The 106075-nt window shown below is 43.8% G+C and overlaps 1 protein-coding gene across 3 annotated transcripts; it reads right to left on the bottom strand.

Annotated features, from left to right (window-relative positions):
• Positions 1-19763: 19763 nt before the first annotated feature.
• Positions 19764-92720, bottom strand: gucy2f (guanylate cyclase 2F, retinal). Of its 3 annotated transcripts, XM_048532100.2 has the most exons (19): positions 91863-92719; positions 88847-89679; positions 80068-80369; positions 74745-75099; positions 67416-67500; positions 64832-64928; positions 60819-60953; positions 56331-56411; positions 54875-55051; positions 53085-53241; positions 50858-51007; positions 47390-47538; positions 42627-42790; positions 41504-41696; positions 37982-38156; positions 33978-34076; positions 31575-31669; positions 28692-28777; positions 19766-21866 (listed from the first exon to the last, which is right to left on the bottom strand). In XM_048532100.2, exons 2-19 carry the CDS (start codon positions 89589-89591, stop codon positions 21782-21784), a joined length of 3330 nt encoding a protein of 1109 aa, XP_048388057.2. In that variant the 5' UTR covers positions 89592-89679; positions 91863-92719; the 3' UTR covers positions 19766-21781. The 3 variants fall into 3 exon arrangements, with proteins under 3 accessions (XP_059502817.1, XP_048388057.2, XP_048388059.2); XM_059646834.1 differs by lacking the exon at positions 60819-60953 and having other exon boundaries at positions 19764-21866; positions 91863-92720; XM_048532102.2 differs by lacking the exons at positions 80068-80369; positions 88847-89679 and having other exon boundaries at positions 19769-21866; positions 91863-92716.
• Positions 92721-106075: the final 13355 nt, after the last annotated feature.

Below are 106075 nucleotides of genomic sequence, written 5' to 3'. Positions count from 1 at the left end.
TCGTTCCTCTGACCAGATACCCTCAATTAATGTAGTCCCATTTGCCAGAATTTGGCCTGTATCACTCTAAACCCTTCCTATTCATTCACCCATCCAGGTGCCTTTTAAATGTAGTAACTCCACCAGCCTCCACCACCTCCTCTGGCAGCTCGTTCCATACACACACCACTCTCTGTGTGAAAAAGTTGCCCTCAGGTCCCTTTTAAATCTTTCCCCTCTCACCTTAAACCCATGCCCTCTAGTTTTGGACTCCCCTCCCCTGGGGAAAAGACCTTGGCAATTCACCCTATCCATGCCTCTCATGATTTTATAAACCTCTATAAGGTCACCCCTCAGCCTCTGACACTCCAGGGGAAATAGCCCCAGCCTATTCACCTGCTCCCCATAGCTCAAATGCTCCAACCCTGGCAACATCCTTGTAAATCTGTTCTGAACCCTTTCAAGTTTCACGACATTCTTCGTACAGCGGGAATGCTAGAATTGAATGCAGTATTCCAAAAGTCCTCATAGCCATAACATAATGTCCCAACACCTGTACTCAATGCACTGACCAATGAAGACAAGCTGCCAAGTGCCTTCTTCACTGCCCTGTCTCCCTGTGAGTGATATGGAGACCATGCCATTGATATAGAAGAGGAGCGATGATCTAGAAAGGTGTCACTGGCTTGCAGGACTGAATGGTGTGCTCCTGCTCCTATATTCCTAACCTTGAAATGACAATAAGACCCTTTGATGTGATATCAGGAAACAGTCCTTTACAGAACATGTGACAACGCAGTGTGAAGCTGGATGAACACAGCAGGCCAAGCAGCATCAGAGGAACAGGAAAGCTGACATTTCGGCTTGAGACCCTTCATCAGAATATGTCATTGGCAGCAGGAACTCTCTTGCCTGCAACACTGTTGAGGTAGGAGGTCAATTGACAACTTACAAACTAAGGCTGGGAGATGTTAGTTAGCTGGAGGAGGTGGGAGGTGGAACCAAGGTGGGTTAAAGGGGGTAAGGCATAGATCAGCCATTGAAGGACAAAACAGATTTGAGGGGCTGAATGGCCTTCTCCTGTGAAAATGAAGACAGAACTGAGGAATGGAGGTTCAACTACCAAGGAATCAGATAAGACTTATTTCCTACAGGTCCCACTTGTTTGTCTTCCCAGCAAATGCAGAGGGTAGAGAGTTTCTGGTTGAGCGGAGCTGAGTTATAGACAATAGACAGTAGGTGCAGGAGTCGGCCATTCGGCCCTTCGAGCCAGCACCACCATTCATAATGGTCATGGCTGATCATCCACAATCAGTATCCTGTTCCTGCCTTATCCCCATAACCCTTGATTCCACTATCTTTAAGAGCTCTATCTATCTCTTTCTTGAAACTATCCAGAAACTTGGCCTCCACTGCCTGCCGGGGCAGAGCATTCCATATATCCACCATTATAAACCTTCGCTGGTTTTCTACACTTGGTAACAAAATTCGTTCCTGTGCCGAGTGATGTTTGATGAAACTCAGTGCTGAGCTATTTGCTTTTAAATGTCTGAGCCCTTGTTAGACATCAAGCCACACTGCTCTCTAACTGTTCAGCTCCCCACCACCACCACCAGCCTGGATTCCTGAGCATATATCCAAGTCTACAACAAAAGGTCACCACTCTCAGAGCAGAAAGAGACCATTCCATGGATAAATGATAAATCAGATATTGCTAAGGTCACCACGAGGTCTTCCCCCTTGCGGACGGCTGAAGCAGCCTTGTCTGCACATTACAGGAAGCTACAGAAACACAGGTCAGTCGGTGAACTGCAGTCAAGCTGTCTCAAACCAAGTTAAAAGGGAACATTTTGATTGTTTAATTGAAGCCAGATTTATATCCATCTTGTAAGGATAAACAGAAACATACTTCCACAATTCTCTCTTCAATGTCCAGAATTTGAGTATTGCTGAAAAGAGAGATGAAGCTGTGGAAACTTCCATTGGCACCCAACAGGACCAGTGCAAAAATGCCAAATTTCAAATAATTTATACCATGGGAGAAAAACACAGATTGGTTTGCAAGTCAACTCTGAGTTGTTGCCATAGCAAAATTAAAGAGGAACTGTAGACTCTCCAAACACCTGGGCAATTCAAAAAAAAGACCAAGGTGTGAACATATTCCTTTTATTTGCAGGAGAACATGTCTCTGTGTATGTTTCTTCCAGCAAGGGTAAAGAAACCATCTTACAAGATTCAGAGATAGCAGGAGCTGCCGATGCTGAAGAATCTGAGATAACAAGGTGTAGAGCTGGATGAACACAGCAGGCCAAGCAGCATCAGGCTGATGTTTCGGGTCTAGACCCTTCTTCAGAAATGGACTCATTTCTCATCTCACAAGATTGGCTGGTTATCTTAACTTGCCTGTTAGTATACCTATTGATATAGTGAAGAGCTTGGAGAGTCATTTTCCATCTCTCGAATCAGACAGGGAATCTCCATTTACCCTCTCAGGTGGCTGCTAAAGATTCTTTGCTCATAGTTTTGAAGAAAAGTAGAGTTATCCCTGATATTCTGACTAATATTCATCCTCCAACAAATGTTACTAAAACAGATTATCTGGTCGTTATTGCATTGCTATCTAGGGGGTAAGTTGGTCATTGTGTTTCCTACATTGTGACAGTAATAGCACTGCAGAGGACACCTCATTACCTGTGAATTGCTTTGAGATACTGTGAAATCATGATCAATAAATTCACATCCTTTGTCCTGTCAAATGCAGCAGACTGAAGGGGCTCATTGTCTATTGAAAAAAAACTTTACCACTGACCAAGTTGACACACTCAGTGCTTGCTGGAATGTCAATGAGCCTATGTGTTTACATTTGGAGTTGTGCTTAAATTTACAAACGTTTAAAGAATCCCAGCTCTGAAGGAGGGAACTTGTCCCATTGTGTCTACATCAGCTCTGTGCGAGAATAATTCACCGAGTGGCTGGATCATGCAGAATTTGAGTATTGCTGAAAAGCGAGGCTTACATTTTTGATACTTTTCATCTTGCACCTGTCAGGATTGAATGCAAGAATGCCAAATTTCAAACGATTGCAACAATGTGTACGGCATGAAAATGGGTTGCTTTTCAGAATGCTTTTCCAATTAGTTGGCAAGTTGACTTGGTAAGCTGGCGCATTGCCATAGCATAAGCTACAGGAAGTCATAGGCACCTCAAGAAATAAAAAAAATGTGCAAGCACCGTTTACTCCTGCGGTAACAACTGCCAACGTGTTTGAAATTTGGCATTCTTGCATAGGTCCTGATGAGGGCAAGATGAGAAGCTTCAGCAATGTCTCTTTTTTCCCATCAAAATCCACCTAGGCCCATATCCTCACCTTTCCTCCACAAATATCTTCTCTTACGGAATGATCAAATTCCCTTTCAGAAGCTTCAGTTGAACCTGCCTCTCCCACACTCACAGGAAATGCATTCCAGATCCTAACCACTCACTAACCGAAAACAGCTATCGGCGATTACCTCATAAAAGGTGAGAGCATTACCAACTGGATCAAGACACCACAATCAAACCATAATCCAATATATCCTTTGTCTTTATTAGAATGATGCCCTTGTGAAGCACACGTGGTATGCACAGCCCATTCCAAAAGTTGTGTTTGGTGTGGTGCTGTCTGAGTCTAGAATTGGAAACAAAGTAGACTGTGTGGTTGCATTAGACATTTGATCACAGAGGGAGTGTTGGGTGCGGATATGAACGCAAATGATATCGTGGAGACTTCCAGCCTGGGAGAGGTAGTGTGTCTGAAGGAGTGAAATTATCACCAGCAGACACAGTGATTAGTCAAGGTGTAATGAGGAGATGTCTTACTTGCATTCTTCCTCACTCTGTCACCCTGACCGCCTAGTATCTCTATGATCACCTGTCACCATCACCTTGGAAGGGAAATGCATAAAATTGATCGTGGAAATGTCAATTTTTCTGAGGAACACCAGACAGTCAGTGGGAGTGTTCCTTAAAATGATACTATGATGAGTATTCTCTGTTTAAAGTATACTGACTGCAATATGTTCTCTTTAAAAGGTGCAGGATTTGAGCATTCCATTTTGGTTGGCAGCCAGTGATGTTCTTGTGTAAGGTGAAGCTGAGGGTAAGACTTCTCTTTTATGGCAGTGTGATTCCTCTTTGAGGGGAGTAGGGTGAGATTTCATAGAAAACAGTAACAGGAGCAGGCCTTTCAGCCCCTTGAACCTGCTCATTTCAACACCATCATGGTCGATCATCCAACTCAACCGCCTATTCCCACTTTACACCCAACATCCCTTTAGTCCCGAGGGCTATATGCAATTTCTTCGTGGAATCAGAATCCCTGCAGTGTGGAAGCAGGAAGTGTACAATGTTTTGGCCCTACCTGTTCTCAGTGGTGGTGAATTCCACGAGCTCACTATTCTCTGACTGTAAAAAAATCTCCTCATCTCAGACCTAAATGTTTTACCATGTATCCTCAGACTGTGGGCCCTGCTTTTATCATTGGAAATCTTATTCCTGCATCTACCCTGTCTAGGTGTGTTAAAATTTTATAGAGATCCCCAACTTCATTCTTCTGAAGTCAAAACAGATGGTTGTCCAAGATGGCGATGGAGCTGCAGAGCTGAGACCGGGGTTTTCCCACTCCTATCTGTTCCCTTTCTTTTTTTCTCTTTCTGTCTCTCTTTTCTGCTTTTCACTTTTGATGTTTTCCTTCTGTTATCTTCTTTCTTTTCTTTAAATCCTCGGGAGCGGTGGCCAAGACCTAGTGAAGTAGGAGGTCTCTGGCAGCAGCGACAACCCCAGGTGTCACGGCCCTGCCCCAGCCTGGGGTCTCCCGGTGAGGGAAGCGCAGGTCCCCGGGTCTGATCACCCCTCTCCCCGGACCTGCGGGCTGAGCCGAGGCTCCAGATCCACAGCTAGGCCTGGGCGCCTGAAGGAGCGGAAACCCCAGCCAACGTGATGGAGGAGGACCATGACGCCTCATAGCCGGTAGCAATGCCCGGAGGGAGTGCCAGATGCTGACTGGGAGGGCCGGAGCCCACGCATTTCTCGGGCACCAGCTGGGATTTGGCGGTTACAGGAGTGACAGCGGAGAGACCGCTCTCTGCAGTTTGTCACCTGGGGCCTGTATGGAAGCAAGTAGTGCCTTTTGGGATGTTTCTGCAGTTATAACCTTCTCCATGCTGAAGCGTAATGTTGTCAAATGGCAGGTGCCCATTACAGAGACCCCAGCCAATGTCGCTTAGCAACTGGAGGAGCAGTGTGGGGCCAGGAAGAAGACAGAAAGATGAACCCTATTGCCATAAAACCTTGCAGCATATTCAGCGTTTTAAGATGGCGCTGGAGTTTGGCAACACTCTTGTGGAAAAAACCTTTCACTGTATTTTTATTTATATATGTGACAATAAGTCTACGTCTAATCCAGTCTAATCCTCACTGACTCAATTTTTCCTCATATGTCAGTGCTGCTACTTCAGGAATCAGCCTGGGAAACCCTCACTGCACTCCCTCTGTAACGAGAGCATCCTTCCTCTGAAAAGGAGCCCAAAGCTGCACACACCATTTCAGGTGTGGTCTCACCATGGCCATGTATAATTGCAGCAAGACATCGCTGCTCCTGTACTCAAATCCTCTTGTAATGTTTTATTATGGGGAGCTGGGGGTACAGTTGTTCCTTTAAAGAGAGCTGGTAGACATTCCTCTGTAAGGAGAGCTGGATGAGATTCGTCTTTAAGAGGCAGTGAGATTCCTTATTAAGGGAAGCTCAATTTCTCCATCTCTCCCAAATGTCCTGACATACTGGGGGTGGGAAACAGTTCCACTGTGTAACTCTGAGCTTCACAAGATGAACCATCAGATGTAAGTCGAGGCAGAGATTATTGATGGATTGTTTGACCGTATGTCCCACATATTCCAGCAGGAGGCAATGTTTCACTGGTTAATGATGGGAACAATGGCTGATTGGTATGCCTTCACTGAGGGCTCTGAGATCAAACTAAATGCCCTAGTTCCACAGGAACAATGTTTCATTCACTTCCCTCACCCAGCCCCATGTACTCGTAGCTGTCAGAATAATATACAGAGTACATCACTGATGCCCATCAAAGTGCCCCACCTGCCAGTTCCTGTGGCTGTCTTAGATCTCAAGGGAGAAGTTATGGACATTGGAGAAATTGTGAGTTTTCCTTGTGGTATGGGCAACACTCCTCCTTGTACTAACTTAAAATCAAAAAAAAAATCGACCGTTGAGCTTTGTGGGGTCTTGCTATGCTCAAAACACGTTTTATATTCATTTGCGGGATGTGGGCATCGCTGGCTGCCCATCCCTAGTTGCCACTTGAGAAGGTGGGGATGAGCTGCCTTCTTGAACCACTGTAGCTCTCTTGCTGTGGGTTGACCCACAATGCTGTTAGGGAGGGAATTCCCGGATTTTGACCCAGCGATGGTGAGGGAACGGCAATATATTTCCAAGTCAGGATGGTGGGTGACTTGGAGGGGAACTTGGAAGTGATGGTGTTCCCATGTATCTGCTGCCCTTGTCCTTCTAAATGAAGTGGTCGTGGGTTTGGAAGGTGCTGTCTGAGGATCTTTGGTGAATTTCTGCAGTGCATCTTGTAGATAGTACACACTGCTGCTACTGAGTGCTGGTGGTGGAGGGAGTGAATGTTTGTGGATTTAGTGCCAATCAAGCGGCTGCTTTGCCCTGGATGGTGTCAAACTTCCTGAGTGTTGTTGGAGCTGCACTCATCCAGGCAAATGGGGAGTCTTCCATCACACTCCCAACTTGTGCCTTGTAGATGGTGGGACAGGCGGGAGTCAGGAGGTGAGTTACTCGCTGCAGTATTCCCAGCTTCAGGCCTACTCGTGTAGCCACTGTGTTTGTGTCGTGAGTCCAGTTGAGTTTCTGGTCAGTGGTAACCCCCAGGATGTTGATAGTGGGGGATTCAGTGATGGTAACACCATTGAATGTCAAGGGATGGTGGTTAGATTGTCTCTTATAGGTGATGGTCATAGCCTGGCATTTGTGTGGTGCGAATGTTACTTGCCATTTGTCAGCCCAGTTTGCTGCAGTTGCCTTTGTAGTGACATTACTGAACACTCAGCTGGCTGTCGGCTGGTGTTTAAGATGCTGTTGATGGAGCTGCAGTGTGAGTACATTCAAAAGATAACTCTAAGTGTGCGTTGGATGTATCATTGAGAAGAATACATATACAGCACTAATGAGGGAGAGAAGAGGGAGGATGGGATCTGAAAGGGAGTACTCTGAAAAGACATGACGCTGCTTCTAAATGCAAGACTTTGCCAACTTTAGGTACATTTAAGTTGTCATTGGATAAGCATATGGACGTACTTTCATCCTCGCCAAAGCCTGTCCACCATCTACAAGGCACAAGTGAGGAGTGTGATGGAATACTCCCCACTTGCCTGGATGGGTGCAGCCCCAACAACACTCAAGAAGCCCGACACACTCCAGGACAAAGCTGCCCACTTGATTGGCACCACACCCGCCCACCCAATCCACCACTTGCGTTCGGGAGCAGCAGTTGTGTACTATCTATAAGATGCTGTAACTCACCAAGGCTCCTGAAGAGCACCTTTGAAACTTGTAATATCCACCGTCTAGAAGGATAAGGGCAGCAGATACATGGGAACACCACACCCTGCAAGTTCCCCTCCAAGCCACTCACTGTCCTGACTTGGAAATAAATCACTGTTCCTTCGGCGTCGCTGGGTCAAAATTCTGGAATTCCCTCTCTAAGGGCATAGTGGGTCTACCTACAGCACATGGACTGTAGCCTTCTCCAGGGACAACTTGGGATGGGCAATAAATGCTGGCGCAATCGGTGAGGTCCATGTTCTTGAACAGTAAAACACTTACAGGAACGCTTACAGAAGGCATGATTTGACACAGACACCCAGACAGCTGCTTGGCTAATCTTCATCCAGTGTATTGTTTATAGATCAGCTTCTATTTAAAGTCTGAATGCATTACCGGTCCAGGTCAGAGTCGACTGAGTTATTTAAAAAAACTTCTGCCTGTGTTTATATTGGGTTTATACAGCAGTCGTGCAGATCTTCAAGATGCATTTGGGCTGCCATCTAGTGGAGGGACAAATACCTGCAGGAGATGAAAAAAAATCCTCATTCAAAACCCGCAGACAAGGGGGGGGCGCAGTGGTAGTATGGCGCACTGACCTCTACATCGCCGAGGCCAGACGCCAACTCTCCGACACCACCTCCTACCGCCCCCTTGATCATGACCCCACCCCCGAGCACCAAACCATCATCTCCAACACCATTCATGACCTCATCACCTCAGGGGACCTCCCACCCACAGCCTCCAACCTCATTATTCCCCAACCCCGCACGGCCCGTTTCTATCTCCTCCCCAAAATCCACAAACCTGCCTACCCTGGTCGACCCATTGTCTCAGCCTGTTCCTGCCCCACCAAACTCATCTCCACCTATCTGGACTCCATCTTCTCCGCTTTGGTCCAGGAACTTCCTACCTACGTCTGTGACACCACCCACGCCCCCCACCTCCTCCAGAACTTCCAATTCCCTGGCCCCCAACACCTCATTTTCACCATGGACGTCCAGTCCTTATACACCTGTATTCCGCATGCAGATGGCCTCAAGGCCCTCTGCTTCTTCCTGTCCCGCAGACGCGACCAGTCCCCCTCCATCGACACCCTCATCCACCTAGCCGAACTCGTCCTCACCCTCAACAACTTCTCTTTCGATTTCTCCCACTTCCTACATACAAAGGGGGTGGCCATGGGCACCCGCACGGGCCCCAGCTATGCCTGCCTCTTTGTAGGTTACGTGGAACAGTCCCTCTTCCACACCTACACAGGCCCCAAACCCCACCTCTTCTTCCGGTACATTGATGACTGTATCAGCACCGCCTCTTGCTCCCCAGAGGAGATCGAACAGTTTATCCACTTCACCAACACCTTCCACCCCAACCTTCAGTTCACCTGGGCCATCTCCAGTACATCCCTCACCTTCCTGGACCTCTCAGTCTCCATCTCAGGCAACCAGCTTGTAACTGATGTCCATTTCAAGCCCACTGACTCCCACAGCTACCTAGAATACACCTCCTCCCACCCACCCTCCTGCAAAAATTCCATCCCCTATTCCCAATTCCTATGCCTCCACCGCATCTGCTCCCAGGATGAGGCATTCCACTCCCGCACATCCCAGATGCCCAAGTTCTTCAGGGACCGCAACATTCCCCCCACAGTGATCGAGAATGCCCTTGACCGCGTCTCCCGCATTTCCCGCAACACATCCCTCACACCCCGCCCCCGCCACAACCGCCCTAAGAGGATCCCCCTCATTCTCACATAGCACCCCACCAACCTCCGGATACAACGCATCATCCTCCGACACTTCCGCCATCTATAATCCGACCCCACCACCCAAGACATTTTTCCATCCCCACCCTTGTCTGCTTTCTGGAGAGACCACTCTCTCCGTGACTCCCTTGTTCGCTCCACACTGCCCTCCAACCCCACCACACCCGGCACCTACCCCTGCAACCGCAGGAAATGCTACACTTGCCCCCACACCTCCTCTCTCACCCCCATCCCAGGCCCCAAGATGACATTCCACATTGAGCAGAGGTTCACCTGCACATCTGCCAATGTGGTATACTGTATCCATTGTACCCGGTGTGGCTCTCTCTACATTGGAGAAACCAAGCAGAGGCTTGGGGACCGCTTTGCAGAACACCTCCGCTCGGTTTGCAATAAACAACTGCACCTCCCAGTCGCGAACCATTTCCACTCCCCCTCCCATTCTCTAGATGACATGTCCATCATGGGCCTCCTGCAGTGCCACAATGATGCCACCCGAAGGTTGCAGGAACAGCAGCTCATATTCCGCCTGGGAACCCTGCAGCCCAATGGAATCAATGTGGACTTCACCAGTTTCAAAATCTCCCCTTCCCCCACCACACCCCAAAACCAGCCCAGTTCGTCCCCTCCCCCCACTGCATCCCAAAACCAGCCCAGCTCTTCCCCTCCACCCACTGCATCCCAAAGCCAGTCCAACCTGTCTCTGCCTCCCTAACCTGTTCTTCCTCTCACCCATCCCTTCCTCCTACCCCAAGCCGCACCTCCATTTCCTACCTACTAACCTCATCCCACCTCCCTGACCTGTCCGTCTTCCCTGGACTGACCTATCCCCTCCCTACCTCCCCACCTATACTCTCCTCTCCACCTAACTTCTTTTCTCTTCATCTTCGGTCCGCCTCCCCCTCTCTCCCTATTTATTCCAGAACCGTCACCCCATCCCCCTCTCTGATGAAGGGTCTAGGCCCGAAATGTCAGCTTTTGTGCTCCCGAGATGCTGCTGGGCCTGCTGTGTTCATCCAGCTTCACACTTTATTATCTTGGATTCTCCAGCATCTGCAGTTCCCATTATCACTCAGTCAAAATTCTTCATAATTGATAAAAGGAGTTTTTTTTACATAATGCCTTTCACAGCATCAGAGCAACTCATTGTGCGCCACAGCTTGAAGTGAAGCTTCTCTTATAAATGTAGGAAACATGGCAATCAATTGTGCAAAGGCAATGGGAACTGCAGATGCTGGAGAATCCAAGATAACAAAGTGTGGGGCTGGACGAGCACAGCTGGCCCAGCAGCATCTCAGGAGCACAAAAGCTGATATTTCAGGTTTAGACCCTTTTCTGATGATGGGTCCAGGCCCGAAACGTCAGTTTTTGTGCTCCTAAGATGCTGCTTGTCCTGCTGTGTTCGTCCAGCTCCACACTTAGTCAATTGTGCAGAGCAAGTGCAGCAATGAGTCAATGAGCAGATGATCTGAATATTTTTGAGATGCTGGTTGTGGATGATCATTAATCGACACCGGGAGACCTTTTCCCTTTAACTTTCCAATCAACGCACCTTGTGAGCCTAAATAGCTGCATCTCTGACTGTGCAGTGGTCCCTTACTACTGCCCTGGTAGCATCGACCTGAATTATGCGTCAACACTCAACCTCAGTACAGTGGAATGGTGACAGTGCAGAAGGAGGTCATTGTGTCCATGCTGGCTCTCTGCAAGAGCATCTCAACCAGCGCCACTCCTCAACACTTTCCCCGGCACGCTGCACATATATTTGCAGAAATGTTAATGACTTGGAGAAATGAATCAAATGTACTGAAGCCAAATTTGCAGATGACACAAAAACTGGTGGAAAGGCAAGATGTGAGAGGAATGCAAACAGTTTATACAGAGATTTTGACAGGTTAAGTAAGCAAGCAAAAAGTTAGCAATTAGGGTATGATGCAGGAAAATGTGAAGTTGTTCATTTTGGAAGGGAGAACAAAAAAAAGAGTATTACTTGAATGCCGAAAAATTGCAGAAAGCTGCAGCAGAAAGGGGCTTGTGCACAAAACACAGAAAGCTAGCACACAGGGGCAGCAGGTAATCAGGAACGGTAATGTAATGTTAGCCCTTATTTCAAGAAGGTTCAAGTATAAGAGTAGGGAACTGTAACTGTACAACGTTCTGGTGAGAGCACAGTGAACAGTTTTGGTCCCCTTATCGAAGGAAAATTTCACTTCACAGGAGGCAATTCAGAGAAAGTTCACTGGGATGATCCCCGGTACAAAGGGACTGTCTTATGAGCAGAGATAAAACAGGTTGGGACTCTACTCACTTAGAGATAGTAAGAACTGCAGATGCTGGAGTCAGAGATAACACAGCATGGAGCTGGAGGAACACAGCAGGCCAGGCAGCATCAGAGGAGCAGGAAGACTGATGTTTAGGGTTTGGACCCTTCTTCAGAAATGAAGAGGGGAAGGGGTCTCTGAAATAAATAGAGAGGCAGTGGCAGCGATAGAAGGTGGATAAAGGAGCGGATAGGTGGGAGAGAAGACAGACAGGTCCAGGAGGCGGAATGAAGCCAGAAAAGGTGAGTGCAGGTAGGAAGTAGTGGGTATTGGTCAGTGAGGAGGGAGAGGCGGATAGGTAGGAGAGAAAATGAACAAGTTAATGAGGCACGGATGAGGGGGTTGCTCGTCTTGGGATGAGGCTGGGGGGTGAGGAGATTTTGAAACTAGTAAAGTTCACATTGAGATCTTTGGATTGTAGGGTTCCCGGGCGGAATATGAGGGGCTGTTCCTTCAGTTTCTGGGTGGTGCTGTTGCGACACTGGAGGAGGCCCGGGATGGACTTGTCACCCAGGGAGTGGGAGGGGGAGTTGAAGTGGTTTGTGACTGGAATATGTTGTTGTTGGTCGTGAACCAAGCAGCAGTGTTCGACAAACCGGCCTCCGAGCCTCTGCTTGGTCTCTTCGATGTAGAGGAAGCCACATCGGGAACAGCAGGTACAATAGACCACATTAGTGGATGTGCAGGTGAACATCTGTTTAATGCGGAAGGTTTTTTTGGGGCCTGGGATGGAGGGTAAGGGGAGGAGGTGTAGGGGCAGGTGTAGCAGTTCCTGTGGTGGCAGGGATAAGGGCTAGGGGTGGTGGGGCTGGAGGGGAGTGTGGAGCAAACAAGGGAGTCGCAGAGAGAGCGGTCCCTCCAGAAAGCGGGTAATGGTGGGGAGGGAAATATATCTTTGGTAGTGGGGTCAGATTGCAGATGGCGGATGTGGTGGAGAATGATGCGTTGAATCTGGAGGCTAATGCGGTGATACACGAGGACAAGGGGAATTCTGTCTTTGTCTTTATTGCAGGGAGGGGGTGTGAGGGCTGAGGCGTGGGAAATGCAAGAGATGTGGCCGAGGGCATCTTCGACCACTGATGGGGGAGATGTTGCTGTCCTTGTAAACCAAGGACATCTGGGATGTTCGGGAGTGGAACATCCCACATTGGGAGCAGATGCGATAGAGGCAGAGGAATTGGGAGTGGGGGACCACTTTCTTGCAGGAAGGCGGGTGGGAGGCAGGAATGAAGCTAGTAAACCAAAACAAAGTCGCTGGAGAAGCTCAGCTTGTCTGGCAGCATCTGTGAAGGAAAAATCAGAGTTAATGCTTCAGCTCCGGTGACCCTTCATCAGAGGGTCAGTGTTCTAAGGAAGGGTCACCAGATCTGAAAAGTTAACTCTGATTTTTCCTTCACAGGTGCTGCCAGACCTGCTGAGCTTCTCCAGCAACTTTGTTTTTGTTCCTGATTTACAGAATCCGCAGTTCTTTCAGTTTTTATGAAGCTAGTAAAAGTGAGTGTTTGTATGTAGTCGTGGGGATTGGTCAATGATGGCAGGGTTGAAGCTAGTAAAGGTTGACCTGCCTGTCTTCTCTCCCACCATCCTCTGTCTACCTGCTATCATCGTGCCCCCCACCCCTCTATTTATTTGAGCCCCCTTCCCCTCCCCATTTCTGAAGAAAGGTCCCGACACGAAACGTCAAGCTTTTCTGCTCCTCTGATGCTGCCTGGCCTGCTGTGTTCCTGCAGCTCCACACTGTTTTATACAGTTTACATTCTTTCCTGCCTGCTGCACCCACTTGCTCACTTTCAGCGAGTGGTGTATGAGGACACATAGGTCTCATTGAACATTCTCACTCTCTCAATTTACAGCATTCAAATAGCAACCTGCATTCCTATTTAAGCGACCAAAGTAGATAAACTTACATTTATCCACATTATACTGCATCTGCGATACATTTTCCCATTCACTCAGCCTGTCCAAATCACTTTGTCGCATCTCTGCATTCTCCTCACGGCTCACCCTCCCATCCAGCTTTGTGCGATCTGCAAATTTTGAGATATTACATTTAATTTCCTTACCTAAATCATGATCAGATATTGTGCATGTCCTGGGCGCTGGTACCGGTTCCTGCATTACCCCATTAGTCACAGCCTTCCATTCAGGAAAAGTTCCAGGATCATGACCCAGTGGCAGCGAAGGAACAAGTGTTTCAAGGGTGAGAAATTCATAAATATGTATGGGCTGCGAAAAGCTGGAATATGGAACTTTTCAAACATTTTTTGGCTGAAATTATTTTGTCGGTGATTTCTTAGGAATGAAATGTTTAAGGGACTAAACAAAAAAAGTAGGTTGAAAACCTGATGAAGTTTCAAATATCAGGACTCCTAACTATTTTCCATCTGAATTTGAAACTGATCTGAAGATCTTTCGCAATTCTGTGACTATCATAAACCTAACCTTCTCAACAGGGACTTGCGTGGTTTGTGAGAAGTCAACATATTTCGTTTTCAGAAACTGTGACCTTTATGTATGGTGGTGTTGTTTCTTTAGCTATTTTGTTCCAATGTCACAACTACTCTGCAGAGCAATGTTGTCCTGTCCTATCAGTCTATGGATATGTGTATTTGGGATTAAGAGAGATATAGCTCAATTCACGATAACAGCATAGTTGATAACCGGCTTTTCTTGTTTAAAAGCATAAGTTTGTTTATAATAAAGGCATTATTTTTAGGGTTATTGCAGAATTTGGATGAAAGTCTTTTTTGTTACAGTTAATAGTAATAATGAAAAAGAAATTTGATCATTTTTGGTAAGGCTTGTGGAGCTTGATTACCAGTGAATCCTGTTGTTGATGCTGATGCTGAGTGGCTTGGAGAGGAGTTTGTAGACGGTGATGGTTGCTGTATGTGTGGACATTCTCCTTTAGATGGTAGAGGTCACAGGCTTGATGGGTGCCATCAACATAATGCTGAATGGCCAGGCCACCAGGGATATAGAGACAGGAAGGACTGCAGGTGCTGGAAGCTAGAGTCAATAAATGTGGAGCTAGAAAATCACAGCTGGTCAGACAGCATCTGAGGAGCAGGAAAGTCAATGTTTTGGACCGAAACCCTTCCATAACACTGGGGCAGGGAGAGGGGAGCCCAGAAATAAATAGAGTGAGGGTTGTGGGGCTGGGGGAGGGTAGGTAAGATGGAGATAGATGGATGCAGATGGAGGTTATTGTGTTTGGTCAGTGGGAGGGGTGGAATGGATAAGTGAGTAGGAGGATAGACAATTTGAGGTAGGAGACATTTTGAAGCTGGTGAAGTTAATATTCAGGCCATTGGGCTGAAGGTTCCCAAGGCAAAATATGAGGTGTTATTCCTCCAGTTTACATCTGGCCTCACTCTGACAGTGGAGGAGGCCAAGGATGGACAGATCACCAGGAGAGTGAGAGAGGTAATTAAAGTGTATGTCAAAGATATCTTTGTTGCTCTTCTTCAAAATAGTGACCTGTGACCTCTTCCATTGACTAAAGCAGGAAAATTGGGCTTCCGACAATCACACAATGCTTCTGGTTGCCTTAACAACTTCCATCCTGAGGTGAAAGAAAAGATGGAGAAACTTTGCAGGTTTGGCAGCACTTGTAGACAGAGAAAAACAGAGTTAATATTTCAAGTTTCACGACTCTTCATTGAAACAAATGCGTTCTGATAAAGACCCATATCAGACTGAAAGCAATTACTGTTTCTCTTTCCACAATCCTGCCAGACCTACCATGCTCCTCCAGCACTTTCTGTTTTTATTTCAGATCTCCAGCATCTGCAAATTTTTGTTTTTAGCCTATTCTGAGTTGCATGGCTTTTGAAACTCAGCCAAGCATGCATAATGAACATAGCTACCAAACCAAACAAAGGAGTATATTTAAACTGGAAAACCAGATAGTTTTTGTTCCATTTCAAAGTAGATGTCCTATCCATCAGAAGAGAGACAGGATGGCTGAAAAAATAAGATGTCCACAACCTCCCTAGAGGCTAATGCTTGTTAGCAACATAAACATTTCTTGTTCGCAATACCTGAAGCATTTGCTATAGCTAATATCTGTGAGCATTTAAAAATTCAGAATGATTGCACTCTGACATGTAATGGCTGAGAAAATTATTCATCTGGAAAGTGTTCGAATTTGGAGCTTGATACCACAAGATTCAAATCCTACCATGCTGACTGATGGAATTAGAAATTTAATTAATAAAAATAAAAATCAAACTGGAATGTAAAGCTAACTTCAGAAATGGTGCCCATCAAATTGTTGCTAATTGTCGTAAAAAATCGCTTTGTTTCCCAAATGTCCTTCAGTGAAGGAATTCTGCCTCCTTCCTAGTCAGGCCTTCATGTGACTTCAGACCCTCAGCGAAGTAGTTCACTGTTGACTAGCCTTTGAAATATCTAAGCAAGACACTCACTTCTGAGACAATTAGATAGAAAGCAAATGCCAATATTTCACTAATGGCTACATCGCGAGAAAGAGTGTTTTTTAAAAGAACATCTCATCCCCTGATAGTGTTCCAATTTGTCGCTGAGTCATGGTTACTACTATACTTTTACTATTAGGGAGGAGAGATTGTGGACCCTGTGTTTGCTTTGCCAAAGTAGGGATCTCACTGGCACCATCGATGTTAATCTGAACCATGGCTTAACAGTTTAGCCAACTGGGGTGGCACTTTGGCCCAGAGGCTAGCACTACTGCCTCATAGCAACTGTCTGTGAGGAGTTTGCACATTCTCCCCATGTCTGCGTGAGTTTCCAACAGTTGCTCCGGTTTCCTCACACAGTCCAAAGATGTGTAGGTTAGGGTGGGTTGACCATGCTAAATTGCCCATTGTGTCCAGGAATGTGTAGGCTAGGTAGAGTAGACATGGAAAATGCAGGGGTATGGGGGTGGATCTCGATGGGATGCTCTTTAGAGATTGGTATGAACCAAATGGCCTGCTTCTAAGTAAACTAACATCTTTTCAGATTTAAAACCTGAGCACCTTCTTCTATGCTAAGATAACAAAGTGTGAGGCTGGATGAACACAGCAGGCCAAGCAGCATCTCAGGAGCACAAAAGCCAACATTTCGGGCCTAGGCCCTTCATCAGAAAAGGGGGATGGGGAGAGGGTTCTGAAATAAATAGGGAGAGGGGGGACTGAAGATGGATAGTGGAGAGGATAAGTGGAGAGGACAGTGTGGGTGGGGAGGTAAGGAGGAGATAGGCCAGTCCAGGGAGGACGGACAGGTCAAGGGGGTGGGATGAGGTTAGTAGGGAGGAAATGGAGGTGCGGCTTGAGGTGGGAGGAGAGGATAGGTGAGAGAAAGAACAGGCAAGGCAGGCAGGGACGAGCTGGGCTGGTTTTGGGATGCAGTGGGGGGAGGGAGATTTTCAAGCTGATGAAATCCACATTAATACCATTGGGCTGCAGGGTTCCCAAGCGGAATATGAGTTGCTGTTCCTGCAACCTACGGGTGGCATCATTATGGCACTGCAGGAAGCCCAGGATGGGCATCATTATGGCACTGCAGGAGGCCCAGGATGGGCATCATTACGGCACTGCAGGAGGCCCAGGATGGGCATCATTATGGCACTGCAGGAGGCCCAGCATCTGCAGTTCGCATTATCTCTGATCACCTTCTTCTATGCATTCCTCCACTCCCCACACTCTATTTCCTTTCATGGCATGGGTTGCTTTCAGCACAGCCCCTACTTATGGTCCCAATTATTAGCTTTACTTTCTCCCCAGCTTTCTGTCTATTATTTACTGTCTGTGTGGCCCATCTCGCTCTTGCCCACCCCCACCTCATCCACACCCTGCCTTCAGGATATAGACCACCTTCTTCTAGTTACAATCATTTCTGTAGAGGGCTCACTGGACTCAAAACATTGACTCTGCTTTCTCTCCACAGATGCTGCCAGAGCTGCTGAGATTTCCCAGTGACTTCTGATTTTGTTTCAGATTTCCAGCCTCTTCAGGTATTTGTTTTACAGCAGTGAACTAACATCATTACCTTCCTCACCTCACCATGAGGAACAATTAAGATCAATAGCACAGATGCATAAAAGAGGCAGAAATATGGACGAATACATGAAGGAAAAAGGAATGATATGCTTATAGGTTCAATTGGAAAGGGATATTGGGCATGAATATTAGCACAGGCCACTTCTACTGAAGGTTGTGTGTTGCAGGTTCAATGGAATTCTATTCAAATCATTTTGCCAATTGAGAGAAAGATTTGCATTTCTAGACCAGTCTGCATGTCAACGAGACATTTAACAGCTGGTTAAGCACTTTGAAGTGGAGTCACTGTTGTAATCGAAGTAAACACAGAAGCCAAGTTGCACACAGTGAGCTCCCAAGACCAGGAGGGTGGCAATAATTAATTTCTGTGATTTAATTACGGGATAAATATTGACCAGGACGTGAAGGGTACCTCCAAAATATTGGCCTGTGGTCTCTTTCATCCACTAGATCAGGAAAATACGTGCTCTGTTAATCAAACAATGCTCTCAACCCCCTGAACAACTGTGTTAAAGGAAAGAAAAATATTGCTGAAGGAGATTTTTAACAAGTTTTGAAACTCAACCTAACATTCATCACAGATTTAGACATAACAAAGTGTGGAGCTGGATGAACACAGCAGGCCAAGCAGCATCTCAGGAGCACAAAAGCTGACGTTTCGGGCCTAGACCCTTCATGCCTCTCTGATGAAGGGTCTAGGCCCGAAACGTCAGCTTTTGTGCCTCTCTGATGAAGGGTCTATGCCCGAAATGTCAGCTTTTGTGCTCCTGAGATGCTGCTTGGCCTGCTGTGTTCATCCAGCCTCACACTTTGATATCTCGGATTCTCTAGCATCTGCAGTTCCCATTATCTCCATTCATCACAGGCTTGACTAACAAGATAAACCATTAAAACTCCATGCAATGGACCACCTAGAAACTGAAAGACTATAAAGGAGTTGTTATAATTTTAAACCTCTGGCCTGTCAATGAAAGGAGTGGTTGTTTTCATTTTCTAACTTTCAGCAACAGGTCAATGATTTTGAAATTTAACATTTCTGAAATTTAGATCATTTAACCACTTAAATAATTTTTCATTCTTCAGGAGAGCTATGCATCATGATATTTTTCTAATGGAAAATATACTCTAATGCATCTCAATGCTTACATTTTGCCCACCAACACAGTAATAAGGTAATCTTTGCAGGATAGAGGTCAATGATAAATCACTTCAGTGAAAGTACATCTAACTTATAAGACAGCATCTAATAAAGGCATTTGAAGTTGTCAAAATATTTAACACATACCTTTCAGGATTTTTCAAACATTTCAGCAGACATCCCTTAGGATTCCTGAACTCTCTGACTAGACAGTTTTTCCAAAGGATTCCATAGTTCAGGCAACGCAAATAAAATACCATGTGGCATGAAATACAAACTTTCAATCCTAGACCTGCAACAAGCTCTGAGCGCAGGGTCACAAACTAAACTTCAGCCATCTCTGGGAGGTTTCTGTACAGCTCCATCTGAGGGAGAGATACAAATTTCTAATCTTGCCATGTTCATTTTGTATAGTCCTGCACGGTTTCTGACGTGGACATCTGTGCTTTTGATTTTAAGTTCCTGGAGTGCAACTTGAACCCACATCCCGCTGACTCTTGCCTTCATTGCCCAGAATTTTAAGTATAGGAGTTGGGATGTCATACTGAGGTTGTACAGGGCTTTGGTGAGGCCTCCTCCTGGAGTACTTTTTTAAGATTTAGCCATGGGAGGAGAGCTTTACTGGCCAGGCAGCATTTATTGCCCATCCCTAATTGCTCAAAGGCCAGTTCAGAGTCAACTGCATTGCTGTGGGCCCGGAGTCACATGGAGGCCAAACCAGGTAAGGATGGCAGTTTCCTTCCCTAAAGGGCATTAGTGAAACAAATGGGTTTTTCCAACAATCAACAATAGGTTCATGGTCATCAACTCTTAATTCCAGAGATATTTATTGAATTCAAATTGCACCATCTGCCACGACAGGATTTGAACCCAGCTCCCCTGAACATTATCTGGGTCTCTAGATTAATAGCCCAGCAATAATACCACCAGGCCATTGCCACCCCAGGAGTGTGTCAGGTTCTGGTTGCCCTCTTAGAGGAAGAATATTATTCAGCTGGAGGGTGATCAGAAAAGATTTGCCAGGAATGGAGGGCTTGAGTTATAAGGATAGATTGGATAGGCTGGGACTTCTTTCACTGGAGCGCAGGAGGTTGAGGGGGTGACCTCAGAGTGGTTTATAAAATCCTGAGCGGCCATAGATAAGGTGAATGACAGGTATCTTTTCTCTAGATTGGGGCACTTCAAGACTAGGGAGCATGGTGAGAGGAGAAAGATTTGAAAAAGACATGAGGGGCAACTTCTTTATATACAGAGTGTGGCTGAATGAACTGTCAGAGGAAGTGGTGGATACAGGTACGATTACAACATTTAAAAGATATTTAAATAAGTATGTTAATAAGGAATGGTTGGAGGGATATGTGCCAAGCACAGGCAGGTGGGACTAGTGTAGTTTGGGATTATGATCAACATAGACTAGTTGGACTGAAGGTTTGCTTCCTGCTGTACGACTGTATGACATGGTAGTGAGAGTGCTAAAGCATAACGCGTGGCTGGCACCCAAGTATTGAGTGTTTTCTGTGTAGCTAAGTACTAACATTAACACCTCCTTCAGTTAGAGTAGAGCTATATGTTTTAGATTTCCAAATAGACAGTAGACTATGTAGATGTTCAAGAGAAGAGTCCATACCAGTGTAAACTACAAAAAGGACCAACCAGTTTATGTGCTCCCTTTCTCTAACTCATTAAGCTCAGACATAAAGAAGCCAGCTTCCAGATATACATGCTTTATGAAGAAATAAAATAATCTCATAGATTGTATTCTAAACTCACCAATCTTGAATGATGCTTTATTGCCTAAAAATATGTACATTTAATTTTTTTTGGTAACCCCTTCCCCAATTTCTCTCCATCCTTCAGCAGGTAATCTTATAATCAACATCATTCTTGAATTAGGAAGGAGCATACACCATCATTTCTCTCCACTACCATTCTCCCCGGACTCCTCCCAGTCTTCAGCCCCTTCACTCTCACACTGAGCCTGGTTTAAAAGACAGCAATAAATCTGTCCTAAATTAACCCCTCTCTTACGTGACCTCCCACTAAATGGGGAAGAACCATCTCACCTCATTCCACCTCAACATTTTACTGCACATCAAAGCACCTCATTGGGTAAATCCCAAATTTGGAAGGAGAGGGGTGTGAGGGGGAATCATGGACTTGATGTGCCCATGGTCCACTGCTCCCCTGAATCAGCAGGGCAGCCTGCCTCATGCTGCAGTGCATTGTGGCGTACCCACATTGCCAGCAAATCTGGCATAGCTAAAGCTTGGGTGTTGCCATAAGATTGGTTACTTACTTAGCGACCAGCTCAGAATGCTGAGCAGTGAAAGCTGCTGTAGGTTATTCTTTAGGGTGCTAATGGGTGAATGAGGTGTGGGGAGCAAGGACGGAAGGTTTTGCCATTGTTCAGACCACATTCTACAAGTTACTTTCATTGTTTCGACCATAAGCGGTCGAAGAATACAATAGTGGACCTTTGATACACCTGACCAGTTCATCATTTCACATTCTTCTTCTCATCACTGTAGCAGATAAAACAAGGGTACACCATCCTCGGATACATAACAATTAGAAAGTCTCTCAGGATAAGGAACTTAAAAGCTGGAAAGTATAATGTTTGGAAACAGAAACACAGTGGAGTATATTTGCTAACCACAGTTGAAATCTGCATTGCAGCATAGCTTCATCAAACCTGCCATCGTCCAATAGCGTGGAGCTATTTAAGAGATACATGACCTCAGTCCCTCCCCCTGCCCTTTAAATAGAAGAGTTTCATTCTGCTGTGCTGGGTGGAACAGAATTAAAAAGATCTGCTTCAATCTCATTATAGCGATGAGCTTCCAAGAGATTTAGCTGAGCTTCTTCAAAAAGCCCTTGGCTTTGACAACAAAGGTGATTCCAGCGGGGCACTGCTCTCCTTTGAAAATTCGCCCTGCTTGTTCAAGCCCTGTGTTTGTCAGCCTTCCTGTTTGCGTTCCTGAACATCATTGTAATTTCTTCTGTCACCATCTTCTGCCAGTCTTCCCTGTGGAAAGAACCAAAAGGGGAGAAGAAAATGAAACCAGAATAAACTACTGCATTCAGAAACCAGGGCATAATACGTCACAGGGGCTGTAAACTGGAATTAAAATGGAACATGCTGGAAATATTCAGCAAGATTGTGTAGAGAGAAACATGACTGGCACTCCTGCATAAGGAATGGCTAGCATCTTTGGACTGATCAAATTGTCACACTAGTACTTTTGGTTTTTCTCCCTTCCATAGGGATTTTCAACGGGGTACCCATCCCATTCCTGCATTTCTACCTTGGCCCCTTCTCTACCCGCTCAGTGTTCCCAGCTTCCATAATTTACTGGACCATTATTCCAACTATTTCCCATTATGATCTTGTCACCAGGCATTCCAATTCTTTCCCTTTCAGCACATTGCTGGGACCGTGCCAGTGGCCTAGTTCACTTCTCAATCACCCTTACCTTTCCCCTGCAGCCACCCGTGCAAGCAGAGCAGATACAATACCATCCCTTCCTCCCTCCCTATCATGCAAGTCCTTCCTGGTAATATAGGCAATTGTACTGTCCCTACTGCACATAGGGCGATCTCCTGGACAGCGAGCACCCCGAGCACAAGTTTCATGATTAGATCACCAAACTATCTCCGAAATTCCCATTACTCACCACTTAAATTCTCCATCCCAACCTCCCACTAACCTCACAGCCAAACACTGAGGTGGAAAGGTTATGAGAACTGAAAGTTGAGAAATCACCAGGTCCATGGCCCAGGCCAGGTGAGGAGTGGATGGAGGTGTTTGGGAGAAATATTGTATATCTGGTCCTGTGATTTCAGACCTCCCCTTTACCGGGATAGGTTGAGTTGGATCCAAGGATAGTGAAGGAAATACGGCTGGAATTTATGAGTCAGTGGCCATAGCCCTTCAGGCACACAGGGGTGGAGAAAAGAAAATATTGGCCCTTTGTTAAAAAAAAGTGTAAAGTTAAACCCTGTTTCACTCGGGCACAAGGGAAGCTATGAGAAATGGAAGTCTGCTGATTATTACTTGGATTCATTGACAAAAGCAAACATGGAGATTTTAAAGACAAAAATGTGCTTCACTCACTCTTATATGAGGTATTAGAGGAGGTTGGCGAGGGGTTGATGTGGTGGACTTAGCCCACAAAGCACGCTTGCCAGCAATGGCGAGCTCGCTGAGCCAGATTGAGCACCTCCTGCTGGTGGGTTTGAAAATTGGAGGTGGGGAATCAGTCCAGCAGTTGACCTAACCACCACCTATCTCTGAGCTGTCAGAAATTCTACAGCGGATAATTTTTAGGGAGGGATATGGACTCCCTGTTGTAGGAAAATGTTGAAAAAAGGTAATAAAACTCTTTGAAAGTGGTGCCACTCTTGGATGTTACATATCAATACAAATCCCCCACTATCAACATCCTAAGGTTATCATTGACCTGAAACTCAACTGGACTAACCACATAAACATAGTGGCTACAACAGCAGGGCAAAGGCTAGGAACACTGTGGCAAGTAACTCACCTCCTGACTCCCCAGTGCCTGTCCCACCATCTACAAGGCACAAGTCAGGAGTGTGATGGAATACTCCCCACTTGCCTGGATGAGTGCAGCTCCAACAACACTCAAGAAGCTTGACACCATCCAGGACAAAGCAGTCTGTTTGATTGGGACTTGATCCACAAGCATCCACTCCCTCTATCACTGACACTCAGTAGCAGCAGTGTGTGCTATCTACAGAATGCACTGCAGAAATCCACTAAAGATCCTCACACAGCACCTTCCAAACCCACAACCACTTCTATATTGAAGGACAAGGGCAGCAAATGCATGGAAATACCAACACCCCCAAGTTCCTCTCCAAGTCACTCAATATCTTAACTTGGAAATGTATCACCGTTCCTTCATTGTCGTTGGGTCAATATCCTAGAATTCCCTCCCTAAGGGTATTGTGAGTCAACCACAGCAGGTCAACTGCATTGGTTCAAGAAAGCAGCTCACCACCACCTTCTCAAGGGGGCAACTAGGAATGGCAAGAAATGCTGGCCCAGCCAATGACACCCACATCCCACAAAATGAATAAAAGAAAACAATACATTTCACATGGCACAAGACAGAAAGAGGAATTAACCCAGAAGTAACCAGAAACTCTCCCATTGCTACCACAGCACAAAGCATCACAGTTTACAGAGAAAGGAAAGGAAATGCAATGAAAACCAAAAAAAAAAAATTCCATTATACACATTGCAAATATTCACATGCACCAGTATCACACTACCTCAGTTACTCCTTCACTGCAAAGAGCTGCTGTGCTTTTACCCTTCTGTCCTCTGCAATGTCATCCAGTTGTAAACCGTGACCATTAATTCTGTGGAAAATATTTAGGCAGCTGCAATAACTATTGTACAGTTGCATCCAATCATGGGACTCCCATCAGATATATGGGTCGACCAGCGTGGTGAATAAGGCAACAAAGTGTGGAGCTGGATGAACACGGCAGGTCAAGCAGCATCTCAGGAGCACAAAAGCTGATGTTTCGGGCCTAGACCCTTCATCAGAGAGGCGGATGGGGTGAGGGTTCTGGAATAAATAGGGAGAGAGAGGGAGGCGGACCGAAGATGGAGAGAAAACAGGATAGGTGGAGAGGAGAGTATAGGTGGGGAGGTAGGGCGGGGATAGGTCAGTCCAGGGAAGACAGACAGGTCGAGGAGGCGGGATGAGGTGGTAGGTAGGAAATGGAGGTGCGGCTTGAGGTGGGAGGAAGGGATGGTTGAGAGGAAGAACAGGTTAGGGAAGCAGAGGCAGGCTGGACTGGTTTTGTGATGCAGTGGGGGGAGGGGAAGAACTGGGCTGGTTTTGGGATGCAGTAGGGGAAGGGGAGATTTTGAAGCTTGTGAAGTCTACATTGATACCATTGGGCTGCAGGGTTCCCAAGCGGAATATGAGTTGCTGTTCCTGCAACCTTTGGGTCCTTTCAGCTATCATGCCCACACCTCTGCTTTGCTAATGTCTCAAACTTCAGTCAGTCAAATACCCTCTCAACCTGCAAAGCTGAGATTCATAGGTTTGAAATCTCATTGCAATGCTCAAGCACCTTACTGAGGTTGGCATTCCAGTGTCATACTGAGGCAGTGCTGCATTGTCTGAAGTACTGTCAGTGGGATGGAATGTTACTAGTATCCATCATTGTTAGTATATCTTTTGGATGAGTTTTGCTACTACTTAGAAAGAAAACAGCAAGACAGCTCTAACCTCTGTCTTGGGCAATAGTTATCCCTCAACCAGATAAGCCAATAAACCCAAAATCTGGTCTTTTATCATTTGCTTTTATTTTGGGAGCTGGCTGTGTGCGTATTAGATTAGATTAGATCAGATTCTCTACAGTGTGGAAGCAGGCCCTTTGGCCCAACAAGTCCAAACCGCCCCTTGCAGCATCCCACCCAGGCCCATCCCCCTATAACCCACACACCTCTGAACACTACGGCCGATTTAGCATGGCTGATCCACCTAGCCTGCACATCTTTGGACTGTTGTTGTATTTCCTACATGACAGAGATCGCACTAAGATTTACAGTTATGTTCCTGCTGCATCTCCATGTCAAAAATAGCTCAACCTATCATGTCTTGTCATGCTGTGTAAATTGTGTGTTCCTGACCCGAGTTTGGTTTCTTGACCTGAACATTGCAGGATAAAACAGCTTTGACTTAACAATGCTTAACCCACAGAGCTACAATACTGTCCGTGGAAGTAATCACCCAGTGGTATCACCACTAGGCTGTTGAGCCCTGTTACTATCCTGGGGACCAGGGTTCAAAGCTAGCCTTGGCATCAAGGGAATTTGAATTCAATTTTTTAAAATATCTGGAATTAAGAGTCTAATGATGACATTGGAACCATTGCCAGACCTGAAGCAATGTGGTTGACTCTCAACTTGCCTCTGGGCAGCCAGGGATCAGCAACAAATGCTGGCCCTAGCCAGCGACACCCAAGCCCTATGAATGGGAAATTGAACTAACAATTTAAATCTATAAAATCTAGAGAACATAGCATGAGGACGTTATTTGACCCTGTTAACCCACTCTATCCTTTGACTAGAACACAGCTGATCTCCTACATCACTGCCATTTTCTCACATTATCCTGTAATGCTTTTAATATCTAAAAATCTGCACTACCTGTGTCTGTCTTGAATATAGTCAGTGATTGACCCTCCACAACCTTCTGGTGGAGGAGATCTCAGACGTATATTCCACCCACCGAGTGAAAAGAAAATTCCTCCTCATTTCAGCCTTTATTGGTCAACCACTTAGTCTGAAACAGAGTTCCCTGGTCTTACTGTCCAGCTGGGGGAAACACCGTTTGCTCATTGACAATAGTATGCAATGTCAACTTTGAACAAACCACACACCAAATGAAGAAGCAACTTGTGGTGTGTACACTGTCTAGGGTGTCCGAAAGAACTTGTGGTGTGTACACTGTCTAGGGTGTCCGAAAGAACTTGTGGTGTGTACACTGTCTAGGGTGTCCGAAAGAACTTTATAGGCAATAAAATATTTTAGAACGTAGTCACAGTTACATTATGGAGAGAACATCCTGCAATTTGGAGAGAGCAAACTCTGACAAACATCAATGAGATAAAAGAATACATGATCTTTTATTTAAAATTTATCTTGATAGAGGCATAAATATTGGCCAGGACAGAGGAAGGATTTAAAATGGGAACTGTGTGATCTGGTACTTCAACTGAAAGAGTGGACAGTGACTGGGGTTAACATCTCATCCAAAAGACAGCACCCCTGGTCGTGCAGCATTCCCTCAATATTGCCCTGAGGGAGTCAGCCTGAGTTACGTGCTCAGATCTTTGGAGTGAGATTTGAATCCATACTCCTTGGAGGTTAGTGTGTAACCACTGGCCAGCTGACTGGTGCTGGTCAATTGCCCATCTATCATGGTGTCTAGTTTACTTTCCCACAAGGCAGATGCTGCCCCAAGCAGAGGATACATTTGGCACTGGGTATGAAATGTATCATCTTTAATTGTGTGTTCAACCAACCCTTCCAGCAGTTAACCACATCGACAAGATTTCAAGTCAGAGACTTGGGGCTACAGCACATAAGTGTGGCATCCTTGGCAGTAGTTTGGGATCATTGGGTCTTCCACTACTCCAGTGTACTAGAAAATAAAAGGCTGAATTGGTAATACATCTACCTTCATTTAAAGTCTAATGAAAACTGTCTTAGATTTGTGCAGCGGTTTTGACTACTTTCCTGCCACACTCTCTTTCCACCATAAGGTGAGTATGGAGTTTGCATTAATGGGCATCAGAAACTTTGATTCGAAAGCCATCGGATGACTACCTGGATAAAAATAGTGTACAAAGGGTGTGGCACTAGGCAACAATGTTTGTTTGAAGAGCAGCACACAATGGCTTGAATGGCCAACTGTGATTCATGGTTGGAAACCAAATGGGCACCACACCAACTACAATTTCAAGATGCTTTCACTCCCAGTGAAAGCTGCTGTTCATTCACAGTGTTCTCTAAAATGTACCCATGGTCACCAAAGGCAACTTCATTTCAGCCTCAATCATTAAGAGACATAAGAGCAGTTGGCCATTCAGCCCATTGAGCTTAATCTTTCCATCTTTTGCTCTGTTCTTTAGAACTTCTCATCTCCATCAGTGACTTGCTTTGATTTACTATTCCTCGGGTTAACCTGAATTTAAACACAAAGCCCATGTAGTCTTTCCAAACCACCAGGTGCATTCAGCTTTCTCTCACCTCAAAGATCTTGCTGTTTTATGACAAGATAATGACATTCTTTGTAACTGCTCTTCATGTTGCCTTGCCTGCTCTGTCATTGCCTGGCACGTGATGACCATGTGAGAGCATCTTGGGCTACTGCTAAAGGCAATGGGCCCAACTAAGTAGAAACCATTCCAGAGATGAACCACCTCCATGTGATTTCACACTCTATCCTTTCAGGAATGGGTCTAAATGTCTCCTGAATTCTTTTCAATTGCAGATCAAAACAATAGCAAACAGAACAGTATTATTCTTCTCTTAATCCTTGGGTGTTAACAGAATGAGAGATTTTCTCCCACTCTGCTCTGCTCCGCACCCACAGCAGCATGGGGGCTCAGTGATTGGCACTGCTGCCTCACAACACCACGGACCCAGGTTCGATTCCTTCCCCTGTCTCTGTAGAGTTTTCACATTCTCCCTGTGTCTGTGTGGGTTTCCTCTGGGTGCTCTGGTTTTCTCCTACAACCCAAAGAAGGGCAGTTTAGGTGGATTGCCATGTTAAATTGCATGTGGTGTCCAGGCATGTGTGCACTAAGTGGATTAGCCATAGGAAATGCAAGATTTCAAGGATAGGTTAGGGAGCTGGGGCTGGGTCTGGGTCTGGGTCAGATGTTCTTTGGGGGGTCAGCGTGGAGTTGATGGGCCAAATAGCCAGTTTCCACACTGTAGGCATTCTATAATTCCTTCACCTGCCAAAGGACAAGAGCAAGCTGACATTGTAGGTGCGCAATTGATGTGGATACAAATGTCCTCTATGGCACTCAATCAATTCCAATGCATCCAGGCTTTTATAAACATCAACAAAAGCATACACTGAATACAATGCTGAGATGGGAATCCATACTGGCAGCCTCTAGGTGGAAGAGGGGTCCCCAAGTCTGAAAGATTCCGTTGGAATCCCTTCATCAGAAATCTCAGTAACCAAAAATCTGCCCAGTTCATACTGCAACATTGTGCCATTCGACATTTCGTGATAGCTTTCAACTCAGAAGAGTGTCTCCTATCCTATTTTTGAGATCTCCTTACCCTGGTTTGATTGCTGGAGGCTCAGGTAAAGGAGCAGTAAAGTCATCTTTTCCGATAAGCCAATAGGTTTCTTCTACGCCTTTTCCCTGAAATAAGAACAAAGTCCGGATTTCCCACTGACTTAGCACAAGAACAGACCTTAGGAAATTGACTTGCATTAAGAGTTAAGCAGAGATCTGTCATGAACCTTTTCATTAGCTGAAACTGCTCCAACAACAAAACTTGCACTGAAATAGTTAGTTTTAAGAAGCATATGCAAAGATATTTCACAGGAGCGCATTGAGTTAGTCAAAGAATGAGACTTTTAAAAAAAAATTCGTTCACGGTATGTGGGAGTTGCTAAATGGACCAGCATTTATTGCCCATCCCTAATTACCCAAAGGGCAATTTACAGGCAGGCATATTGCTCTGGGTCTGGAGTCACATGTAGGCCAAACCAGGTAAGAACAGCAGTGTCCTTCCTTAAATGTGAACCATTTAAGGAAGGACACTGCTGTTCTTACCTGGCAAGTTTTTAACTACAACCAACAATTCTTTCACAGCCATCATTAGGCACTGGAGTCCTGGCTTTTATTCCAGAACATTGCCTCGGTCATCGTAACAACATTAGGCCATCATCTCCCCCGTTAAAAAAGGTGATTAACCACTTGGTCATAGAGGCCGATTTTAACTAGCCCTTTGAAAGAGAGTAATGGCGGGATGACCTGGTGGCTCAGTAGTTAGAATAGTTACCTCACAGCACTGGGGACGTAGGTTCAATCCCAACCTTGGGTGACTGCCTGTGTGTGGTTTGTACCTTTTCCCCATGTCTGTGAGGGTTTCCTCTCACAGTCCAAAGATGTGCAAACTTGGTGAATTAGCCATCAGGACTGCAGGAATAGGGTAGGGGTCTGGGTCTGGTTGGGATGACTGGGTCTAGTTGACCACTTTGGAGGGTTGGCGTGGACTTGATGGGCCAAGTGGCCTGTTTCCACACTGTAAGGAAGTGATTCTATGAAATGTTTCGCAAGAGAACAAAGGGACAAAAAGGTTGAAGACACAACCATTAACTTTAGTGTAAAGGGTTAAGTCAGACCATGTGATATGCTAATAAGAGCAAACATCATCACAGGTAGTGAAGTAACATAACATGCTCTTTCTCTCCCATCAACGTTGAAATGCTAACTTTGCTTTCCTCCATGGGTTTCCAATCTCCACAGTTTGTTGTTGCTGCAGATTGTGTGAAGTGTATCATAGTTTGCATCTTTTAGGAGTAAATGAATGAAATTTGAAGAAGAGATAAATGCAGGGAGAAGTTTCAGGCTGCTCCAGTAAACAGCGGGTATGAACAAAATAGGCTGTAACATTCTGAGACATATAAACAAAAGATGCCAGAAATACTGAGAAGTTCAGAAAGCGTCTGTGCAGAGAAACAGAGTGATTCAAGCTTTCAACATTCTATGTTCTTCTCCTGATCCCATCTGGGCCAAGCATTGGTATAATCTGTAGATGTGTTTATTCAGTGAAAACGCTGTAAAATTGGGTCAGAGTGGGTTTGTTGGGCCGAAGGGCTCATTTCCACACTGTAGGGATTCTATGAAGTCTATGAAGTAATCAGCACTGTATAATTGAGTGTAAACTATGAACGTGTTTTGCTAACTATGTATAATCTGTAAGTATTCTTAGAACCACGGAGGCCCCACAATAGAATAAAAGGCATTGAAGAATATGGTTACTCCACACTGTTCCAGTTAAGGATCCAGAACCTTACAACAGGCTAAAAAGCCTCCTTTCATGCTATGATTTCATTATTGGACAATTGTGCTGGTTAAATGATAATATAAGTGTTGAACAATTTATTAGGTGCTATATTTTCTTGCTTTTCTGCCATTTCCACTTATGAGTTTGTGTTTCAAAGGAAAATCGGACGTAACCAATATTGATGCAAAAATACTTGAGTCAAAATTTTCCATCCTTTGCTCATCAGGACAAATGCAAGAATGCCAAATTTCAAATAATCACAATTTATACTAAAGGAGCAATGCATGCAGATTATTTGAGGCATTGCCTTGAAGAAATCAACAGGACATTTGGCCCCTCAAGCCCAAGGTAATTTTTTTTAAGAAGTTCAAGGCTTGAATATATCCCAGAGATAGTAAGAACTGCTGATGCCAGAGTCAGAGATAACACAGTGTGGAGCTGGAGGAACACAGCAGGCCAGGCAGCATCAGAGGAACAGGAAAGCTGACGTTGCAGGTCAGGACCCTCCTTCATTTTCTGAAGAAGGGTCCCAACCCGAAACATCAGATTTCCTCGAATGTATCCTGTTTGTTTACAGAGAACAATTTCTACTTTTTTGAATGGCTGTCAGTTTTAGCAGATGTAAATGAGTCAGATTGCACACCCAACTGATTAGCTCTCATTGATTGTTAACGGAGGTAATAGTGCACTCGGGATTATTCAGCAAGTATTGTCTAATCACAGAATAAGATCAAGCAGTAGATGTCATGTTCTGGGTTTTGTAAATGCAGGAAGGTTGACTACAGTCTGTACTCTACCCATTACAAACAACTGAAAGAATATTGTTATCAATAAGCACTGCTACAACAGCAGTCACTGAAAGAGATAAATGTCTATTTGGAAATCCAAGCTCCCCGGATGGATCTAAGACACCTGCTGCTCATTGATGGTGCTGGTCTCTTTTACATGAAAATTGAGGGGTTTTCTTTTATGAATAACAAGGTCTGTAGCTGGTACCTTAGTACTGCAGACAGCTGCAGGTAGCAGAAAATTGCTCAATCCTCAACATGCACATTACCCACTTTGAGAAGTGAAATACATTGTAATTCCTGGGGCTCACTAAGATGCAATGTTTGCAACTTGTGGAGAAATGATTTCCCTCACCTTCAGCTCGGTTTTCCCTCGAACCTGTATTCGATAACCTTCATTTAAACTCTGGAGTATCCTCACAGTGGACTGATTGACATGAATTCGATAAGCTGCAATGTAGAAACATGGGTGTTTGATCACAATTAAATAGCGAGCAACAAATACTCTTCTTCTTACAAGACTCTCGAAAGAAAGAAACTGCATTTATATAGCATCTTTTTGTGGGAACTCAAGTCATCCCAAAGAACTCCACAGCCACAGTGAGGTACTGTGTGCAGCGTGGTCACCATTGTACGTGGCAACCAGTTTTGTAGAAAACATGGAGAGAAATGAGCTTAAAGAGCAAACAGTTCATTTTAATGCTGCCGGATGAGGGATAATTATTGACTTGTAGACCACCTTCTAGAACCCTTCCCCACCAACTTTGCTCTGAAATAATGCCATGGGATCTTGTACATGCTCTCGAAAGGGCAGGCAGGGTGTTTGTTTAATGTGTCTGCTGTGAAATAAACCAGACTTTGCAATGACTGCATTTGCTAAAGATATCAATGTATCAGTTGGGCTTTTGTGACAGTCTGCCCAATCCATGGCTGGGTTTTACTGATTACAACTTTTTTTACAGCTAGAATTTTTCTGGAAAGTAGGATTGGAGCTCACATTCTCTGAATTGTTTGTTTAGTAATGTGACCACAACACTACCTTAGCTCGATCGTGATGGACCAGAGCTCTCCCATTAATCTTCTTTATCATAGTATTTCCGAATGAATGATGATGAATGAATGGTGATGAAATTTTTAGGTCGCGGTCTTATGTTTTGATTGGCAAGTTATTTCCCCGATATGAACCATTGATCTCAACATGGTCCCAATGGCCCACACTCACTCATAGTAGACTCCACTCATTTACGATGACTCCCACATATTTCTAACAGAGCCCACTCATTCCCAATAGCCCCCACTCATTCTTCATGGCCCACACCCATTCCCAAGAGACCCACTTATTTCCAATGACTCCCACACATTTCCGATGGATTCCATTCATTCCCAATACTCCCAGTTATTTTGAATAGCCTGTACCCATTTCCAATATATTTTCAATACCTACCCAGCCATTCACATTGGCCCCTGCTCACTCCCAAAGGTTCCCACTCATTCCCAATGGCTCCCACTCATTTGCAATGTTCCCCTTGCGTTCTCAGTAGCCTCTACTCACACCCCAGCCACCAGTCGGGAACAGAAGTGCTCCCTTGTCTTTAAGGGACAGATGTTTGTAGAAATCTGGGAAAACTTTATTAAAACTTCATTAAAAATGGCATGCGGATGCTGATGCAGAAATCCTGTCCCATTTCTGACTGATCCAATTTTTTTCTCAGAGGGATTTGAATTGTGGCACAATTCACACAGAACAGAACTGCTAATTCCGCAGGGCCAAATGAACTTGGCACTAAGTTCAAACACAGCCACTTTAGTTCGTCCAAGGGAATTAAACTGCAGTGTAGGAGTTGTGAACCAATGGGGTTGACATAAATATTTGAATGGGCAGATACGCTCAGTTTAATTGCCATGATCAAAAATGTGTTTTAAATCCTCTGCTCTTTAAACATGAAACAACAACAAACTAGATTCATCAGTAGACTTAAATAACATTACAGTCCATTTGGTATAGGTTGATCCTCGTTGAGGGAATTCCAAGATTGTGGCCCAGCTATATTTCCAAGTCAAGATGGGGAATAGTTTAGGGAGAAACTTGCAGGTAATGTTGTTTGTATCTATCTATTGTTCTTGTTCCTGTAAATGGTAGTGGACATTGATTTGGAAGGGGTCACCTACTTGAACATCTGATCTGTGAGCTAGAAGTGGAGGAATGGGAATAATTAGATAGCTGTTTCACTGAATGGCCTCCTTGTACATATATGAACCTACTGATACAAACGAGAAAACAAGATGTCTGATGGAAGGGGTGAAAACATGTTTAAAGTGAGAATAATAATCAGAATAAAACTCTCCCCATCTCACTCTTTCTTTGGCAGCATCAGACATTATTCTTACTCATAGAATGAAATCCCTACAGTTTGGAAGCAGGAGTTTTGGCCCATCAAGCCCATACCACCCTTCCGAAGTGTATCCCACCCATACCCCTACCTCCTACCCCTCAAACCACCTACTCTATTCCTATAATCCTACGTTTCCCATGGCTAATCCACCTGGTCTGCACACCCCTGGACATGACGGGACAATTTAGCGTGGCCAATCACCCAACATGTACATCTTTGGATGTGGATCTTTAGTGGGAGGAAACCCGGACCAGTTGGAGGAATTGCAGACACGGGGAGAATGTGCAAACTCCACACAGCCGCATGAGGGCCTTGGTGCCTTCGCCCCACCCCCCCCCATCCCCGATAGACTCAATAGTACTTACGCAGGCCTGTAGATTCCATGCGTGAAGCTGTATTGATTGTATCTCCAAAAAGACAATATCTGGGCATGGTGAGTCCCACAACTCCTGCCACACATGGCCCTGTAAGGGAGGCAAGATGGGAAAGGATGGAAGTCTTTGTTACCTTTGTGAAGGCCGCACTCTGAGCAAGCAAGGCTAGGACCACAATGTCTAGATCTGGTGGCCTTGAAGAACTTGTTTCCCACTCAATCCTTGTGTTAAAAGAGGTAACTGTGGAATTTTGTACAAGGCAGCTCACGTGAAAATGAATTAAGGCCTTCCAATTCTTTTGTAACACCTTTAAACTCTCAGGACGTTGCAAAGCTTTTTACCGCAAGTGGAATATCATTGAATTGTAATCACTTCTGTAGTATGGAAAACCCAGCAGCTAATTTATACACAGCAAGCAGCCACAAACAGCCGCGAGGTAGGAATTTTAAATCTACTCTTTTAGGATGCTCTTTAGAGCATAAAGATTGACCAGAACATCTGCTCTCCAAGATTGTATCATGGGGTCTTTCATATCCATTTGAGAGGGCATATGGGGTTTCAACTTAATGAGGAATTGATACTGATCAAGATGCAACACTCAAATAAGAGCAAAACACTAAGTGCTGGGTATCTGAAATTGGAAGTGCAGGTGCTAGAGCAATTCAACTGGTCTGGCAGTGGAGACAGAAATAGAATTAATGTTTTGAGTATTGAGAAGTATCATAGAATTCATAGAATCCCTACAGTGTGGAAACAGGCCATTTGGCCCTAGAGGTCCACAATGCCTCTCTGAAGAGCATCCCAACCAGACCCATTACCCTAACCCTGCATTTCCCATGCCCAACGCACCTAACCTATCCCTGGGCACTATGGGCAATTTAGCATGGCCAATCCACCTACTCTGCACATCTTTGGATTGTGGGAGGAAACTGGAGCACCTGGAGGAAAACCATGCAGACATGGGGAGAAACTTCACACAGACAGTTGCCTGAGGCTGGAATTGAACCTGGGTCCCTGGTGCTGTGAGGCAGCAGTGCTATTACTGAGACACCATACTGCCCCACCTGCCCCCCCTGCCCACACACACACACACATGCACGCACGCACGCATGCACGCACACGCACGCACACACACATGCACGCACGCACACACACACACATACACACACACGCCTCCGTGCCCTCATTAAGTCTGTTTCTCACTCCACAGATACTGCCGGTCCTGCTGAGTTTCTCCAGCACTTTGTGTTTTTATGATATTCCAGTCCTCCATCAGTGCTAGCACTAGCAGCCCAGAATTTATATTCATGTTTCCAAAGTAGCATTTGAATGCGTGAACTTTAAATTGAGAGATCTGAGTCCTATGCAACAGTTCCCTGAGTAAATGAAAGATTTAGCGGGATATAGGACAAATGCAGGCAAGTGGGATTAGTTTAATTTGGGAACATGGTCAGCATGGACGATTCGTACCGAAGGGTCTGTATCCATGCTGTCTGACTCATGGACTCTGTAAATGACAATAAATTTTGACTCTTATTGAAACTAGATTTTCACTTGATTTTTATCCCAACCAAGACATAAACTGAGATTTTTGCTTTCATTTTAACTCGAGTTGGGATTATTCCATTTGTGGTGTACGAGAATGGTGTGGTGAGGCCAAGGAGAGATTTTAACTTGCAACCCTCAATTCCATATCCAGCCCTGCACTTCCACGTAAACTCACCATTGGACAGTGACTGCCCGGAGGATGGGAATGAAAATTCAGACATTATCATGACTTTTTTCTTTAGTTGTTCACAGGATGAGGGCATCGTTGGCTAGGCCAGCTTTTACCTCCCATCCCTAATTGCCCAGAGGGCAGTTAAGAGTTAACCATGTTGCTGTGAGTCTAGAGTCACATGTAGGCCAGACCAGGTAAGGTTGGCAGTTTCCTTCCCTAAAGGACGTTAGTGAGCCAGATGGGTTTTTCCTGAAAATCAACAATGGATTTGTGGTCATCATTAGATTTTTAATTCCAGATATTTATTGAATTCAAATTCCACCATCTTCTGTGATGGGATTTGAACCCTGCTCCCCAAAACATTATCTGAGTCTCTGGATTAACAATCCAGTCCAGCAATTATACCACTAGACCATTCTCTCCCCGATTCCAAGGGACATGGGAGTCCTGAGGCCCATAAATTGCGAGCGGGGAAGGACGGCTAGCCCAGAGAGTACACTTGCCCCCACGCCTCCTCCCTCACCCCCATCCCAGGCCCAAAAATGACTTTCCACATTAAGCAGAGGTTCACTTGCACATCTGCCAATGTGGTATACTGTATCCATTGTACCCGGTGTGGCTTCCTCTACATTGGGGAAACCAAGCAGAGGCTTGGGGACCGCTTTGCAGAACACCTCCACTCGGTTCGCAATAAACAACTGCACCTCCCAGTCATGAACCATTTTAACTCCCCCTCCCATTCTTCAGATGACATGTCCATCATGGGCCTCCTACAGTGCCACAAGGATGCCACCCGAAGGTTGCAGGAACAGCAACTCATATTCTGCTTGGGAACCCTGCAGCCCAATGGTATCAATGTGGACTTCACCAGCTTCAAAATCTCCCCTTCCCCCACTGCATCCCAAAACCAGCCCAGCCTGTCTCTGCTTCCCTAACCTGTTCTTCCTCTCACCCATCCCTTCCTCCCACCCCAAGCCGCACCTCCATTTCCTACCTACTAACCTCATCCCACCTCCTTGACCTGCCCATCTTCCCTGGACTGACCTATCCCCTCCCTACCTCCCCACCTATACTCTCCTCTCCACCTATCTTCTTTTCTCTCCATCTTCAGTCCGCCTCCCCCTCTCTCCAGTTATTATCTCTTATACCAGTTCTATCTCTCCATCCCCCTCTCTGATAAAGGGTCTAGACCCGAAACTTCAGCTTTTTTGCTCCTGAGATGCTGCTTGGCCTGCTGTGTTCATCCAGCCTCACACTTTATTACTTTAGCCCAGAGACTGTTGGGATTGGAGTGTAGGCATAGAAGGTGCAAGGTTGCCCTGTGAGGTTTAGGGAAGTAAGTCTGCACCCCCGGGTCATAAGGACATTACCACACATTGCTGTTGATATGAAACGCTCATCAAAACTCAGGATGTCACAAAACCGTTTACAGTCAATGGAATACTTTTAATGTACAAGATACCCAGTGACCAACTTGTACACAGCAAGCTCCCATAAACAGAGACAAGAATTTCCTGACTGACGCTGTGAAGTTGTCCCTGCTATCTCTTAATTCTGACCACTCCTACCTCAAAGGATCATGAATCCTCAGTCTTTGAGTATATACAACGCAAACTGATACTTCTGTTTTGTAAATCGACGATTAGTGGATATTGGGATAACGCAGGAAGATGGAGCTCAGGTGAATTCTAGACCAAACTCAAGGGGCTGAAATGTGCACTCCTGCTGCCAGATGTCAGGTCAAAATAAAAGATAGGGACTTAATTCCATAATTAACTATTGAACGGGAGTCCAATAGTTAGGGGATGCACTTTATGCAGTAAAACTGTGTGAAAAAGGAGTGGGAAAGGCGCCCCCCCCCGGCCATTTTCATTTCCCCTCTGGTGGAATATAGATGGCGGTTAGTTGTGGAGATATTGGGGGGTAGCAGAGATAAAATCAATACTTGCAGAATCACAGACTTATTGTGGTGTTGAATGGGGCCATTCAGCCCATTCGTGTCTGCACCAGCTCTTTGAATGACAATTATGATTTAACACTGTTCTCTGACCATTCTCTGAAACCTTGAACATCGTTCCTATTCAAGTAATCATTGATTGCCCTCTTGTATTTCATTTTGTTATATTATTCACTATCAATATTATTTATTTTTACTTAACATTGATGTCCTGTTCTACTCAGTAGGATTCCGAAATTTATTCCTGAGAAAGTTTCTCCCAGGATAGTAATAACTCAGGCATCACCTTGTCAAACAGCTCTGAGTAGATGCACTCACCTGAATGCATCCCTATCCTTATCCTGATGGGCACATCAGGCATGTGTCTCATTTTGAAGGTACCCACTGAGCTGAGGATGGCCAAGGACATATTGGCTATCTCAGCAGCATGCTTATTGCCATTTCTTTTTGGGAGACCTGATGCCACCATGTAAGCGTCACCAATGGTTTCGACCTGAAAGCAATCAAAGGAAATATCAGCATTTATATAATGATCCAGCAGACCACAAATGACTCGTTTATTCCCAAGTGTTACCATGTCATCATTAGCAGCCAAGTCTTCAGCTACATCGTGCACCTAAGCTCTGGAATTTCATGCCACCCCCACCCCTGACCTCTCTCAACCACCCGATCTCCCTCTGTCTGTCTCTGACTCTCCCTCTCTCACTCACTCTCTCTTTCACTCTCTTGTCTCTCTCCTCTTTTAAGTAGTTATGGTGGTGAGCTATCTTCTCGGACCATTGCAGTCCACAGACCTGGTATGGCTAAGGACACTGCCACCAATGGGAGAAAGATGGTAAGTGGAGAATGGAGTTGGAGGAATGGGGGCTGGAGGAAGTTATGGGGATAGACTGATGGGGAGCGTCTGAAAACAAGAACCTGTGCATTCAGAGACCATTATAGGTCACCAGGCACGGGGGTAAATGGGCTATGATTTGCACTGGACCTTTGGATGAGCTCAAATTTAGGGTGTGAGGTGAGGCAGGAAAACATGAGAAAAGCTCAGTGTAGAGAAGTACGGTGGCCATTTTGTGGTTTTATGATGATATAACAATAACTAAAGCAATGAAGACTAAGAAGAAGAAGTAAATGGTCTGTGCAGGAGATAGATGTACTTACCCAGAGATGAAGAACATACTGCAATGTCATTGAAGGAATTTTCAAGAATTATAAAGAGAGACTCAAGCAGTCAGAACTTTGCGTGCTTCATTGAAAAGCAGGAAATTTAAGAGTGATCTTTAAATTGAGGCATTATTGGTTAATTATGTGGATGAAAATCGTGTGCAAGGGTGTTCAGAAAAGACAGGAGATTGGCATAAGGCCATGATGTACATTGAGTGAACTGGCACAGGCACAATGGGCCAAATGGTTTCCTGCTGTGCCATTACAACTGTGATTGATAAATTGCTCCCACTGGTTTTCCACATCCTAAACAGAATTTAAGATAATCATTAAAAAGAAATACAGGAAAAATTCCTTTACAGGGTGATTAAAATGGGTAAGTGCAAGTTTGGAGAGGGAATTTGAGAGTTGCTTGAAAGAAACAAGATTAAACAAAGTGAGGAGGAGAGTAAAATGGTGAGATTAAAGCATCAGAAATATCAAAACAAACTTAATCTGTTCACAGCCTGCTTGAGCACCAGAATGTTCTATACAGATAAATTTCTCAGCTCAGAATCCTGAACCTTCTTAGCACCTAATGCTAACCTTCACCCTCACCCTTGCCCTCACCCTTGCCCTATGCCTATCCCTAACCCAAACCCTATCCCTATCCCTAACCCTACCGTGTACAATCTCTCTTGGCAGCAAACACCACTTCACCAGAGGCTCTTCTGCTGAAGACAGATAAGGAGACCACCAGAGAGATTGACCAAACCTGTGGTGTTGGAAACTGCACCAAAATCTCACAGGTAAAATGCTGGGGAGGGGTGTGGAGTTGGGAGAAGGAGCTGGGATGGGGGAACAGAATAGGGCTAATTGCTTGAATCATTTAAGGAAAAAAAATTACATTCATACGGTACCTTTAACAGTCTCAAGATGTTTCAAGCAGAGTGTGGTGCGTGTATGGAATGAGCTGCCTGGGGAAGTGGTGGAGGCTGGTACAATTACAACATTTAAAAGGCATCTGGATGGGTATATGAATAGGAAGGGTTTAGAGGGATATGGGCCAAATGCTGGCAAATGGGACGAGGTTAATTTAGGATATCTGGTCAGCATAGACAAATTGGACCAAAAGGTCAGTTTCTGTGCTGTATCTCTATGACTATATGTCCCAAAGTGTAATTTTTAAAAAAATTAACCTGTTTTTCCATTCAGTGATGTTCTTACATGTTTCTGGAGCAGTGGGACTTGAACCTGGACCCCCCGGTCCAAGGAAAGGGTACTACCTCTGTGCCACAACAGTGCTCAAAGTGCTTAATAGCCAATAAAATACTTTTGAATTGGCACCACTGATGTACGGCAAGAAACACAGCAGTCAATCTGTGCAGCACTCAGGGCTTTTTTTACATTTATTTATTCATTTTGTGGGATGTGGGCATTGCTGACTGGTCAGCATTCATTGCCCATCCCTAGTTGCCCTCGAGAAGGTGGCGATGAGCTGCCTTCTCGAACCACTGCACTGTTGATTCGGGGTTGATCCGCAATGCTGATGGGGACGGAACTCCAGGATTTTGACCCAGCGACAGTGTACAAACGATGATATATTTCCAAGTCAGAGCGATGAGTGGCTTGGAGGGGAACTTGTAGGTGGTGATGTTGCAATATATTTTGTGATCATCGAGTGGATCATTTGATTTCAGTAGTCCTAAGGAATAAATATCAGATCGGTGAACCAGAGGACTCCAGTGCTGTTCCAAAATAGTAGTTGGGGATTTTTTTCTAACGTATGTCAGTGCGTGTGGATGGGCCTTAACTGAATGTCTCATCCAGAAGATGACATCTCTGATAGCGCCACACTGCCTCAGTACATTATTTAAAGGTTTCATTCATGAATCCAATCTATCACTGGCTAAGCCCAGCATTTATTGCCTAAAATTAGTTAGAAGTCTACTTCTTGTGTTTGGAGTTGTCCTTCCCTAAAGGCTGTTGCTGAACCAGACGGATTTTCCTCCCAACATATTGGCATGGTAATCATATGTCCATTAATTCCAGAATTTCTAATTCCAATTCCACCATCTGCCATGGCAGAGATTTGAACGCAGAACCCAAAGCATTACCTGGATCCCTGGTCTAGTAATAAGAACCACCAGGACGCCACCACCCCCCTCTGCTGAGAATCTCAAAGTCAGAAATCACATAACACCAGGTTTGAGTCCAACTGGTTTGTTTGAAATCATGAGCTTTGGGTGCGCTCCGAAAGCTTGTGATTCCAAATAAACCCATTAGACTATAACCTGGTGTCGCGTAACTTCTGACTATGTCCACGCCAGCCCAACAGCAGCATCTGCACATCAAGACAACCTCAATGCGCATCACATTCCCTCTCCAAACTTGCATTTCTCCATTTCATTCACTTTTTCCCTATCTTTCTTTTTAAAGATATTCTCAAATTCAGTCCTCGCGCGAACAGTTGGGAACAAATAACAATTGTAATGGCATAGGAGGCCATTCGGCCCATTGTGCTTGCAGCAGCCCATTCAATGTACACCATTACCTAGTGCTTGCACCTTATTACTCAAAAGCAGGCATGCTAGCCACTGAGCAAGACAGTCTGAGAGGCAGCACTAACAGGGTTGGCTTTTCTTTCATTCTTAACCACGTTGACATTCCTGACTCATCTGCAGCCGGAGGAATTCTTACCTTGTAAACATCGTGATTGCCTAAAACAGCATCGAACAAAGTGTAGAGGTCATTCAAGAGGTCAATGACCTGTATGGGCTCACTCAATGCTGATATGGTGGTGAAGCCAACAATGTCACTAAAGTAGATGGTCACCTGGTCAAAATATTCAGGCTCCACATTCCCACCCACTTTCAAAGCTTCAGCAACAGACCTAGATGAAAAAGAAAGGGGGAGCATTGAAAAGTAACGTGGTGATATACAATTACTACCCTGTGCTTTTGCAAGGGGAAATCTAATTGTTAGTTTTGTTTCTGATGATGTGTCATTGGATTCAAGGCAACTCTGTTCCTTTCTCTACAAATGCTATCAGGCTTGCCAAGTTTCTCCAGCAGCTTCTGCTTTTGTTTCAGATCTCCATTTCCTTGTTTTATGCTAGTTTTCCAATACTTATACATTTGTTCATTCAGGGCATGAGGGCGTCGCTGGCTAGACAGCATTTATTGCCCCCTCCCTAGTTGCCCAGAGGGCAGTTCAGAGTCAACCACATTGCTGTGGGTCTGGAGTCACATGTAGGCCAGAGCAGGTAAGGATGGCAGTTTCCTTCCCTAAAAGACATTAGCGAACCAGATGGGTTTTTCCTGACTGTTGGCAATGGGTTCATGGTCATTATTAGATTCTTAGTTCCAGGTATTTTATTGAATGCAAATTCCACCATCTGCCGTGGTGGAGTTCAAACGTGGGTCCCCAGAACGTTATCTGGGTGTCTGGATTAACAATCCAGCGATAATACCACTAAGCCATTGCCCTCCCAGTGGGATTATGAAACTAATGTATCATTAAAATAAACCCATTCTTGTGTCAGTTTCCCCACCTATTCTAAAATGAGCTGGGAAGCTGGATTAAAAAATATCAAGTGGGGGAGAAAGGAACAGACGTATCAGACTGGAAATGTTAACTCAATTTCTCTACTTTTCACAGAAGTTGCTCAGTTTCTCCAGCACATCCTTTTATTGTCAATAGCATTTCTGGAATCTTCAAAGAAGCATTGAGAGTAACAGTACACTCAAGTACACCTCCATCAGCACTGGCAACGTCCATGGGAAACCTCAGCTCGAGCTGTTAGACGGTGTAATTTACTCACGGAGGCAACATCTGCGACAGAAGTTTCTCTGTTTTCTGTTTCTCAACCTCTAGTTCTTCAGTACGCTCACGGATCAAATCCTCGAGATTACTGGAGTACTGTTCAAGCATCCGAAGCATTGAGTCAATGATGTTTGTCTTCTTCCCCTTGTTTATGGTTTTGAACTGCAGGGGAGACAGCAAGGAGCCCGTCAGATACCCATTCCCCAGTACAGTGATTAGAAAGGCAAGGTTTGCATTTATCTGGCTCTTTTCACAGCCTCAGGATAAGCTTGAACTCATTACACCCAACGGGGTGTGTCTTGAAGTCTAGACCCTGTTGCGTTGTTGGAAAACGTGGCAATTGATTGGCACACAGGAAGCTTCTCCAAACAATAATTGGGTATTGATCTGCCAACAGGAACATGCAAATAGAAGCATTCCTAACAAAAAGTTTATTTGATACATTTGTTGTGTGGTTCCTGAGGCTAAGTCTGCAACCATTGCTTACTGTTGGTGGAAAGCAAGAATACACATTTACTCAAGAAGCCCAGTGGAACTTTGGGGGTTCTCTCAAGGGCTGTTGGGTATAAAGGACTTGAAATTATGCTTTAGTTATTTAATGTTCTTTTTTCATTATTCATAGGATGTGGGCATCATTAGCAAGACCTGCAATTATTATGAATCACAAATTTCCCTTGAGAAGGAGATGGTGGGATGTCTTCTTGAAACAAAAGCTGAGCAGTTTGCTAGATGATTTCAGAGGGCATTTGAGAGTCAGCCGCATTGCTGTCAGTCTGGAGTCACCTGTCATGTCACACCATGTGTATAATTGACTCTCTACAGTATGGAAGCAGGCCATTTTTTGTTTAAGAGAGATCACAAGGCAGAGGTGTTGAGCAGTCTGGGGTAAACAGCTTAGGAGACCTTGGGTTTTAGTTTAACAGCCTGAATGCGTGTGACCAGCTCTCGCAGATTGGGAATTCTGGTTAGCATCAGAAGCTTTTGGGGATCTGTATGTAGTTGGAAGCTTCAGTGAATATCTCCTGGCTGCTACTCATTCTGAATTTTCTCTTGATGATTTTTCCTCATGAATTGAAGAGCTGTATGTCAGAATCTGTGTCTGAATTATCCATTTTTGCCAAGGGATGTACAAATGAGATGTTACTATTTTAGAACAGTTAATTAGTAATAGTTACAGTATCAATTATTCTGTTAAGTTTCCAATCGAGTTAAGTTATTCTAAATTCCTCTTTGTTTAGTAGTATTTTAACTACAGTGTGTGAATAAATTGCGTTTTACTGAACATCGATTAGTTTAACCAGTTGCATTGCATCTGGAACAGAAAAAGTTAGGGCCTAGCCTATCTTCTCAAAATATTTTGATGGGGTATGGTCTGGTCCACAACAAGTCCTATGTTCTGGCTCTGTCACCCCAGGGAATATAAATTCCCTTGAATGATGTTGGGGCTGAAAGGTTTGAATTATGAGAATAGTTTGCGCAGACTAAATTTGTATTCTCTAACTTGAGGTGTTTAAAATGATTTAAGAATTCTATAAAAGATCTGATGCAGAAGTTCCAGAGCAGCAGGCATAATCTAAAAATGGAGCCAAGCTGTTAACATCAAGCGCACAAAAAGAAGTGGAAATTGAAAACTCATTCTGCCTTTAAAAAGCTGTTGAGGTTGCAATACTAAAATTTATAGATTTTTGTTCACTAAAGAGATTGAGGGCATGGAGACGAGGAGTTTAGATAGAGGTCAAGTAGCAGAATTGCGTAGCCAAACAGGCTCAAGGGGCTGAATAGCCAGTTTCTGTCCCTACATAATAGTGCTGAGCCCAGTTTTAGCAGTATTCTGCAGTCAGCCAAGCACTGAAAGGAGAGCTAGTCTGCTGAAACACAAAGGTAACAGAGGAGTGTGGACAAGAGCTTCCTCAGTAACACTAAGACAATGAGACCAAGAGATTAGCAGAATCATTCTAAATAATGACCATTTTTGTCTATTAGACTTAATGACTAACATCAAAGGACAGCTGGCACATTTCTTGAGAGGGTCAGCTGATGTGATTTATGGAACATAGAACATAGAACAATACAGCGCAGAACAGGCCCTTCGGCCCTCGATGTTGCGCCAACCTGTGAACTAATCTAAGCCCCTCCCCTACACTATCCCATCATCATCCATATGCTTATCCAAGGACTGTTTAAATGCCCCTAATGTGGCTGAGTTAACTACATTGGCAGGCAGGGCTTTCCACGCCCTTACCACTCTCTGAGTTAAGAACGTGCCTCTGACATCTGTCTTAAATCTATCACCCCTCGACTTGTAGCTATGCCCCCTCGTACAAGCTGACGTCATCATCCTCAGAAAAAGACTCTCACTGTCCACCCCACCTAATCCTCTGATCATTTTGGTTTAAATCTTTTAAAAACTAGTAATTTTTCTCCCTGGTGTCCTGGGGCATGCTGTCCATCCATTAGGCCAACAGAGCATCTTATATGGTTTTCTACATTAAAGGACGGGCTAGATAATTCCTTTATTAGGCCTTTCAGCCTATCAAGTTGGTCTCCCATTCAATAAGAGCATGAACGATCCTCACCTTCAGCTTCAGTTTTCCATTCAAAATGTTTGATTTCTTTAATAACCAAGTAAATCTCAGCCCTGAAAATAGTTAACAACTGGACATCCACAACCTTCTAGACAGAACATTCTCTCAATTTACAGTCCCCTGAATGAAAAAGTTTCTGCTTGTCTCTCCTAAATGGTCTTACACCGAGACTATGGTGCTTAATGCCAGATTCTCCGGCCTTGGGGAACAGCTTAAGCCTATCAAGCACCCTCAGGATCTTACACATTTCAGCGGGATCAATTCTTGTAAACTCCAAATTCTATCCATTCTTTAACTTGTCCAGAAATATTATCACACAGCTCAGAGCAGGTAGGACTTGCACCCAGGCTTGTTCGCTCAGAGGGAGGGGCACAACCACTATGCTATAAGTTCCTCATATAGGCCCACTGTACTCGACCTCTCATCAATTGCATCCCAGGAATCAATCTAATGGTCTAGGGTATTTCCACTCCCTGGAAAAGTGGGGAGATGGTGAAATTGTATCAGAGATAATGGGAACTGCAGATGCTGGAGATTCCAAGATAATAAAATGTGAGGCTGGATGAACACAGCAGGCCAAGCAGCATCTCAGGAGCACAAAAGCTGACGTTTTGGGCCTAGACCCTTCATCAGAGAGGGGGATGGGGGGAGGGAACTGGAATAAATAGGGAGAGAGGGGGAGGCGGACCGAAGATGGAGAGTAAAGAAGATAGGTGGAGAGAGTGTAGGTGGGGAGGTAGGGAGGGGATAGGTCAGTCCAGGGAAGACGGACAGGTCAAGGAGGTGGGATGAGGTTAGTAGGTAGCTGGGGGTGCGGCTTGGGGTGGGAGGAAGGGATGGGTGAGAGGAAGAACCGGTTAGGGAGGCAGAGACAGGTTGGACTGGTTTTGGGATGCAGTGGGTGGGAGGGAAGAGCTGGGCTGGTTGTGTGGTGCAGTGGGGGGAGGGGATGAACTGGGCTGGTTTAGGGATGCAGTAGGGGAAGGGGAGATTTTGAAACTGGTGAAGTCCACATTGATACCATATGGCTGCAGGGTTCCCAGGCGGAATATGAGTTGCTGTTCCTGCAACCTTCGGGTGGCATCATTGTGGCAGTGCAGGAGGCCCATGATGGACATGTCATCTAGAGAATGGGAGGGGGAGTGGAAATGGTTTGCGACTGGGAGGTGCAGTTGTTTGTTGCGAACTGAGCGGAGGTGTTCTGCAAAGCGGTCCCCAAGCCTCCGCTTGGTTTTCCCAATGTAGAGGAAGCCACACCGGGTACAGTGGATGCAGTATACCACATTGGCTGATGTGCAGGTGAACCTCTGCTTAATGTGGAATGTCATCTTGGGGCCTGGGATGGGCGTGAGGGGGGAGGTGTGGGGGCAAGTGTAGCATTTCCTGCGGTTGCAGGGGAAGGTGCCGGGTGTGGTGGGGTTGGAGGGCAGTGTGGAGCCTCTGCATCTGCAGTTCCCATTATCACTGGTGAAATAATTGGGTCAGCTGACCTTAGAGAGATGTTCAACCACTTCCCATTACCTCACCAATGAAGTGTTGTTCAACAGGTGCACGAGGGACGTTACCAATTCACCCTTAAATTGCCAATTAACAGCCACTGAATGCCCATTTACCTGCCCTCCCAGAAGCCAGGAAAATGAAAACCAAAAGAAAGTGGTTAGTGGTTGGTTTAACCCGTTGTGTAACTAGGACAACCTGCCAATGAGGTTGAAAGGGCCATGCCTTCATTTGCCACAATCTGGGGCCAATCAGAACGACAGAAGGGAGGCCTCTGAAATCCACACCCTGCTCATGTCCCCAGTCTCCAACCCCAATGCATCACCTTTCCTCCTTTCTATGACTCCGTCCCTGTGAGCAGCAAAACAAAAAGATTGACCTTCCCACCAGTGGATTCAAGGCTTTTAAGACCCAGAAGCTGGCTGTCTCCGATTGGCCAGCTGCTTCCAGTGAGCCAGGGCTATTTCTGAGTCAAGTGATTCGCCGAGATGTCCAGATCTCAGCAAGTTGATTGGTTGGTTTGTAGGCAATGTGGGCACTGAGCCAGTTGACACCTAACACAGCCCACAGTTAACCTGAAAAAGAGAAGGTCGTGGCCCACATCTCATTCCACAAACAAACCCCCAGAAATCTTATACTCAATCCCTCCTTGATCTGGCCCCAGGTGTGATCTACTCACTCGGTCAAAGATCTCATTGAAGGTAGGCCTCCTCTCAGGTAGTTCACTCCAGCACTGTTTCATCAATTGAATGCACTCCAATGGGGCTTGGTCTGCAGAGACAGTGGGTCGACACATAGGGGGTGGCTTCTTCACCTTCCTGATAATCTCTATAAAGAAACCGATAAATTAATCATTACCATCCGGAAAGAATCAAGTGACTCAGTTATAGAATCATACAGTACAGAAGAGGCCCTTTGGCCCATTAAGCCCATACTACCAAAACTACTTTAAATCTACACGAGTCCACTTTCCCGCACTTGGCCCGTAGCCTTGAGTGCTGTGACTTTTTTCTTTAATTTATTCACGGGACGAGGGCATCGCTGGCTAGGCACTGATTATTGCCCACCCTTAATTGCCCAGAGGGTAGCTAAGAGTCAACCACATTGCTGTTGATCTGGAGGCACATGTAGGGCCAGACAAGGTAAGGATGGCAGATTTCTTTCCCTAAAGGGCATTATTGAGCCAGATGAGTATTTTCCCCAACAACCGATTCATAGTCATCATTAAACTCTTAATACTAGATATTTACTGGATTCAAATTCCACCATCTGCCATGGCAGGGCGCGAACCCACATCCCCACGTCCCCAGAACATTATCTGGGTCTCTGGATTAACACTACAGTGATAATACCACTAGGCCATCACCTCCCATCAAGTGCTGCTTTAAATACGTTTTAAAGGTTGCGATGTTTAAAGATTCAACTACACTCCCAAACAGTGTATTCCAGACCCCCATAACCCTTTGGGTCAAAATCCTTTTCCTCAAAACCTCTCTAAGCATCCTGCCCTTCAAAGTGTGCCCCTTATTACTGATCCTTCAACTCAGGGGAATGGCTGCTCTCTATCCAGAAATTGCTAGAGGAACTTGGCAGGTCTGGCAGCTTTTGTAGAGAGAAAGCTCCATAAATGCTTCAAGTCAATAGATAATAGACAATAGGTGCTGGAGTAGGCCATTCAACCCTTCGAGCCAGCACCACCATTCATCATGATCATGGCTGATCATCCACAATCAGTATCCTGTTCCTGCCTTATCCCCATAATCCTTGATTCCACTATCTTTAAGAGCTCTATCTACCTCTTTCTTGAAAGTATCCAGAGAGTTGGCCTCCACTGCCTTCTGGGGCAGAGCATTCCATATCTCCACCACTCTCTGGGTGAAGAAGTTTTTCCTCAACTCTGTTCTAAATGGCCTACCCCTTATTTTTAAACTGTGTCCAGTCACCCTTCTAAAGAAGGACTCAGAAATGTTAATTCTGCTTTCTCTCAACAAATGCTACCAGACCTGCAGAGTTTCAGCAGCAATTTCTGCTTTTGTTTCAAATTTCCAGCATCTGGAGTTATTTGTTTTATTCAAATGTTTTCTATTCACGCTGTCCAATGCCCTCATTGCCTTATATATCTCAATCAGGTGCTCCTTCGAACTTCTCTGCTCTAAAGGAAACAACCTGAGCTTCAGAGGATGCGATGGCCTAGTGGTATTATCACTGGACTGTTAATCCAGAAATCAAGAAGACATTCTGGGGACGCAGGTTCAAATCCCACCACGGCAGATGGTGGAATCTGAATCCAATAACATATCTGGAATTAAGGATTTAAATATGACCATGAATCCATTGTCAATTGTCAGGAAAAACCCATCTGGTTCACTAATGTCCTTTAGGGAAGGAAACTGCCATCCTTACCTGATCTGGCCTACATGTGATTTCAGACCCACAGCAAAGAGGTTGACTCTTAACCGCCCTCTGGACAATTAGGGGTGGGCTATAAATACTGCGTGGCCAGTGATGCCCTCATGCAGTGAATGAGTAAAGGAAAGAAAATTCCAGCCTCTCTTCACAGCTGACATACCCTGGGAATCTCCTCTGCATGACCTCCAGTGCAATCATATCTTTCCTATAGTGTGGTGACCAGAACTGCACCAAACTCCTGTACAGCTCCAACAGACCCTCCCTACTCATATAATCTATGCCACAACTGATAAAAGCAAGTGTCCAAAATGCTTTAATTACCTGATTAAACTGTCCTGCCACCTTCAAGGATCTGAGGACAAGTACCTCAAGATCCCTCTGTTCCTCTGAGCTTCCTAGTGTTTTGCCACTCATCGAGTATTCCCCTGACTCATGTTACATTTGCTGGAGAAAAACCAGCTGAGAAGCCATGTAGAATTGCACTACACAGCTAAGCCATTGTGAAAGGGATACAGACACATCAGGAAGTTGGGGCTAATGGAAAGATGGAGATATGTCTGAGTCTCTGAATGAGGGAGGGAGAGGAAAGGATGGAGGGAGGTCACAGGCATCTGGGAAGTTGGGGGTTACCATCATAAAGACCAGAGAGAGTACTGGAAGGGTCATTGGGAGGGGTGTGTTGAGGTCACAGATCACCAAGGTCAGTTTATTAGAGAATGAGGCTGTAGGGGATGTTTGATCATGACTGGAAGGGAATCAGCGATGAGAGGGGAAAGATCCTGCACAAAATCCTTACACAATAGATCCAGCAATTGTCACTTCCCTTGCACTGGCAGGTTTCCTATATTCCAGAGAAACCTGGCTATCTCAGTGGAACATATAATGTAGACCAATGGCCAGATTCTCCCCAAGTCAGGTTGACTCAGGAGCACCTTAAAAGAGGAGGACGGGATCTGATTCCCAACCACATTCCTGACATTTCCAATTCTCCAATAGAATTCCATGACCATTCCCAACGATTCTGCACCATATATTGTTGATTTCATTCCCAACCCAGCAATTCTCTGCCACAGAAAGCAGCTGAAATCAAAACATTAGAGATAACAACCTCATGAATGATCAACCCAACTCCAGAGCCTAAAATTCCCTTGAAATCTTTATCTAATGTGCAATTCTCATTTCCATATTCACTGTTTTTAATTCAAAGAGTCATAAAACACGACACAGAACCTTCAGTCCAACTTGTCCATGTCAACCAAGTTTCCCAAGTTCAACTAGTCCTATTTGCCTGCATTTGACCCATATCCCTCTAAATTTTTCCCACTCATGAACCTGCCCAAATGTCCTTAGATGTTCTTCCACTACCTGCATCTACCACTTCCTCTGGCAGTTCATTCCACGTACAAACCACCCTCAGTGTGAAAAAGCTCCCCCTCAGGTCCCTTTTAAATCTTGCTCCTGTCACCTTAAAAGTATGCCCCCCGAGATTTGAAATCTCCTACCGCAGGAATACAACCTTGACTATACACCCCATGCATGCCCCACATTATTTTATAAACCTCTATAAGGTCATCACTCCTCCTCTGATGCCCCAGGGAAAATAGTCCCAGCCTATTTAGTCTCTCCCTATAGCTCAAACCCTCCAACCCTGGCAACATCCTTGTAAATGGAAACAGTAAAGCCATCAATGTTTGGACAGATTAATCATCACTGCAAAGGAATGTAACACTGAACTCACCTTCAGGGCTGAGATCTAACATGCAATAAGGGGAGCCTCGAACCACGACTTCCTGCAAAATAATGGCGAAGCTGTAAGTGTCTCCTTTCAGCGTTGGCTTCTTGGACAATTCAGGGTCTCTCAGGAACTCAGGAGCTGTCCAGAATAATTCTGAGAATGGAAAAAGGGGACAGCGTTTTTTTTAATTTCGGTGGATCTACCAAAAAGTGTGCCAGGCATTCAGTCTTTCAGTGCACACAACAACAAATTGCATTCACGTAGTACCTTTAACACAGCAAAAACAAAGGCAGAGATCAATTGGTTCTTGATCTTGAAGGAGTCAAGGGTTATGGGGAGAAGGCAGGAGATTGGGACTGAGAAACTTAACAGCCGAGATCACATGGTGGCTCAGACTCAATGGGCTGAAAAGCTCTAGTTAGGCCCCATTTAGAATACTGTGTCCAATTTTGAGCCCCACACCTCATACTGGCGCTGGAGCGTGTCCAATGGAGATTCACACGGATGATCCCTGGAATGGTAGGCCTAATGTACGATGAACGGCTAAGGATCCTGGGATTGCATTCATTAGAGTTTAGAAGGTTGACGGGAGATCTAATAAAAACTTACAAGATAATGCATGGCTTAGAAAGGGTGGACGCTGGGAAGTTGTTTCCGTTAGGCGGGGAGACTAGGACCCGTGGGCACAGCCTTAGAATTAGAGGGGGTAAATTTAAAATGGAAATGAGGAGACATTTCTTCAGCCAGAGAGTGGTGGGCCTGTGGAATTCATTGCCAGCGAGCGCTGTGGATGCCGGGACTTTAAATGTCTTCAAGGCAGAGATTGATAAATTCTTGATTTCGCAAGGAATTAAGGGCTGTGGGGAGAGTGCAGGGAAGTGGAGTTGAAATGTCCATCAGCCATGATTAAATGGCAGAGTGGACTCAATGGGCTGAATGGCCTTACTTCCACTCCTGTGTCTTATGGTCTTATGGAATGGCCTAATTCTGCTCCAATATCTTATGTTATGGGACTGGAAAAGGTTACGGAGATAGGGAGGGTGAGATATTTGAAAGAAGAATGAGAATTATTAAATGTTCCATACAAGGAGCCAAAGTACATCAGAAAGCAAAGAACTGGGAGGTGAATGGGACTGAGACACAGTTAAGGCACAGGCAGTAAATCTCATTATAAAACTGAAGGACCTCAACATTTCATTCTGAAAATTGCTGCCTGGATAAAAAGAACAACAAAGTTCATTTTGTCAATCCTTACGGTGAAACAACATGCAGTGCCAGTCCAAAGCATTTGAGAAGTAAACCATGTGGCATAGAATTCTGGTCATCACATTACAGGAAGGATGTGGAGGCTTTGGAGAGGGTGCAGAAGAGGTTTATCAGGATGCTGCCTGGATTAGAGGGCATGGGCAATAGGGATAGCCTAGAAAAACTCAGGTTGTTTTCTCTTGAGTGGCTCAGGCTAATAGAAGCCTATAAAATTACAGGATTCATAGATAGGGTTGATGGTCAGATTTTTTTTTTCCCAGAGTTAAGATGTTTAAAACTAGGGGGCGTGCATTTAAGGTTGGAGGGGGAATGTTCAAAGGAGATACGATGGGCAAGTTTTTGTCTACATAGAGTGGTAGGAGTATGGAGCACACTGCCAGGGGTGGTAGTGGAGGCAGATACAATAGGAGAATTTAAGAGACTTTCAGATAAGCACATGAATATGCAAGGAATGGAGGATATGGACCAATGGCAGGCAGAAGAGATTAATTTAATTTGTCATCATGTTTGGCCCCGTTCCTGCACTGGACAGTTCTATGTTCTATGTCCTAATAGGTGTCACATGTTGCACAGCCCAGACAGAGGCATCCCATAGACCTCAATGGACCAGTTAGGTTTCTAAAACGAGGCTTGACGAATCAATCATTTGTCAGTGCGACGCACTGACATTGTTTTCTATCTAGGGATGATATTACACACCTCTGACCACTTGTTTCCCAACCACCAAATCATTCTTGTTTCTAATTAAAAGAATAATTTGTTAGATAATTGTCACATGAGGATCCACTTGGGGAGGGGGGGAGCTGATAGTGGGGTTGGTGTTGCATACCAATTAGATGTGGAGATAGTGCCACTTCCTCACCCGTTCTATCTCACCCCTACAACAGCCTATCTAGCCTTTTCTCTGAGTGACTGGTATTGAAAACGCACCCACCCACCCTGCCCCACCTTGCACCCAGCTCACCTTCTGGTGGTGGCTTCTCTCGTGGAACCTTCTGTGTCTCCAACAACTCCAAGTAGCCGTAGTCAGCAATCTTCAGCACAAACCGCCCATCCACCAGGCAGTTTCCTGATTTCAGGCGTCCATGGGGAAACTCTCGGTGGTGCAGATATTTCATTCCCTGGCCGGGAATAAACATGGGCATTGTGAGATCAGACAGTCCAACAGCAACCAGTCTGTCTTGTGCATTTCCCCCTTCTGTTCCCCACCATTGGTGCTTGGCCTTCCCCTCTGGAATTTCATCCTGAACATCTCTCTGCCTCTTCCTTCTACCTTAAGATATTCCTTAAAGACTGCCACTTTGTCCCAATGTTTGATCACCTGCACTAAAATGGGTTTTCATCGTAGTGGCTGTTATCCTACTTTCTTGCAGTAGGCTAAGGTGTTTAGTCATTAACTACGTTCAAGAAAGAGATTGAGAAATTCTGGTTACTAATGAGAACAAAGGTTATGCGGATTGTACAAGGCATGATCTAGAATGGTGTAGCCTGGTCAAGGGTCTGAATGGCCATCTCTTGCTGTATGTTCCTACAGGGAAGAAGCACCTGGTTCAAGTCCTATCTGAAGACTCAAAGACCAAACAATGTGTACTGATAACACAACCAAACAGTGTTGTTGGAGTTGCTCTCATCCATGGGAGACCTGACTTGTGCCTTGTAGATGAAGGGCAAGTTTTTGGAGAGTTACAGAATTCCTAGCCTCTGACGTGCTCCTGTAGTCAAGATGGCAGCATAGTAAGTAGTGTTCTGGCCGAGCCCATCCACTCTAGGACTGCCACCTTTTTCTCTCTCTTCTTTTTGTCTTTCTCTTTTTTACTTTTTTTCTTTTCTGCATCTTCCTGACGTTGAGGGGAGGTTAGAGCAGTGTCAGCGGTGACTGCTGGTTTGGAGGCCGGATGTGTCGAATCCTTGAATGGCAGCATGATATTGTCTGCGGCGATAGCACCGCAGGGACTCCTGGCTGTAGTATGCCCATTATTTCTTTTGATTCATTTTGTAATCCCAAATGGTGCCAGATTGTGGCAACAGAACACTTTGTACATGGGACAATCAAATCACTCATTCATTAAAATCTTAAATCTTTGTGCTGTCAACTCAGAGAAACAGTTTGTTTTGTGAATCTTATTCAAAAATCTACAGTAACATTGTGCACTTAAAGTTTCCCTCAGTCACCTTTTCTCCAACAGGCAACACAGGTTCTCAGACCTAGCCCTGTCACTAAAATCCCTCGCTTTGGAAACCTTCTGGTCAATGCTTTCTGCACTCTCTGAGATATCATCTTCTAGAAGAGGCATTTAGCTGAAACTACATGTACCATCTCAAGGTGTAAATATTGTACAGTTTGAAAGAAGAACAGGGGAGATATCCAAAATATCCTTTCCATTATTTATCTATTTTTTTCAAACAAATGTTCACATTAATGTTTCTAACTGCTTGCAAATTAGTTGCCACATTTCCTCCATTATGTAACAGTGGCTAAATTACCATCACTTGACTGTTTGTGAAGTGCACTGCATGAGGTCTTTCACTGTTTTTCTGTTATTTCCCTCTCCTATTTTCTGCTCTCTCCTATTTTATTCTCTTTTCTGATCTAGTACCAGTATAAATGATCAGGCTTGAAATTTCCCAAGAACGTTGCAACAAAAGACTTTGAACCAAGACCAAGCCAACTCCCCTCAATGTTGTTCCATGAGTGATCATTCACTGATGATTTCCCTGGCTACTTCCCCTCAATGCGCACCCCTGAGATATTACCTTGATTAAATCCATTAGGAGAGAGGACTTGAACATCCAGTCAAGCTTCACGTCATCGTTTCTGAGGAGATCGTGAAGACTTCCTCGGGAGCAGTACTCACTCGTGATGGCCAGCACTCCACTGTCACAGAGGAAGCCCAGAAAAGGGTTCACATTCTCGTTACGCAAGTCTCTCATCTTCAAAAGCAAGACGACCAATGTGCATTAGAATTGAATATGGATGGTCTGGAATTGCAAACACCCTACACCTTCAAAACACTTACACTGGAACACATTTGTCTCTGGGTGTGCAGAGGGATGCATGAATGTACACAGCACATTTGTAAGCTCGTGTGTACGATTGGGTTGAAAGCATCTGTAGCAGACATTGGTATGTGCTCATGTTTCATGTATCTGCATTGTATGAATGAAGTATTGCATGTATCTATTTCCCATACCTGTGAACATTTGCGGAGTGATAGTCTATCCACATTATATATTTATGAATCTACACAGGTTTGCACACACCTGTATTTTTGCTTGGTGTGTGTGCATAGTGTCGCACATGTTTATTGCATGACAGCGTATGCAATGTTATATATATCTCTATCAAACATTTCCAACAGGCAAATGTGATACCAAGCGACAGTAGGAAATATGCAATGTTGTTGGATCAAAATCCTAGAATTACCTTTCTGTATGACACTATAAGTATTTAGCTGTGCACTTGCAGCACCAAGACATACAAGGCCACGGGCAAAGTGCTGGAAAATGGGATTAAAATAGTTAGGTGGGTGCTTTTGACAGGCACAGTGGGCTGAAGGGTATTTTTCTGTGCTGTAGACCTTTATGATTCAAGGAGGTACATTGGCTCAGTGGTTAGCACTGCAGCCTCACAGCATCAGGGACTTGTGTTCGATTCCAACCTCGGGTGACTGTCTGTGTAGAGTTTGCACGTTCTTCCTGTGAATATGTGGGTTTCCTACCACAGTCCAAATTGCCCGTAGTGTGCAAGTTAGGTGAAGCCGTGGAAAATACAGGATTGCCGCGATAGGGTAGAGGGTTAGGTCTAGGTGGGATGCTGTTTGGAGGGTTGGTGTAGGCTTAATGGGCTGAATGGCCTGCTTCCATACTGTAGGGAGTCTATGACTCTATGGATGAAGGGAGTTCCCACTCCTAACAGCACAGTATGTAAGATTAAGGGGACGAGCTCAGACAGCAGCTTTTAAGAAGCATCTTAAAGGAGGTGGAGTAAATTGAGGGAATTCCATAGCTTCCAGTTCAGGCATAAATAGAGGGGAGTGAGAGATAGACTAAGGACCATTATGGAGAAACGCTGATGATTGTAGGCCTGGAAAAGGGTTACAGAGGCAGGGAGTGATGATGCCAAGGAGAGAACAGAGTAAAGGGATGAAAATTTTATACGATCTGTGTGGGCTCACATAAGGGATACATGCCCCTTAGTCCATAGATTTACCTTTCTCAGTATGTTTGTTGTAGATTTCTGTACCTCACAGAGACTTCCAGGGTCAAATTTCTTTAGCCAGACCCAATCCCCCTGTTCAAACAAGAAACAAGCATTTCACACAGTGCAAACCGTCTTTCGAGGAGAAATTTGAACTGAGAATAACAAAAGTCCATAAGACATGGGAGCAGAATTCAGCCCATTCGGCCCATTAAGTCCACTTTGCCATTCAATGAGGTTATAGCTAATGTGGTCAACCTCAGCTACACTTTCCTGCCTTTGCCCCACAATTCTTGATTTGCATCTGAAAACAGAAATTAAATACTTTGAGAAAAAGCTGAAGAAGAAACCTTATAGGTAAATGTAAATAATCCAACCAAGAAACACAACTAGGATAAATAAGTTTATAGATAGTATTCTAAGCACGTACAATCAATTACAAGCACAGGATGCTAGATTCAGGGGATATTTATTAGATTGGTATCTGCAATGGATTGGTTTTCTTATGAGCTTATTGGACAGACTGGGCTTGTTTCTGTTTAGAAAAGTGAGAAGTGACTTGATTGGAGTCTATAAGACCTTGAATGGTCTTGGCAAGGTGGGCATGGAAAGGATGTTTCCTTTTGTGGGTTAGTCCAGAACTAAGTAGCTGTTTTTAAATCAAGTTTCATCTCTTTAGGGCAGAGATGATGAGAAATTCTTTCTGCCAGAGGATTGTGCAAATTTAGAACTCCATTCCTCAGAAGGAAGGGACACAGGATCGTCAAATATTTGTACGGCAATGGTAGATGAGAGCCTTGTCATGCAAGGGATCAAGCCAAGATCACCCATGATTAAATTGAATGGCAGGCTTAGGGCCAAAAGATCTATTCTGCTCATAGTTCATATATTTGTATGTTCAAATGCTGGGCTAAATAGAATAGAATCCCCACTGTGAGGAAACAGGCCATTCAGCCCAACAAGTCCACACTGACCCTCTCAAGAGCATCCCACCCAGATCTACCTGCCCACACTATCCCTTTAATGCTGCATGGCCAATCCACCTAACCTAATCTTTTGACTCTGGGGGGAAATCAAAGCACCCAAAGGAAACCCATGCAGAGACAGGGAGAATGTACAAACTCCACACAGTCAATCTCCTGAGGGTAGAATTGACCCCAGATCCCTGGCACTGTGAGGCAGCAGTGCTAACCACTGAGCCACCATCCTGACCTGAATAGTCAACAGTGTAAAATAAATGACAATGTGATGGCCTCCAGTAAGGCTTCACCTTGAGTACAGTATCTAGTTCTGGTTACCGAGAAGCAAGGGAGATATTTGAGTGCTAAAGGCTTTGTAGAAAAGTGTCAGGAGATTAATCCTCATAGTTGTGAGGAAAAATGGCTCTTTCTCACCTATTTTCCATTAGTGGGCAAAGTCAAAATCTGGATGTGATCCTGAGGAACAGCATTTACATGTTTTTGCCAAGGCAAGAACTGATTAGGGTTAGTAAACGTGGCTTTGTGCATGGGAAATCCTGTCTCATTAACTTGATTGGGTTTCTTGAAGAAGTGACAAACAAGACTGATGAAGGCAAAGTCGTGGGTTGATCTATGTGGATTTGAATAAGACATTTGTTAAGGTTCTGCATGGTAAACTCATCAGCAAGGTTAGATCACATGGGCTACAGGGAAAAATAGCCAGAGGATACATAATTGATTCAAAGGTAGGAGACAAAAGGTGGTGGTGGAGGTTTGCTTTTCAGACTGGAGGCCTGTGACCAGTGGTGTGCCGCAAGGAAGGGTGCTGGGTCCACAGCTTTCTGGCATTTATATAAATGATTTGGATGTGAACATAGGAGGTAAGTTTGCAGATGACACCAAAATTGGTGTCTTCCTGGTCAGCAAAGAAGGTTACCTCAGGGTACTACGAGACCTTTTTAGATGTGCAATGGGCTGATGAGTGGCAGATGGAGTTTAAGTTAGATAAATATGAGGTGCTGCATTTTGCATCAGGGCAGGACTTATACATTTAATTGGTAAGGTCGTTGGGAGTTTTGCTGAACAAAGTGGCCTTGGAGAGCAGGTTTATAGTTACTTGAAAATGGAGTGGCAGGTCAGCCAGGTAGTGGAGAAGGTGTTTGGTATGCTTGTCTTTATTGGTCAGTGCATTGAGTTATAGAAGTTGGGACATTATGTTGCAGCAGTCCAGGACATTCAATTGCATTTAATTCTGGCCTTCCTGCTATAAGAAGCATGTTGCAAAACTTGAAAGGGTTCAGAAAAGATTAAGACAGTTGTTGCCAAGGTTTGGAGAATTTGAGCTACAGGGAGAGGCTGAACAGTCTGGGGCTATTTTCCCCCTGGAGAGCCAGAGGCTGAGGGGTGACCTTATTGAAGTTTATAAAATCATGAGGGGCAAGGAAAGGGCGAATAACCAAGGTCTTTTCCCCAGGGTGGGAGAGTCCAAACCTAGAGGGGCATAGATTTAAGGTGAGAGGGAAAAGATTTAAAAGGGATCTAAGGGGCAATGTTTTCACACAGAGGGTGGTGCGGGTATAGAATGAGCTGCCAGAGGAAGTGGTGGAGGCTGGTACGTTTACAATACTTAAAAGCCATCTGGATGGCTATGTGAAAAGGAAGAGTTTGGACGGATATGGACCAAATGCTGGCAAATGAGACTAGAATAATTTAGGATATCTGGTTGGCATGGATGAGCTGGACCGAAGGGTCTGTTTCTGTACATCTCTATGACTCTAGCTTGAGGTGGCCATGAAGCCATCTTCACCACATACGTTCGGTCAGTGTTTCTCAAAGATATTCGGTTGAAGTGGCCTATTTAAAAATGAATTTGTAATCACTCCACCATCCCATCGATTCAATCTAAATTCTAATATTATATAGTACTCATGATATGAATGTGCTACACAGAACAAATGTTTTAACTATGCTTTCAAGAAAATAAGTGTATCAATGAGATGTATATATCTGCTTCCCTCAGCAGAGTCTGAGAGATTAGATTAGGTTGTTTCCCTCAAAACTGGGAAGGGTGAGGGAGAATCTGACTGAGGTGTACAAAGATCTGAGGGGCATAGACGTATCGATAGGGAGAAGCGTTTTCCTCTAGTAGCTGTGAGTGGAGCACAGTCTGAAAGTAAGGAGCAGGAGGCTTAAAGGAGATTTGAGGAAAGATTTTTTCAGGTCGTGGCTATCTGGAACTCACTACCTCAAAGGGCAGAAGCACTCAAGATATTTTAAAACAATATTTAGATGAGCACTTGAAATGCCATAGCATACAACGCAATGGATCAAGTGCTGGAAAATGGGATTGGATTGGATGGATCAGAGATAATGGGAACTACAGATGGTGGAGAATCTGGGTTGTGCTCCTGAGATGCTGCTTTGCCTGCTGTGTTCATCCAGCTTCATACTTTGTTATCTTGGATTGGATGGCTGTTGGATGACTGGCAAAGACACAATGGGCTGAAGGGGCTCTAACCACGCTGTAAAATCTCTATGATCATCTGAGCCCACTCCACATTACACATGCAACAGTTACACACTGCAACTGCATCCTGGCTCGCACTCTGCTTGTTTGTCTGCAATTCATTTGTTACACTTGATCATAGTTTTTGTTCAGTCACCAGATATCTGTAAGGTCAGCCCTGCTCAACAAGCACTTTTTTTTTATTTCATGCATTCCTCTGAAAATTATCGACATATACCCAAGGATTCATGAAGCAAAGTTTGAGAGTGATAATGCGAGATTGCTAAGGGCTCAGAATAAGGTGGAGCAAAATATCTTTTGAAATTAAGGTGGGAATGAAGTACAGGGTCTGCTATACATTACAAGTGCACTTGCCAAGTTCGTAGGCTCAATCACATGGAGTTGGAGTCATTTGAGAATATTTTCAGAGCAGCACATGATTGGGAATCTGAGATCTAGGTAGAGGAATGAGACTCCACACTAGTAAAAGTTAGTTTTCAGTGACATAGAGGTGGTTTTTAAGTAATTAAGACTTATTGCACAGTTGAAAATGAACTTACTGTAAAACTGACATGTCTTCCTTTTTCTGTGATGTCTAATGTGTACACCTTGATCAGATCCTCCTTCACCCTTCTCTACGCTAAGGAAAATAAGTCCAGCCTATCTGTTCTCTTAGGCACTGCTAAGAGAAGCAGGTACATTCATCTCACTGAGATACAGATATGATAACTCAAGGGCTATCAATGTATTTGAATGCTGAACTTCTTGGGGAGATGTGGCTATGGCAAAGCTTATGGAAGAGGACAGAAACTGAAATTTTGATTTTTACATTTCAACTAGATGTTTGTGCATGATAGAAGTTGCCAACTGAGTTAATAATGGTCAGCACCGAAAACCTCATCCCGGTTTCTGTTGTAAAATTTAGGTTGATATGGAAACGTTATCACCAATAGGACATTCCAAAGTGAAATACATGCTCATAAACATAATTGTAATGTTCTGATAACCAACAACCTGGAAGCAAAAGGTATTTACCTCGTACAGAGCTACATTTGAATTCTCGTGGGTTACTGTAGTAAGGCTTTTGCCGGACAGTGAGCAAATTCCAGATTTGAGACTTTTCCGTTCAGATACACTTCTTCCATCACTCAGCTCATCCAGATTTATTTTCTAGATTGAGATGGAAAGACATTCTTTTTTAAAAAATAATTCTTCAGATGTGCATATTACTGGCAAGGTTGACATTTGTTGCACATCCCTAACTTCCCCCTGAAAAGTGGTGATGAGCTGCCTTCTTGTACTGCAGCAGTTTGATAGTGAAGGTACCCGCCAACAGTGCTGTTAGAAACGGGGCACAGTGGCTCAGTGGTTAGCGGTGCTGCCTCACAGTGCCAGGGTTGTGGGCTCGCTTCCAGCCTCAGGCAGCTGTCTGTGTGCAGTTTGCACATTCTCCCCATGTCTGTGTGGGTTTCCTCCCACGTCCAAAGATGTGCAGGCTGGGTGGATTGGCCATGCTAAATTGCACATAGTGTCCAGGGTTGTGTGGGCTACAGGGGGATGGGTCTGGGTGGGATGATCTGAGGATCAGTGTGAACTTGTTGAAATGAAGAGCCTGTTTCCACAGTGTAATGATTTTCACAGTCAGACTAATGTGTCCACTTTACAAAGTGGACATTAAGACCCAAAATAAAAGAAAAAGCAGATTAGGAGTCCATATGCTTCACCATGCTCTTTAAAAGAGTTTTCCAATAAATCTAGAAATAAAGAAAAATTGCAGATGTTGGAAATCAGAAACATGTACAGAAATTGTAAGAAATACTCAGCAGGTCTGGCAGCATCTGTGGAGAGAAAGCAGAATGAATGTTTTGACTCCAGTTCTGAAGAAGGATCCCTGGACCTGAAATGTTAACTTTGCTTTCTCTCCACAGATGTTACCAGAAGTGCTAAGCTTTTCCAGCAATTTCTGTTTTTGTTTTCAATTAATCCACTAGCTCCATAGCCCTGTGATGTTTCTATTTCCTCTTTTGAGCTACAATCCAATTCCTTTCTAATAGGGATGGAGTTTAAAAACTGGGAGGCCATGCTGCAGCTGTATAGGGTCCTGGTGAGGCCACACCTGGAGTGCTGTGTGCAGTTTTGGTCTCCTTACTTGAGAAGAGATATACTAGCACTGGAGGAGGTGCAGAGGAGAATCACTCGGTTGATTCCGGAGTTGAGAGGGTTGGATTATGAGGACAGACTGAATAGATTGGGATTATATTCATTGGAATTCAGAAGAATGAGGGGAGATCTTATAGAAACATATAAGACTATGAAGGGAATAGATAAAGTGAAGGCAGGGACGTTGCTTCTGCCAGCAGGTGAAACTAGGACTAGAGGGCATAGCCTCAAAATAAAAGGAATCAGATGTAGGACTGAGGTCAGGAGGAAGTTCTTCACCCAAAGGGTTGTGAATCTGTGGAATTCCCTGCCCAGTGAAGCGATTGAAGCTACCTCGCCGAATGTGTTTAAGGCGAGGCTGGATAAATTTTTGAATAGTAAAGGAAATAAGGGTTATGATGAACGGGTGGGTAAGTGGAGCTGAATCTCAAAAAGATCAGCCATGATCTTATTAAATGGCAGGGAAGGCTCAAGGGGCCCGAGGGCCTACTCCTGCTCCTAGTTCTTATGTCCTTATCCGTTTCAACCAGACTCTCAGGCAGTACTTTGCAAATCCTCATAACTTGCTGTATGAAGAAAATCCCTTCTTTGCCTTTTTCATTTTTTTGCTGCTGAACTTCCAGCTGAGTTCTCTGGTTACTGGCCACTAGAAACCATTTCTTCATACTCACTGAGCTCCAGTATTGGGTATCAACAACTCCAGAACACCTCAGGGTCTGAGATTTAAATGTAGTTCATTCAATACATCCGAAATAAAGATAGTGTTCAGAAGCTGGCAGCTTGCAGTGAAACCCGATTGGCAGACGCTAACATCCTTTTTAGGAAAGTATAGACAAAATTGGACCAAACGTTGGCAGATGATTCATTTCTCATAGCATTAAGGCATGAGAACTAACTCAGATTTGTATTCCAACATTAATATGTTGCAGAAAGACCCACCAGGAAAGGATAATGGCACAAATAAGGAAAAGCTATTCCACCTTTCCTAAACCTTGCCTAAACACCTGTGTCACTACCTCTTACTCTAACTCATTCTTACTCAGGACTCCAAAGAGCTGGAAATCCTAAATCTCCCTTAGCGTTCGCTTCCTCTTTCAATCCGAACATTTCACAACCTTGTGTAGAACCAAGCCTGCCTGGAGCTGAGTTTACACCAGGTGCATGGCAACGATGCTCATGCATGATTAATAATTGTCTACTCCAGGGTCTCAGCTTGATCAGGGTATAGGAAGGGCATGCATCTTCCACCCTCCCACTGATTAAATCCCCTTCCACCCTTCAATCTCACTATCAGAAAGAACAGAAGATTAATGACCATTACATAGAAGTTGGGCCATTTAGCCCAATGGCCCTTTGCCTCCTCCCAACACCCTTCATCTCACCCCATCAGCATGTCCTGCCATCCTTATCACTGTCATCACATTCTTACCTACCTTTCTTTCAAATTCCCCTCAAACCTAAGCTTTGAATCACTTAAGCACTGAATTGACTCAACATCTTAGTTCTTTCTTCAGCCATGTGGGTCTTGCTCCTATATTGTAATCAGAAACTAATAAAATGGTTTCTGGAGGAATTGTTCAAGAGAAATTTTGAGTGTAGGCTGATAGCTGGGTAAGGCCCTGAATTGGCACCTGACCCACCACTTTATACATTCATTCTTTCCACTACCAATGCACAGTGGGTACCCATCAAAGAATACAGTGCAGGAACTCACCAAGGATCTTTTGATTTCACCTAGTAGCCTCCAACCTCCATCATTTGGAAGGACAGTGACATCTGATACAAAGGTACACCACCGCCTCCAAACCACTATCCTGATTTGGGTGTATATTGCCATTCCTTCAGTGTTGTTGGGTCACAATCCTGGAACTCCTTTTCTAACAGCATTATGAGTGTACACGACCCACATGGACTTGCAATGGTGAAAGAAGGCAGCTCACCACTATCTTCTCGAAGATAGTCATGGGTGAACATTAAATGTGGCTATGGCCAGTGATGCTCACATTGCAAGAGCTTGCAAGAAAGATAAATAAATATTGCTGAAACACAAGACAAGCTGTTTGTTGATGCTTTTCATCTTGCACTCATCAGGACAAATGCAAGAATGCCAAATTTCAAAGGGAACAACAATGTACACCACACAACCAGCCCAGCTCTTCCCCTCCACCCACTGCATCCCAAAACCAGTCCAGCCTGTCTCTGCTTCCCCTAACCTGTTCTTCCTCTCACCCATCCCTTCCTCCCACCCCAAGCCACACCTCCATTTCCTACCTACTACCTCATCCCTCCTCCTTGACCTGTCCGTCTTCCCTGGGCTGACCTATCCCCTCCCTACCTCCCCACCTATACTCTCCTCTCCACCTATTTTCTTTTCTCTCCATCTTCGGTCTGCCTCCCCCTCTCTCCCTATTTATTCCAGAACCCTCACCCCATCCCCCTCTCTGATGAAGGGTCTAGGCCCGAAACGTCAGCTTTTGTGCTCCTGAGATGCTGCTTGGCCTGCTGTGTTCATCCAGCCTCACACTTTATTATCTTGAATTCTCCAGCATCTGCAGTTCCCATTATCAATGTACACTACGTGAGAGATGGGTGTGAGTTGGTTGGCAAGTTGAATCTGATTGGTCAAGGCATTACCGTGGAGAATGTACCAGAAAATGATTGTCTGTGATTTTTATCCATTCAAAAAAGTAAACAAGAGTTGAATTTGTTCATCCCAATGGTTGTATTCACCCTCTAACATACCAAACGTGTGGAGTACAAGCACAGGCATTGACCACACGTGGGCCGAACGGCCTGTTTCCATTTAATGGACAGCTATGATCATAATCTTTCTCACACAGTAATGCAAAGCAGTGCCAGCAGTTACAGACATAAACAGGTGCACTAACCTTCTTACTGAGTTGTGGATTGATGAAAGTGAGATCTTCGAGGGTCATTATGATCTTGTTCGGCCCTTTCACCATCTGTATCATCTGGATTCGGTGCCTGAAGTGAGAATAGTATCAGTCTTTATTACTAGACGGCAAGCCTTGGCTTTGTGAAAGGAATATCATGTTGAACCAATTTTTTGTAGCTCTTTGAGGAAGTATCTTATGTCATGAATAAGAGGGAAACCTGTGGATGTACAATACTTATAAATATATTTCCAGAAGGCATCAATAAGGTGCTACACCAAAGATTATCGCAGAAAATTAAAGCTCATTGCGTATTGATATGGGTGGAAGATGGGCTGGCTAGCAGGGTATGGAGAGTAATTGGGTCATTTTCAAGATGTTAAAAATGTAACAAGTGGTGATCCACAGTGATCAGTGCCATTAATTCAATTTTTTTATGATTTGTGTAAACGACTTAATTGAAGGGACAGCAGGTATTAGTGAGAAATTCACTGAAGACACAAAGAGGTGGAGGAAAGTAAGTTGTGATGAGGCCTTAAGAAGGCGACAAAATGATACATAGATAGATTAAGTAAATGGATAAATATCTGGCAAATAGACCATATCATACAGACACATCGGGGTGGCACAGTGGCCCAGTGTTAAGCACTGCTGTCTCACAGCACCAGGAACCCAGGTTCAATCCCACCCTCAGGCAACTGTCTGTGTGGAGTTTGCATGTTCTCCCCATGTCAGTGTGAGTTTCCTCCGGGTGCTCCAGTTTCCTCCCACAGTCCAAAGATGTGCAGGCTAGGTGGATTGGCCATGCTACATTGCCTATAGTGTCCAGGGATATGCAGGATAGGTGGATTGGCCACGGGAAATGCAGGACTACAGCAATAGGGTGGGTCAGGGTGGGATGCTCTTCAGAGGGTCAGTGTGGACTTGGATAGGCTGAATGGCCTGCTTCTACGCTATAGGTATTCTATGATTACTGTGGATTCTGTGATAGTTCCTCATATCCCTTCTGTCCTGAGGAACGAGAAATCAGAAAGCCATAATTCGAGGTGCTGAACCTCATCTTGAGTAATGTGTACAGTACTGGACTCCTTGTTGAAGGAAGGATGTATAAGCATTGGATGCAATTCAAAGTAAGTTTCCTACACTAATCCCTGGAATGGGTGGGGTACCTTAGGAGGAAAGATTGTTTAAGTTTAGAGTGAGAGGTGACAGTTGAATCACCTAAACTCCTGAGGGGACCTGGCAGGGTACATGTAGAAAGGATGTTTCCTCTCAGCCATGATCCTATTGGATGGCAGAGCAGGCACGAGGGGCCCAATGACCTGTTCCTGCTCCAATTTCTTATGGTCTTGTGGGAAAATCCAAAACTAGAGGTCGCTGTTTCAAAATAGGGAGTTGTACACTTGAGAAAGAGATGAGGACATTCTTTTCTCTCGCAAAGTCATAAAGTTATAGTGGTCTACATCCCAGGAAAAAGCTCTTCAGCCCACCATGTCCACACCTGCCAAAAACAGGCACCTATCAATTCTAATTCCATTTTCCAGCACTTGGCCCATAGCCTTGTAAGCCTTAGCATCGCAAGTGCACATCTGCATACATCTTTAACTGTGATAAAGGTTTCTGCCTTTCCTAACCTGACAGGTGTGAGTTCCAGGTTCCCACCAGCCTCTGGGTGAAAAGAATTTTCCTCACATCTCCTTTAAACCTCCTGCCCCCCTCACCTTAAATCTATGACCCCCTGGTCATTGATCCCTGCACCACAGGGTAACATTTCTTCCCCTCTACCCTACCTCTGCCCCCTCAAAATTTTATACATCTCGATAATTGCTCTCCCTCAGTCTCCTCGGAGGACAGGAGAGGGTTATGAGTCTTTAGAACTCTCTTTCTCAAAAGGTAGAGGAAGCAGAGTCTTTGAATATTTTCAGGGCCATGGGAGATAGATTACTGATAAACCAGAGGATGAAAGGCAGTCATGGGTAGGTGGGAATGTGGAGTAATCAGACCTGTCATAACCTTATGAATGACTGAACAGTCTAGAAGGGCTGAGTGGTCTACTCCTCTCCTAATTGAACTTTTTGGATGTTTTGGAATCTCTAGAACAAGGGTAAAATTAAAAAGCTACTGCCCCTGACTCTGCCGTGAGTAAGCTCATGAAGACCATAAGAAATAGGAGCAGGAGCAGGGATCTGGCCTGTCCAGCCGACTCTGCCATTCAATAAGATCATGGTTGATCTTCTCGTGGACTCAGTTCCACTTACCTAACAACTCACTGTAACCCTTAAGTCCTTTTACTGTTCAAAAATCTACATATCTTTGCCTAAAAACATTCAACGACTAAGCCTCACCTGCTTCACTGGACAGGGAATTCCACAGATTCACAGCCCTTTGGGTGAAGACGTTTCTCCTCAACTCAGTCCTAAACCTGCTCCCAGTTATTTTGAGGCTATGCTCCTTGGGTCTAGTTTCAATGAAAACAACGCCCCCCCCCCCCCCCCACCCCAAATCCCCACTTCTATCTTAGCTAGTCCCTTCATAATTTTATATCAAGCCAATGCTAAAAATGTTGAAAATATCATACCTGATGATGTAGGTGAGACCAAGCCCACATAATGCAAGAGCACAGATTAACCCAAAAGCTAGTATGACGGCTGTTAACTCAATACCTGGAGAGAGAGGAGAGATAGGTTATGGTGATCATTAATGCACATAAAATTATTATTCCAGGGCAGGGCCACTAATTCACCATGTAGGCTTCATCACTGGCACATCTAACACTGATTCCTCTACACTCAGAGTGACTTTCAAGTCAATGCGTAAACAAAACTTGTGGGCAGCATGGTCTCTCGGTATTAGCACTGCCACATCATAGCACCAGGGACCTGGGTTCAATTCCAGCCTCAGGCGACTGTCTGTGTGGAGTTTACAGCCTCTCTGCTGGGGTTTCCTCTGGGTGCTCTAGTTTCCTCCCGCAGTCCAACAAAGTGCAGGTTGGATGGATTGGCTGCGCTTATTTGCCACAGTTGAACAGGTTAGTGAGTAAGCCATTATACAGGCGTACAGAGAGTGGGTGGTGGGTGGTGCAAGGTGGGATGCTGTTCAGAGGGTTGGTGTGGACTTGATGGGCCAAATGGCCTGCTTCCATGCCCTAGGGATTCTATGGAAATGGGCTCTTCTCTTTGGGGGTTAATTAAGGTGAAAGGGCTCAGTCTATTATGTGTGGCCACCATGACAAGGTGAAACGAGAACTATCAGGTAGATAGAAGATAGATAGAACATTACAGCACAGTACAGGCCCTTCGGCCCTCGATGTTGTGCCGACCTGTCATACCAATCTGAAGCCCATCTAATCTACACTATTCCATGTACGTCCATATGCTTGTCCAATGATGACTTAAATGTACCTAAAGTTGGCGAATCTACTACCGTTGCAGGCAAAGCGTTCCATTCCCTTACTACTCTCTGAGTAAAGAAACTACCTCTGACATCTGTCCTATATCTTTCTCCCCTCAATTTAAAGCTATGGCCCCTTGTTCTCGCCGTCACCATCCTAGGAAAAAGGCTCTCCTATCCACCCTATTTAACCCTCTGATTATTTTATATGTCTCAATTAAGTCACCTCTCAACCTTCTTCTCTCTAATGAAAACAGCCTCAAGTCCCTCAGCCTTTCCTCGTAAGACCTTCCCTCCATACCAGGCAACATCCTAGTAAATCTCCTCTGCACCCTTTCCAAAGCTTCCACATCCTTCTTATAATGCGGTGACCAGAACTGTACGCAATACTCCAAGTGCGGCCGCACCAGAGTTTTGCACAGCTTCACCATAATCACTTGGTTCCGGAACTCGATCCCTCTATTAATAAAAGCTAAAACACTGTATGCCTTCTTAACAGCCCTGTCAACCTGGGTGGCAACTTTCAAGGATCTGTGTACATGAACACCGAGATCTTTCTGCTCGTCTACACTGTCAAGAATCTTACCATTAGCCCAGTACTTTGCCTTCCAGTTACTCCTACCAATTAAGAAGAACTTGTGAAGCCTTTCACCAGCTCAGAACACCTTAAAGTGCTTCAGTGCTAGAGTTTTTTGAATTGTAATCTCTGATGCACTGTGGCATCAGCATGCTTGGACATCTCGAACTGTGATAAATGACCAATAATCCATCCTAGTGATATCGGTTGATGGATAAATATTGGAGAATGGAGAGAACCACCCGCTCTTTATCAAGCAACTGCTATTGGATCCTATGCAACTTCTGATTAATCCCTCATCCAAACAGCAGCCCCTCTGACAGTGGGGCATTCCCTCAGTACCCCACCGGATGCTCCAGCCGGGATTTCGTGGCTCAGGTCTAAGGGCTGGGACTTGAACCCATGGCCTTTTAACTCAGAGGCGACAATCAGTCAGGAGGCACGCAAAGGCTTGACCCAGCACACTGAACGCTCAGCATAGAGAAAGACAAGACATCGGACATTGCTGGAAAAGGCAGCATTAATCGCCCATCCCGAACTGACCTTGAGCTGAGTGGCTAGCCTGGGCCATTTGGACAGGCAGCAATGAGTCAACCACACTGCTGTTGGACTAGAATTCACAAGGCCAGGACTTTATTCACTGAAGCACAAGACGTTGAGGGGTGACCTTTATAAATCATCAGGGGCATGGATAGGGTGAATGATTAGGGTCTTTTCCCTGGTTGGGGGATTTCAAAACTAGGGGTCATATTTTTAAGGTGACAGGAGAAAGGTTTAAAAAAGACAAAGGGCAATTTTTTTTATGCAGTGAATGGTTTGTGTGTGGAATGAGCTGCCAGAGAAAGTGGTGGATGTGGGTACAGTTCCAACATTTAAAAGACCTTTGGTTAAGTTCATGAATAGGAAGAGTTTGCAGGTCAAGCACAGACAGGTCAGGCTAGTTTAGTTTGGGAATGTAGTTAGTGTGGATTAGTTGGGTGGAAGAGTCTATTTCTGTGCTGTATGACTCTATGACTCTTAAGAAGGCCAGATGGGATAAGGGTGGCACATTACCCAAAGGACATGAGATGAAACTGAGAAGAAATGACTGTCTTCATGAGCCCAGAGTCTAATGCACTGGGATGCCCAATAAATGATGAATCAGGGTTATGGACAAGAGTCTGCTTTCTGCCTCTGTCTGCTCCTGCACAAGTTCAGAACACCTCCACTTGTTCTCAGCTTTACTGTTATGTATCCAAGGAATCTCAACAATACATCCATCCAAGGATTTTGAATTTCTGCTTCTCTCTTCCATTGCTTTCCTCTCAGAGTTCCCCAACTCCTCTGTTTGAAGCCAAGCCAGCACATTGTAAAATCATATAGCACTGAAGCAGAAGATGACCTTTCAGCCAATCTTGGAAACGCTACCAATTAATCCGACTCACCTCGGTCTCTGCTTATGGTGCTGCAAGTTATTCTAATTTAAGTAAATATCCATTTTTTAATTGCATGGGGTTTGAATACTGTTAACTAAATTTGGTGGTCCCAAGGTGAGAGTATATTGTGGCCATCGTACCTCTCATGTATTTCTTGCATTGTTCTTTAACAGGAATGTTCTAAAAGGTTTGGGAAACAATTACAAACAGCCAAGCATAACTTAAGAACGGGAATATTCTAATTGGTCCCTCAAGCTTATTCCTCCAGTGAGCAAAACCATGCCTGATCTGATAATTCCACTTGCTCATCTACTTCCCTTGCTTAACAAGAACCTATCTTCCACTGCCTGAAAAGTATTCAAACATTGCTTCCGCTGCCTTTTGAGGAAGAGAGTTTCAAAGACTCGGGATCCTCTGTCAAAATAAATCTCTCTTCACATCTCTTTTAAATGGGCAGTGACCCTCAATTCTCCCAGAAGAGGAAGCATCTACCAGGTCAAGCCCTTGCTTCCTCTTATATCTTTTAATTACGTTGTCTATTACTCTACTAACCTCCAACACGTACAATACTAGCCTGTCTAACCTCTCCTCATAAGTCAAACCACCTATTACAGGAAAGATGTGGAAGCGTTAGAAAAGATGCAGAGGAGATTTACCAGGATGTTTCATGGAATGGAGGGATAGGCTTACGAGGAAAGGCTGAGAGAGCTAGGGCTTTTCTCTTGAGAACAATGAAGGATGAGAGGTGACTTGACAGAGGTGTACAATATGATCAGAGGTATAGATAGAGTAGACAGCCAGAGACTTTTTCTTAGGGTGAAGGTAGCTATTAAGAGGGGGCATAGTTTTAAAGTGAGTGGACATAGATATAGGGGAGACATCAGAGGTAGGTTCTTTACTCAGAGAATGGTGGGGGTGTGAAATGCATTGCTGGAGAGGGTAGTGGCATCAGCTTCATTCGGGGCATTTAAGTGGCTATTAGATAGGCGTATGGATGATAGTGTAAGGTAGGAGTGGAGGTTAGATAGACCTTCGGATGAGGGTAAATGGTTGACACAATATCATGGGCCAAAGGGCCTGTACTGTGCTGTACTGTTCTATGTTCTATTCCAAGAATTAGACAATTAAGCCCTTTCTGAAACAAAAACAGAAATTGCTGGAGAAACTCGGCGGGCCTGGCAGCATCTATGGATTAAAACAGAGTCAATGTGGCCCTTCTTCTGAACTGATAGTAGCCTGGAAAAGGTGGTATATATGTTGAAGACAGGTGGGTGTGGGGTTAAAGGAATGAATGAACAGGCACAGGTGAAGCCCAGACAGAGAGAGAAAAAGAAAGACAGTTGGGCAGACAAAGGGATGGATGATAGGATGCCAAGGTCGAAAGAAAAGCTGTCAATGGTGACCATAAGTGGGTGAAAATGGGTCAGCTGTGTTGAAAGCAGCCCATATCATTACAGGGCCAAGGGAGAGAGCAGGTGAGTGAAGGACATGGGAGGAGGTGTTAAGGTTTTAAAATTATTGAGCTTGATGGAGGATTGGGGTCATCATAAATAGGCTGCTTTAGCCTGAATAGAACATAGAACATAGAACAGTACAGCACAGAACAGGCCCTTCAGCCCACAATGTTGTGCTGACCATTGATCCTCGTGTATGCACCCTCAAATTTCTGTGACCATATGCATGTCCAGCAGTCTCTTAAATGACCCCAATGACCTTGCTTTCACAACTGCTGCTGGCAATGCATTCCATGCTCTCACAACTCTCTGTGTAAAGAACCTGCCTCTGACATCCCCTCTATACTTTCCTCCAACCAGCTTAAAACTATGACCCCTCCTGCTAGCCATTTCTGCCCTGGGAAATAGTCTCTGGCTATCAACTCTATCTATGCCTCTCATTATCTTGTATACCTCAATTAGGTCCCCTCTCCTCCTCCTTTTCTCCAATGAAAAGAGACCGAGCTCAGTCAACCTCTCTTCATAAGATAAGCCCTCCAGTCCAGGCAGCATCCTGGTAAACCTCCTCTGAACCCTCTCCAAAGCATCCACATCTTTCCTATAATAGGGCGACCAGAACTGGACGCAGTATTCCAAGTGCGGTCTAACCAAAGTTTTATAGAGCTGCAACAAGATCTCACGACTCTTAAACTCAATCCCCCTGTTAATGAAAGCCAAAACACCATATGCTTTCTTGACAACCCTGTCCACTTGGGTGGCCATTTTAAGGGATCTATGTATCTGTACACCAAGATCCCTCTGTTCGTCCACACTGCCAAGAATCCTATCCTTAATCCTGTACTCAGCTTTCAAATTCGACCTTCCAAAATGCATCACCTCGCATTTATCCAGGTTGAACTCCATCTGCCACCTCTCAGCCCATCTCTGCATCCTGTCACTGTCCCGCTGCAGCCTACAACAGCCCTCTATACTGTCAACGACACCTCCAACCTTTGTGTCGTCTGCAAACTTGCTGACCCATCCTTCAATCCCCTCATCCAAGTCATTAATAAAAATTACAAACAGTAGAGGCCCAAGGACAGAGCCCTGTGGAACCCCACTCACCACTGACTTCCAGGCAGAATATTTTCCTTCTACTACCACTCGCTGTCTTTTGTTGGCCAGCCAATTCTGTATCCAGGCAGCTACGTTCCCCTGTATCCCATTCCTCCTGACCTTCTGAATGAGCCTACCATGGGGAACCTTATCAAATGCCTTATTGAAGTCCATGATGTTTCTTCCCCTATTCTTTAAAAAGGGTGCACTTTCCTATTGTCTAGTTATCACCACATCTCGCTGTCGATTCTAGATTTATCCGTTGAATTTTTATTCATACTAGCTGCTTTAAGTGGGATTTGAACCCATGACCCCAGAGAATTAGCTTGGGTTTCTAGAGTACCAGTCCAATGAAATTGCCACAACATCACTGCGTTGAGTTTCTTGAGTGCTATTAGGAGCATCTCTCATCAGGCAAATGGAGAAAGCTATGCTGTGTTATAGTTAGGAAGTGAGTCACTCACCACAGAATTCCCAATCTCTCAGCCTTCCCAGTAGACACAATACTGAAATGATTGGTGCACTTGACTTTACATAACTAACCAGGCTGAGTGAAGACATGTCTCCTGAATTCCTTGTTGACTCTATTTGCGCCAGTTATTTCCATAGTTGCAACCACCCCACAATAGATGTGTCTCCTCCTTAGACTGGACTTCCTGCTACTTGCTGGTTATATAAGGGCCTGATCTCATGGATGCAGTGGGAACAGATCTACACCATGCAGAAGGCTGGTATAGGGTAAGTCAGAGGCCTCCTTTCTTGGTTTGCTGGTCCTTTGGAGGGATCATAGGATTCGCTCATTCATGGAGAGTGGGCTTCATTGGCTGGTGGATGGAGCTGGCTAGACCAGCATTTATTTCCCTTTACTAGTTACCCAGTGGGTGAGGGATGCTCAGCCACATCGCTGTGGAGTCACATGCAGGTCAGACCAGGTAAGATGTCTTTTTCTCATTGGTATTAATGAACCAGATGGGATTTACAAAATTGACAGCAGTCATTCTTAGGATACGCAGTGTGGAGTTGGAGGTACACAACAGGCCAGGCAGCATCAGAGGAGCAGGAAAGTTGACGTTTCGGGTTGGGACCCTTCCTCAGAAGGTCAACTTTCCTGCTCCTCTTATGCTGCCTGGCCCGCTGTGTTCCTCCAGCTCCACAGTGTGTTATGCCTGACCCCAGCATCTTACTATCTCTGAGCAGTCATTCTTAGAATAGCTTTTTATTCCAGACTTTTTATTGGATTCAAATTTCACTATCTACCACGCTGGGATTCAAACCTGGGTCCAGGATTCAATAATCTAGATTGATAGTCCAGTGACCTTGCCAGAATTTTACTGCCTCCCCATAAATGACACGTTAGCTTGAAGGGATTGTTCAAGGACAGTGGCCAGTACATTTACCTTACCAAGCCTCTTGGTTGATCTATTATGTTTATCTTCAATGGCAAGTGTGACTTTGCAGTTACATCAAAATAAAATCATAGGCTTAAAGGAAATCCCAAGGCTTCAGTGTCAGTGCTGATTTTCCATAGAATCCCTCAGTGTGGAAACAGGCCCTTTGGCCCAACAAGTCCACACTGACTCTCAGAGCATCCCATCCAGACCCATCCCCCTGTAACCCACCTAATTTCCACATCCCTGAACATGACGCGCAATTTAGCATGGCCAAGCCATGGAACCTGCACATCTTTGGACTGTGGGAGGAAACTGGAGCACACGGAAGAAACCCATGCAGATGCCGGGACAATGTGCAAACTCCACACAGACAGTTGCCAGAGGGTGGAATCAAATGCACGTCCCCAGCGCTGTGAGGCAACGGTGCTAACCATTGAGCCATTGTGCTGTCCCAATGTTTAATGAAGGACCATAGCAGAGTGAACCATCCTAAATACATGGAATCAGCCATTGTCATCACCTTCCAGACCAAATTGTGTGACTGTTTTCTTTTTTTGGAAAGGCAAACTGAATTTGAAAGATTACCTCCTGTGCAAGTGACATCTAGATCAAACCAGCAGCTGGAATCAGCGCCAGGAGGTGAGCCCCCAGGGAAGTGAATGGCACTGCTGCTGTCTTGTATCATTTCCATTGCCATGTTGATGGTGTAGGTGGGCACCAGTTGGTGACTTCTCCCATCAGTGTCCAAGATGACATAGTTCACTATCCCTTCCCCTCGGTCGTTGGTCCCAATCTGCTGATTAAATCCGGCAAATGTTAAATTCCTGGTGGATTTGGCAAGAGCCATTCTTGAAATGTGGGCCCCAGCTTGCTGAACATTCTCCATGGTTTTGGCGATAAAGTAAATGCCATTGTAAATTGTTCCAAAGAGAGGTGAAACCTGCAGAATGAAACCCAAACAATTTAGGCACAAAGGTGAGCCCACAATATGGCTTCCATAAGACGGGAGAATTGAAATAAACCACTGAGTTTGCTGCATTAAATTTCATCAGTTACCATGTTGCGGGGGGTTGAACCCATTTCCCCAGAGCGTTAGCCTTCAGCCACTGGATTATGGACCTGGCAGCATTACCCCTATACCACCATCTCCCCACCTCTTCTCCCTAACAGTGTTACCAACTGGCTCTAATCTTCTGCTTCAGCTTTACTTGGATCAAGTTTGGTGCTCTAATGGTTAGTGTATTGAACAAACAGGCAGGGCTACAAGCTTCCAAATATACTGTGGAAGGTTGGTAAGAAGGATAATGAGGCCAAAAGGGTTGGGTCACGTGGAAAGTTGAGAGGTGAATTATTTAAAAGGAGCCTAAGGGGAAACTTTTTCACGCAGAGAGTGGTGAGTGCATGGAATGAACTGCCAGAGGAAGTGGCACATGAATAGGAAAGGCTTAGAGGGATATGGGCCAAAAGTTGGCAAATGGGATGGGATCAGTTCAGGATATCTAGTTGGCATGGATGAGTTGGACCAAAGGGTCTGTTTCTGTGCTGTACATCTCTATGACTTTATTCTAGTCCATTAAATATAGAAAATTAAAGGATAATCCAATTAAGATGTATAACTAATTTTTGATAGGACAAAGAGTCTTGAAGTCATAGAATCATAGAAATAAACAGCATGGAAACAGACCCCTTGGTCCAAATCTTACATGCCTTTCAAAAATCCTACATAAATCTAATCCCATTTGCCAGCATTTACCCATAAACCTCTCAACCCTTTCTATCATATACCAGCCCAGATCCCCTTTAAGTGCTGTAATTGTACCAGCTTCCACCACTTCCTCTGGCAGCTCATTCCACACACGCACCACCCTCTGCATGAAAAAGTTGCCTCTCAGGTCCCTTTTAAATCTTTCCCCTCTCACCTTAAATCTATGCCCCTCTAGTTTTGGACTGCCCCACCCCAGGGACAAGACCTTGGCTAATCATCCTATCCATGCCCCTCATGATTTTATAAACTTTTATAAAGTTCCAGCATCAACATTTCTTTGTTTTATATTTTTGTGAAAATCTGTGCTCTAAAAGTTTACAAAGACTGAGAACATTTGTTGATATCAAGACTGAGACCAATGGGCTTTTCATTAGGCTAGCTCACTAATGATGTGGTAGGAAATGACACAAGTTGAGTGGACATATCAACCAGACAGGATCTAATTGAATGGCAGAACAGGCTCAAAAGGCCGGTTTCTTTCATATTGGTCGCAAAATCGAATCCTAGGGATTGCTGCTAGAAAATGTCCATGAAAGTTGTTGGATTGTAATAACCTAACAAGATAAATGAAGTACAACAGGGGAGGGACTTCCAGCCTACTCAAACAGTTTAACTTTTAATATTGATACAAAAAGAGCAATTGCTAGAAAATCTCAGCAGCTCTGGCAGCATCTGTGGAGTGAAATCAGAGTTAATGTTTCAGCTCAAGTGACCTTTCCTCAGGACTGGATGCATTACAGCATGGTTTGGCAACTGCTTGTCCCCAGATCACAAGAAACTGCACAGAGTCATGAGCACAGCCCAGCCAAATCATGCAAACCAGCCTTCCAACCATTGACCCTGTCTATATTTCCCTCTACCTTGGGAAAGCAACCAGTATGGTCAAAGACTATATATACTCTCCTCCACCCTCTTTCATTGGATAGGAGATATAACAGTTTGTATACACGACGTAGGAATAGATTCAAGAAAAGCTTCTTCCCCAATGTTACTAGACTTCTGAATGGGCCTCTCAAATTTTAAATTTAATGTTGATCTCAATGTTTGTGCACCTTCTCTGCAACCGTAACATTGTACTCCTCGCTTTATTCTGTTACCCCAATACACTCTGTTTGGCATGATCTGCCTGTACTGCACACAGAACAAAACTTTTCACTGTACCTAGGTACACGTGGCAATAACAAATCAAATCAAATCAAATGTATAGTCTTGTCATTTCCAGCCGCAGCTGTAAATACACTCAGCTGAAACAAGGTTGGCAGGTTGTTCAGCTGTGGAGGCCTTCACAGATCCTACTGATTTACATCCACTCAGGTCAATTTCACTTCAGTTGATCACTAGCCAATGCAAGCTCTGGCTGATTTGCTTCCTAAAGTTTCCAGAGATAATTCCCAAGAATTTATTGCCACATCATTTGATTAGCTTTCTGCTCCAAATCACTGGAATTGGAACTCTGTCTAAGAATGCAGTGGAAGTGTGCTATTGAATATTTTCAAGACAGAGGTGGTTAGGTTCTTGTTAGGCAGGGGGTTTGAGGATTATTGGGATTGTATATAAATCAGCCATGATTTCATAAAACGGCGGAACAACCTCAATGGTCTGAATGGGCTACTTCTGCTCCTAATCTGTACATTTTCACCAGAAAAGACAACCATTTAGCACATCTTACATGTGGAAGTTCTTTTAGTATAGTTACTATTTAGTCTCATTCCTCCTTTACCCTTAGCACTGTATTTTATTTTCCTTTTCAAGTATTTATCCAATAACCTTTTAAAAGTTATGTTGTAATCTTCTTCCATTCCCCTTTCATGTGGAGCTTCTGGTGTTGGACTGGGATGGACAAAGTCAGAAGTCACACAACATCAAATTATAGTCCAACAGGTTTATTTGAAATCACAAGCTTTCACAGCTGTGCTGCTTCATCAGGTGAAGTGAAGGAACGCACACAGGCACAGAATTTATAGGCAGAGAGATCAAAATATCATACAAATGGTGCCGATAGGCTGAATAATAAATCTCTGCAAGTGATCAGAAGTGTCAGATAGTGAGTAAAGCATCAGCAGCTGAACTGCAAACTCCACATTGACAGTCACCAAGGACAGCAAATGAATGGAGATCCCTGGCGCTGTGATGCAGCAGTGCTAACCACTGAGCCACTGTACTGCCCCCTATCCATTTGCCTTGCTGTAACTCATTTAATGATTGCCTCCAATAGTTTCCTGATGACAGATGTCAACTTAACTGATCTGTAATTTCCTGCTTTCTCTCACTTTTTGTGTAAAGTTTTTTTTATTTGTTCATGGAACATTGGTGTTGTTGAGTAGGCCAGTACATGTTGCCCATTCCTAACTTCCCAGAGGGAAATTCCTTACTGTAACTACACACTGACTTTTTGTAATTCATGAGGACACCAAGATCCCTCTGCATCTCAGAGCTCTGCAATCCCCAACTTTGTTTTCTAATATAATCGGACAATTGCTGAAACAAGGACATTTGGAAAATTAAAATCAATGCACCATCTATCTCAGGGGCCACCTTTTTTAAGACTCAGAAATAAAGTCCAACAGGACGTGGGCACTGATCAACCTCAGCTTTAACAATTTACTCAGCATCATTTCTCTGCTGATCTTCCTATGTTCCCACCTCCCTTCCATTTCCTGATTTATCACTGTGTCTGGGATGTTACTTGTCTCCATTAGATGAATGATGCAAAATACCTTTCCAATTCATCCGTAAACTCCTTGCTTTCCATGATTACTTCTCCAATTTGAATTTCTACACAATTAATACTCATTCTGTTAACTATTTTCTTCTTCAAATGATAGAAACCCTTACTACAGCATTATTATTATATTTCTGATTAGCTGTCTCTCATGCTTTGTAATCTCCCTCATTAATTTGTTGATCATTTGTTGCATTTTATATTCTATCTAATTTTCAGATGTGACACCTATCTTTGCAGAATTAAATGATTTTCTTTAATTTTGATACAATCTCTTTAACACATCTAGTCAACTCTGGAAAGTGGGTTCAACCACTGAAATTTTACTTACTCTTTGGAAAGTATCTGTTCTGTAATTTTGTAAGTATCCTCCTATGTCTGCCACTATATCTCTACAGACCTCTCCTTTGAATTAATTTGCCAATTCATTTGAGTCTGCTCTGCTTTTGCACTCTCAATAATTGCCCTTGGTCATACTTATTTAAAAAATCTCAGTTCTGCTCTGCACTTCCCTAAGCTGAATGTAAAATTCAATTATATTATGTTTGCTGCCACCTAAATCCAATATGATTGCACAATGCCAACTCTTGTAAAGCCCGCTCTCTGCCAGCTTCAAAATGTGGTGCTCTAAGAAACTATCCTATGAATTCCAAACCTTGACTACCTTAGGCTGTCTGACTTTTCCAGTCAATATGTCAACTAAAATCTCCGCTGATTATTGACATACCCTTCAGAAAAGCTGTCGTTATTTCTTCCTTCTCACTCCACTTTATCACAAGGTTAATTTTAGGGAGGTTGTACATCATTCTTGCTTTTCTTACTTCTCATTTCTCCAAATGTTTGCATACCCTCAATTCCTGAATTTAGGTTATCACTAACCATTATCATATTACAAATTAAACAGTAATAACAATGGACTGCCGTGTGCTAATAGCCCAGTAAACTACATGCGAGTGCAAATCACATGCAGCATGCTATTTCTGTTTCAAGATATACATTGTACCTGTAGCTTAGAAATTTTTTTGCATTAATTTAGGCACATTTGTCTTTTCTTCAAGCTTGCTTCTATTTTAGACCACAAGATGTGGGAGCAGAGGCAGGCCATTCAGCCCATTGAGGTTGCATCATCATTCAATAAGATTGTGGCTACTCTAATAATCTTTTCTGAAAATCACAGGGAAGTGGACATTGGACTCATAATGGGTGTTTCACTCAGATGAGTGAAGACATGGATGGGAACAGCAGGATTTTATTCCAGGAGAACCTGCCACTCCAGTTTGCCCAGAAGTGCCACCATAAGCTCCCGCAGCATGTTATCAGAATTGTGGCCAATAGACAGATTGTGCCCCACCTGCAAACCTTGAGCAATGCTATCAAACATTGACTAATTTGCTTAGAGAAGGTTGGCTTATTGGGTGTACCTGCTCTGGTTGCTGAGATGTCACTATTTCACCGTTCTCTTGTGCCTTTAAAAATGCCTCACGGAAACTCATCTCTTCAGATGCCATCGTTATCGTCAAAACAGCATCATAAGCCTCTCGCAGCTTGCTGTTGTCCCTCAGCACAGAGTAAGATGTATTTTTGTGAGGAAGACTGTAGAGTAAGGTGTCATATGGTACAAAAGCGAACCTCCCATTGGTCAGCCCCATGTCGTGGGCTTTCTGCAGTAAGACAGCCTGCTCCTCACCTCCAATGAGGACCGAGTGCATGCACATGATAACAACTAGAATACAGAAGGCCACATTAGTATTTCCCTATAAAGTGAACAGAACAGACAGCAATAGAAATACCCCCACTTTTATCCGTGGCTATACACCACTTTAGACACACACTCCTGCCACCACGAGTGTATTTACAGAATGCATTGGTCAAGAATTCTTCAATTCTTCAAAACTCACAACCTCTACCACCTAGAATAACAAAGACAACATGTGCCTGTTAAAGCAATGACCTTCCAAAAAGCTCCAGTGAATCTCACAATGTTGCTGCTTCAACAAACATCAGTTTCTCCTTCATTGTCACTGTCATAACTGGAACTCCACACCACCAGCGCTGGGCAAAGGGGAGGCTATCTTTACCACATGGACTGCACTGGTTCCAGAAGGTGGCACACAACCTCCCTCTTAAGGGCTCACAACAAATGTTGACATTGCTATTGATAATATCAAAGGGAGCTTTTGCTATGGGATATAGAAGTAGAGAGGTTTTGCTAAATCTATACAAGGCACTAGTTAGATCACAGCTGGCATTTTTTTTCCCTTTGTTCATTCATGGAATGAGGGCGTTGCTGACCAGGCAGCATTTATTGCCCATCCCTAATTGCCCAGAAGGCAGTTAAGAGTCAGCCATATTGCAGTGGGTCTGGAGTTTCATGTAGACCAGACCAGGTAAGGATGGCAGTTTCCTTCCCTAAAGGGTATTAGTGAACCAGATGGGCTTTTCCTGACAATTGGTAATGGATTCAGAGTCATCATTAGACTCTAAATTCCAAATATTTATTGAATTCAAATTCCACCATCTACTGTAGTGGGATTCGAACCCAGGTCCCCAGGACATTATCTGGGTCTCTGGATTAACAGTCTAGCGATAACACCACCGGACCATCACCTTCCCATATTGTGAACAGTTTTGGGCCAGTCTAAGGAAATTAATACTGGCACAGGAGTCCAGCAAATGTTCATTAGGCTGGTATCTCGTTGTGGAGGGATTGTCTCCTGATGAAATGTTGAGTAGGTTGGATGTGTACTCATGAAATATGGAAGAATAACCTTATAGAAATATATATTCTTAGGAGACTCGACAGGATAGGAGAGGTAATTACCTCTTGTGGGAGACTCTAGAACCAAAGGGCATCATTTCAGAACAACGGTTACAAATTTAAGACTGGGATGAGGAAGAATGTCTTCTCTCAGGGGGTAGTGTACCTCTGGAATAAAAACAAAGTTGCTGGAAAAGCCCAGCAGGTCTGGCAGCATCTGTGAAGGAAAAAACAGAGTTCACCTTTCAGGCCCGATGACCCTTCCTCAGAAATGTGAATCTCTGGAATTCTTTACAACAGAGGGCTGCTGAGGCTGATTCGATCATTATAGAGAGGTTGAGATAGACAGATCAGAAAGGGAATTAAGGGCTACGTGGAAAAAGCAAGGAAATGAATTTCAGGATCGTTGGATCAGCTATGATCTTATTGAATGGTAGAACAGAGCCAGCAGACTGAAAGTCCTGCTTTGGCCCTTATGCCTTAGCCTTTTTCTCCCAGGAATCAATTAAAAATGAAGCCTTAAGACCCCACTCAGGAATATTGTGTGCTGTTTTGGTTTCCTTATCTAAGTGAGGATATACTTGCCATAGCCCACTGGAGGTTTATCAGATTAATCCCGTATGAGGATAGATTGAGAAACAGGGTCTATATTCTCTCAGGTTTTGAAGAATGGGGGTGGCCTCATTGAAACTTACAAAATTCTTACACAAAGTGAGATGTAGTTGGATGTTCCCCTTGGCTTCAGAGCACTGAGCCATAAACAGAACAAGTACAAGAGGGCATTGATTTAAAGTGATCTGCAAAGAAGCAAGGGTGCTTCAAAAATTATCCACAGGAGAAAGAGTTGGTTATGTTGCCCCTTAAGTCTGTTCCATTGTTCATGATTAAAATCTTGACTACCCATCTCCAGAGCCTTCATATCCTTCCTATAGTGTGGTGCGCAGAATTGCACACAATACTCCAAATGTGGTGTAACTGGAGTTTTATACAGCTGCAACATGATTAGCCAACCTTAATACTCAATGCCCCAACAATGAAGGCAAGCATGCCATACACATTATTTCCCACCTTATCCACTTGTTTTGCCACTTCCAGGAAGCTATGGACTTGCACTATAAGATCCTTCTGTTTATCAATGCTCCTAAATGTCCCACTATTTATTGCATGTCTTCCTCCAGCATTTGACCTCCTAAAATGGATCACCTCACATTTGTCCAGATTAAGCTCCACCTGCCATTTCTCCTCCTAACTTTCCATTGATCTATATCCTATTGTATTCTTTGACTTTCCTAATACACAACTCCACCAATTTTCATGTCATCTGCAAACTTACTAATCAGACTACTTACACTTTTATCCAAATCATTTATGTATATGTATATCACAAACAGATGTCCTAGCACTGATTAACATAGAAACATACATAGAAACATAGAACTGTAGAAGATGGGAGCAGGAGGAGGTCTTTCAGCACTTTGAGGCTGCTCCGCCATTCTTCACGATCATCCAAACTCAATAGCCTAATCCTGCTTTCTCCCCATAACCTTTGATTCCATTCGTCCCAAGTGCTATATCTAGTCACTTCTTTCAAAGTTTTGGCATCAACTACTCCAAGTGGTAATGAATTCCAGGGGCTCACCACTTTTTGGGTGAAGAAATGTCTCCTCATCGCTGACCTAAATATTCTACCCCAAATCCTCATATTGCGACACCTGGTTCTGGACACACTCACAGTTGGGAACACCCTCCCTGCATCTACCCTGTCTAGTCCTGTTAGAATTTTTTAAGTCTCTATGAGAAGACTCCCCACCCTGACTTTCGCCTGAATTCTAGCAAAAACAATCACAACCTAGTCAATCTCTCTCCTCCTATGTCAGACCTGCCATCCCTGGAATCAGCCTGGTAACCCTTCTCTGCTCTCTATCGAGGGCATTAGCATCCTTCCTCAGAAAAGGAGGCCAAAATTGCACACTATGGAACGCCACTGGTCGCAGGCCTCCAGTCAGAAAAACGTCCTCCACAAATGTCCTTTGTCTTCTATGACCAAGCCAATTTTAAATCCAACTTACCAGCACACCATGAATCCCATATAACATCACTTTCTGGATAAGCCTTCCATGAGGGTCCTTGTCAGATGATTTAGTAAAGTCCATGTAGACAATATTCGCTACACTACCATTATCAATCATCTTCATAACTTCCTCAAAAACCTCAACCAAATTTGTAAGACATTCCCGACCATAAGGCAAGCTGACTATCACTAATAAGTCCATTCTTTTCCAAATGCAAGCAAATTCTCTCCCTAAGAATCTTCTCCAACAATTTCCCTACCACTGATGTAAGGTATATCAGCCTACAATTTCCTGGGGATAATCCTATTGCTGTTTTTAAACAAAGGAATACCATTGGCTTTTCTCCAGTCTTCTATGACTTTGTCTTTGGCTAAAGAGAGCTCAAAGGTAGGACCATAGAATCATTGAGATATGTGGCATGGAAGAAGACCCTTCGGTCAAACTTGTCCATGCCAACTAGATATCATGCATAAATCCAGTCCCATTTATCAGCATTGGGCCCATATCCCTCTAAATCCTTCCCATTCATATTCCCACCCAAATGTCTTATCAATGTTGTAATTGTACCAGAAATCTGTAATGTGTCCAGTAATTTCATCCCTTGATTCCTTCGGTGTCCTGGGAAAGATTTTCAGACTTGAACGATTTATCTCCTTGAATAATTTTCAAGACACCCTACGTGTCCCCCTATTTAATATTGACATGCCCTACAATATCGAGATGCCCTTCATAATCATGTCATCATACATGCTATTGTCCTTGATGAATGAATCCCAATGTGAGGTATGCATTAAGGACTTCACTCACTTCCTCTGATTCTGTGTATAAATTCCCTCCTGTGTCGTTCAATGGACCTACCTCTTCCCTAGCTACCCACTTGTTCCTGACATACTAATAAAATACCTTGGGATTCTACTTGTCAAGGACATTTCATGGCCTCTTTTAACACTCCTAATTCCTTGTTTAAGTTATATCCTGCTTCTTTTACATTCCTGCAGAACCATGTCTGATTTCAGTTTTCTAAACATTACATATGCTCCCTTTTTTCTTTTCGAATGAAATATCTCTTATCATCCAAGGTATATGTTTGCCTTTGTTTTTGGACAGGCCATGAGTTCATACTTTTGGTGAGCATTTGTTTACACAGTGTAACTGCTCCCTGGAGGCCCTGTGTATGATTGCAGTAAAGTGCAATAGTTACACCATCTGATAATATACATTTTTTCAATGAATGACCTCAAGATCCCTTGTCATGAATCAACCGTAAGCTGGATATAGACATGACCTTAGTCCAAAAAATTTGGTATGAAATCTCATATTATTACCATCTAATAACTTGGTTTCTAAAGTGGAGATAAAAATGGGTTTCGTTTTTGCACCTGTGAAGAGCTGACCTGACATTTATAAAGGTCAGAAAGAATTTTTGACGAATGAGTTTAAAACAGCATTTATAAGAAGTTATGTGTTTTGGCTAAATGACCAGAAATATAATGGGGAGGCGATGGCCTAGTGGTATTATTGCTGGACTATTAACCTGGAGACCTAGATAATGTTCTGGAGGCCTGGGTTTGAATCCCATCAGGGCAGATGGAGGAATTTGAATTTAATAAATAATCTGGAAATGAGAGTCTAATGCTGACCATGAATCCATTGCCAATTGTTGGAAAAACTGATCTGGTTCACAAATGTCCTTTAGAGAAGGAAACTGCCATCCTTACCTTGTCTGGCCTACATGTGACTCCAGACCCACAGCAATGTGGCTGACTCTTAACTGCCCTCTGGGCAATGAAGGATGGGCAATAAATGCTGCCTGATCAGCAATGCCCTCATCCTATGAATGAATAAAAATATATCTGGGGAGTTAATTGCTCAGGTGTTTGCTGACTTAGGGTTCAAGACCACCACACAGAGTGAGAGATGAAAGAGGCCGGAGCAGGTAACAGAGGTGCTGTTACTTAGCAATCTCCAAGCAGTCATGGCTAGGGAGAAGTTTTGTGTTGCTTAGAAGTCAGTGAGAAGAAAGAATCAGAAGGCAAGGTTTCAGAAAGAAAGACATTTTAGAAGGCTGCTGAAGACATGCATTTAGGGAATGTATGTCAAACAATTGTGAACTGACTCAGCAATTGCTTTAAGGGTCTTGACAAGGGTCATGAATTGAAGAAAATTGCACCGAGTGAATATGAAGCAATTCACCAAAACAAAGCTGATTACAGCTTATCCAGCTGAACCAAAAACATTATTATGGAGATAAGGTAATAAAATGTGAGGCTGGATGAACACAGCAGGCCAAGCAGCATCTCAGGAGCACAAAAGCTGACGTTTCGGGCCTAGGGAGATAAGGTTGATTCTTCAATAACGTTTGAGTGCCAGTGAGGGTATTGCTGGGATAAAAGGAAGCAATCATTCTTTTTAATGTTTACAATGAGATCTTCCTTTTCTCCCATCTAGTACAATTAGTTTTTGCTTTTCTTTTGGATAATAAACTTTTACATACTTTTATTAAAAGTACATCAGCAACCTCTTTTTTTCATTCATTCATTCATTAATAAATAATCTGGAAATAAGGGTCTGCAAAAAAGAGAGAGTTAAGTTGGCTATTGCAGAAAATATGGAGGCATGGGATTGAGGGTGATTTAGCAGTTTGAGTCAGAAATTGGCTAGCTGTAAGACAGAGGGTGGTGGTTGACGGGAAATGTTCATCCTGGAGTTCAGTTACTAGTGGTGCAAAACAAGGATCTGTTTTGGGGCCACTGCTGTTTGTCATTTTTATAAATGACCTGGATGAGGGCGTAGAAGAACGGGTTAGTAAATTTGCGGATGACACTAAAGTCGGTGGAGTTGTGGATAGTGTGGAAGGATGTTGCAGGTTACAGAAGGACATAGATAAGCTGCAGAGCTGGGCTGAGAGGTGGCAAATGGAATTTAATGTGGAAAAGTGTGAGGTTATTCACGTTGGAAAGATTAACAGGAATACAGTGTACTGGGATAATGGTAAGATTCTTGGTAGTTTGGATGAGCAGAGAGATCTCCGTGTCTGTGTGCGTAAATTCTGGAAAGTTGCCACCCAGGTTGATAGGGTTGTTAAGAAGGCGTACGGTGGGCTAGGTTTTATTGGTAGAGGGATTGAGTTTCGAGCCATGAGGTCATGTTGCAGCTGTACAAAACTCTGGAGCGGCCACACTTGGGGTATTGCATACAGTTCTGGTCACCGCATTACAGGAAGGATGTGGAAGCATTGGAAAGGGTGCAGAGGAGATTTACCAGGATGTTGCCTGGTACGGAGGGAAGGTCTTATGAGGAAAGGCTGAGGGACTTGAGGCTGTTTTCAAGAGAGAGAGGAAGGTTAAGAGATGACTTAATAGAGACATACAAGATGATCAGAGGATTAAATAGAGTGGACAGTGAAAGCCTTTTTCCTTGGATGGTGATGGCGAGCACAATGGGACAGAGATTTAAATTGAGGGGTGATAGATATAGGAAGGATATTAGAGGTAGGCTCTTTACTCAGAGAGTAGTAAGGGCTTGGAATGCCCTGCCTGCAACAGTAGTAGGACATTTAAATGGTCATTGGATAAACATATGGATGATACTGGAACAGTGTAGGACAGATGGGCTTCAGATTGGTTTCACAGGTTGGCACAACATCAAGGGCGGAAGGGCTTGTACTGTGCTGTAATGTTCAATGTTCCATGTTCACGGGATGAGGGACATTTCTGGCCAGGCAGCATTTATTGGCCATCCGTAATTGCCCAGAGGGCAGTTAAGACTCAACCACATTGCTGTGGGTCTGGAGTCACATGTAGGCCAGACCAGGTAGGGATGGCAGTTTCTTTCCCTAAAGGACATTAGTGAAACTGATGGGTTTTTCCTGGACAATCAACTCACAGGCATCATTAGATTCTTAATTCCAGATATTTATTGAATTCAAATTCCACTATCTACTGTGTTGGGATTCGAACCAAGGTCCCAGAATATTATCTGCGTCTCTGAATTAACAGTCCAGCAATGATACCGCAATGAACCCAGGTCCCAGAACATTAACTGGGTGCCTGAATTAACAGTCCAGCGATGATACCATTTGGCCATTGCCTCCCCCAGTGGATAGGTTCAGCAACTGGCCTACATGAAAACAAAAAGAAAAGTAACATATGCATTCTGTCATGCCCTAGGTCCTGACGTGTTCAATATTACTCGCAGCAGAGACATAATAAGTATTGAATACATTAATCAGATGAGGTGTGAATGAGGGACAAAGTTGACATATATTGAATAAAAGGACTGCATTAATATTTTTAACGTTTCTTCTTCTTCTTAGCTGACTCTCCAGATCAAGGATAAACTTCTCCCACTCTGGAGTCTGTGCGTCCTGAGGTAACTAGACACTCTAATTCTGAATCTGTACACCCTGCCACAGTGGGGGAAAAGGTCATGCTTCCTGAAGTGAGCGTGTGAACCATTTGGGTTTTCAGCAGCTCCTTCTGCTTTCTGCACTTGGCCTCAGGCTGGACATTTAGAGATGTTTGGAATGGCGTGCACCTTGATAGCACGTCATCTTGGGTAGCTATGAACAAGGAATTCCCACAATTCTTTGGGATGTCGCATTTTGTCAGGGAGAGTTTGAGGACATCCTTAAAGTGTTTTCTCTGCCCCTCCAGTAACTGCTTGCCATGATAAAGCTCAGAGCAAAGACTTTGCTTTAGGAGACTTTAGTCAGGAGTGCAAACAAAAAAAAGACCACTCCACACAACTTTTTGACATTAACCAATGTTGGTAATGTTGGGCTGACAGATGACGTTGAGGTTGGTGCATCTATCCTACCATTGAATTTGCAGGATTTTGCAGAGGCATTTTGATCAAGGACTTGAGGTAATTGCTGTACATAGGCCATATTCCTAATTCATACACGATGTCAAAGACCACTGTGGTCCTGTAGAACATGAATTTGTTGCCTGGATTGAAGTCTCTATTGACAAAGACTCTTTACTTCAGAAATGTTTGGATATTTAGACTAATGTTCTTTGAGTTTATATTGGAGCCAATTTTCCAAACTACATGATGATTGCTATAAGATATTTCTGTTTGTATGACTGTGCCTGCATATATGTGTGTGAGCATGTGTAAACATTGGCACCTATGTACCTTTGCACAATCAAAAGTATTAATGATGCTGCAGTGATTAATTTTGTTATACTTGTGAATATATTTTACACTCTTTGATTTGAACCAATGAGCTAACTATCATTAGCTGAAAGTTAAGCAAACTTGAAGTAGTATACCTTACACTCTTTTCATGTGTTACCTAATGCATCAACGGATGGAGACACACACATTTACATATAGTCAAGGTACTTTAACTTAACATAAACTTACTTCGAAGGTCTGGAACGTCTTTAATCTTCATTAAGGTTTCCATAATATCTTCATCAGTGAATCCCATTGAGGTGACAATGCCAACTGGAAGTCCATTGTATCTGAGAGCATTGGCTAATTTGTTAGCAGTGTCTACCCAGATATTTTCATTTGAAGATATTATACCGATATGAGCCCAGCGAAAATATTTCATCACACCAAACAAAACCCTGGCAGGTGATGGTAAAGTCCTCACAAATGTAGGGTAACTGTTGGCATTATCAAGTTGAAAGTTAACACAGGCCCATGAGAATATTCCCTTGTTCCAGTTCTTGCCCAAAAGTGAAGCTGCCTCACAATAGCCTGGGTTCACTGGACCCAAAAATGCAGATGCACGTTCTTCAAACTCCACAAAGTTACTCAGTGCCTTTGAAGTCTGACAATCATCTTGAAGCACCACATGTTCAAGCTTATATCTATTGTATAAGGAACCATGTTTGTTAATTCGATCAACCGCCAGCTTGGCTGCCATTGATGGAAGAGCCTTGGAAAAATTTGGGTCACAGTACCAAGGCCCAACAACTCCAACCTTGAAAACTGAAGTGTGCACGCAGTGCGGAAAGATTAGTGTTCCCAGAAGCAGGCAGCATAATGATGGAAAGAACTTTAACTTCATAAAGAACCTTTGCTTTGGTATGTAATAGCATTGAGGATGATTAGTGAACTCTAATAGATGGCCTGTTATTGTCCAACAGGAACTCAGCATTTTCCTGGAAGCATTTACAGCTGGAATCTAAACAGGGTAGATTCATTCACAAAGAGTAGTGACATCTGCCCCTGAAGAAGTGAGTAACCTATTTGAATCAAAAAATATGTATTCAATATCGTTATACCTGATAATATTGATCAGTGATAACATCGCAGCAGGCGATTCTCAAGTCTGTTCCAACATTCAACTAGACCATGTCTGATCTGAGCTTAACTCCATTTCTCTGTCTTTCGCCATGTCTCTTAAAACACTTACCTAACAATATTCTCCAAAACAGTTTTGAATTCTTCAATTAACCCACCAGCTTCAACAGAATTTTGGGTGAGAGCTTCAGAATTACAATATAAAAGACACAATAATTTTGAAACTTAACCCTGACCTTCTAAATACAATCATGTCTAGGTGTGAACTATTAGGTGTTCTTTTAGACATAATGAATAACTGATCTTCAACCATTGGCAAACATGATTTCTGATGACAATATAACACACTGTTTAACTGATTGATGAGGGCACCTGATTCCCCAATTCTATTCCAAACAATTATGATATCGGAAGGACTTTTGCAGTAATGTTAATAGATTTCAAGGCATCCAAATAATGTTAAGAAATCCAAGACAACAAAATGTGAGGCTGGATGAACACAGCAGGCCAAGCAGCATCTCAGGAGCACAAAAGCTGACGTTTCGGGCCTAGACCCTTCATCAGAGAGGGTCTTGGCCCGAAACGTCAGCTTTTGTGCTCCTGAGATGCTGCTTGGCCTGCTGTGTTCATCCAGCCTCACATTTTGTTGTCTTGGATTCTCCAGCATCTGCAGTTCCCATTATCTCTGATACTACTTAAGAAATCCAATGTCTGTTTAATCTGACCAAATTTTGAATTTTAGCCAAGTAGTCAATACATAACTTTGGATGGATGGAAAGTAAACAGCAGCACTTCCAAAAGAATAGGACAGACAATATTGGTTAAAATAACTTTGTCCCATGCAAATCAGTTAAGTGCAGTGGGTGAAGAGATAAGGCACATTGCCATGGATAATAAAGGTTGGATTATGTGTATTAATGGCTATTAAGTGACCTTGAAGACATTGCCATCAGCTGACAACATATATCTCCAAAAAATGATTTTTATGATTTTCAATAAGAGGAATTCATGTAATTAAAAATGAAGACAAGAGAATTTGAAATTGCATGCCTGATTGTAAATGTGAATTGGGAGGTGTAGATGGGGATTGGAACATATTTATGTCCAATACACATTATCTGCTTCTAACCTCCCCAGGCCAAATCTATTAGTGCAGCTCATCCTAAATTAGTCAAAAAGGCAGTAATAATGATATGTATCTATTCAATAGAGATGTTTTGATCTGTAAATCAGTACCATATCCAAAAAGTTCACATTTAAATCTTGCACAGAAACACACAAAAAAGTCAACTTCTTTATTGAAATTGTATGCCATCATTTAAAGCTTTTTAAGAAAGTCATATTTTTATTTTAGCCTGGCCTGTATGTCATTTGTCCATGTGCTCTAATAGATTATTGGCGATTTGAAAAACTTAACAAAGCTTGAAAGGTTTCAGAAGATATTTACAGGGATGTTACCAGGATTGGAGAGTTTGAGCTAAATGGACAGGCTGAATAAGCCAGGACTATTTTCCCTGGAGCATCACTCACTGAGGAGTGACTTCAGAGAGGTTTATAATTTCATGTGGGAATGGATAACATCAATAGTTGAGGTGTTTTCCCCAGGGTTGGGGAATCAAAACTAATGGGCATATGTTTAAGGTGAGAGGGGAAAGATTTAAAAGAGACCTAAGGGGCAACTTTTTCATGCAGAGGGCGGTGCGTGTATGAATGAACTGCCAGAGGAAGTGCTGGAGGCTGGTACAATTACAACATTTTGAAGGTCTCTGGGTTTAGAGGAAAATGGGCCAAATCACGGCAATGGGGCTAGATTAATTTAGAATATCGGGCTGGCATGGACGAGTTGGATTGAAGAGTCTGTTTCCATGCTGTACATCTAAATGACTCTATGATTCTAATAAAGCTCATAATTCTGAGGAGATATAATTATTGGTGAAATGTGGTTACTAGTAAAAACCTGTCAACTCAGCTTCATTTAATGATTCAGAAGATGTTTTACTAATATAAATATTACATAAATATTAAAAGGACAAATTGATGAGGCCTATACAATTCAACTTACAAATTGTGTTACAAAGACTAGAAAAAGCTGCCTCCAGCGACATTTATCCAAGGGTTCACTTACCAATCAATGAAGATGGATTGATGTTCAGAGTCCAGTTTGGTAATCCCGTACTTTTGTTGGAGCTGGGCAAAACTGTCACTTTCTCCCAGTTTTAACCGTGGTTAAAAAAAATTAAATGATATATTACAAAAATATCATCATCCTCATTAATGTGATATCACTCTTTCCCTAATGACAGAACTCCCATAGACATCGCCTTAATGAACAAAATACATGTTCTGCTTCTATTTAGATTGGGTTATTCCACTAAGCAAGAAAAGGAAACATTTCTTTTGCCTCCAAGGTTAATCCACCATCATTGACGTTGCTTATTCGGAGAAAATATTTGTCGTGATCTGTCGAAATGAATCGTACATTCCCAATGCGACTGGCGCGGGGCTGTTCTGATTGCAGGACCACGGACAGCAACAGCCGTATTGCAGCACCATGGACAGAGCCTACCATGGCCGTCAATTTGAGCGGCTTCCCCTCTTGCAGGAATGCACGTAGTATTTGTGAACAGTCTTGATGAATCAGTATTCGAGATGGTCACTTGTTTAAAGTTCTTGAAAGTATTTCAGTCCTCCATCTCTCTGTCTCATTCTCTGCTACTTGTAGATTCTGCTAGCGATTACCTGCGGAAAGTGACCTCCAATTCACTCTGCGTACTGAGACGGATCTAATCTCCATTCTGGAGAGATCGTGTTTTTGCTTAAATTACTATTAATCCGATTGCAGCGCCGATTCGGAGACAGTGAGAGTTAGAATTAGATGGGAGCTGGGGACGTTGCTAGGTGCAGTGAAGTGAGGAAGGGGAAAGTGGAAATTGAGCTGGTGACTCGGAGGAAAAGTCGCTGTTTGCTTTGCAGTAAATGGTGTTATTGGTTCCAGACTTGTTTCCTCAGTAATAGTCCTCGGTCCGCTTCCAACTTGGAATTCAGATGGCTTTCAGATGGGATTCAGATGAAGGAAGTTTCTGATTATACCTGCAACTTTTTATTTTAGAAACAGGAGTATATTGATTCAGAGATAGTAGGAGATGCAGATGCTGGAGAACGTGAGATAAAAAGGTGTAGAGCTGGATGAACACAGCAGGTCAACGGCATCAGAGGAGCAGGAAGGCTGACATTTCGGGCCTAGACCCTTCTTCAGAAAAATTCTGACTATGTATTAATTGTGACTATGTTTTTGTTAGACTAAACGCACTGAAGTGGGGAAGATGCTGCCTGAACTGTTGAAGAACAGTGTAATAACAGTATTGTTTTGACATGGAAATTAAATCCTTCATGCTTCGCTGGATCTGGGATCCAGCTGGGACTCCACAGTCCACTGGGTGGAGTAAAAGCCGATGGCTTTCTCTAGCTCCTTCCCTTCCTGAATGTTTCATGGCTCTCTTGTCAAAATTCAGACCCATCTAATATTCATGCTTAAAATGGACAGTTTCAAATACCACAGGAGAGCCAACATTAATCTCAGTCTCCAAGCTGCCTCTTACAGAAGCAAGGGCTCTGTTTATTTCTGACATTGCTGGTTATGAATACACAGCAGTAAATGAAGAAAGGGAATGGAAGTGTGTGGGAAGAGGTGGAAAAAGTGAAGAGAAAGGAAATTCAAGGGAATGGAGAAATGATGGTGAGAAGAGCCTTTTAGTTTTGTTTGCTAATTATAAGGATCATGCCACCTGGAATTCCAGCTGGCTTGCAAATATTTATCCCTTAATCAATGTAACAAAACCAGAATATCTGCTCATTATAGAATCATAGAAAGTTTACAGCAAAGGAAGAGATCACATGGCCCATCATCATTGGCCAAAAAACAAGCCACCCAATCTTATTCCATTCCCCAGTATTTAATCCATAACTTGAGGACCAGAATCTTAAATGATTCAAACAATCTCCAGCACCCCTTCAACTAGTCATTTCAGGGCTCCAAATTCCTCTGGGTGAAAAAAACGTTTCCTCATATCCCCTCTAATATTTCAACCAATTACATTAACTATATGTCTCACAATCACTGATCTCTCTGCCAAGGTAAATTAGCCCTTCCCATCCACTCTACCCAGGTCTCTCACAAAATTTTGCATTCCTTTACCAAATCTCTCCTCAGCACCATGTATTTTTGGACACCATCTCCAACCTATCTGATCTTTCCTCTCAAATGTATTTTTCCAGCCCTAGCAATAGCTTCATAAATCTCATTTTATCCTTGTTAGTTATTTGTAACATTTCAGTAATGGGGTGACCGGGGCTGCATACAGATCAATAAATGATTTATTGAGTTCCAGCATAACCTCCCGGCTCTTAAATTCTATACTTTGGCTGATCACATACAGGATTTCTAATGCCTGCTCAACCACCTTAACTACCTTCAAGGCCCCGTAGATACTCAGTCTAAAGTTACACATTTCCTCTATACCTCACAGTGTTTTCCAATTTATCGTACATTCTTTTGTTTGGTTTGAACTTCCCAAATGTATCACCTCACTTATCTCCACTTGAAGTCTATTTGTACTTTTCTGCCACCTGACCAATCCATTAATCCTCCTGCTGTCTACAGCTATCTTCATCCTATCAATCATGAGGCTAATTCTTGTATCATCCACCAATTTCTTGATCATATCCCAGACATTTACATCCAAATCATTGAGGTATACCACAAGTAATAGAGGATCTAGTACTGAGACCAACAGAAATTCAGTGAAAACAGCCTTCTAGTCACAAAACACTCATTAAAAAAACCCTCTACATTTTGCCACCAAGTCAGAGCAGAAGTCAATATTTAGGTAATATACAAATGCAGCCAATTTAGGTGAAAGCCATGTGTCTAGTTTTCCTTTATGGTTCAATTGTTTGTACCAAATAAAGGGATCATGACTTAATATTCAAAGCACCTTTCAGCTGGATGATTACTCTTAAAATGCAGTAATTATTGCTTTTCAGGCAAGTCAATTTATGTGCAACAATCTTGGACAAATGTTAAGAAGATAAATAAGCAGTCGGCCAGTGACTCAAGTGAATCATAAAGTCATGCAATCAAGTTTCACACCACAGATTTAAATATATAATTTGGATTAAAACTGATTTGCCTCAATATTGGAGCTGCCATCTTTCAGATGGAATGATAAACTGAAACTCTCTTCCCTTTTTAGATGATGTACAAGATGCCATCATACAGTTTAGGATTAGAGCTAAGAATTTTGTGAACAATCAACATCATTAAATCATTTCTGCAATTTTTCTTCTTGTTGTTCATGGGACTTTACTATCTGAAACTACCTAATGTTTCCCACATTACAATACTTTTCAATTCATTTATAAAATGTAGAATTTGCTGACTGGGCTAGCAGTTATTGCCCATCCTTATTTGCCCTGGAGAAGGTGGTGGTGAACTGCCTTCTTGAACTGCTGCAGTCCATATGTTGTAGGTTGATCCATAGTGCCATTAGGGAGGAAATTCCAGGATTTTTGCCCAGTAACAGTGAAGGAATGGTGATATATTTCCAAGTCAGGATGCTGAGTGACTTGGAGGGGAATTTGCAGGTGGTGGTGGGTATGTGCTGCCCTTGCCCATCTAGATGGTGGTACTAATGTGTTTTGAAGTGCTGTCTAAGGAGCCTTGGCCAAATTCTGCAGGGCATCTCTTGGATAGTACACATTGCTGCTACTAAGTATTGGTTGTGGAGGGAGTAGATGTGGTGCCAATCAATCCAACCACTTTGTCCTGGATCGTATCATGAATGAATGTTGTTGGAGCTGCACTCATCCACTCAAGTGAGGCAGCACGGTGGCTCAGGGGTTAGCAGGGCTGCCAGGGACCGGGTTTCGATTTCACTGTTGGGCAAATGCCTGTGTGGAATTTGCCATTCTCTCTGTGTCTATATGAGTTTCTTCCTGGTGTTCCCGTTTTCTCCCACAATTGTAGGTTAGGTGGATTAGCCATGCTAAATTGCTGACAATGTCCAGGCATGTCTAGTCTAGGAGGATTAGCCACGGGAAGTACAGGGTTATAGTGTAGGGAGGTGGGTCTGGGTGGGAAGCAGTTCAGAGGGTCAGTGTGGACTTAATGGGCTGAATGGCCTGCTTCCACACTGCATGGATTCTAAGTGAGGCATATTACATCACACTCCTGACTTGTACCTCATAGATGGTGGACAGACTTTGGGGAATCAGGACGTGAGTAAATTGCTGCAAGATTCCTTTGTATTCTGAAGAAGAGTGAGACTGGGCTTGAAATATTACCTATTTCTTTCTCCACAGATTCTGCCAGACCCGCTGAGCTTCTCCAGTCTTGCTGTGTTTTTTTTTGCGTAGACTCTGACCAGCTCTTGCAGCTGCTGTCTTAACATAGTAGACCCGTTGAATTTCTGGTCAACGGTAAGTGCACAGGATATTGATAATGGGGATTCAGTGATAGTAACACCTTTGAATGTGCACATTCGTTGCAAAGCTCTTTAGGAATTAGCAGGTCACAAAAGGTTCTATTAAAATGCAAATCCTTTATTTTCAAATACAAGTTTCTATCTCTCCTCTTCAGGGACAGCATGGTTTATTTCAGATTTCTTATGTTCTTACCCAAATTCTTCTGCAATCTCTCCAAAGTGGGGAAGAAAATATTGATAAAGCAGAGACATTATGACAAAAAGCAGCTCATTAATTTAATGCTGTCACAAGCTCTGCAGACTCCTAACTGCCCTGTCAATCTACCCACACAACATAAACAGACTCAGGTATGAATATCATAACACACCAGCTAATAAACTGAACACTGGCAGTGGCAGTCTCATTATGTCGCTGGACCTCAAAAAGCAAGCATGTTAATTAAATATGTGTTAACATGGCAGCAGGAGATATAACGCTGGTGACACTAACTTGGTCAACCTCAGCAGGTGCAGCATTGTCTCCCACAGGGTGCCCAGCAGGCCCTCAGTGCAATTCCAGCTGCACAGCACTGGAGAAAGGCATCCAGGCTCCTCTCTAACTGATGCTTTTAATAAATAATGCTGGTTTCCAAGATACAAACATTAAGTTAATTCAATTTTCTACTATGCCAATGCATGTATAATATGAATGACTTTGGCTGCAAGCGCTCATTAATTATCTCCAACTGCTCTCCCAACAATCTCCTCCTGCCCAGTTTCAGTTCAGTATAAATCCCTCTGTACAATCCCACATGCTGATTCTATTCTTGCTTGCCCTCCACCATTCCCCAATGCCTAGGGCATGCAGCCAATTACACACAATTACAGATACTGGATAGAACAGCTTACTAACAGCTAGCACATTCTGCCCCGGCACCAGGTACGAAGAAAATGCCTTTGCATTTATTGACGACCTTTCACAAATTCAGGGTATCGGAAACCACTTTATAGCCAATTAAGTATTTTTGAAACATGGTCACCATTGTATTGTCAAAAATGGGACAACTGGTGTATGCACAGCAAGATCCCATAAATGACAACATGACGTTTCCTCTTTTAGCAATATTAAAGGATTACCTTGTTTATTCAGGATGTTGATGTCACTGTTAAAGCTATCATTTCATGCCCATGTTCAATTACCATTGAGAATGTGGTGAGAGCTGACTTCTCGAACCACTGCAGTTATACCTGGCACCTGGGGAGATGGCTGCGATTGTCGGCGTCAGAATTCTCAGCTCCAGGACATCTCTGCAAGTGTTGCTCAGGGTAGTGCTCTAAGCCCACCTATTTTCAGCTGTTTCATCATTGCTCTTCCCTCAAACATAAGGTCAGAAGCGGGGATGTTTGCTGATGATTGCACAATGTGTAGCATTATTCACAAATCCTCAGTTATAGTGGCAGTCCATGTTCACATGCTATGAGACTAGGACAATATTCAGCTTTGGACTGACAAATAGGAATTGACATTTAAACCAGATATGTGCCAGGCAATGGTCATCTCCAACAAAAGAGAATCTAACCATCTAACGGAGAGAATCACTCCCTTAACATCTAATGGTATAACCATCACTGAATCCTCCATTGTCAATATTCTAGCAGTGCCATTGATCAGAAACTGCACTGTCCTTGCCAGAAACGTACTAACAGCTGCAGTGAGTAACTCATCTCCTGATTCCCCAAAGCCTGTCCACCATCTCCAAGGTAAAAATCATGAGTGTGACAGTAACTCCCCTTTAACCTGAATGAGTACAGCTCCAAAAACTCTGAAAGGCTTGCCATCATCCAGGACAAAGCAGCATGCTTGGTTGGCATCACATTCATCATGAATGCTCAGGAGCAGCAATGTATACTAGCTACAAGAGAAACTCACCAAGGCTCCTCAGAGAACACCTAGCAAACCCATTATCTCTACCATCTAAAAGGACAAGGGCAACAGATTCGTGGGATCACCAAGCCCCTTGCAAGTTCCCCTCCAAGTCACTCACTGTCCTGATGTGGAAATATATTGCCATTCCTTCAGTTTCACTGGGCCAGAATTCTGGAGCTCCTTCCCTAATGGCATTATGGGTCAGCACACAGCACATGGTCTTCAGTGGTTCAAAAAGCCAGCTCACCACCACTTTCTCAAGAGCAATTAGGGATGGGCAACAAGTGCCAGCCCAAATATCAATGTCCACATCCCATGAATGAGTAGGGGGGAAAGTATTGCCCTTAAAATGTTTAAAGCTAACATAGGAAAACTTCCAAAGGTGATTTGTTATCAAACAAATCACTTGGTGATATAATAGTAATGTTTCTGAACTAGTAATCTAGAGACGCAGGCTAATGGATAGCAAGAGCTGCAGATGCTGGAAGTCAGAGCCAAATTTCCTGTTCCTCTGATGCTGCTTGGCCTGCTTCATCCAGCTCTACACCTTGTTGTGAACAAAAACAAAGTTGCTGGAAAAGCTCAGCAGGTCTGGCAGCATCTATGGAGGAGAAAACAGAGTTAATGTTTCGGGTCCAGTGAATAAACTTCCTGAGGAAGGGTCACCGGACCAGAAACGTTAACTCTGTTTTCTCCTCCACAGATGCTGCCAGACCTGCTGAGCTTTTCCAGCGACTTTGTTTTTGTTCCTCACTTACAGCATCCTCAGTTCTTTCAGTTTTTATTTAGTCTGCACCTTGTTATCTCTGTGTACAATCCTAGCCTGAATGTTTTTTCAGGTTTTACTATGACATAGAGGTGCCAGTATTGGACTGGGGTGGGCCAAGTCAGAAATCACACCACACCAGGTTATAGTCCAAAAGGTTGAGTTGAAATCACAAGCTTTTGGAGTGCTTCCCCTTTGTCAGTTGAAGCGAGAGAGAAGAGCACACAGAAAACAGAATTTGTATGCAAAGAGATCAAGAGCAGAGAGATCAAAAGATCGCACAAATGGTGTGAGTGGAGTGTTGAATAAATCTCTGCAGGTGGCCAAGAGTGTGAGACCCTCGGCAACTCTTGTACCTATCATGTTATCTAGCCATTTGGTTTTTTTCCAGCAGCACCTTATTTTTAATTTTTTGTAATTATCTCCCCACCCCATTTAGTCAGATCATAGGTCATACTTTTGCTTGTTATCCAGCTTTTGACACTTTACTCACACTGTCTAACACTCTCAGTCGCTTGCAGAGGCTTACTATTTGACATTCCACTCACACTATTTGCACAATCTTTTGATCTCTCTGCCCTGGATCTCTCTGCATATAAATTCTGTCTTCTATGTGCTCTTCTCTTTCAATTCACCTGACGAAAGAGTAGCGGTCCAAAACCTTGTGATTTCAACTAAACCTGGTGGGCTATAGCCTGGTGGGATGAGACTTCAGGTTTGACTGCATCTAGGCTCAGACTGCTTCATTATCTGAAGAGTCACGAATATACTTAAATGCTGCTTTAGTGAGATAATGAAGTGGTTCTGAATCTCCAACACAGAATAGAAGACCTTCTTCTTTATCTTAATTCTTGGTAAGCAGGTGCTGCTGGCAATCTGCCAGTAATCACCCATTACAAATCACTCTGAGGAGGATAATGGCACTCCCCCTTCTTGAACTCTTACAGAGAACAGTTTGAATTGCTCGCAAGGACACTGAGAATATTGATGGTGGTTGTTGGTCTGGGGTCAGATAGAGATTTTGATGGGTTTGGAATGGGAGGTTTCCTTCCCTAATGAAGTAATAATTAACCAATTGAGTTTTTATGGCAATCTGATAGTTTCCAGATGTTAACTAACTCTTCATGCTCATATTCACTATGAGCAGAGTCTAATTCTGATGGGAAGATTGCTCTCCAATTCTGGATTAGAGAGATGACATTGATATCAAGTGGCTAGTAATCCGGAGGTTCAGGCTAAAGACCTGTGAATGCTGCTTCAAATCACAACACAGCAAATGGTAAACTTAAAATTCAGTTGAAAAATAATCCAGAATTAAAACCTAGTCTCAGTAACAGTGAGCATGAAACTGTCATTGATTCTTCTAAAAACCCACCCAATTCATTAATGTATTTCAGCAAACAAAATCTGCCATCCTAACCTGGTCTGCCCCAGAAGTGGTTCCAAGCTCACAGCCAATGGATGAAGAGATATTAAGTCCCTGTATTGTTTGATTATTAATGTCACCATTACATATTCTGTATTATTTCCATATCTCAGAAACTAACCATTTCCAAATAAGTTAGATAGATTCAGGCACCCAATGTTGATCAAGCCTTATACTTTTCTGCATTGGGCATCTTCAGCTCTTGATATTTCCACCTTTTACAGACCTGGTTTAAATATCGCCAAACTCAGTCGACTTCTTGGAACCCAAGATTAAATATCTTGGATATTTAATATTCATTTACAGATTTGCAGCTGTAAACACCAGCCTCATTTCCTCATGGGGTTATTAAACATTTCCCAGTGCCACACCATTGCTGATGAATCATCGACAATTAAGACTGTTCTCCTATTCCCCAAACAAATTTCATGAGAGATGAGTTAGCACTGGAACTCAAGAGGGAGTAAATAATTGTTTTTGTTTGCCGAAAAAGAATCAGATCAGCGAATAAGAAGCTCAATACTTGGGGAATAAAACTTTGAACACTTTTAAAATGTAGACACCACCTCAAACTTTAGGATTTAAGTAGACATATGCCTGAGAAGAAAAATCCCAGGGCCAATTTTGAACAAAATGCTTGTTTGATCTCTCAGATTACAAAAAATATGAAGTGAGTGCAAACTGGAAAAAAATTAGCATTTGTAGAATACAGCTTCTGTATGCATCTCTGTTAGCTCTCATGTTTCCTTCATATGGTTTTTATTTCTTTATTCAGCCATGGGATGAGGGTATCGCAGATTAAGCAGCATTCATTGCCCATCCCTAATTGCCCAGAGGGCAGTTCAGAGTCAACCACATTTCTGTGGGTCTGGAGTCAAATGTAGGCCACACCAGGTACGGATGGCAGTTTCCTTAAAGGACATTCATGAACCAGATGGGTTTTTCCTGACAATTGACAATGGATTCACAGTCATCATTAGATTCTTAATTCCAGATATTTACTGAATTCAAATTCCACCATCTGTTGTGGCGGGATTCGAGCCTCAGTCTTCTAGAACATTATATGGGTGTCTGGATCAAAACAGTCTGGCAATAATAGTAGATACAATTACTTACCTATTGTTCAATGAAAAAAGACCCAGATACATCTATCTCAAAAGCTGCAGAACCTAAAGTAAAAACACATAAATCTTAAACAGGTCTTCCAAAGAAGAACTGGATGTGAAACATTAACTCTGTACCTCTGTCCACAGGCACTGCCAGAACCGCTGTGATTCTCCGGCACTTTCTATTTTTAACCCAGGTCCTCTGAAGCACTTTATGCCCATGTATAGCAAGACCTGGGCAATATCTAGACCTTGGCTGAAAAGTGGCAAATAAATTTCATGCCAGACGTTGGCCATCTCCAAGAAGAGACAATCGATTCACTGCTCCTTGACACTCAATGGCATTTGCCTCACCGAATGTCCCACTATCATTATTCTGCAAGTTACCATTGACCAGAAACTGAACTGATTAGCCATATAAATACAGTGGTTATAAGAGCAGGTCAAAGGCTAGGAATACTGCAATGAGTAACTCACTTCCTGACTTCATCATCTGCAAGGCATAAGCCAGGCAATGTGACGGAATACTCTCCACTTCCCCTGGATGGGTGCAGCTTCAACAACACTCAAGCAGCTTGATACCATCCAGGAAAAAGCAGCCCACTTGATTGGCATCACATCCACTCCCTCCAGCACCAACACTCAGTAGCAGAACTATTTATCATTTACGAGATGCACAGCAGAAATTCATCAAACATCCTTAGCCAGCACCTTCCATGATCACCTCCATCTAGAAGGACAAGGGCAGCAGTTGCATGGGAACATGGGAACCACTTGCAAGTTCCTCTCCGAGACATTCACCATGCTACTTGGAAATATATTATCGTTCCTTCGGTGTCTCTGGGACAAAAACAATGGAACTCCTTCCCAAACGGCATTGTGGCTCTGTCTACAGACCATGGACTGCACCATTTCAAGAAGGCAGCTCACCATCATCTTCTCTGGGGAAGCTAGAGATGAGCAATAAATGTTAGCCCATCCAGCAACCCCTATGCCCCACAAGTGAATCAAAAATGATTGAATTTAACTTCGAGCATCCAGTAGTCAATAATACACCTAGAATTGAGTTACTGGCTGATCATAGCTCTCAGTCACGTGGGAATGAAGCCTCTTAATGTTGGAAAGCTTTGGGAATGAGAGATCCAAAATCGCCTCTTCCTCCAAAGCAGCGATCACATATCACATATTACATATTAAGTTACTCAAGTAACATATCCCAAAATCTGATTTTCTGAAAGCGGTTCACCTTGGACGTTATGAACTTGATATCAAATCATCTGCATCTAAACATTTGTGCCCAATTTCCGCTTCAAAAACTTGCAAGTAAAATACAGCTAGATTTTTCCATCAGTAGGTGAATCAAGGGCTAGAGGGAAAAGACAGGAAAATGGAGTTGACGATTATCAGACCAGCCATGATCTCTTTGAATGACAGAGTAGGATTGAAGGGCTGAATGGAGAACTCCTGTTCCTGTGTCTTATGGTCTTCTGGTCTGAATTCTCTCGTGCATTCCTGCAGGTAGTGCTGCATTGTTGGGAGTCCAGACTTTTGGATGAGAGATTAAATTGAGGTCCTGCTCAACCTCTCAGATGAGCGTGAAAGATCCCATGGCACTTGGTCCCTGTGCCCTTGCCAAAATTTATTCGCCAACGAACATACGCCAAGAAAGAATAATGAGGGAGCTGGTTGTTTACTGGATCCTGCTGTGCTCAGATTAGCTGCTATATTTTCTACAGGAAAAAGGTGACCATGCTTCAAATGTAATCTACCAGCAGTGAAGCTGTGGAAGGCACTGTAAATGCCCTTTCATTGTTTAGCTAATTTGCAATTAATGAATTAACACTTCCTCTTGTTTACCAAAAACAAAGTGCTGTGCGAGATGACCTATTATACTTAGTACGGGTTTTAACTTCTATCCTTTCTCTCAGTCTGATCTTTGTATACAGTGGGACATCTTAGAGATGTCAAAAGTTCAGGGATGTGTGAACAATCGGCAAGAAAGCCCTGTTGCTTGCAATAGGTACGTGCAAAAGATTTCCTGGATGCTATGATTCCCTGGGGTGGCATGGTGGCTCAGTGGTTAGCACTGCTGCCTCACAGTGCCCCAGACCCAGGTTTGGTTCCACCCTCAGGCAACTGTCATAGAGTCATACAGCATGGAAACAGGCCCTTCAGCCCATGGTGCCCACTCAGCTAGTTCCAAAGTACCTGACAGGAAACAAAGTATTTTTAAAGAGTAGTTCCTGTCGTAATGTCTGTTTATACATGGTATGATCCCACAAACAGCAATGTGATTATAAAGATAATCTTTCTTTTGTGATATTGGTTCAGCGATAAACGCTTGCCAGGCCACTGGGTAGGATTATTCTACTGTTTTGCAAAACAGCAGCCAGGGAATCTTTTATACGCAAGCGAAAAAATTGTTCGCTCATCCTCCAACTTTTACAGGTCTCCACTCCACGATGTCCCTCTGAATACGAAAAGCAGTCAGGTCCTTGGCTCAACATCTCATCTGATATACATCTCCTCCCAGAGAGATACACTTAACCAGTAGGGGATGGGTTACCTCAGCTGGCTTGACAGTTATCCCTAATGCAGAGTGACACCATTACTGTGGGCTCAACTCCTCCGCAAACTGTGGCCATCTTGCAGGGCTCTCCTTCTCAACCTTTTCCCTTACCTGAGGAGGGATGACCCTCAGGTTAAGCCACCACCAGCTGCTCCTTTATCTCCAATAAGAGAGAAGCCCTATGGTCTGCTAAGGCTATGCTAATTTTCCTGTTGCTCTGCCAGTATTGGGCCGCAGTATCTCTTTAGAGTTTTGTAGGACTGAATCTTCAAACCGCTGACTCAGAGTGACAGTGCTTCCAACTGTGCTACTGCAGGCAGCACACAATCTTAACAAATGTGGATGACTGTGTGCAGCCTCCAGCGGCCAAATAGCTAATTTGCAAATGCATGCACAATAAAGGGTAGTGCATGCCAGTTGAAACAATTCCTGGAAAATGTGTGAGGTGATTGTAAACTACCAGCACAATGATCTTTTGTTCAATGAAAATGATCCATTCGGCCCCTCAAATATGCCAGCTCCTTCCCTGCATACAAAAAGAACAAAGAAAACTACAGCACGGGAACAGGCCCTTTGGCCCTTCAAGCTGCACCGACAAGCTGCCCTTCACAACTAAAGCCCCCTTACCCTTCCAGGGACCATATCCCTCTATTCCTGTCCTAGTCAAGCATTTGTCAAGATGCCCTTTAAAAATCACCATTGTATCTGCTTCCACTACCTCCCCCAGCAGCGAGTTCCAGGCACCCAGCACCCTCTGTGTAAAAAACCTGCCTCATACATCACCTTAAACCTTGCCCCCTCGCACCTTAAACCTAGTAACTGACTCTCCCACCTTGGGAAAAAGCTTGTGGTTTGTGGTTTCAGTTCCACTTTCCTGACTGTCCCCCATAGATTTGAAACTCGTGTCCATCAATACTCTACGTAAGTCAGCTTTGAAAATATTGAATGGTTACGGCCTCTGATGCTCTCTGAAGGAGAGAATATGTCCAGACTAACATCCCCCTGTGAAAGGAAAACATTCTCCTCATCTCATTCTTACTTTCAAACTGAACCCTGTGGTTCAGGACTCCACCCATCAGGGGAAACATTCTATCAGCATCCAGCCATCAGTCCACTCAGCATCTTAATGTTTCAACAAGATCACATCTCACTCTTCTCAACTTTTGTGCCCTCAGCCGAGGAATGTGGCACTGTCTCCTTATCAACTCCATGCAATGGTGAAAATTCATAATCTACATAATCCTAATCTTCTTTGGAGGTCAGGGCAATGACACCTGATTCACTTGTGTCCATAATATGTCGGTTACACGTCATCAGCAAATAATAGCGGGACTTTGCTGGTGTCAGGTGACCATAAGATTGATCTGATCTCCACAGCTTTACACGCAAGACCATTCTCAAAACCTATTGCAAATATTAGCAAGAGAAGCAATGCAATAGGAAGTCTGATGATGCAGTAGGTATTGTCCTGCCTTCAGAGCTAGAAATTCTGGGCTCAAGTCCCAGTCCTGGACTTAATTAAAGGAAGATATTTTTGCAAAACGAGTAAGTGAATTAAGTCAGAGATAATGGGAACTGCAGATGCTGGAGAATTCAAGATAACAAAGTGTGAAGCTGGATGAACACAGCAGGCCAAGCAGCATCTCAGGAGCACAAAAGCTGAGGTTTCAGGCCTAGACCCTTCACCATCTCTCCGATGAAGGGCCTAGGCCCGAAACGTCAGCTTTTGTGCTCCTGAGATGCTGCTTGGCCTGCTGTATTCATCCAGCTTCACACTTTGTTATCTTAAGTGAATTAAGTATTGATTTGTTTCAATCCTTCCACCAATAGCAAGTAGTATAATTCAGCAGGGTTCCTCGAAAGTCATTTGGTGGTAAACAGATTAGTCTCTCCATCATCATTGATTGTAGATCTGGGCGAGAGCACGCATCTAAAATTGTAACTCCTTGAAGGGAACTGACAGAGGAAGTAAGAGAAGCAGGTATAGTTACAGCATTTAAAAGACATTGGACAGGTACATGAGCTGGAAAGGTTTAGACGGAAATGGGCCAAATGCAGACAAAAGGGGCTGGTTTAGTTTGGG

Source organism: Stegostoma tigrinum, chromosome 6 (assembly GCF_030684315.1).
Source record: "Stegostoma tigrinum isolate sSteTig4 chromosome 6, sSteTig4.hap1, whole genome shotgun sequence".
In the NCBI taxonomy this organism is placed as follows: Eukaryota; Metazoa; Chordata; class Chondrichthyes; order Orectolobiformes; family Stegostomatidae; genus Stegostoma; species Stegostoma tigrinum.
This window is presented reverse-complemented; position numbering and strand designations above follow the sequence as displayed.

Excerpts from the sequence above, each read along its gene's own strand:
- gucy2f (XM_048532100.2), bottom strand. The coding sequence starts at position 89,591 with ATGCTGAGTTCCTGTTGGACAATAACAGGCCATCTATTAGAGTTCACT. Across the intron at positions 75,100-80,067 it reads CATCTCAGCAACCAGAGCAG|GTTTCACCTCTCTTTGGAAC; the intron begins GTACACCCAATA and ends TTCATTCTGCAG. Across the intron at positions 67,501-74,744 it reads AGATGTCACTTGCACAGGAG|GTATTGAGTTAACAGCCGTC; the intron begins GTAATCTTTCAA and ends CTCTCTCTCCAG.